This window comes from Dioscorea cayenensis, chromosome 1 (genome assembly GCF_009730915.1).
Source record: "Dioscorea cayenensis subsp. rotundata cultivar TDr96_F1 chromosome 1, TDr96_F1_v2_PseudoChromosome.rev07_lg8_w22 25.fasta, whole genome shotgun sequence".
Taxonomy (NCBI): Eukaryota; Viridiplantae; Streptophyta; class Magnoliopsida; order Dioscoreales; family Dioscoreaceae; genus Dioscorea; species Dioscorea cayenensis.
In genome coordinates this window covers 1379941-1521365 of record NC_052471.1, presented here as the reverse complement: position 1 = coordinate 1521365, position 141425 = coordinate 1379941, and the positions used below count along the sequence as shown (strand labels likewise).

General features: G+C 33.3%; 20 protein-coding genes across 27 annotated transcripts; 9 read left to right on the top strand and 11 right to left on the bottom strand.

The window, feature by feature from the left end:
- Positions 1–1110: 1110 nt before the first annotated feature.
- On the bottom strand, positions 1111–2737 carry LOC120259066 (AT-hook motif nuclear-localized protein 24-like). Its single transcript, XM_039266604.1, is given in 2 exon segments — positions 1111–1998; positions 2000–2737. Coding segments are annotated over 2 exon segments (942 nt in total). The 5' UTR covers positions 2236–2737; the 3' UTR covers positions 1111–1292.
- An 8310-nt stretch (positions 2738–11047) lies between these two features.
- LOC120263329 (putative pentatricopeptide repeat-containing protein At3g13770, mitochondrial) lies at positions 11048–12926 on the top strand. Of its 2 annotated transcripts, none has more exons than XM_039271198.1 (2): positions 11048–12633; positions 12871–12926. In XM_039271198.1, the coding sequence occupies exon 1, from the start codon at positions 11082–11084 to the stop codon at positions 12480–12482; it is 1401 nt and encodes a 466-aa protein (XP_039127132.1). In that variant the 5' UTR covers positions 11048–11081; the 3' UTR covers positions 12483–12633; positions 12871–12926. The 2 variants fall into 2 exon arrangements, with proteins under 2 accessions (XP_039127132.1, XP_039127128.1); XM_039271194.1 differs by having other exon boundaries at positions 12864–12926.
- Positions 12927–13003: 77 nt separating this feature from the next.
- On the top strand, positions 13004–16217 carry LOC120263344 (transcription initiation factor TFIID subunit 14b-like). Its single transcript, XM_039271204.1, is given in 7 exon segments — positions 13004–13121; positions 13123–13146; positions 14046–14128; positions 14228–14449; positions 14550–14737; positions 14811–14932; positions 15770–16217. Coding segments are annotated over 7 exon segments (789 nt in total). The 5' UTR covers positions 13004–13058; the 3' UTR covers positions 15857–16217.
- A 2175-nt stretch (positions 16218–18392) lies between these two features.
- LOC120260713 (auxin-responsive protein SAUR50-like) lies at positions 18393–23552 on the top strand. 3 transcript variants are annotated; one of them, XR_005536478.1, is made up of 7 exons: positions 18398–18999; positions 19129–19239; positions 19320–19386; positions 19493–19549; positions 19960–20048; positions 22985–23084; positions 23231–23552. XR_005536478.1 is itself a non-coding variant. In XM_039268273.1 (3 exons), the coding sequence occupies exon 1, from the start codon at positions 21796–21798 to the stop codon at positions 22123–22125; it is 330 nt and encodes a 109-aa protein (XP_039124207.1). In that variant the 5' UTR covers positions 21071–21795; the 3' UTR covers positions 22126–22459; positions 22985–23084; positions 23231–23552. The 3 variants fall into 3 exon arrangements, 1 of the variants encoding a protein (XP_039124207.1); XR_005536481.1 differs by lacking the exon at positions 19493–19549 and having other exon boundaries at positions 18393–18999; XM_039268273.1 differs by lacking the exons at positions 18398–18999; positions 19129–19239; positions 19320–19386; positions 19493–19549; positions 19960–20048 and adding an exon at positions 21071–22459.
- A 1878-nt stretch (positions 23553–25430) lies between these two features.
- LOC120260705 (U3 small nucleolar ribonucleoprotein protein IMP3) lies at positions 25431–28305 on the bottom strand. The gene is made up of 5 exons (XM_039268261.1): positions 28167–28305; positions 27913–28054; positions 27705–27812; positions 25994–26068; positions 25431–25825 (listed from the first exon to the last, which is right to left on the bottom strand). Exons 2-5 carry the CDS (start codon positions 28044–28046, stop codon positions 25594–25596), a joined length of 549 nt encoding a protein of 182 aa, XP_039124195.1. The 5' UTR covers positions 28047–28054; positions 28167–28305; the 3' UTR covers positions 25431–25593.
- A 1185-nt stretch (positions 28306–29490) lies between these two features.
- On the bottom strand, positions 29491–30108 carry LOC120262018 (auxin-responsive protein SAUR50). The gene is given in 2 exon segments (XM_039270055.1): positions 29491–29771; positions 29773–30108. Coding segments are annotated over 2 exon segments (435 nt in total). The 5' UTR covers positions 30049–30108; the 3' UTR covers positions 29491–29612.
- An 11828-nt stretch (positions 30109–41936) lies between these two features.
- Positions 41937–47428, bottom strand: LOC120260645 (protein IQ-DOMAIN 32-like). The gene is given in 7 exon segments (XM_039268177.1): positions 41937–42351; positions 42536–43188; positions 43191–44137; positions 44606–44674; positions 44913–45119; positions 45215–45550; positions 47210–47428. Coding segments are annotated over 7 exon segments (2319 nt in total). The 5' UTR covers positions 47297–47428; the 3' UTR covers positions 41937–42331.
- Positions 47429–61956: 14528 nt separating this feature from the next.
- On the top strand, positions 61957–66450 carry LOC120265508 (protein phosphatase inhibitor 2). Of its 2 annotated transcripts, none has more exons than XM_039273442.1 (5): positions 61957–62089; positions 62848–62911; positions 63995–64107; positions 64201–64371; positions 65941–66450. In XM_039273442.1, exons 2-5 carry the CDS (start codon positions 62898–62900, stop codon positions 66213–66215), a joined length of 573 nt encoding a protein of 190 aa, XP_039129376.1. In that variant the 5' UTR covers positions 61957–62089; positions 62848–62897; the 3' UTR covers positions 66216–66450. The 2 variants fall into 2 exon arrangements, with proteins under 2 accessions (XP_039129376.1, XP_039129383.1); XM_039273449.1 differs by having other exon boundaries at positions 61969–62044.
- Positions 66451–67026: 576 nt separating this feature from the next.
- Positions 67027–78074, bottom strand: LOC120261134 (protein RCC2). Its single transcript, XM_039268870.1, has 16 exons — positions 77777–78074; positions 77227–77288; positions 77075–77142; positions 76430–76551; positions 75757–75862; positions 75581–75632; positions 75377–75494; positions 75254–75284; positions 75003–75026; positions 74751–74875; positions 70851–70932; positions 69181–69303; positions 69016–69069; positions 68799–68868; positions 67923–67956; positions 67027–67694 (listed from the first exon to the last, which is right to left on the bottom strand). Exons 1-16 carry the CDS (start codon positions 77976–77978, stop codon positions 67300–67302), a joined length of 1668 nt encoding a protein of 555 aa, XP_039124804.1. The 5' UTR covers positions 77979–78074; the 3' UTR covers positions 67027–67299.
- A 1523-nt stretch (positions 78075–79597) lies between these two features.
- On the bottom strand, positions 79598–81818 carry LOC120263873 (60S ribosomal protein L8-like). Its single transcript, XM_039271848.1, is given in 4 exon segments — positions 79598–80169; positions 81329–81348; positions 81350–81574; positions 81576–81818. Coding segments are annotated over 4 exon segments (786 nt in total). The 5' UTR covers positions 81771–81818; the 3' UTR covers positions 79598–79823.
- A 743-nt stretch (positions 81819–82561) lies between these two features.
- Positions 82562–90606, bottom strand: LOC120260042 (zinc finger CCCH domain-containing protein 6). 3 transcript variants are annotated; one of them, XM_039267492.1, is made up of 5 exons: positions 90431–90606; positions 84712–84854; positions 84037–84249; positions 83798–83922; positions 82562–83707 (listed from the first exon to the last, which is right to left on the bottom strand). In XM_039267492.1, the coding sequence occupies exons 3-5, from the start codon at positions 84241–84243 to the stop codon at positions 82717–82719; spliced, it is 1323 nt and encodes a 440-aa protein (XP_039123426.1). In that variant the 5' UTR covers positions 84244–84249; positions 84712–84854; positions 90431–90606; the 3' UTR covers positions 82562–82716. The 3 variants fall into 3 exon arrangements, with proteins under 3 accessions (XP_039123426.1, XP_039123432.1, XP_039123421.1); XM_039267498.1 differs by having other exon boundaries at positions 84712–84738; XM_039267487.1 differs by lacking the exon at positions 84712–84854.
- An 8553-nt stretch (positions 90607–99159) lies between these two features.
- LOC120261630 (auxin response factor 5) lies at positions 99160–105158 on the bottom strand. Its single transcript, XM_039269590.1, has 14 exons — positions 104575–105158; positions 104371–104483; positions 103813–103911; positions 103679–103735; positions 103329–103481; positions 103174–103258; positions 102984–103074; positions 102637–102801; positions 102447–102566; positions 102117–102192; positions 101891–102026; positions 100569–101713; positions 100286–100476; positions 99160–100181 (listed from the first exon to the last, which is right to left on the bottom strand). The coding sequence occupies exons 1-14, from the start codon at positions 104606–104608 to the stop codon at positions 100007–100009; spliced, it is 2640 nt and encodes an 879-aa protein (XP_039125524.1). The 5' UTR covers positions 104609–105158; the 3' UTR covers positions 99160–100006.
- A 3744-nt stretch (positions 105159–108902) lies between these two features.
- On the top strand, positions 108903–111445 carry LOC120262409 (uncharacterized protein DDB_G0283697-like). The gene is made up of 6 exons (XM_039270514.1): positions 108903–109119; positions 109216–109311; positions 109823–109924; positions 110039–110179; positions 110287–110357; positions 111023–111445. The coding sequence occupies exons 1-6, from the start codon at positions 108967–108969 to the stop codon at positions 111282–111284; spliced, it is 825 nt and encodes a 274-aa protein (XP_039126448.1). The 5' UTR covers positions 108903–108966; the 3' UTR covers positions 111285–111445.
- Positions 111446–111782: 337 nt separating this feature from the next.
- Positions 111783–115462, top strand: LOC120261824 (calcium-dependent protein kinase 18-like). The gene is given in 13 exon segments (XM_039269820.1): positions 111783–112340; positions 112895–113025; positions 113117–113158; positions 113243–113354; positions 113423–113501; positions 113583–113752; positions 113837–113929; positions 113931–113964; positions 114053–114168; positions 114258–114365; positions 114459–114521; positions 114605–114772; positions 114848–115462. Coding segments are annotated over 13 exon segments (1530 nt in total). The 5' UTR covers positions 111783–112082; the 3' UTR covers positions 115004–115462.
- On the bottom strand, positions 115319–118010 carry LOC120261863 (AP-2 complex subunit sigma). The gene is made up of 6 exons (XM_039269874.1): positions 117917–118010; positions 117700–117798; positions 117549–117599; positions 116352–116525; positions 115961–116020; positions 115319–115529 (listed from the first exon to the last, which is right to left on the bottom strand). The coding sequence occupies exons 1-6, from the start codon at positions 117917–117919 to the stop codon at positions 115488–115490; spliced, it is 429 nt and encodes a 142-aa protein (XP_039125808.1). The 5' UTR covers positions 117920–118010; the 3' UTR covers positions 115319–115487.
- A 1915-nt stretch (positions 118011–119925) lies between these two features.
- Positions 119926–120911, top strand: LOC120261854 (WEB family protein At1g75720-like). The gene is made up of 2 exons (XM_039269862.1): positions 119926–120122; positions 120475–120911. The coding sequence occupies exons 1-2, from the start codon at positions 119946–119948 to the stop codon at positions 120841–120843; spliced, it is 546 nt and encodes a 181-aa protein (XP_039125796.1). The 5' UTR covers positions 119926–119945; the 3' UTR covers positions 120844–120911.
- A 2042-nt stretch (positions 120912–122953) lies between these two features.
- On the top strand, positions 122954–129084 carry LOC120261832 (tRNA (adenine(58)-N(1))-methyltransferase non-catalytic subunit trm6). 2 transcript variants are annotated; one of them, XM_039269833.1, is made up of 12 exons: positions 122954–123145; positions 123223–123359; positions 123708–123828; positions 124581–124662; positions 124731–124801; positions 125784–125825; positions 126368–126492; positions 126865–126958; positions 127551–127898; positions 127984–128089; positions 128208–128294; positions 128704–129084. In XM_039269833.1, exons 1-12 carry the CDS (start codon positions 123015–123017, stop codon positions 128812–128814), a joined length of 1455 nt encoding a protein of 484 aa, XP_039125767.1. In that variant the 5' UTR covers positions 122954–123014; the 3' UTR covers positions 128815–129084. The 2 variants fall into 2 exon arrangements, with proteins under 2 accessions (XP_039125767.1, XP_039125777.1); XM_039269843.1 differs by having other exon boundaries at positions 122986–123108.
- A 6-nt stretch (positions 129085–129090) lies between these two features.
- LOC120261844 lies at positions 129091–130315 on the bottom strand. Its single transcript, XM_039269852.1, has 5 exons — positions 130254–130315; positions 129923–130160; positions 129601–129819; positions 129393–129518; positions 129091–129309 (listed from the first exon to the last, which is right to left on the bottom strand). The coding sequence occupies exons 1-5, from the start codon at positions 130277–130279 to the stop codon at positions 129109–129111; spliced, it is 810 nt and encodes a 269-aa protein (XP_039125786.1). The 5' UTR covers positions 130280–130315; the 3' UTR covers positions 129091–129108.
- A 2982-nt stretch (positions 130316–133297) lies between these two features.
- On the top strand, positions 133298–136123 carry LOC120261758 (ER lumen protein-retaining receptor erd-2.2-like). The gene is made up of 6 exons (XM_039269744.1): positions 133298–133585; positions 134406–134605; positions 134782–134925; positions 135024–135104; positions 135701–135825; positions 135909–136123. The coding sequence occupies exons 1-6, from the start codon at positions 133363–133365 to the stop codon at positions 135955–135957; spliced, it is 822 nt and encodes a 273-aa protein (XP_039125678.1). The 5' UTR covers positions 133298–133362; the 3' UTR covers positions 135958–136123.
- Positions 136124–136223: 100 nt separating this feature from the next.
- On the bottom strand, positions 136224–138448 carry LOC120261750 (transcription factor bHLH121-like). Its single transcript, XM_039269734.1, has 5 exons — positions 138307–138448; positions 137602–137723; positions 137347–137474; positions 136732–137244; positions 136224–136539 (listed from the first exon to the last, which is right to left on the bottom strand). The coding sequence occupies exons 1-5, from the start codon at positions 138360–138362 to the stop codon at positions 136384–136386; spliced, it is 975 nt and encodes a 324-aa protein (XP_039125668.1). The 5' UTR covers positions 138363–138448; the 3' UTR covers positions 136224–136383.
- Between the last annotated feature and the right edge of the window lie 2977 nt (positions 138449–141425).

The following is a 141425-nucleotide window of genomic DNA, read 5'->3' as shown; positions in this document are numbered from 1 at the left end:
CCTAAACACTAACTAAACACTCTCTCACCCACTCTAAACCCTAAACACCAAAATAGAAAACATAAACTCTCTCTCTCTCTCTCTCTCTCTCTCACACACACACACACACACACACACACACACACACACACAACAAGTAAAGCATTGATATAACCAAAAGCAGTCAACCAAACTATATATATATATATATATCTTTTCTTTGGTCTTCTAGGAGTCAGGAAAAGAGAGATGCAGAGGGGCAGTGACCATCTCTCTCTTACTCACTCTCTCAGAGTCAGTGCAGACGAGTGCCTTATCCCTAAGAGCTAGCTCAAGTTGCAGGAACTTCAACACCCGTGTCCTTGTCCTTATCTCCTAAGTTTTAATGCCTTGATTAATCTGCACTCCTTCAAAGTCACTGCACGTGTAAACCAGTCCTCTTCTTTCACTCCCAGGCCTGCATTACCCACCCTTCCATTTCCATTTGACATTTGACATTCACCCATGTATACATGACAGCATGAAAACCAGTACTTCTGGTTGTTGTCCTACTTTTAACCAGTACTAGTACTTATTACAATTCATGCACCAAAGGAGATAAAAAAAAAAATTTAAAAATTAAAAAAAAAAATGCAACCATGCCAATGCATGCTTTGGAACAGAGAAAAAGAATGGTACGTGGATGTGATGATGATGTGTGGACATGCAATGCAAGTTCAATGGGGGACACAAACAATTGGACAACATTACTCTAACTCTCTTTTGCTGCTGCTGCTCTCTGTGTTGGAGTAGCTGCAAAGTAACTCTTGCAGTTGCTTCCAAGTCTTGGAAAGTAACTCAAAAACATGAAAACCAATTACACATACCACCCAGAGAAACAACAACAGATCCATGGCACAGTGTATGTGGATCACATCATTGATTAACACCCAAAAAGCTCTGTGTTTGACAACTAGAAAGTCATGCTGAAATCAAGATACTACCAATTAATCAATCAAACAGTTACTAATAACATAATCATCATCATCCTCCTCATTCTTCCACTTTGTGCAGACATATATATAGATATATATATCTTCATGAAAACTTATAAACTAATAATTAACAACAATAAAAAGAAAGAGAAGAAGATGATCATAGAGTAGTAGTCACTCCAATTAGAAAAAACAAAAACAATTAAAAGAGAATTAAACAAACTAAAACTAAAACTAAGAACCAGAAACAAATAGTAATAATATCAAAAGAGAGTAATATTAAAAGAAAAGAGATAGAGAGAAAGAGTGAGATCTACAGCCTGTGATCATGATCAGATGTCATTTTAATTTCAGTAAGGTGGACGATTTACCGGCGCCGGTGGCCCAACCATAAGCATCAGTCGGCAACTGAACATTGTTCAGAAGGTTAGGCGGCAAACCAAACAGCGGCGCCGCTGCCGACTGGTCTGGAAGCAGTTGCTGTTGTTGTGACTGAGACGGCGGCGATTGTCCGACCATCCCTGGCGATCCCAATGGCCCGGACGTCGGCAATGCCTCTTCTTCATCAAGTGGCAATCTTTCATATGCTGCGTTGCCGAATGAAGCCGCCATTATAACTACAGGTCCAGATGCAATCAAAGCTCCGACAACACTACCACCGACGACTTGGCCTTGTCCTCCGGCTAAGTAAATTGTTAGACCTGTAGCTGCTGGAGGAGCCGGAGGAGGTAGGAAGGATCCAGAGAGTGACAAGATCTCAAACCGGCCATGAAGAGTGACGACGGCACCGGGTGAAGCTGGTTGCCGGAGAGTGACGTTGGTGACGGTGCCACTACCACTGAGAATACATACACCACGTTGCCGGCGTCTAGCAAAGTTGGCCACACTCTCACCAATATCACACCCGCCGGCTATCTCCATGACGTGAGAACGGAGAGCGTTGGGGCTGTCGCGAGTGATTATGATAGGTGGTTTTGGTTTGTTCTTAGAGCCGGCAGGGCGGCCACGAGGTCTTCGTGTCATCTCGGAATCTCCTCCGGCGGAAAGGTACGGGGACTAAATCTTGGTTGGGCTCATCTTCTCCGGCAACAGCGTTGGTGGTGGTTGCGTCATCCAATTCTCTCTTTTTACCACGGTTGAGAAGGGAGCTGGATTGCTCGTCTTCAGTTTTGGGAGTTTGGAGCTGAGAGTGGAGTTGTTGAAGATGGGAGTGGAAGTGGCGGGTGTGGAAAGGAGGTGGCAAGTGATGGCCATGGGTTGATGAAGCAGTCACTGGATCCATAAAAGTGGAAACAAATGGAACAGTGAACAATGAAAAAAAGAAAGACAAAAAAAAAATAAAAAAAAGCAAGTTTGATGGATGTTTTGGTGTTTTTGTTTTAGGAGCTAAGGGTGTAGTAGTTGTCCATGATCATGATAAGTGAAGAAGTTTGGGTAGGAGAGGATATAGTTGTGGGAGAAGAAAGAGGTGTGTTAGGGTTAGGTTAAAGGGATGGTGTACTTGATTTGATGGTGAGAAGGGCTAGTATGGGTTTGAGACTTGAGTGGTGCCATATATGGGTTCCTCTCTCTCTCTGTGTTTCTCTATGTTTCTTCTTTCTTCTTCTTCTTGTTCTTGTTCTTCTTGGTCTATGTTTGGGATGTTGGGAAGAGTGGTTTATGAGTTGATGATGTTTGGTTGATGGATGAAGTGATGGTGGGCGAGATAGAAAGAAGAAGGAGGAGGAGAAGTTGACAAAACTAGAGCTATCATTGACCTGTTATTACCATCTTGCCCGCCTGGTCACCCGCTACTTCTTGTCCTCTATGTATGTATGTATATATATATATATGTGTGTGTGTATACATGTATGTGTGTATATATATATATATATATGCCCTTATAAATACCACTTATTTCTTTTAAAAGATAATTATTATATATATGTTTTAGTAATTAAATCTACTAACTCGTGGCAATTTCGTTGAGTTCAATTTTTTTTAACAGCACTCTCAATTTTAACAAAGTGAGGATGTGTGGCAGTTTCACATCTATGCCCCTCAGGATTGATGCTTATTACCTTTAAAAAAAAATTAAATCCTTTACGATATCTAAATATGATTATAATTGATGTTTGATGGAGATAATTGGGATAATTTAGATGTGCAATATCCTAAAATTTATGTTTTAATATAAGATTTAAAAAAATAAAAATAAATAATCAAGTTTGTTAGATTCATAACTGTTTTTTGGTTAAGTAGTAGATAAATAATAGATTTTTTTTTTGTTAGTCTGTTTATTGAGATATTTTGCTATTTTCATTTTTTATTTTTGCATCTTTTCATAGGGCTGATAGTAGTTATAATAATCATGTAACAAATATGTTTTCATAATACAACTTATTGTTTAATCAAATAATTGACTTAAAATTCTCAAAAACAAAATATAGTATATATATATATATACATACGAAAAAAAATGGCTGCAATTATCCCAAACAATCACACATAAATTAAAAAGGTTCAACGCAAAACAAAGAACAGGTTGAACCGAGCTGGCCGAATAAACCGGGTCCATGTCTGCCCTGAGCCAGTGGCAATGCCGTAAATAACAACAACAAATAAGGTCATTTAGAAAACCAATCCAGAAAGGTTAGATGGAAACCATGTGGTGGTGGTGGTAAGCGTGGGGAACCGGAGCGCAGGGGGCGAGGAAAGGGGCGTGCTCGAATCTCGATGTCCCTTCATTAATGTGGGACCCATACTAACATCACCTTATTGACACGTGGCGTTTCATTAACCACCCCAAACACGGAACAGCAAAGTTCCCTCACATCCAATCTTATATATCTACATCGGCTTTGACGTCGCTTTCAGAGCCGTCCGACAACTCAGAGCCCACTCGCGCGGGGTTTGGGCCTTGGTGCCCGCCAGCGTGGCCCATTGGGCGGCAAATAGGGCCCACTTGAAGTGGATACGCCACGTCATCGTGTTTGTCTCACGTGTCAGCCGTTCCCGCCCGTGCCGAGGAATCGGCCAATTCGGGGATTGGCTACGCCACGTCATTGGGCTTGTCTTACGTGTCAGGGTTTCCCGCCCGTGTTGAGTGCCGAGGAATCGGCGAGAGTGGGTATGGCGGCAAGTACACTGCGGCGAGATCCGGATCCGGATCCGGATCTGGATCTGGGATCCGAATCCGGAGATAAAAAAACACTGTGACAGTGTGACAGTGATTTTTACTGCTTTAAATGACGGAAATGCCCCTATTACGTGACTCTGGTTTGAAATGAGGATGGCGTTGATGTAAATAAAATATTCATATTTGTAATTTCATTTATAGTACAAATGTTGAGGTTTAACAAATGAACATGTTTGGAGAATTTTTTTAAAAATAAATTATAGAATAAATAATTTTTTATGTTTTTAAAAATATTTTTGAAGTTAAAAACCAAGTTATTGGAAAAATATAAAGTAAACATTCACAATGAGTTGTCGGTCATCTAATATTTGTAATTTCATTTATAGTACAAATGTTGAGGTCTAACAAATGAATAAATATGTTTGGAGAATTTTTTTAAAAATAAATTATAGAATAAATAAATTTTATGTTTTTAAAAATATTTTTGAAGTTAAAAAACAAGTTATAGGAAAATATAAAATAAACATTCACAATGAGTTGTCGGTCATCTAATAATTAATCTTCTAATATATGCTTCATTTTGATCAAAATATATATTATTAACATATATGTTGTTTAATTTGTAGACATCTTGAAATATCTTATAAATTTGATAATCTTTAACTTAGATTAAAGTAATCCTACTGATATTTACATACTCAATCTAATTATTTAAATAAATGTAATTAATTATTTTTTTAATATTAATAAAAAAATATTTTATTTAAAGACAAATTCAATTAACAAAACCGCATGTACAAATAAACTAAACAAACAAAAGTATAAGTGATAAAATAAATCAACAAATCAAGTCCTTGGTTTCTTCTCATGAGACAAATACATTGTTCAGAGAATTGAACTCTTTCAATGTTTATTAAATGTGTATAAGTTATTGAAAACTTTTTCTATTATTACTACAAACACTTTTAATGTTTCTTCTAGATAATCAGTTATGTATAAAATACAAGTTTAGAAGCACATTAGAAAAATGTAATTTAATTGGGATTTGGAGATGATTGTTAATTACATGGACATGGAGTAGCTACCATGCACTCACTGGCAAATGATTGAGAGTAATATATATATATATATATATATGTTATGTCAAGCAGTCCATTTTATATGCATTTAATTTATTGTATGTTTTATTTTTCTCAGTGGTATATTTAATTTATTTAAAATAAAACATAGTACCATCTCATTCTTTGAATAGAACCAAATAGTCACTTTTTGCTAATATGTTTTAAATTAAGTTATATTTTTATATTCTATGTTGAAAAGTATAATAAGTATAATAAGTATATCTATTTACTATATTTAAAAATAATTTAATTTTCGTAGCATTAACATTATAAATAATCTTTTAAATCATTCATATAGCTTGGATATATTTAATTTAATGATATACACATATACCATTGTAACTAGTAAGTTAATTCTAATAATATATGTAATTAACATGATCACATGGTCCTTATATTCCAAATTATTCTTGGTTATTTATTGCTCTACCTGTATATATATACATACTTAATGAGTGGTGTACATGTATTTATTCAAATATATTCACACACTTGCGGTTTCATGTTTGGAAGCTCTTAATTAGTGGTTCCCTATGCTTCCAAAAATAACTAGTTTGGCTACACACACACACAATATATATATATATATATATATAAAGAGTTGATCTTTGCCATTCTGTATCATCAATTGCCTGTTCTCTTGTTTTGTATTTTATTTTTATTTATCTTCTCCCATCTCTCTTACCTCCAAGCCAAACTTTCCTTTCTCCTCTTTATCTCCTTTTTTATAATATATATATATATATATATATATATGTTAAGCATGAAATGATGGCAATATGCATAAAAAAAAAGTGGGTGGCAATTTATACATTAATTTCTTTCATTTTTACATGGAATGTTCTTCAAAGTTTTTCTTTTTTAGGACCTTGTATTAACAATGTCCAGGTGAATGATATTTTATATATGTATTAATAGTAAAAGTCTCCCAAAGTTACAAGTTGGCAGGAGTTAGTTGTAAAGGTTAATGTATAATTAGCTCTCACAATACTCTAATATTTTAAAAAATGAGTGGAATTGGAGATGAAAGGAAGTTACAAAGCCATGCATGCATGCCTTTTTCTTTTCATTTTATTCAATAAAAAAAATACGTCATCCATTATCAACATGCAAGTGCTTCAAAGCCTGGAAATCACTCTCCCATTTCTTGTGCTTTTCTAATTTATGGTCATGAAAGTTAATTTAACCCCCAAAAAAAAATCACATTGGTAGAATAATATATATATAATGATCTTTCCTTTCAAAGAACTACATATCATTATGTTGTAATTATACTAAACAAAGAATTTAATGAAAATAGATTATACATCATATTCTCCAAAGAAGGTAGACTAAAAGTAAATGCTATTAAAGGTCATATTAAATAGTTAGATTATTAATGTTCAAATAATTAAATAATTTGAGTGAGGGCATGCATCATGGAGTATCCAAAGCATGCATGAAATATAACATACATGTGAATTGAGGTTGAGCTCATGCAATTATTCACAGTTTAAATAAAAGTAATCATCAAAATTAACATTTCTAGATTTGTTATTTGGGTATTAATTGAAAATTTTTACAGCACGGTAAAAAAAATTATTTCCAAATCTTGTAAAATTACATGAACAAAATTATTTGAACCAATGAATTAATTATTTATATGTGTGTATATATATATATGTGTGTTCTAATTAATTTCGCCCTTTCAATGAACCTTTGAGACTTAATTAAGGTCACTATCAACTAGCGTCAATTTCGAATCTTTCGCCACCCACTTAATTTTTTATTAGTGGGCCAATTTCAAACACCAATACACATCAATTAGCATTAATCAACTTCTTAAACAAAGTTGAAAAACAAGATATTTGAGGCCTTAATCCTCACTCCCCTTTTTTGTTCTCCAACTTCCTTCCAAAATGCCGGCTTCCCTCTTTCACACTCACAATCAAACAAATTAACAAAGTAAAACCCATTAACCATTAATTAAAAAGCAATTAGCAATTAATTAATCCAATTAACCATTTCATTAATTAATCTCTCTTTAAAGTTGAAGCTCTCTATTAAAATTCAAAAGCATGCATATTTTATATATAGCACGCCATCTAGCCAGTGACTCCCTAAATTTGAAATCTAAAGACGTCTTATAGTTTGCTATATATTATCCATTTATATAGAGTACCAAATACTAGTGCTATTAGAGCACAATATACCTAAGAGTAGATCTGTACAGTATCCTATAGTTAATAACCGTCAAATCATAATCTAATGGTTTCCATTAAACATACTTAGATTTTAAAAAAAGCTAAAGAAATAATTAATTAGAAAAATATTTATATATATGAAGCCTAACCTTAACTCTAACCCTAACCCTAACTCTAAAAAAGTTAGTTGAAAGGCAAGGTAAGCAATAGGTAGAAGAGAGAAAGGTGGTGCAGTGGCTCTTTCCAACTCTCTACCCATCAAACAAAGCATGAAATCATATTCTAATCAAATATTATAATACCTTCATCCTTTAATAATTAAAGAAGCTTACTCCATCTCCATGTATATATAATTAAACAAATGGGGAGGTGCAACAAGCTATATATATATATATATATATATATGTATATACATATATAAATAAAACATGGACCACAAGCCATGTCCATGTGATGACCACCACCTGCCGCCTCGAATCATCAAACGATGTCGTCGGCTTTCGCTGTCTCCTTAGTCTTACTTTCTTGACGGAGCCGATGCTCATCGATGATTGGCTGAGATTTCTGGATTAAAGATTTGTTTATTGTCATCGCAGCGAGCATCTCGGATGCTCGCCTTTATATTTTATGTGCACAAGCTGCCGACTTTGTGCACCATGTGATCAGTACTGATGCTCACCATTTTTGGATGTATTCATGCCGGAGTCTCCGTCGTCATCCCGTCTTTCATCTTGTATATATTCATTTCATTCAATAATTATTTGTATCTCTATATATGTTAACTTTATATATATACATCTTCAGATAGAGAGACAGATCATATATGATTCATGACAGCATATATAACAACTAATTAATTAAGTTCAATTTAGAGTTAGAGGATGTATAAATATAACAAACTTGTTATGTACGTTTTAACCTTTTATAGATAACTAAAGAGAAAGAATAACATTAATATATCTTTAAGATATATAGATATACATTGTTGGATGGTTCCTTTGTTATTCTTCATTCAATGTTAATTAATTAAGGATAGAGAGGTATAAGCGATTTAATATGTGTGTGTACATGAATGGGAGAGAGCATTATATATGCAGATGATGATAAGTCATGCATCTCTGATCTAATTAAAGAAGCTTATTAATTTGATTAAAAAAAAAAGAAATAGTAATAAGTCATGCATCTTATGATTTAATGAAGGTTATCTGATAAATTAACAAAAGTAATCATTCATGCATGTCATGATATAATGAAAGTTAGCTGATAAACAAATAGTAATTATTCATGCATCTCATGATATATAATGAAGCTTAGCTGATAAAAACAAGACTGCATCTCATGAATGTAATATGAAGGTTATCTGATAAACAAATATATAGTAACAATTCATGCATCTCCTAATACAGTGAAGGTAATTATTATCTGATATACAAATAGTAATAATTCATGCAGTTTCAAAACTCTGAAGTTAATAATATGAGAGAAAGAGAAAGAGATCATAGGGAGGGCATTATGAAGATGATAACTCATGTAGCTTTATAAAAAAAATAAAATAAAAAGAATCATGCAGTTTTTTGATCTAATAAGAACATTATACATTGAGATGGTAATTCATATTGCTTTTGAGTTAATGAGGACTTTGTATATTAAGATGACAATTTATTACCAAAGGGCTTGTAGCCTAGTGGTACCCCGGGTCCCCTCGTTGGAGGAGACGCGAGTTCGATTCTCCCTGACCGCGCTCCCCAGTTTCAAGAGGGTGAGGATGTTGTGGCAATTTCCCCGCCCGCGTATGCCCATGAGGGTTGGTGCTTATCGCCCTACCAAAAAAAAAAAAAAATTGACAATTCATTCAAACTTCATGCAGTGATAAATATTAGCATTAAAATATATGTTGCTAACTTGCTATAGTAGACTAGTATAATATATGAACATTTTTAATGGGGTTTATATTTAATACACTTCTCAATGTACTTTCATTATAGGGTTTATGATGTTCTTATATATATATATATTATGCAATTACACTCGCTTGCTATATCATTTGAAAGTTATATTATTATGTGTACACTTTTTAATTAAGTACCTTGTATGTGTATGCATTTCTTAATTAATGTGAACTAGTTATTATATATCTAAAGCTAAAAAAACGATTGTCCTAGTTAGCCTAAAAGAAGCCATGTTGGCGCAATGGATAAGCTTGCAAAATTCATACATACGTAACATACATACATATATATATATATATATACAAATTTTAATTGAAAGAAAAGAACATGATGTTCCCTCTTTAACACAACACTCATTGCCTATAATTTTTTTTTCATGATCCCTTGCTTAGTCCTTTAATTCTCTTGTTTATCCCAAGATGCAACACTATTAATATGAAAGCAACTTTATTCAATGTAGATATATTTCATTTATCTTTACAAATATAATAATTTTTTTCATTATCCCTTACTTAGGCCTTTAATTCTCCTTTTGATTTAATTTATTACTAGTCTTATTTATTATTATTTTCATTATTGACTAAATTCCTGTCAATGCTGGCTGGACAAGTAGATATTCATTGGTATAAATTTAATCTTTTAAAAAAATTAGTTATTAATTTAAAATGAAAATGTTCAGTCATTAAATTTCAAAGATGGTGTTTTCAGTTCTTTTTTGATTTGAGCCCATTTTGATTCGGCCCAGCCCAAGATCATTTTATTGAAATTGGGCTGGATTGGATCAGATTGTCCGTAAATTTTTTTTTTTTCTATAACTAATCTTCGTATTTTACTTGCTACTTGTGACTAAATCTAATTATAAAATATTAAAATAATTTAATTTTTATATTTTTTAAGTTTCTTTTTAAATAGTACAATAAATTATTATGCTATTGACTAACCCTGGTATTAGGGTGTACTTGCTACCAATAAAAAACAATGATTTATATTTAAATGGTATTTTAACTAGGATGGCAATATGCTCAATTTTATTTCATTTTTATAATACAATAATTCATCATTAAAGTCAAAAAATTTTTCATTTTAAAAGTTGAGCCACCCATAGTAATGTTAAAAAAAAAAAAGGAAGGAAAATAAAATTAGAAAGATAAGTGATGAGTAATTTGGTTATTTTTCAGGTGGTGTCAAGTAAAAACCTCAAACACAACCCTATTCAAGCCAACAGAAAAAGCTCATACCCCAGTGATATTGGCCGTTGAGAAAAGTAAATGTAAGATATATAGTGGGTCTCAAGAATAAGTTTCGTTTGACACATAGTGGCAATAGATCTTCAATATTGGGTACAGACTTATTGTCTAAATCCGGTGTCACTATGTGAGGGTGGGTCCGTTTAATACGCAATTAAAAACAACATAAGCAATATAATACAGTACAGAACAAATAGTTAAATTACCATGATAAAATTTTTGAACCGAGGTTTTGATGATGTAAAAATTTTATCCATTTGTACTGTATTGTGTCCTGATAACCTTTTGTGATGTATTCTGGCTATTTATAAATTAAATACTTGTGTTTTTCTGTAACTCAAAACTTTGGCATCAAGCGGGGCCATGGCATTTGTTGCTACAAAAATAAAAATAAAAATAAAAAAATAAAAAATCCAACCCGAATCCGTTAAGATGATAAACGGGTCTATATCGGAGCGAGAAAGACTTAGAGGGAGAGAGAGAGAGAGAGAGAGAGAACGCGCGATTCACATGCGAAATGGAGCTGTGATCGAAACGAAAGACGTCGTCGTTGCCGGGCTCTCCGATCTCCTCGACCAAGCTCTCCAATGGCGATGCCTCACCTCCACCTCCATCCTCCACTCTCGCCTCCTCCGCACCTCCCTCTTCTCCCATCCCCACCTCCTCACCAAGCTCTTCCTCTCCTACTCCTCCACCCTCCCTCGCACCCGCATCGCCAACCTCCTCATTTCCACCATCTGTTACTCTCTCAATCCCCCTCCTTACAACGCCCTCATCTCCTCTCTATCTCGCCACCACTTCCCCTCCTCCGCCCTCCAAACCCTCTCCTTTACTCACCGCCTCGGCGCCCGCTTGGACTCTTACACTCTCTGCAGCTCTCTCCTCGCAGCGTCCTCCCCCAGAGCCACCTGCGTCGGTGAGCAACTCCATGCATTCTCAGTGAAGTCCGGTTGTATGTCCAGTGTTTTCGTTGGTGGTGCTTTGATTGGTTTCTACTCAAAAATGAGCCACCTTGTTTGTGCACGGAAGGTGTTTGATGAAATGCCACTGAGAAACACTATCTGTGTTAATACTCTCTTGAATGGATACATAGAGAGCCAGAATTGGCCGGAAGGTTTATTGTTAGCTCATGAGATGTTTGGTTTTGGATTGTACCCTGATGAGTGCACACTCTCTGGTATTCTCCGAATCAGTGCTGAGACAACCGATATCACAATCGGTATCGAAGCTCATGCTTATTTTCTCCGTAGAATTGATAACTTTGTAGATGATTTGTGTCTTCAGAGCTCACTAGTTGAAATGTATGGCCGGTGCGGCCTCACGAGCAAAGCTCGGCAAGTGTTTGATCAGTGCAACAAGAAGAGATCAGATGTGGTTTTATGGACATCAATGATCAATGCCTATGGAAGGAATGGAATGTTTGATGCTGTGATCATGTGTTTCAATGAAATGTTGGATGAAGGGATTGAACCGGATGAAATCGCCTTCTTGGCGGTTCTCTCTGCGTGTAGACACGCTGGTGAAGTTGCGACCGGGCTTAATTACTTACAATCGATGAGGAAGAACTATGGGATGGTGGCGAAAGCCGAACATTATGGTTGTGTCATTGACATGTTATGTAGAGCTGGTGAAGTGGAGAAGGCATGGGAGATTGCTAATACTACTAGTGGCATTGGTGTTAGTGTTTGGGGAGCTTTGCTAAGTGCTTGCAAGGATTCGGGGAATGTCGGCATTGGTGAGCTTGCAGCAAAGAGAGCTCATGAATTGGATCCTGATAATGTGGGTATCTTTGTTGAATTGTCTAATTTGTATGCCAGAGTTGGAATGTGGGTTGAAATTGAAGAGGTTAGGGAGTTGATGAAACAGAGGGGATTGAAAAAAGATTCCGGTTCTAGCCGGTTAGATCGGTGATCATATCGGATCACCGAACCAGTGTGATATGGTTCAGGAGTAATCGATGTTGCGCTTTTTGTGTGTTTTAGTAAGAAATTTGGAAGTTCTTCTCTTTATCTATATCATCAACAAGCAGTGAAATTCTTCTGAATTTGGAAGTGATCTCTTTGTAAGTTTTCATTACTAAGGTTTAATTTAATCAAGTTCTTAGCACGTGTATATATATATATATTATTAGGCTAATTGATGAAATCTCATAGTACAGCCATTTTACTAAAAAAATCTTAAAAGGAACAATGAACTTATAACATCAAAATTGCTATGCTGGCCAGTGTAAAAGAGTGTTCACTGTTTATGTGATACTTCTGAAAAATGACGGCGGACAAATAATTTCTCTAGTTTTCAGGGGGTGATAAGTAAAAAGACCCAATATTTTTTACCCGAATCCGATAAGAAGCAAATCCAAACCCCGACAAAGCAAATCGGATTCGGATCTCCGATCAATCCGACCCGTTAGTCTCATCAAATACCCCTCTCATTCTCTCACTTGCGTTCCCGGCGTTGGAGTCATCTTCTTCTCCTTCTTCTTCGTCGATGCCTACCCAGCTCGAAGCTCAAGCTGCCCCCAAATCCCAGCGCTCCAAGGTCGTTCGCCCTCCCTGACGATCCTGACAGCAAGAAGGTCCTCTTCCTTCCGCTACTCTCGCCATTGATTTCATGTTTGTAGATGTAGGGCAATAGAAATCGAAGTCGCTTGCTTAGATTTCAGACATTCTTGATTATAGGATTCATTTGCTGTACTATTTCAGTTTTTTCCCTGAATTTTTGGATTTTATACGGATATTGGGATCTTTGAGGTGGAGTTAGTGGTTTAGTGATTTGGGGTCTGAAGTAGGGTTTTGTGTCTAGACTGACGTTCATAGTCTATTCGACCCTCGCTGATGATGTGATCAAGCATTTCATTTGAAAAGACAAACACTATTTGGACGAAACGCACTCCTTAAATGAGTTTTCTTTCATCCAACAGCCTTTCTCAAGGAAAAAAAACAATGATTATTATTAATTGGAAAGTCTAGTTTTTACAAATAACATTACTCAAATGGAAACTATCATCTTTACTATTTGTGTCAATGTGATAGTTTTGCCGGTGATGCTCAAAGAAATGCAATAAGCATTGTATAAGGTTTTAACAAATCTTGTTTTGGGAACATTTGCCAACTCTGACAAATTTCTGACTATTTTTCATTAGATATATATGTATATATATAATGTTATCTTTTTCTGGTAATATTTTATATTTGGATGTAAAGGGTGTTGATGATCAAGCAAGGTTGATACCAATGATGAAAGTACTAGCTATACCTAAAATCATTTTTTGTGGTCTTTCTTTTGTTTATGATCTGCCTTTAAATTTTAGGTTTACGACCAAAGGAAATAAGTTATATTGTCTGCAGCCTCAAGATGCGAAGGCATACCATAATCTTGTGCTATGCCCTTCATTTAGTTTTTGATGTCTTAAATTCCTATTCTTTCTACGGAATTGATATTTTGTTGTTTGTTTTTGTTTTTCTGAAGATGCAGAATAAAAGGCTTAAAGATGTGGAAGTTAGCTTTCCAATTGTTTATGGCACTATATCTTTTTGGCTTGGTAAAAAAGCAAGCGAGTATGAACTCTTTACTTTCAATTTGTTTATGTTTTTATTTTTATATGCTGCACATTTCTGAGCTGATTTTGTAAAGCCACATGAACTGCTTTGTTTTAGGTATCAATCTCATAAATGGACTGTTTATGTCCGGGGGGCGACAAATGAGGATCTGAGTGTAATCATAAAGCGCGCTGTGTTTCAACTACATCCTAGTTTTAATAATCCAACTAGAGTAGTTGAATCAGCACCTTTTGAAGTGTCAGAGTCTGGCTGGGGAGAATTTGAGATTGCCATTAGCCTCTTTTTCCACAATGATGTTTGTGACAAGCAATTGGACCTGTAAGTTAATTGCAAATTGGTGTCAAACAGCCTGCTGTTTTTGTTTTTCTTCTTCTTCTTCCTTGCACACAATTGTTCTTGTTTATTCACTACTGTACAGATACCACCAGCTAAAGCTCTATCCTGAGGATGATAGTGGACCTCAAACTACTAAAAAGCCTGTTGTTGTTGAAACATATGATGAAATAGTTTTTTCAGAGCCTTCAGAAGCCTTTTTTGTCCGCGTCCAAAACCATCCTGCTGCAGTTGTTCCAAGGCTGCCTGCTGGTTTAAACCTGCCACCCCCAGGTATCCTTTCCTAGCATCCATCTTGTGTGTTTCTTGTCATTTTGACAAGTAAAATTCGTTTTGTTTACTATAGGACCTTCTGAAGTTATGAATGAGAAGAAGAGAGGCGACATCAAGGATCATCCACTGAGTCAGTGGTTCATGAATTTCTCAGAGGCTGATGAGCTACTAAAGCTTGCTGCGGCTCGTCAACAGGTAAATGCTGATTCTCCTATTCCTTGATCTATGCACACAAGCATTTTGGTCAGTCAAATGCATCAAATGCACTGCATAGGGAAATTCCTTCCTTGCTATGATGTAGCCAATCGGCACTGGAAATTCCTCCTTTGCTATAATGCCCCCAATCAACACTGGCATGGCTGTCATATCATGGCATGGATATTTATGTAACAGCTATGTTAAAACTAAGATATATGGCCCAACAATTTGTTGTTTGTATAACAATCCATCGTTGTTAATTTTTTTTCCTTTATTGGTTTAGATTACTGTGCTATTTTTATTGGGTATAGTTAAACTTGTGCATGATCCATGGCCAGCTTGAGGCCATTGTTAATGTCTGTAATTTTTTTCCCATTAACAGATATTGTTTCTTGGTTCAAGTGAGGTATTTAGAGAAGATAGATCTGTTGAGTCAATTCATTACCTTCTATGAGGTTAGCTTGAGAAACCATTCTGTTCAAAATATTCTTTGCCTGCTAGAATCTTTTCTGCCTGGTTTGAGGTAGGTTTAAGCAAATGACCTATACCTGATTAGTTATATCCATGACCTATACCTGATTAGTTATATCCAAGACCTATACCTTATCAGTCACAACATTAATTTAATGTGGTAGTTCATAATTATGACTTCATGAGGTAGTAGATTCTGATCTGGAAGGAGAGAGTATAAAATAGGAAAGTTGTTGGATTTTGAATTAATTGTATGCAGAAATTGGGTTCCTAATTTTGAGGCCTTAATATTAATAAATTTGTATCATTATATCATGGGCAATTTCTGGAATTCAATTTTTATTATCTATGCCCCTCTGCCAGGTGCAGGCTCATATTGCAAAGCTTAGGAGACAATTGAGCATGATCGATGCCCCGCCTCAGCAGTCAAATGCTGCATCTGGTCAATGAATGTTCTTGATCCTTTTGTCATTGAGAGTGGGGATATAGTGATGAAAATCAAGGACTAATTGTATGTGTTTTCTGGCAGAGTCCCTTCTTGATCTTGTTTTGGTTTCTCTTCTAATTTGAGTTTGAAGAACAAACTCATATCTGAAAATGTAAAACAGAAATCAATTGCTAATCATGTTTCTTAATTTTCAGTGCGGGAGCTTGACAGTGAAGGGAAAGAAACATTCTGGAGTTTGACACATACATATTTTATGTATAATAACTAAATGCCTTTTATATTGTGACAGATAATCATGTATTTTCAGATCTCTTATACATTAATTCCTTGTGTGATTTATATTATCAAGTTCCCATTTTTTCAGCTTTCTCCAACTTGGATAAGTATCTGTAGTCTGTGTAATGTTTTATAGAATTATGGTCATCGCTCGTCATGGATATTTCCATGGGTGAGTCTAGAAGTTAATATTTATTTGAACCACCTGACCTATGGAGATTATATAAGGCATTTAAAACTTAAAAGTATGCACAGATCATTTAAATGGCAATGTTACCTTTCAAGTCTTTGTTGTTTCCATTAAGAATTTTTTATGTGTTGTGCGTATGCCATACAAAACCGAAAATTTTGCCATTGCCCTTGTTACAGTAACAGTTAACCTGCTTGAAATGGTAGCCTGCGTGGGTATTGTCTGATGTCAATTTCTTGGGGACATCAATTTCTATAGCTAGATAGTAAGATTTTGCATATGTCTAAGTTTGATTTTACTTATTAGAATGCTAAGTGATGCATTACACGATTATTATGTTGTAGATTTCATTTGATTTGTAATATTGAGTTAGCCCCCAATTATTATTCTATTTCCTTCTTTTATTAGTTAGTGGATGACATTGTAAAGAACATTCCGAGTCGGTTTAACTTAGAGATAGATGATGTTTGTTGTCAAGTCATTGCAATTTTTATACCGATCATCAATTTGCCTTGTGAACTGATAATCTGGTAACCCATTTCTGGTGTAAGATTTTTATACAATATAATTATAGTACTACAGGAATATGCGGTAAGTGTCCTTTAATATGATGATGCTTAATTGGCTGGTAGCATTTTGTTGAAAGGTCTCAGGATCTTGTACATACTAAGTAAAGCTTTCTTTCTTTTCGAGCAGAGATACTGATCATTATTGTTGTTGTACACTGGCAAGTCTTTATATTTTCCTTCTTCATTTAAATTTGAGAAAGGTTACAACCACCATGACATAGACTAGAAAAGAGTACCACTTGATGTGATGAGATGGGAGTTTATTGGCAAGAAAGCAATAGCAGATGATTTATCTAAAGTTTGAAAGTCTAACTTTGTTATGTTAAATGAGTTTATGATGTAGGTAATTCTCATTCACAGCTATCTGACATCAGGTTTTGATCATGTCCGAGTTGAAATTATTTTTCTATGTTAAAAATAGTCCAGTGCTTCTTTCATATGGTTTTAACATTAACAGTTTGCCTTGAGATTTAAGCATTGCCATGAGGTGGAAGTTGAATAGATTATGTTCAACGTTTGCTGGGTATTGTAACCATGAACATGTTGTGAATGTTTACAAACAAGGTATTGTGTTGGAATGTAATATAAAGTAGCTTTTAAGGCACAATTTATCATTTTCTTTACCTTCTACCTTCCCCACTTTTTTGTGGTTTCAGTAATAGTTATGGCTAATGTGTTGAACTCCCCTGCGAGATATTTGTTTTTCATGATTGTCTCTGCTCTACTTCATTGCAGACAACAGCAAAGTTAATTGGCATCATTCCTGTACCTATTGAAATCATTTCATTAGTGATTTTTCTTTCACTTCCGTGAATTATGCATGCCATGAATTATGCATGAATTGTCTGGTGATGGAAGGACATTAGGTACTGTTTCCACGTGGATTGTTCAAGAAAACATTGACCATTTTGGTTTGATTTTAGGTTTTATGTTCATAAGCTATTGCTAGCGTAGATGTGCAATATCACGCGCTGCAGAAATGCACACATGTGACCAGTATCTTAGATTAGAACATGATTTGAATCTGCTAATTCTACTGATAAACCTCTCATGCAACTAATTTGTTCATAACCTGTAAGCTATGGTTGAATGTTTGAAGGATTAGTACCCTTCTGTGAGTTGAGATTCATGTGATGCATATCATGTATTCTATTCTTGGATTGATCCTATTATACGGCAGGTCTATAGGATACAATTCACTTTACTGCCACTTTTATCCTGCTCCTACCATTTATGATTTCCTTGCATTCTTGATATGATAGATATGAACAGGGTGGAATCTTTTCATGCTACGTAATTGTTAAGAGTTTTCATGACAAATGAAGCCAAGCATGACAACTTTGCCTCATGTTGTGTCATATCCTGCTCATGGCGTTGCACTGGTCACAAATTAGATCAAGGTTGAAAAAGAATTACTGATCTCTAGGCCCTTTTGGAAAAATTTATCCAGCATTTTATCAATGCTTTTGATGCTGTGATAGAATTCTGAGCCATGTAGTTTATGTGGCCATGGTTTCTCAAAACTGACCAACTTTGCATGGTCCTTGGTGTTTGATACAGACTATACCTTAGCTTCCTTTCATCGTTCTTTCAAATTTGGTACTAGAGAATCCATTGCAGATCATGAAAGTGTTGTGCATCATTTTCACCTCCCAGATGAACTGAAATGTTTCATTTCTTAGCACTTCTGGAGTTGCCCTTTCTTGCAGAGATCACATGGCTAAGTCTGGTCTTATTCACTACTACTCTGTGGCATCACTTTCATCAATCCCATCTGATTCCTGTTTCTGGTTGGACTGATAATGCTTTATCAACTGCTATAATTCGATAGTTTGGTTCTCTATCAGTCACAGCTGGAGAAACTGTGTGGACTCTAACGCTAGGAGTGATTCAAGGAATGAAGTGCGGCTGCTTTCAGAAATGATCTCAGTGGGGCCTTCCTCTGCTGTCCTGATGAGAACAAGAGAACGTGGCCTTCATGTGAAGAACTGGAATTGGGGGAAGCAATGCTTTTTGATTGCTTTCCAGTTCTTTGCTTTCCAACTTTTCACCACCATCATTCAGTTCTCAGTGTTTTATTCCCTCTCCCTGAGCTCAATCTTGTTGCCAGGTAATTGCATTTCACAGAACAAGGAATGATCTTCCTGCGTAGCATCGTGTTTATACTCATTAGATTTCAACCATTGAGAGGATTACTTTGAACATGGGATGATTATTGATGATCTTCCACTCTATGCAGGACTTTGTATGAATCATGGTCACCTACCCACCTTGCAGAGAACTGTTACTTGTCTTGACATTTTTATTACACCTCATCTGATACTTTTTGAAAATCTCTTAACTCATCCAGGTTGTCTTCTTTTTCTTATTTAGCTTAATAAGGAGTCAAATATCGATCATATTATTCTTTTGTATACGTACAAATGGCAGATATCCATGCGAATTGAGGATGGTATGGTAGGGAGGAAGAAGGGGACGGAAGAGCTCTCATGTACAGGTACTTGTACCAATTTGTTTCATTGACTCATATAACTGTGTTGTGGGCCTGTCATTGCTCATGGAGGCCTGTCATTGCTCATGGACATGACTTTGCATGTCATCAGAAATAGTGCTTCATCAATCTCTTTTCCACCATGGTCAAATGGCAAGCTGTAGAGGAGGTACTTTAGCATCTCTAAGCATGGAAACAGAGATTTTAATAGTATTTGAACAGAAGTTGGATTTGATTTCACTTTAAATTTTTTTTTTAAAAAAAAGCTTGTATCAGATTTCTCACTATGATTGGCAGGTTGATTTTGAATTGTCTAAGCATTGAGTTTATTTTGCTCATTGCACCTGCCTTTTACTATTATGGGACCCCATAAAATGTTGTGCTATAAAATTCCAGGCAAATGTGACTCTACTTGCACAACTGCCATATTTTATCTTTATCCAACACATGGGCTTAAGGTCTTATCAAATGAACTGCAAAATCTACATGCACAAACATGACAGAAATTATCTTTCTAATATTTCACATCATTCTCTAATGTATGTTTCATGTACTTTCTTTCTTAATTATATCTTGCAGGATAACATGATAAATAAGACTCTGAAGTCTGAACTGATGCAATCCACACATCCAGGCAAAAGCATTGTTGGGTTAACTCTGTAACAGAGGTATGCATGCTCTCAAGTAGATGAATTTTTTATTTTTTATTTTTGGATAGAACCTCATAATTAAATCACTGAAAAAGTAGTGCCGCGGCGAGTTAAAAGTAGTCATAAAACCACAGGGCAGAAAGGAAAAGAGACCCACATGGCTTTCTGAAAGAAAGAGAGGTACTACTGGTCCTACAAAGAAAGAAATAGAGGCCTTGTCCTTAAGCTCATAGTATCACAAGCCCCACAATAAAAGTCACCCTAAACCAGACCAGGTGTGGTACTGCCAGGACGTCCTCATCCGTGGTGAGATAAAAACATCAACCTTTAGTTCACAGAAAGGGAGCAACAGAAAACTGCTTTCTGGTAATAAAAAAGTAGTAAAAGAAAAGGAAGTTAAAATAGACAGATTATTGACTGGCTTGAAATATGTGCAGGTTTACTTGCATCGTTTCAACTTCCGAAACCAATAAGAAAAAGTTTGATTTTTGAGAAGTTAAAAAAACAATGTTGGAGACTGTGTTCATTGCTTTGCTTGGTCTTAGTGAAAGCTGGTAATTAAGGTGATTTCTTAATAGAGGATGTTGAGTTGTATTGCTTTTAAAGGACCAGCAGGAGTTGAAATGTTTGAGCTTTATGATGTTCAATTCTTGGGGAGCTCAAGAGATTTCATGAGATTCTTTGGTCTGACTTTAATACTATTTGCATCCATGTAGAAGTCAAGGACCACTGTAGATAAGCTAGTTAATGGTAGCACACTTTCTTTAAAAAGGCTGTGAAGTTGTCTTTGCTTATGAAGAGTGTTGTATCTTAGGAGGGAAACGTGAATAACTATATCCAACCACCCCTAAACTTTTTTTCTATAATTTTATCTTACTTGTTATCTAGAGAAAAAATTTTTTAATGCTTTTACTTGGTTTATAGTACATGAAGATCATTTTTTGTATAGAATGTTTTTTATAATGTGTGTTAAAAGGGGATTTTATTGAAATGAAAGAATAAAAAAATACTTATTTACATATATTATGACCCAATTTAAAACATCAAAAAATTGTATAGAGAGGTGGCAAGTAAAATAAAATTAAAAAGATTACATTTTAGATATATCTAAATATAATTTAAAGTTCCCATGGGGTGCGCTTTTTTGCCTAGATTGGGTCCATTTTATCAATAATATAGGTCAAGCCTCATATGACAATAAAGCTTAAAATCAATGATTTTGATGTATGTTATAGGTTTGTGAAATAGCATTTCCAACAAATTGATAACTCGAAAAAAAGTTAATGAGTTGAAAAAACTATGTTGTATAAATAATAATATACTCTAAAAGTAGAAAGAGATAAATAATCATATGTTTTCATCTTTGTATATACATGCATGTACTTGGAGAGATTATATTAGTTACTCATATAGTTAAAAAAACAGTTGAGAAGTCACAATCTCCACCCACCAGAAACCCTCAAAGACAAAGCTAACACCCTTCTGAAAGATGGAGAAGTGAAGAGGGCCAAACCTGCCCTTAGGAAGGGCAACACTTCTCCAACACATGGCCTCTCATTAAAATCCTGAGCCCTTCCATGTCCTTTTGAATTAGAATAAGTATTAGCATTAATACTAACATTAGAATTAGAATTAGAATTAAAATTAGAATTAGAATTAGAATTAGAATTAGAATTAGAGGCCCTCCAATACCCTACCCTACGCCTATATATATATATACACATGAAGAGTCACAAGCACACACATTACTTACCCTTGTCAACAAATGACCCTAATGAAGAAGTCCCCCAAGCTCCCTCAAGCCACAGCACTGAAGCAAATGCTAAAGAGGTGCTCAAGCTTGGGGAGAAGATCACAAGGGATGGATGATGAGTCCAATGGACTACCTGGAGATGTCCCAAAGGGACACTTTGCAGTGTATGTTGGAGAGAAACGTAGCCGTTATATAGTTCCTATTTCTCTCTTATCTCATCCTCAGTTCCAGTCTCTTCTTCAAAGGGCTGAAGAAGAGTTTGGTTTTGACCATGATATGGGTCTAACTATCCCTTGTGAGGAGCTCTTCTTCTTCCGTTCTCTCACTTCAATGCTTCAATGAAAAGCCATTTTAATGGAGTAGAAACTCTCTCTGTGTGTGTGTGGTGCTTTTTAACTCCATTGTTTTGTATTGACTACTCTCACTGAGAGCTTTGTGTACACTTAGCGGCGTGCGGTTGCGCCGCCCTGAGTGATAAGTTTATATTTATATTAAGCATCTAAATGTTATATAGAGAAAGTGAAGCTTGATGTTTGATGTTATGGTTTATCTTGTTAGTTTTTTTTTTCACTATCTTCTGTTCATCTTGTTCTTGTTGTTGTGTTTTGCATGAGTACTTTCATGGGTTGGTGATGAAGTTCAATGTGGTTGGTTTGGAGAATATATGATGGAGTAGGTGAGCATTTGTTTAGTTGGGTGTGTGACATTGTTATATGAAGACGTTGTTTATCTATACATGAAATGTGCCCTTTAAAATCATCTAAAGTTAATGATCAAGGGTGTACTGAGAGGCTTTTTTTATTTTTATTATTATTTTTAAAAAAAAAAAGAGAAGGAAAAAAAGTATTTCTAGGACTTTTATCAAAAGAGGAGAAAAAGATATTGAATCAAAAATGCTAATTTAAGAGATTATTTCTGGTTCGTTTTCTGTATCTTATTATTAATATTATTTATTTTTGAAAATGTGACATAACACACCTTATTTATGTCTCCATCATCATAGTCAAATACATCAAATTATGACGAAATTTTATATCAAAAGATTTCACATTAGTATATTAATGAAAGGAAAAAAATCTCTAAACACTAAAATATTCCAATAAGGATGGTTAAAGGACATTGGTCTTATTATAAACATTCCTCATGTTTTGAGTTCCAAGGGCTAATAGTGTTCTCTCTCTCTCTAATTATTTTTCTACAGCAACAAGATGGAGGTTAAGTTTGAAAGCAATGAAAGTGCATGTGGATGCCACTCTTTTCAACACCAGTAAGCATCAAGTGGTACTTTGGGTACTTACAAGGTAGTGGTATTATAATAATAATAATAATAATGATGATGATGATAATATTTAGTATGTATATAATTAAGAATATATATATATATATATATGTGAATGGTTTTTCATGGTTGTTTGAAAGCTTGCCCTTACTACTTTCTTGTGCTCAGAGTGGTTTGTCCCTTTGTGTTGGGACACAATAAGAAAGAGAGGGAGAAAGGCTGCCAAGTGCATGCTCTTTCTTTTCTGCCATCTTTCATCTCAGCCACAAATATCTTCTGACAGTACAGAGGGAAGTATTGTCTTAATTTTTGGTGCTTCTCCATTGTATGTATTATGTTTTTTTTCTTCATCCAACCAACTTCACAAGAGAACACTCTTATAGTCTTTTACATATATATATATATATATGAATGTAGAATGTAGTCCTTCATTTGGCTTTTTGTACATGAGAATTTTTTTCTTATTTAAGTGTTTTATAATGTCTTTCTAGATTCTTCTATTAGTTTTGTATTTTCCATTTTTATTGTTTAAAAAATATTGAGTTTTTGTTGTAAATTTGTCCACTCAATTTTTTTAATAAAATGAATAAATCATAATTTATTTATAAAAAGGACGAATACTAGAGAAAAAAATCCAGTAAAAGAAGAGGACTAGTCGGCTTTTGTGGGTAATTCTCCAAGTGCCAAAAAACCAAAAATGTTAAAAATTGTGGATGATAGTTTATAAAAGAATTCTTTATATTCGCAAATTTTTTATTAAGAAAAAAGAGAAATCAGTCTTTTTTTCTCTCTCTAATTTCTTAACAATGTTTCATAATAAGAAAAATTTACTTTTGTTTCATTAACATCAGTCTCATAATTTAAAAAATAATAATAATAATAATAATAATAATAATAATAATAATAAGATTTCCTTTCATTTCTTGAAGATCTTGCCTGTTATGAGGCATCACACAAACTCAAAGTGACCCATTTGCGTTTGCCTCTTATCAATAACACAAAGCTAATGCTTCCCAAACACAAATGTACAAAAATGGTGCACATGCCAAGCTGAAAGATTCATATATAACCAACCAAGTATACTTTAAAAATACAACATCACTCTCACAGAGTCTCACTTGTATTTTCTCTCATGAGAATATGCTTCATTGATGTAAAAGGGAATGTGAGGAGATGTTTGGTTTGGTTGGTAGGAGAGAATGATTTGATTAGCTACCAAATCATTTACTTCACATTCTTTGAGAGTGATAGATCTACATTCTTTGATTAAATGTTTTTACACTCAAAACTTAAATCATATTCAATTTATTTATTTTGTATTATAATTAATGTATTTTGTGCTAAAACTTAGTTGAAAATTTTATATAACTTAAACCAGTGATCTTTATTTCTCTTGATAAGCAATGATGTGCATTTTGTTAGGAAAAGGATGGGGAAAATAACTATGGCAATAGAAAACTCCGCCGGTGATTACGGCGGGCGGGCGGCCGGAGAACAGGGAAGAGATGTGGGATCCATAAACATGTGAACATGAAAATGCAAGTTGCATGCCAATCAAAGTTGTACCATAGAGAACACAACTTGTGGGGGCAAGCATCCACTTGTTCCTTGTTGAGTTCTTGACTGTTTTAATTATCATTTTGTTTTAGAAGCAATCTTTTAATTGTATTGGTTGATTTTGTTTTTCTTTAATTATTTTCATAATTTCAATTTATAATCTAAAGTGCTAGATGTGATTTACATTCTAAAATCATATAACACCAAAATTCATAGGGATTAGAGTGTATGGAAAGAAGGTCTAGAATTTATCTTGTACAGTTATTAGTTTGTTTGTTTGATGATGTAGTTCAATGAGTTTTGAAATGACTAGTTAATTAAGACTAAATGGATAATGAATGGACTATCTGTTTAGGCTAATAATTAGAAATGCCAAAATAAATGCAAGAAGAGAATGAGCTGTCAAGAGTTTGTTGAATATCATTTGATTTGTTAGGGTTTAGGTTGCTTGTTGTTGTTGTTGATGGGATGGTGGTGTTGTAGTCCCAATCTGGGTTACAAATAACCAAAGAAAAAATCTAGATTCAAAGTCTTCAATTTTTGGATATCTAATAACTTATTTATAAATCCTACTTTAACTTGATAAAATATTTGCTTCACATACAAATGATTTAATAAACTTCTCATTAAGCTCTGATACCATATTAGATACAAACCAAACGAATCATTTTGATCCAATCCAACCTAAACCCGAAACACATTGTAGGATGAAAAATATCAAACTCAAGTATTCAAATCTATATTTTCAAATTAACATATATATATATATATATATATATATATATCATTCACAATAACAAGGATGCATGAATGACAAACAATGTTAATAACTCAATATGATAGTCCAAATTGCTGATAAAATTGGGTTGACAAAATTTGATAGACACAATGAACACAACTTTGATTATCTTTGCCAAAAATCAAAGGAAGAAAAAAAGTGTTACAATTCAAGAAAGGATTTGGATATAGAGATTCTAGTTCATCGCATCATAGTCGTCAAGTTTCTCATTATATACATCCACCTTCCTCTTTATTTTTGAAGAATCTACCCAGGTGACGAAGTCCTCCATGTTCCTTGTTACCAGGAATGCCGGGTCTGTGATTGTGTCCGGCCCGACGCGTACATGGCCTTGTTCAATATAAGTAACTGCCTCCTTTAGATGCCCTGCAAACTTCAAGTAGACAAGAACAGACGCCAATCTGCGCCTGCAAACGCCATAATCAAACCAGAAGACGATGAGTCAAGGCTGACAACACTAATGTTTTCATGTAAATCATATTGCCAAGACCAATCATTGAAGGTGAATGAACAAAGTCCGTGGATAATTCCATTACAATCGTAAGATATTGCTTCGCATCTAAATGGCAGCATACCTGCAGAATGAGCTCACTGAAAGTTTTTCACACTTGGCCAAGCTCTTTTTGGTTGAGATGACACCCATATTGTAACTGGAATACATTAAGAGTGGATCTGTTAGTAATACAGAAAAGCAAATGACAGCCATACTCATAAATGAAAAACATGTGAAGAGATTCAATTCCTGCAATTCATTTCATTTCGATATCTAGTTAATAAAATAGATAAGGACTGGGTAATGTGATATTGGCCATAACCCCTTGCGGAATCAAACAGTGGTCGCATTAAATTTTAGGTAGTTGAAGGTAGAATGAAAATTCAAACATGGGGTTTATGAGCTGTAATCTTCACAGATACTTTAATGGCAACTCCAGTTTTTTATGCCATGTATGGATTTCTATAAGACAAACATAGACACGAAAATAAAATCTCACAAAAACTAGTTGCTAGAAAAGGGAAAAAAATGAGAATTTTGAAAAACCAGCTATGTGTAGATTCTATTCTATCAAAGAATGGAGAAGACAAGAAGCATCTGCAAATAGTCATTTGACAGTCTCTGCTGCTAAAAAGTTTCACATTATTAATCATAAAGTTGTAGTTAATTGATGTCCTCAGCTATATAATGTCCTTTAAAGAAAGCAATTTGATAAGATTTCAAAATTACCACATTTGTAAATGCTGGATATCACTCTCCAATCAAATAATCAAACCATGAATTAATGGGATATTGACCAAGAAAATAATAAGAGATAGATTAAAAGAAAAAAAAATCATGTCCAAATCTTTTAGCAGAAAAAAAAAATCCTAGTTAGTGATAAAGACAACAAACTAATAGTAACCTAGAATAAGATAGAGAGGGGAGATGAAGGCAGAAAAAAGACTGAGGTATCATAACCATGTGGCGTACCATAAATTATTTTTTATTTTAGTCTTACTCTGCTATTTCTACTCTATAACTCATTAGACTCATTTTTCCCTTCTTTCATGTCTTCCAAAATTACCTATGCTCAGTTATCTACAATGTTACCTAGCCCCTAAGAGTCTTAAACATAACCCAACGCCAATAAAATTGTGGTTGATCTCCAATGCCATTCAAGAAAAAAAAATCATAATAATCATAGATATACACATAAGAAAATAACATTAATAACAATCCACATGGCACCCAAAGACAAAGCTAAACTGCTGCTTATTACCTTTACTACAGAATAAAACATTTTCTCACCGAAAGGCTTTGAATAAACGATCATTCAAAACCATTGAACCATTTTTTCAACCAAATCCAATCCTCAGCTCAAAATTGCACAATGGATGAGAAGCCATTATTGCACAAAAAATCCTCGGTTACTAATATTCTCTAGGACAACCACAGGCTATCAAGATCATTGAAACTAGAAGCGTACGACCTACAATTCTCAAAGATATTTTAAAACATCAATTATTGGTCTAAGAATTCAGAAACAATAAAACATAGAAACACAAGTGTTGACCCATCATGCTCACTGAACAAAAAATCCACTCTTTCTTGTTATAAGTGGACCTAAGCACACTCCTTCCAATTATTGTACTTGAGGGGAACTTTTTTGGTAGAAAAAATCAAGTTTTTGTAAACTAAAGAACAGAACATTCACAACAAAGAAATCAACACAAGATTGAATTTACAAAAAATGGAAAGCAGAACAGCAGAACAGATTAAATTCAAAGAATTCAACAGATCAAACAACTCACAGTTTTTCCAGCAAGTTATCAGTCATCTCAATGCGGTGAGGGTCTCTGGGATCCAACTGCTTCAAGATATTCACAAGCTTCTGAGCCATCCGGCAAATAGTCGCATACCTAAACATCAAAATCAAGAAAAAAAAAATTCACAAACCATCATAAAAAGGCAACAAAAATCACAAAAAAAAACATGGAAAAATAGAGAAAGAACACTTGCTTCTTGTAATCATCTCGCTCTGTGAGCATGTAACGACGAGTGACGAACGCCTCGCGATGACCACCCTCCCGTTTGTACTCAAGAAAGTTCACCTTTTTCAGGAGCTTCTTCTCATGATACTTCAGCTTCCTCATCTTCAGCGCTGCACATCAAGAAAACATCGATTCAAAAACCCAATCAATAACAACAATACACTCAAATTTGAACCAAAAATAAGAGCAATAAACCCAAATCAGGGTGAAAAAGAAGCTTACCCGAAGTGAATCAAGGGAAGGAGAAGCTCGGGGAGGTCGAGAAGAGGCCACAGCCGCGGCTAGCGTTATGGGGATTAGGGTTAGGGTTTAGTGACGAGGCGAAGCTCGGAGAAGAAGCTTTTCAATTTGGGAATTTTTTTTCTTTTACATAAACAACCCTGTCTTTTCTTTTAATTATAACTAACGTGTATTCTTTTTTTTTTTCTCAAAACTAAAACAATTAAAAATTTAAAACTAAATCCAAATTTTGAACACTATTAATAATAAAATTTTAGTTTTCTTATGGTTATGGGTTTATAACCGCTCATAGAATAATATTATCATAAATAATTTTTATTCTTAACATATTATATTAAAAAAACATTTTTGCATTCTAAATTTAGAGTGACGGAGTTGTATTTTCCATTTAAAAAAAAGAAACTAAAATGAAAATTATTGTCATGTTCTTATATCTTATAAAAAAAATTATTTTCAAAATATTCCACATATTTTCTCTTATTTAACTACACTTTTAAAAAAACATAAACTAAAAAAAAAACTTAACCGCATATTTTTTTTCTCATTCAATTTTTATTTTTTTGCAAAACTTGTGAATTATTTATATAAATATTTTAAGCCGCAAATGTAAAGCATGTTAACTGTAAATATTTATATGAGTGGAACTTTGAGAATGTGAAATTAATATATAAATTAAAAGTTCAACCAATAAAATAGACCAAGCATAGTTACCCACCAATCAAAATGGTTCCTTTAGAGAGCGCGTGCTCAAAAGGGCCCCAATTGAATCAACGGCCAAGATTTAATCTCACCGCCCGCTCTACTCTAAACCCACCGACCCACGTGCGCCGCACGGGCCCACTTAAAACGTGCGCGCTAACTGGAAAGCGTTCCCGTGTTCCGGAAACCGCCATCATCACACTCCCAGCCGCAGTTACTCTCACCTCCCTCCTCATCCGGTAACTTCACCGCCATTTTATTTAAAATTTTATTAAAAAAAATAAAAAAGCAGAATTTTTTATTTTTTTTGGATTAACAATAATAATAACAACAATTGATAATATTAAAATTAAAATTAATATATATTAATGATATGTTGAGAAAATGCCAGAGATAATCACATAATTTACAAGAGTGCCACCCGAGTTTCCCTCCCTCCGATTCGTTAGGGATGACTCGGCGAGCAAATTGCTTCTTGGCCATCTCCGCTTCGCATCCTCCGGAGCGGTGTGGAAATTATAAAAATTAAAAATTAAAAAAAAGGAGAAAAAAAAAATTTCTGGGCTCTGAGTCTCGGACCCACCCACCAATCAGCGCCGAGGAAAAATAAAATAAAAATAAAAATAAAAATTCAAAAAGCCCACCAAACCCTATGTGAGGCTTTTTTTTAGTTCCGAAAACACCCCTGGATTCGAATTTGAATCACGATCGTGCCATCGGTTCTCTCGATCACCAGACTGGCTTCTCGGCGAAGGCACCGAGGAGCGGCAGCGACTCCGCATGCCAAGCGGGTCGAAGGCCAGCATGGCAACACCCGCACTTCTGGAGATCTTCCAAGCAGGCGAACCGCGACGACGGGGAGGCGATGTGACGGAGGATCTCCTCGAAAGAGAGACTCATCGCAAGGGATGGTGAGAGGTCCGGCATGCGCGAAGCCGTACTCCTCCTCAGCCTGGGCGAGGAGTCGACGGAACACCGGGTGGTTGAGATGAGCCGCACGAACAACGAATCTCCGACGGCTACTCCCCACACACACCACCACATGCCCCGCCGGTACATCCGATGGCCAGTACTCCCCCGCCGCCCTTCGTCTCCACCTTCGGAGCATCTGCCGGAGCCTCACGATGTGCCGGATCTTGCTGCATTTTCCGATTCCGCCGGACATCTCTCTCTCTCTCTCTCTCTTTCTCTAACACTCTCTCTTTGCCGCGGGAGCTCGGTTTCGAAAGAAGGGAAGAAGAAGCGAAGGAGGAGGTGGAGTATATATAGCTGTGAAGGTGCGAAAATGCCCTTGAATTTTGGGAATAATTACAGTGGTAGTTAGTTATTGTTGAGGTTGGAGAGGGGTGGTAAACGGTCATTTACTCTAATAGTGTTCGTTAAGAAGGAAGGTGAGATTACCGCGGTGAGAGTCGAGGTGGAGTGAGTAGTGAGGCAGCTAGGAAATGGGGGGTGAGAGGTCGCTTAGAAGTACTAAGAATGGTGAGTAGAAACAAGGGGGGAGTTGGAGGTGAGAGTACGGGTCGTATGACCGGAGCCGTCAAAGGCTCGTGGGATGTCGGTGAAAAAGGATAACGGGTTGGGATAAAAAGCGGATCCGGATTGCTGTTACTGCTTTTGCACGGCGGGTGCGGATCCGCTGGCTTAATAACACTTTGGAATCCGTTAACAGCTGTTCTTTTTCCTAACCTTTTTCTTTTTTATTGAATAAATAAATAAATAAATAGTATTCAAAATATTTTAGTGACGGTCTTGACTTTTCATATATATATATATATATATATTTTACAAGCACAACAATTGTTCACATTTAAAAATCGAGATAAGTGAAACCTCGAGCTTATCCCTAATACAGAATCGATTGCTTTCAGCCGACGATTGATCATGCCCTCAAGCTACGCCTCTCAACTCGTATCAGATCGCATTCTTTTGCAGGGTTTACGTGTCAGAAAAATACTTATCGTCCTTCCCTCCACTATGGTACAAGATAGTATAGAGGTATTCTTAGGAGATTATTCAAGCAAATATGAATTAAAGTGCAGTCACCAGTATATGTTTGTCTTTTGATTTGGTATGCATAACTGTTGAGTTAATATTTCAACACATGTACTTTCACTTTGAGTGGGTTTTGATATTCGATCTCTGGTTTTTTCCAAAATGAACATCTACATAAAAAATCCAGTACTAATATACCATGAGGACCGTTAGTTTTGTCCACTTCTCCTACTACTCTTAAATTTTATTTTTTAAAATCTTAATTTTTTTTTAATATATTTGGTTTTAAGTTTTTCACATATTAGTTTTTTCAGAACCGTACGTATCTAAACCAATCTTGGGACAAAATAATTAAAGTCTTAGAAAAGTTAGATCTTTCTCATCACTACTTGATTAAGCAGCCTAAACCTATACTATTTGGACTATTGATAATCTCTTGATAATAATTAGAATTTTTTTTCTTATTATATTGCTTCTTTTAATTAATGCCATAAAAATCAATAAATAAATTTTTTTCCTTTAATTTATCCATAGTATAATTTATATTTTTAACCTAAGGCGGATTTGAAGCATTAAAGCCACATGTTCTTTTAATAACAATGCAATGTGTGTACTCCATAAATAGCAGTACATTTTGGACCAAAATTAGATTCAAACAATTAAAACCTATAAAGATATATATATATATATATATAAATATATATGGCATAATTTTATAGGGATATATAAGAAAATATTTATTTATACAAAGTAAAAAAAAAAAAATCACTAAACACTAGGTTAACTAACTCTAGTGTATTAAAAAAAGAAGGTTATTTGAACTATAAGTATTAGTCAAAGCTTGATTAGTGGATCTAGATTGATAGCTTCTCTCAATCTCAATAAACATTTTTAAAAAAATCGAAGGTACAAAGTTCTTGGATGAACCAAAATCCTAATCTCATTAGTAATAGATTAAAAACTCCATGGCACAATTATCAAGAGATTAAATAAATGAGAGAATGCCAAGAACCATGTTTGTGATTAGGTAGTATGAAGCCACTTAATACTTGTTTGATATCCAATTTATATTAAGCAAAGTTTTGGATTTTTTATATTATATAATTTAGAATAAAATCAAACTATATCATCATCTGATTGTTGACAACGAATGAGAGTATGACACATAGTGTATTCGACAATTTGGTATTAAAAGACAAGTCTTACCAGCATATGTAAGTGATACATGGATAAAACACATAAAACCATAGCATTAATTTTTATATCTAAGATTAAAACTGTCTTTGATATAAGTTTTACATATTTGTATATTGTTTAAACTATTATTAAAAAATAAAACAAAATTATATTTAATTTTTTGAAAGTTCAATAGTAATTAAAGACAAATTTTAATAATAATTACCATTAATATAAAACTTAAATATAAAAAGAAGAAGACCACAGTTAAAAATTAGTTTGTGTTGTATCATTTTTTTATTAAATTTAATATAAAAATACTAAACCTATTATATTTATTGAATATAAATATCCTGAATAAAAAGAGTATTCTCAAACCTTTAAAATAAAAAATATAATTAATTTTTTAATATATATATTTTTAAAAAATTATAGAAGGTTATCATATATATCAAACTCTAAATGATTAATTAAACATTTATATTATTTAAATAAGTAATTTTAAGTTCGAATCATCTGCTTAAAAAAAAATGTTTTTTTACAAAGTTATCCTTGACTCTTTTCGGATTATTTTAGAGTGTTACCCATATCAAAGCCAATGAACAAAGCGATATATATATATATATATATATATGTAATAAAATAGTGTGGGGGCAAGAGAAGAAGATAAAGAAATGAAGGAAAGGACGCATAGCCATGTGCAAGAGGCAACTATTCCACTACTTTTTTCTAATGTGTTGTTTTCATCATTTTGTTTTGTGTGCTTTTTAAATAAATAAAAATAATAATAAGAAAAATAAGAAAAAAGCTCAACCTACCATAACTTCCAATCTTATGTAAAATATGTCTAATTTCTTACCGATGTTCTTTAAATAAATATTTATATCGCCATTCCATGCATGTCCCTACTAATCACTTGTATGTCTCCATAGGCCTAAGGGGTATATATGTAAATATAGTAATAGAATTTTTTTATAAGATGGATATATTTGTAATAGAACATGTTGGAGATATCTACTCTTTTATATGGTTTTCAGTACCTATATCCAGCGTTAAAAACTAATTTTTTATATAATATAAAAGATATAAGATAATTTAAGTTATCTAAATTCAAATTACTATGAATACCATTTCATTTAATTTCCATAAATTAAAATTTTAAAATGAAGGAGACAATGATGAAAGATTTCATTTGGATGGTTATAATGTCATAAAGCAAATTGTTCATTGATCCAAAATACATTGATATTTGACACAAATAAGGTACAACAAATCTTTGTTAGGTTGCAAATATGATATGCAAGAGTTTTTAATCAACCATGCCATCATCACATTATATTCTCTTAGGTTTAGTAGATATAGATAAGATCTACCTTTATATATATATATATATATATATATATATATATATGTATATAAATAATTGTTAATTTGTTAATTTTTAGAGGGAATATTAAGATGTGATGTTTAAGCATGCAAAATTAGGGTTTTTGTCTTAATGATTCGAAGGGAACGTACTAAATTTAACAATAATCTTGATGTGATTGCTTTATCATAGCATTCAACTATACTATAGTGATGTAAAATGAATATGTCGGGTCGGTAGTTCAGTTTTATTTTATAAAATTTTAATCTAACTATAAAATTAGTTTAATATAAAATTTATCTTTCAAAATTTTTTGTTTTTTAAAAAGTATTATAAAAATTACTATATTTGTTGTATTCAAATTAAAATAACAATTCATTATGCATGTATATTAAAAAAAATGAATGATAGGCATGTATATTTGTTATATTGATGACAAAATAAAATTTTATATTAATTTCTTTTATCATCGATGGATTAAATTAAAAAATGACACTGCTATCATAGTGGATGAGCTGTAATGCATTTGATTTCGATATAAGAGATCGACTCCTTTAATTTCAAAAAGCATTGTTAAGAGGCAAATAAAATTTTTATGATTGTTTATTTATGTTTTAAGAAAATAATAATCTTAATCTTGCAACTTAATTTCTTCAATCATAATCAGTAACCCCGTGATTATTGATTTGACATGATTGATGGTAATAAAATATAATTAATAATTAATTCAAATAATTATCATCCAATAAAATCTCTTTCATGCATGCATGCAAAAAAAAAAAATTTTATTAAGGAAAATAAATGGGTCCGGGGACGAGTTAAAACAACTAGAAAGAATATTACAAAGCCTAATGATCTATAAGATGTGACATCAATGCTAAAAAGTGAAAACAAGTTATTCTTAAAAAAAACGTAGAAAGCATCAATGAAAGGTCTAGGTATAACAAATGCAAGAATGATTAATTGTCTCAAAATTTCATAGACTGAGATCCTAAAAAAGACATGATGATGAAAGGTAGGTTAAGTTTCTTCTTCATTAGTTCATACCATCCTCATAATGCATTAAAGAAATAAAATAAAGTTTATATCAAATATTTAGTTAAAAAGAGTGTTTCATATGTTTGATTAAATGAATGGAATAAATGAGACATTGAAACTAAATGAGACAAGATCAATTTCATAAACCCCACTACCCATCACTCCTTCACAACAATTCAATTGATTTTAGAAAGCTAGATTAAGTGGATGACATACTATTATTATTGTCATTATTATTATTGTTATTATTGTTATTATTATTATTATTAGTAGTAGTATTTAGTTTCATATAATACAATTAAAAAAAATTCTGAAATGTTTAACATATATAGAGATACATGCAAAAGAAAAACCAAAATAATAATAATCACACACAAACACACATGACATGTTTTTGAAAAGACTTTAAGTGAATCTTTTCATGAAAGAAACTCCAAACCTTTGAACTTTAATTTTTAGCTTTATATATATTTAAATAAATCCAAAAATTGTATGCTTGTTCATCCCTCTCCCCTAGAGCACTATGACAGTCTAATCACCATAGAATTGTTGGCCCTACACCACCTTTGTCAATTGGAATTAAACAACTCATGGGGCATACCATATGAGTTTTTGAGCCACAAAGACAAGACATCCAATGTGTACTTTGGCCTTTCCAAACAACATTCTTATTTTCTTAGTTGATAAAGTTGTAGTTTTCATTAATTAGTTCTATACAATCTAATAATAATGATAATAATATGGCAAATGATTATTGTACATGCATATATATATATATATCACACACACACACATTTTGTTTTAGATTAATGATGAGTGTGTGGTGAGAATTAATGAGATTGTGAAATGAATGGATAAGTCAAAAGAAGAAAAGTACATGATTTTTGTACTCCTAATAAGATGTACTAAGTGTGTATCGTTGGAAAGTAGTGTACGTACGTAGAAGAGATCAATTAATTAGAAGTGAATGCAAATGCATGATACATGCATGTGCTTTCCACGTACGTTAACACCATGAAATGTCTAATTACCAACTTCTTTTTTTAAGCCCTTTTTTGGTCTTTTGACATCATGCTTTGTTGGATCATTGTTTGGATTTGTTGTATGTTTCAACAATGATATACTTTTAATTTTTTTTTTTTTTACTTTTATTTGTCATATGTACATGATTAAGACTTGGCAGTAGGAGTTAATAAAATGAGAGAAGTCGTTCTTAACTTGTCATATCATTGAGCCATTATCATGGAGAACAATTTTTTTTTCCAAATATATATATATATATATATCTCATATTTCAACATCTTATAAATATTATGGCGAAATCAACTATCAAGATCAATTGAAATAACGAAATCATATACATATATATATATATGTATTAAAAATCACTTGCACATTTTTGTAGGGCTTTCAGTATCTAACTGCTTTGGTTTAGGGTTATTAATCATAAGGAACTAGTGAGTCAAAGGTTAAAAATACACTTTGTAAATAAAAAAAAGGAGTGAATGATAGTTTATTTTTAATGTTTAAATTTATGAATACACAATATAAATATAAATATATATATATATTAAAGTTATAAAAGGTGATTTGATTGGGCAAGCAAGAGATGGTGGATGCCTTGAGTGCATGCACGGAAAACCTAAAAAAGGAAGAACAAGGACGTAGTAGTACTAATGCTTAAGCCATGCCAAAATACAAAACGGTGCTTTAAATTTATGTCCACTTGGTATAAAAAGATAAGTCTTTGATTTTTCATTTTATCTTCAATAAAACTTTAATTTTTATAATTCAAACAGACAACAAAAAAAAATGTACTTTCATATCTCAAGATATTTTTATAGATAATTAATTGGTTTCAAGATTTTAGATTTATTTACTTTATTAATGTATTTTTTTAATAACAATAATAATTTTGGGTAAATACTAGATAGCATGTGAAGCACATGGAATGAGAGTTTTGCAATAAATAGATATTGATTGAACACCATAAATGAAGAAACCAAACTTGTTTCTCTCTCAATCTCTATTTAATTTTATGAATACAAGTGTAAATCTTATCTTCTTTCAAACTTATCATATTTTTCAAGTATTTTAAGTATATTTTGTCAACTAAACTTTCAATCTTTAATTTTTTTATTGATATTAAGATCAAGATAATATAAATAAATATTAAACTTGTCAATTGATTCAATGAAGTATATATGCCAACTTTCACAATGGCATGTTTTTTTGTTGGGAAGAGGAGCGGGGCGAACCCACTAGAGACCCCAGGGACGTGCACAAGTCTTGGTGGAACAAGTGAGGATGAGACCGCACTCACGTGGGCGCTGGAACCACTTGTACACAACCATTATTCACAACTCCTAGAAATGCGCCTCGATCGAGAATCGAATCTCACCAGCTCCAGTTCTACATCGGCCGATAGTTGTAGATAGACTCGCATGTCGTTGGCATTATATATATATATATATATATATATATATATATATAATTTTTAGCTTTAGTTTGAACTTTTTGAAGGGCAATCACATCTTCTTAATGATAAAAGTTAATTATGCATGAATCATGAAGATAGAAAGCTAGTGCTTGCCACAAAGATTTTATGATATGAACTCAAATTATTTATTTATTTTTGGAAAAAAGAACTCAAATCATGTGCTTTCCCAAAGTTGGATAGATTGAAACTCATCATCCACTAGTTTTCTTTTGTGTTTATATATATAATATTTAAATTGAGTACGTTGGTAAAATGAATTTAGTTACCATGACAAAACTTTATTATTACATAAAAGATTCAATAAAACTTTATTATAAAAGTTTGATTCTAGGCTTTTTTACACTATATATTTACTTTTATTTTTAAAATCATTTTTAATAAATAATATTTTTCAGAATTTTTTCAGAATTTTCTTCTCTCAAATATTACCACATATTTAAATTGATACAGTTGAAAATAATGCTTTGTAATCATTGAAGCAATAATTAAAATATCAATCGATTTATTCTAAATTTTAATAATTAAAAATAATTACAAAAAATTTAAATATATATGTGTCTATAAATATATAGACACAAAAACAAAAAGAGAAAAAAGATAAAAATAACTAACTCATGTTTCCTCTCCGAAAAAAGTGGTCAAGATCACCACCAATTCAAAACCCTAAAACTTGCCTTAATGACCAACATACATAGCATGAAACCAAACAAAGATTCTAGGGCAAATGCTCATGGAGCACAAGAAGGGTGAAACATATGGTTAGCTTTGACACAAAAAACAGGCAAAGTTTGAGACAAACACTAGTTCAAATCAGTGAAAGGTGTCATTCATATCATAATCAACAAAGATTCTCAAATTGATACTTAACAGACTTCTCATGCTCTCACAATGCACCATGCAACAAAATTTTGCCTCCATGCAATGACAATACACCATGTCAAAGCCAACCTTTTATTTACTAACCATCTCAGTCTGTTTGAGAATTTGTCACTTTTAATCTATTCACATTTATATGATTTTTATATATAGTTTTTACATTATATATATGGTGTTATATTAATAAATACAGAAAATATGAGCTATGTTAATGTTATACAAGGTCTTTCATATATAGACTTTACGCAAAGAAAAAAAATGCACATCTATACTAGGATATATAACTGTATAAAATATCGAACTAATTTGAACATATTCTTTATATAAATATGAGTATACTAAATTTCTTTCAACCTCTATAAAAGCATATAATTATAAAGATCATATTTATTTATATGATTTTATAAAAAATTATATATTTATTTATAAATTTTTATTAATGAAAATCAGCTTATAAATTTTATCTGTTTCTCAAGTTGAATGAAGAAAAAAAAAATATTTATCAAATAAAAATACATAAAAGAGAAGGATGAAATAACAACGTAACTCTCTTCAATCGCTATTGCTTGGAGCATGTGATCATTTAATTTTTATTCTCTTTAGACATTTTTGAAGGGTTGCTTTTTCATGATCTTTATATAATTAAAGAGGCATTTAAATTAGAATTTTGATTCTTTCCCTCTCTTAAGAAGTTCTTATTCTTGTCATTCATTTGTTTGGATCTACCTTGAAAGCCAACAGCTGTAACTATTAAATAATAAGTTGGCATGCATTAAGGTTAGGGTTAGGGTGGTCATCATATTATATATATATTAATGAATTAATAAGAAGTATACATGTCACAGCTGTAGAACGTTGTTTTGTTAAGCATAAGAATATGATGCCATGCATGGGTTTTACTTGTTAATTAATTATATCCTCTTAATTTTTTTAAGTGTACTTGACAACCCTTACCCAAAAAAAAAAAATAATATAGGACATTTTAGTACCCTTTCCAGCTCCAAAGCTTCTTAACTTTAATGTATATACACACACACACACAGACTTTTATAAGCTAAGTTTTATTTTTATAATTATTTGATACTAGTATCGTTAAAATAAATTTTATTAATTTTAACACACTTTTGTGGTAGAGTTTTAAAACTTAAAATTTAGTACATTTTTGAGCAAATGAAGTAAGAGTCACTGAGAAAATATCTTTTTGATGTTCGGAATAAAATGATATGATAATAGTCTCACTTTGTATGTATGACCTAAATTTGAATATATAATATATTTTAAATGGTATAAAACTATGAAATCTGATGTGTAACAGGTCACAATTTATAATTTCTAATATGGATTGAACCAAATCATTATAAATAATTAATGAAAATTTTCAGCAGGTTTTTTTTCTTTATTTTTGTATTTAGTAGTATGGTTAAAACAAATTTTATTAATTTTAACACACTTTTGTGGTAGAGTTTTAAAACTTAAAATTTAGTATTGGCCAAATAAAATGAGTCATTGAGAAATTATTTTTTTGAACTTATGAATAAAATAATATGATAATAGTCTTACTTTGCATGTATGATCTAAACCTGAATATATAATATATTTTAAATGGTACAAAACTATGAGGTCCGATGTGAGACAGGTCTCAATTTACATTTTTTGATATGGAATGGACCAAATCATTATAAATAATTAATAAAAATTTTTAGCAAGTTTTTTGCTTTTTATTTTTGTATAGTATGGTTAAAACAAATTTTATTAATTTTAACACACTTTTATGGTAGAGTTTTAAAACTTAAAATTTAGTAATTCTTTGGTAAAAAAAAGTAAGAGTCACTGGGAAAATATTTTTCTAAAGTTCGGAATGAAATGATATGATAATAGTCTCACTTCATAGGTATGATTTAACCATGTATATAATATATTTTTAATGGTGCAAAACTATGACGTTCAATTGAGACATGTCACAATTTATAATTTCTGATATGGATTGGACCATTTCAATATAATAATTAATGAAGATTTTAAATGAGTTTTCTTTTTTTAAAATATTTGTATTTCGTATACGGATTGATAGCATAAATTTTATAAGGTATAAATATCAAAATGGTCCCTCTATTTTTTGTTTTTCGCCCTTTTAGTCCCTCTAATATAAAATTCACTCTTTTTAGTCCTCAGATTTAGCATTTTCGTCCTTAGTTGTAAAATCATTTCTTTGTGCTCCCTCGATATTCTGGCATTTATCCTTTTTTTGGTCCCTCTAATTCATCAATTAGAAGGACCAAAAGAGCGAATCCGTCGATTAGAGGGGACCAAAAAGACAAAAATGCGAAAAATCGAGGATCAGCGGATTTTATATTAGAGGACTAAAAGCTGAAAACACAAAATAGAGGGATCATTTTGATATTTTGACCATTTTATAAATCTCCAACATACTTGGAAATGAGTTTAGCAACTCATTTCTTAAAAAAAAAAATCCTATTAAAAAAAGTCAAAAGATTGCCTAATTTTTTATATAAAAAAATAAGCTAAAATAAATAAAAATAGAAAAATAATTTGATTCATGAATCTACCTGTGGGCCAATCTAAGAAATAACCATAAAAACTTCAACATTTCACACACATGTATATAAATATTTGTCATAAACGATCGATAACAAAAACCAGCACAAAATGATGGATATATTATTAAATTCTATATAAAGTCAAAAAATAATACCATGACATTGTGTATGACGGTCATATAAAAGAAAAACTTCACCATGACTTAATATGATGTCAGTCTGTATGACTGTCATAAAAATAACAATCATTTACATAAGAGTTGATATTTTATTTTCCTCTGCTCTGAAATGAAATATTCACCATTTAAGAAAAAACTAAATTGTAGAGGGTATTTTTCTAGTTTTAAAATAACAATAATGTAGCGTTTGGTTTGCAAATAATAATGGAATATGAATAAAAACTACGCTTAGGGCTGTGCACGGTCCAAAACCGGACCGGACCGGTTCAAAACCGGACCGGACCCGGTTAAAGCAGATTCTTTTATTATTGGAGCCGGACGGACTCAAAATATGAGAAAACCGGACCCGGTCCAAACTGCTTTTTGGACCGCTTTTGGACCAATTTGGTCCAATCCCGGTTCGATCCCGGTTTTATGAATTAAAATTAAATTAATAGAATGGTCATTTAATATATAGAGTTAAAAACAAACAATCGAACTTCATTAGAATAGAAAATTTACATATATATATATATATATAGAGAGAGAGAGAGTTTAAGGTAAAAATAACTAAAGCAGTGGAAACCGTCCGGGTCCCGGTTTGGACCCATGGTTCCAAAAAAAGCGGAGCCGGACCGGACCCGATCCCGAGCCGGTTTTCAAAAACTGGGACCGGACCGGTTAATAATGAAACCGGTTGGAACCGGACGGCAGTTCAAAAAAACCGGTCCGGTCCGGTTTACGGTTTAACCGGTTTTTTTGAACAACCCTAACTACGCTCGGTTGAAAGTTGTGTGACTTTTTGTGTCACTATCATTTGGAATGAAAAGAATAAAAAAAAATTGTGATAAAATTGCCTTAATGTCTTTAATATAAATAAATAGCTTTTATATATAAAATAGTGAATAATATTCAATGATATATATTTTTTATTTATAAAATATTTTAAATATTATTATTGAAAATAATCAAATTAATGATTTTTATTTAATTAAATATCTATTAAGTGTAAAAATATTATTTCACTTTAATTATTATAATTAAAAATATATATACATTAAATAATTCATATTAATATTATTTTTAATTATTCTAACTAAATATTTGAATTAGTCAATTTATGTTAATTATTATAATTAATTATTTAAATTAATAATTTTTATTTAACTAAATCTTAAGTAAGCATAAAAATCTCATTTCACCATAAATAGTATTCATTACTTTACATTTCCCCCAATTTTAAGAGTAATACAATTCCTTAACTTTAGAGGTAATACAATTATTTAATTGTAAATAATTAAATTATCTACCATACTCATTACCATTATAATAGTTGTATATTCAAACATGGAATTATATTACTTTCACTATACACACAATTTCATGAACAATTGAAACACAAAGAAACTCAAATATAAGTTTTATTACAAATCAAATCCCAAAACTTCCAGAAACTGTGCAAAGCACAAACTAAGTTTATGAAAACCAAAACCCAGAAGTTCCAGAATCCAAGTAAATTACATCATAATCTTATGCAAGACACAGATTCAATGTCTCTATTTGTAGCAGATACAAACCTTCTGCCACATGAACATACACAAAAATCAAGCAAACATAGTACTCTTCCGGGACTGATTGAACAATCAATTTACAGGTATTTTTCCATGCCCGATTTTCATCACAATGATTCATATAAACTTGGCAGAACCAAAGATCAAACATCGCCCGATCTTTAATCGGTGATTTGTTGTCATCGAGCTTGCAGTTTAAGCATGAGCTCTTCATCTCTGCCATCGCCTCTCTGCAAAGAAAACATTGAAAGATATTAAGGAATGTATTATTATCGTATTCTTGATTCCTAACCCATAATATTTAAATTATGAGTTTTCATCAAAAACAATCAAACATGCTTAACGTATTTGAATGGAGTGATTAATACATTTACACATACTACGATTGGCAGCTCATGGAAGACAAGAAATTACCAGCAGAATTGTGAGGGGAATGAGTAGCATTGCCTTTAGCATTTTGCGCTTGAGATGTTGATCTCTGTATGCGCGGAGATGAGTCTTGTTTTCCGTTTGCCATAGGTAAGGAATGCCTCTTCTGCAGGTGGTCATTATCATGTGTGTCCGGGCTTGATTTCGGGGAGATGCTTGTATGTGCCTTGGCCCGTGCAGACTTGGTGGCTTGCATATAACTCGGAAGAGCATTGCTACTGCTGATTCTTGGCTCATGCTCAACAGTGTCAGGTTTAGGTACATTAGGGAGTGAACTCCTCTTTTTTCGATTCTTGGTATCCTTCGACTTTTGTTCCCTGCTACTTGAATCACTGTTTGGTGTAGACGGTGATCTTGTCACTGCTGTTTGTGACTTGTGTTTTCGAGCAGGCATATTGTTGTCTTTCTTGCTCTTTTTAGTCCCAACTGATATCTGGCTTGAAGGAGTTCCATGAGACTCCAAAACGGTGGCATGGCTTCTTGGAGATCCTTCTGGTGATGATCTGTAAACCGGTTGATCTCCAATGTGCTCCAGATGAGTCTGTAAGTCCGAACTGGTAGGTTCTATTTGTTGTTTCTCCACTTGGACTACTGAATCACCGATACCGACCAAACCAGCATTAATTTCCATCACCTTCAGTATTTGTTTGTGTCGATCTTATTTGCTTCAGCATTCAGATTTTTTTCATAATTAAACATATTACCATCACTACGATTGGCAGCATAGTTTTCTTTCTCAACAGGTCCAATTTCAAGAACAATTTCACCACCTTCTGCTTCTGATCTGTCAGGCGAGTCCAGCGTAGAGGAGATGGAAATTTCAGTACCACATTCAGAGGAAGCCATTTGAATTCTTGAATCAGCAGTAGAAATTTCTAACAAAGTATGATCCTTGGTCTTTATCGAAGAAACATTCACTTGGGAATGAACACTATCTGATTTTGATTGTATAGACCTACTCGCACTTTGAGCAGAGCTCAGCTCTTCAAATTTAGACTGTGCAGCAATAAATGCAGGATTGCAAGTCCTTCTCGAACCAAAAGCAAACCTTTTTCCTTCAGTCTCTGACGGTTCTCTTCCATCGTCATGTTTTTCGCTTGTATTGATTTCAATTGCAGATTCAACATCCCGCAATGGATGTGAAATCTCATTTTCATGTGAATGCAAAGGTTTATGATCAGAGAAACAAAACGAGGATTCTTGCACGACAATATCTTCAGTCTTTGTATGGTTAGATTTTATCGCATTGAAGAACTGATCCTCATCTTGCTCATACTTGTCTGCGGAACTTGAGCAACTGAATGGAGCTTTGAACTCAAAGCTACCGAATGTATTATTCATCAAATCTCCATCAGTAACTTCTGGTTTTGCTGAAACTTGTGTCGCCATAACCTCATTTGATAGTCTACGAGTGGCCGGATTGGTATCTTCTTCAAGCACTTCTTGGTTGTCCAGAGGTAACTTATGCTCGTGTATAGATGATGATGTTACAGTCATCCATCTCTCCAACCATCTCCACGAAGAATCAGAGCTTGAAAAATCACATTTAATGTGAAAGGTTTTCGTCTTTGGCATTGACTCCAAAAGCTTGCAGAAAATAGAGAACCATAAGTTTTCAAGAGAATATTCAATATGTAATAACACTCTCATTATTAACTTTCATTGCACAAAAAAAAAAAGAAGTTTTCCATGAATCTTTGGTACTATCATGAGAAATTTCTGATAATATTTTTTTATTAATTTATGAATTATAATTGTTGTAAATGCCCAAACTATCCTCATCATAAAAATAAAAATAACTTGAATTATTCTTCAATTATTAATAACAGCAAACTAACAAAAATTTATGTAAAATATTCAAAAAGTATAAAATGACCCAAATATCATAAAATATGTAGATTTGACGGATGTTAGGTGTTTTTATTAAATGTTGATAATGTTGACAATGAAACACAACAAACGCATAAAAGCAAGGAACTATAGACAGAAATAAAAAAAAAACCTCAAATAAATAATTTGCACAGCAGGAAGCATTCATTTTTAAACAAATATTACCTGCTGTGCGAAACCATTGGAAAGTATTATCTGGATTGATGAATGTGTTTTTCCCCTGTTGCCCTTCCCCTGCAGAAAAACAGAACAAGATCCAAACGATAAATTGGCAGCATTATAATCATAAAGCGAACATGATAAGTCGGAATAAAAAATAATATTCAAATGCTAAATAACTTTAAAAAAAAACAGACATGATAGACCTTAAAAGTTTCAACTAGCATTTAGGAAACTTCACCTTGTCAGTGAAATTAGAAACAATAATACATTTATTCAGAAAAATACAAGCAGTAGTATGATAGGTCATTACCAGAAGTGCAGATCCTGGCTTCTTAAACTCTTTGGTAGCTGATTTCTGAACCAATTGGCATGCAAGGCGAACCCTTACAAGTGCTTGAAATTTAACAATTGCTTGAGAAAGCCGCAAAGTTTCAACAGCTTCCCTTCTGATAAGATGCCCACGAATAGCAGATTGCAATTTGACAACATTCTTAAGTTTTACTAGTTCTTTCCGAGCCTAGAAATTGAGCAGAAAATGCAGGAATCGATATTATAACCTTATTATTGATAAGAACTTGTGAACTTAGAAGACAGACATGGTAAAGAAAGTACCAAGTATCTGCGGACACTGGCCTGAATGACTACAGCAACAGAGTCCTGCTTCTTGTCATCAAGAGGAGTATTTCTATCAGAGACCTGTGTATTAGCTTCTTCCGAATTAAATACAGCTGATGGTAAGGGGGATGTTTCTCTTTGTTTATCTTCAGCACGGGTTTTTTCCGGGATGCTTAAATGTATAGGTGAATCAAAAGTAGCGGGAGTAGTCTCTAGTGTTTCTTTGTTAAAGGCAGTAGAGACTGGTTCAGAATTCACACTGTTGCTTAGAACACGATGGCCTGCAGATTTCTTACGGAAACTCCATCTGCGCTTATCTAAAGAACTTTTTGTCTGAAAAAGGAAAAAGGAAAATAATAAGAAACATTCTGTTCACTAATAAACCCTCAACCAACAAGTGCTTATTTATAAGTATTCGAATAAAACCAAGATCAGCAATGAGTAGAAGTCTGGGAGACTATGAAAAATCAAATGATCAAGTATATAGAACAAACAATAGCGTCTCAGTGGAGAGTTTATGAATAAGTATTCAAATAAAACAATGTTTACAGCATACCCTAGCGAACATGAAAGGAAAGAACCACTGACAAAAGATACAATAACATGGTAGTGTCTCAACGTAGCATACAGTTAGAGCCAAGCTTTGCAGGCGACAGATTTAATACCAACCGAGATGAAGATCTATCACATTGAATTTTTTCACGCAATAGGATGGAAAAGCAGTGAACTGAACAGAATTAAAAGTTGTTGATCTCCCTCAAGATAGTAAATGCACATTTATTTCTATTTGGTCCACTGCTTTTAAGGCCTATAATTAGAATTCAAGATAATAATGCACACACATGATACATGCTGTACACAGTGCAATTCTAATAACACAAATATATCAACTCTGACTTCTATTATTGGAAACAATTAAAGCTTTGCATATAAATTTTTCCTTGACAGATGTGGAACATTGTTCACCTCTAGCAGAATCTGACACTAAGATAAATGTTCCCAGCACAGTTTAAAGTAAGGCACTGAGAAATGCATCAATGGAAAAAGTAAGACACCAACTAAATTCAATAATTTAAAAAAGAAAAGAAAAGGAGTAACAGTGCTTTCAACCAGCCGACATAAAAAGTGATTATCAAGAGTGGCTTACATCAAACAGAAAACTCTTAGGACTTATAACTGTAATCAATCTTCAACTTATGAGGATTAGAAAATTCTCAATCATGTTCCATGTGACAAAACAGGAGAACATGACATTATGAATAATCCTTGCAAAAGGACAGCTATCAACACAATTATTTTTGCTGTCTGCTTCCTTTATTTCTTAATTTTATAAATATTCAACTAATCTGGATTTCCACTCTTCTTTGCCAGTACCCTCTGTTCCAATTTATAATTCACTAATCACAGTGGTAAGTCTAAATCTGAATTCCTTGCAATGACCAAACATTTGCAATGAATGCACCGAAAAAACACAAAAAAATGGCAAAATTTATCCTACACAACAATCTATCAATAATTATGCAACTTTTACTCCAAATCAGAACACCAAAATGGAAAACAATGCATCAACAAATAATATTATGTAAATGCATTCAGTAAACAGCAAAACACTGAAAAATCTCACAACCCAGAGTCCAACTTCCACACAAAAACAATATCTAAATCAAATTCAAGGAGAAAAGAAAAATCAGAGCAAACTTTTAAAATGAACAATGTGGAAAATAGATCTGTTATAGTTAACACAAATCCAATAAAAAAAAAAAATCCAAACTTTAGACGAAGAATAAAAAAAATCCAGATTAACTCCCACAATGGCACACGAGATCCATCAAAACAACGGCCAAGCTCAGATTTTTCCACAAGCATTGAACCCAAAACTCAAATACAAAAGCAAACCATACTATTAAACCAAATCAAAGCACACCAAGCAAAAGATCATCAAAAAAATACACAAAAAAACAGTGAAAACCCTGAAAATGAAAGACACCTAACCTCAGATGGAGCGAGTTCTTCGTTATCACTGGAATCTCCAGCTCCACAAGTAATGATCTTCAAGCACGAGTTCGAAGACTTGCCCATTTTCGCCAGAAAATTCAAAACTTCGGGTTTTGATTTCGCCGCAGAGCTCCTCAGTAGCACAGTGACTGCGTTTTGGCGGAGTTATTTATCCGCGAGACACTGCACCGGCGTTCGAGATTGTCGGGACTTAAAGCACGCTTCTTAAATTTGGTTGAATCCCTCTCTTAACGTCCGCCGTTTTAACTGTTCCACCCTTTTCACAAAGAAACCCCTTAAATATTATTTAATTATGTAAATATTGGTAATTTTTTTATTTATGAAATTAAATATATCTATATATATTATATATTAATATCAACTTCTACACTATACCATACTATTATAAAGACCGTCGGATCAGAATCCAATTATTCATCACTCAACAATACATTTGAACACTGAGATGATACGGTAGAAATATAAAATTTTTTCACTTTGGGCAAAATAAACTATATATTTTATAATTATGTATATGTTTTTTAAAACTTTTATTTTCAATCAGTATTTTTTTATTTATAATTCATATATATACAGACATATGAAGAATTATATATAATTCCATGAGAAATTTTCACTTGATCAAATCAAAATAATTTTTCTGACTACTATTTGGTGAGAAAAACCCTTGTCAGGGATTGGCAAGTAATTTTGTTCACCGGAATCGTAAGAGTTACATGTACTTACTGTGACTGCATCTACGCTCACCCCCACATGCGTCGCAAATCACGAGAATCACGAGAAACTGCTTAAATCTCGGGACCCGCGAGTTTTCATGCCGATATCTCGTATCCTTTATGATAAACACAAAAGATCTCCTCGTTACGGTCATTTACTCCGCCGGCCATGTTTAACTAACCTACGCCTTGCTTCCTTTCCTCACCCAACTTATTATGACTAATTTTATCAATTTTTTAAAATTTTAAATTATATCATTTTCCAAGCTATTAAAAATATAATTTTTTTCAAAAAAACAAAAAGCAACTTTATGCTTTTATCCTTCTTTTTCTATAAATAAATGATTTATCTATTTTTTTATAAAAACAACAATAAATACTATATTCATTAAGACATACTCGAATAATTTGAGCAATAAATTTGTACCAATAATTAAACTTTAGTATTATTATTGAAACTCAGAGTTTTTTAAATGGGACTAATCCTGAACTCATAAACAGATCAAAACAAGTCCAGTAAGAGTCTTTTGGTCAATTAAAAATAGTCGTTAAATATTACTAAATTTAATCAAAGTTATTGAGCGACATGAAAAATTTTCAAAATAAAAATAGAGTTTGAAAATTCCGGCGGAACATATAAAACAAGCAATGAAGGTGGCAGCATTGGACGCTAGTGCCACATGATGTCCGGACACGTGCGACACGAATTGGTACGTGCGCATCAAGCGTGCGCGGGGCCGAGTAATAATAGAATTAGTAGGGTCCTTTTTGCACATAAACCTCCAAAATTGCTTAATCACATTTACACCCCTTTCAAAATTTTTAATTAATTCTTCCTTTCCTTGATTTTTTTTCTTTCTATTTTTTTGCAAAAAGAACTATGTGTAAAATACTTCAAAACAAGAAATTTATCATATGATTGGAGGGGTGGATTACGTATGTGGTTGTTGTAATAGAGTTTGTCATTTGGACTAAAGTTTATTTGGCAGAGTGGAAAAGATAGCTTGTCATTTGGTATGGTTGGTTGATCTAATTCTTTGAAAAAAGTATGTGTATAAATATATATAGTGGATATATATATATATATATATTAGTCTAAGTGATGAAAGCTTGAGTTACTTCAAATAGCTCTCATCCAGTACGATAATCCATCATATATTCTAAATATTTAGAAAAGCATTATGCCATCATAATCTGTGCATTTTTTATCTGTCTGATCTTTTTGACACTCTTAAATAAAGACACTTGTTTATTTATAAAAATAAAATAAAAATTGTGTGTATAAAGGCCTTTACATCTCTATCAAGATTTAATTTTTTAAACTATGCTTTGAGCAAACCAGTGAGTGAAAGGCTTTAATAATAATAATAATAATAATAAGAATAATAATAATAATAATAGAACAAATAAAAATGGAAAAAAAAAACAGAAGAATGTTAAAGATGAAAGATAAAATTAAAGATGTGGAGGAATTTAAAGAAAGGAAGTTGGTCCATGCTGCATGGAATGGGACAGTGAAAAGTCTGCAAAAAGGTTTTTAATGGTCTCAAACATGTTCATTTTGATTCCATGTCGGGTGCATGATTGGGCTCAACCAGCTGTACAGGACTGTCCACTCTTCCTCATTTTTGTCTTTTTCCTTTTTCTAAATTAGATATTTAAATCAAATTATAATTTAAATATCACCCGTGACCCCCCTAAAATGAGTTATTGTTGAAATAATTTGAAGTTAAAAACAAATCAATAATAAATAATAAATCCATCCCAGATGATTTTTTTTATTATTATTGTGTTGACATATGATGAAGATAATTTGAGAAGTTGTTTTTCTTTTTTAAAAATAAGATTTAATTTAATCTCTCAAATCACTATTAAATCATTGACTCTTTTTTGTCATCCATATAAATTTATATTTTTTTTCATTGTTTATTATAACTAAAATCAATCAATCAATTGGATAGTTGATCAATCTACAATTATTTTATATCAGTTGAGCAGTCTTTATATACATATATATAAACAAAAATAAAAATATACACTTAAATGATAATTATTATGAAATTAAAAGGTTCCAAATTAGGTGCTACTTTCATTTATTCCATGCTATCTAATTGAACAGCCCTTCTTGAATAATTAAGAACATGACTACTCTCTTCAATTAAAACTTTAAACTATCAACCATTAAACATACAACCACCATTAATTAAAAATATAAATTCAATAACAAATCATTTTTATTTTATTAAGTTTGCTGATATATAAATCATTTTTTATATTTATATTCTGCAAAAAAAAAAAAATTGTTTTGGATGTAGAAGATGTCCCATGGTATCCCAACACCTTTTTTTTTTCTAGACTTATATCCATATTTAAAGTTTTATTTTAAGGTTTATATTGTTGAAATATATTTTCCACAGATTTCTTTTTATCCATTTCTTTTTTAAAAAAATATTTTTTTGTATTTTATATTTAGCAAAATTTCATATAAACAATAAATAAATAATTATTTTGACGTGATTTATATATTTATTAAAATTTCAGATTAGAGAAGATTTGTAAAGAATTACAAGATTTTAAGAAGAAAAAACGCCCATATTATTATCAACAACGATGGCTATATAAAAGCCTTACAAACCAACTAACTAAAATACAAAGAGATAAGAAACAATATCTAACAAACTCATGAGCAAAAACTAATTTAATCAACATATTTATTGACTAAATCCTAATAATAATAGGGATTTATTAACTAAATCCTAACAATCCTTCTCTTAAACTAAATGCATGCTCGCATTTAGTTTACAACAAACTCCCAAGAGTTCACGCGAAAGCTTCCAACTTAAGTGGCTTTGTCATAATGTCTGCCAATTGCTTTTGAGTTCCACAATGAACCAATTTCACAGTTCCAGCCTTTGTGAGATCACGAAGAAAATGGAAATGCACATCTATATGCTTGCTGCGACCATGCATCACTGGATTTTTGGATAATTTAATTGCAGAACTATTATCACAATAAATAATAGTTGTTTCACCTTAATTTTTATCCAGCTTTTGGTACACTCTTTTTAACCATATTGCTTGACAAGCACAAGAGGCTGCAGCTATAAATTCTGCCTCTGTAGTTGACAGACTTACTACAGGTTGTTTTTTAGATGACCCTGAACTCAACAAAAACACATACCCTGATGTGCTTTTTCTGTCTCCTAAGTCTCTAGCATAATCACTATCAGTGTAGGCAATAAGCTCATCTCCTCCTCCTTTTCTATAGAAAATTCCAAACCCAACAGTTCCTTTCAAATATCTGAAAACCCTTTTTGCTGCCTGTAGATGAAGCTCAGTAGGAGTTTCCATGTATCTGCTAATTAGACTAACCACAAATGCTATATCTGGTCGTGTAGCTGTAAGATACATAAGACTACCCACTATTTGTTTAAAGTAAGTCTTATTTACCTGATCAGCCTTTTCCTCCTTTGTAAGCAAACTGGCAGGATCAATTGGATTATGAACAGGATTGCTTTCTGCCATGCCAAATCTTTTTAGCACCTCCAAAGTATATTTCTTTTGACTGATAAAAATCCCAGTTGATCTCTGCTCAATTTCAAGGCCAAGAAAATACTTCATCTTTCCAAGATCCGTCATATCAAACTCTTGCTTCATGGAATTTTTTTGAATTACGCAATCAATAGTTCATTATTGCGAGTAACAAGAAGATCATCAACATACAAACTTACAATTAACATAGCTTCATCTTCTCTGACAAATAATGTATGCTCATAGTCACACTTTGTAAAACCTTCCTTTAAGAAATAGGCTTTCTATCATGTTGTACCAAGCACGTGGAGCTTGCTTTAGCCCGTATAATGCCTTTTTCAATTTGTACACTTTCTCCTCACTTCCCTCATACATATCCACATGGTTGTTCCACATAGACATCTTCTTGTAAATGACCATGTAAAAACGCTGACTTCACATCTAACTGGTAGACAGACCAACTTTTTTGAGCTGCAAATCCGAGCACCAAACGAACTGTCTCCATCCGTGCTACAAGTGCAAAGACTTCTGTGTAGTCTATCCTATACTCTTGAGCATATCCCTTTACCACAAGTCTAGCTTTGTGTTTATTGACTTCTCCTTTTTCATCAAATTTAGTTTTGAAGATCCACTTTACTCCAACTTTCTTTCCTCCTTCAGTAAATCGCGTTAATTCCCAAGTGTCATTCTTCTTTATTGCATCCATTTCAATGTCCATGGCTTTTTCTCCAATTCTCTTCCTTCATCGCATCTTGATAATGAATCGGATCAACATCGGCCAAGCATCACTAAGTGAGCGGAATCATCATTAGAAAGCCCTTCACCGACTTCATAGTTATTCATCCATATTGGTGGATCGCTGCTTTTCTATCTTCGATCTTTCTTGGACTGAAGAACCAAGAGTTTCTTGTTCATTTATGACCGGTTACGTGTTTTTCCTCAACTATTTCATTATCTCCACAATCCAAATCACAAAAGTACACCTTGTTCATGTGTTTGATCCCACTCCCGGTGTTTGTCTTCCTCGAATTTTACATCCCTGCTTATAATGATCCTTTTGGAAATTGGATCATATAGCCTATAAGCCTTGGACTCTTCACTGACACCTAGCAAAACACACCGTAAACTCTTGTTATCCAGCTTAGTTCTTTTGTTGTCAGGCACATGAGCATGAGAAATACAACCAAAAACTCGAAGTAATCAGCTGATGGCTTTTACTCCACTCCAAGCTTCTTCCCGAGTTTGATCTTTTCACTCGCTAAAGTAGGACTTCGATTTAATACATGAACAACCCAATTTCTATCGCTTCCGGCCAAAAAGTCTTGGGAAGTTTTTTTCTCGGAGAGCATCTGCGAACCAAATTCATAATGGTTCTATTTTTTTCCTTTCAACTGACTCCGCTCGTTGTGGTGTGTAAGCAGCTGTCAATTGTCGTTGGATGCCATTAGCAATACAAAAACTTGTAAATTCCTTGGATGTAAACTCTCCTCTACGATCTGTGCGCAAACATCTGAGGAACAAGTTTGCTTCCTTTTCAACTCGAACTTTAAAGCAAAAGTAAGTAAATACCCTAGTCCCTCTAATATAGTCAGTCAGTTTACCCCTTTGGTCCCTCTAATATGATTTGTTTTTAAGATGTCCCTCTATTTTAATATTTAAAAAACTTTCTAGGGTCAAATTATATTAGAGAGAAAGACTTACATTTTTCAAATATTAAAATAAAGAAATCTGTAAGGGACAAATCAAAGAAAGTTTCACATGGTGGTCTGTCAATTGAGTAAGAAGTAAGTTCTAGTGAAACTGGAGTTTCGTCTTCTCTTGATGTTCTGCTTGAGATTAAAATACGTTATTGATATTATTCATGCATATATAGTTTATTTCGGTAGTGTTTGTATGAAAAAAATTATAAAACATAGATTATTTATATACACACAGACTTTTATTAGCTAAGTTTTGTTTGTATAATTATGTTATACTGGTATAGTTAGAAAAAAAGTTTATTAATTTTAACACATTTTTTCTGTCAGAGTTTTAAAACTTAAGATTTAGTATGTCTTCAATTTTTTTAATTTCGGAGTGGAATTAATAATAATTAAACTTTGTATGACCTAAACATGAATATATAATATATTATTCATAGTACAAACTATGAGACCTGTGAAACATTTCATAATTTATAATTTCTGATATGGATTGGATCAAATCATTATAAATAAATAATTAATATACCATAATTTTAATAAACTTTATATTATTATCTGTTAAATTAGTTTTTTAGATATGAACCTTATCAAATTGATGCCTTGTATTAGTTTGTACAGTAGTGACAACCAAAATGCTACAATAGTTTACTTTATGGGCCACTCTAAGAAACAACCATAAAAATTTAAACATGTCACACACAGGTACATATTATATATATATATATTTGCCATAAAGGATAGATACTAGGGGTTGTAGGTATTGATATTTGCAAAAATGAAACTCAAAAGAGAATCACAAATAGAGAGTACGAACAAACTAAACATAAACTTGGGAAGAAGGAATGTGACAAAACTCATCTATCATAGATGAAAAACACAAGGCTACAATAACCAAAATTAGATTATTGGGTCATGTGAATCACTTTGGTTGAAATTGGATTCATCAATGAAAGAAGTTAGAGGACCAACAAAATTAAGGCTTCTTTTTATCATCATAATGGACTCAAGGTGCCAATTTTTGAGCATCCAAAGCTTCAAACTATTGGAGTGATCGAATATGGAGTAGTAGATTAATTTCAGGTAGGTTTTTATGCAATGAATCTAAAGAGGTTCATTAAATATGAAAGAATTCAGGGGTTTTATTTAAACTGATCACAATCGTCCGTCCTTCTCTCCATTTTAGGGATAGTGTTTTTGGTTCTTGGTGCCTTGATTGGAGGCGGAGAAGAGAAGATAGTTCAGCGGTTGCATGTCAGAAGAGGCATAGTTATGCCACGAAATCCAATCAGCACCTACCATTCCTCTTTCCTCTTCTTGATCTGATCCATTTGGGGGTTTTCTAAACCTTAGGTATGTCCTTGTTTTTGTGTTCATTTTGTTCCTAACTTTTTCGATTTGCAGGCTGGAAGTTGATTTACCAATCGACGAAGAAAAGGGCCAGTGGACCCTTAGGCCTTGCTTGGATGAAGTTTAGCAAGGGTTCATAAAGTAAGGGGAAAGGAAAGTAAAGGAAAGGAAGGGATCAACCCATACTTTGTTTAGGGCAAAGGGAAAGTAATGTTATGCACTATAATTATCAAAATCCCTTTGAATTTCAAATGTTATATTATGATAAATAATGGATCAATAAATAAATTCTATTTATTAATTTCAATTAAATATGGATAGAAAATGATTAATTATCATAAAAAAGTATATAAATATTTTCAAATCTTTTATACAACCCCATATATATATATTAGTAAATATAAGTAAAAAGGATATTTTCGTCCAATAAAATTATAACTAAAGAGATCTTCGGCGATGAGACGAGGAGAAAAAGCTCTAAAGTTTTTTATTTGCATTCACTCTCAAAATAAAAAGGATACTATTAGTTATTACAAAGTTATTAAAAAAATGTATTTTCGTCTATAAAATTACCAACCCTTCTCAACCCTCCAATTTGGAGGGTTGAGAAATTGGGTGTTTTCAACCCCCCATTTACCTCCAAACCCTTACCTCCTCCCTCAACCCTTCTCCCCAAGCAAAGGTTGAGAGAACCCTTACCTCCAAAACCCCCCTCAGCCCTTCTTCCCAAGCAAAGCCACCGGCAAGCTAATCCAAGGGGTATGTGATATCGATGTCCTAATTTCATTTTTTTTTAATCTTTTTTTATGGTTTATGGATGCATTGTTCGGGTTTAGTGTTTATTAAGAATTTATGGTTAGAGTTTCAGAATTTTGATGCGGAATGATGGAGGAGAATCAACAAATTAGGCTTTTTTATGATTCATAATTTGCAAAATATTTCTTATATTGATTAGACATTGTGCCAAATGATAAGAGTGTCAACGAAAGAGTTATTGAGTTGCATCATTAGCACCGGCTATAGTTGAAGAATTAATGTGTGATGCCGATTGGTTGAGAGCTTATTATGAGATATAATGCAAAAAATAAAAGTAAAAATAATGTATATTTATCTAATTTTTAAGTTAATTATATTTAAGACTATTTTGCATTTTTGTATAAAAAGAAGGAAGGTCTCACTTTCCTTTAAAATGAAACTAATCTTGACTAGAAGAGAATTAGTAATCAATATTGGTTAAAGTACTATATTTTATTTTAAATTTGACATTTTGTATTTGTGAATAATATAATTTTTGTCTTTTGTTTTTATTGTTAAGTAATTATGCTTTTGTCAATGTACTTGGACTTATGAATTTGTTTGGAGTATGAGGAGTTTGCACAAATTCCCCCTTAAAACAAAGACCAGTCACACCTTTCATTAAGGAAGTGTCCCTTTATCGGGTGAAAGATTTTGCATGTTTGGAAGCCCCTCTCATTGCCAAGGGTATCCGATATGCCTTTCTTGCCATAGTGCACAAGCATTCTTCTTCTTCCCTTTAATTCTTTCTTGCCCTTTAGGGAATTGCGGAGTGAATGAGTAGCAAATTCTCTTTATCTATCCACGGAATTGTAACCAGACCAAGCTCGCCCACAAGCCTACTACCAAAAGTGTTCTTATACTGTGTACTTATTACATTATGGGTAAAATGCTTGTTATTTAAATATAGACAAATGATGCTTTTGTTGTTGTTGCTTCACAAGTTGTATCGGATAATATGTTTATTTTATCTCAAGATTATGTTTGAATTTGTCATTTCATATTTTCAGTTCCTTGATTGTAATTGATGATGCAATATTTGTGAATATATAGGTTCTATTTTCGAGCATTTAGCTAACTCAAGCTCAAATGAACATTTAAATAAGCTTGAGCTCGAACAAACCAATAAACAAGTTTTTTTGAGTTGAGCTTGAGTTAAGTAATTCTTCAAACCGGACATCTTCGTTTTTTTCATGAGCCTAGCCCTCGAATACACCCCTACAAAGACCAACACAAACTGTGGGAGTGCGTTATTGTGAAACCAATATTGTATATTTATCATATAAAAAAACTACCCTTATATAAAAGTTCGATATTTTACCTCCGCTCCAAAATAAAAGATTCATGACTTACCCAAAAAAATATAAAAATAAAAATATACAATTTCATACTAACTTCATCGACTAAGCACCTGAAGGCTACGGAGGGAATCCCATGAACAAGGAAAGAAGAGGGTATTTTTTTAGCTTTAAAATAAAAATAAACTTTATCATTTTCACCGTACACACAAATTCATGAGCATTGAAATGCATGGAAACACAAATAAGTTAATTACAAAACAAATATCAAAACTTTCATGACACGGAGGATACACAGTTCTAGTCTAGAACTCACACTCAAAATAGAGTAAACAAGAAAATTAATTTCAATTCATCAATCCCCTCCACAAAACCCTAAAACAATTATTTATAGAGATCTAGACTAAGAACAAAATAGTAAATAATGACAAATTAATGGATAAATAAATAAAACTAAAATAACTAATAAAGCTAAAATAATTATAAAATATTAAATAAAACTACTTTGAAGATTTAAATTAAAATTCCTAAAATAATAAGGAGATTTCTTCCATCATGCTACGCCATTCACCTCCACTCGCTAGAAACTTGACCTCTAGCTTTTTATATAATCAATTAAACTTGTAACTAAATATTTCATCAAACCATCACCATTCCAAAATTTGAATCTCTTAGTTTTGAAATCTTTCAATTTAATAGCTTTTTCTTCTTCTTCTTTGAAAAAAACCACAGCATTAGCTTGGATTCTTTGAGAAGCTCAAATAAATCATTCTCATTGGTCTTCTTTCTTTCACCAATAGTCTTCCAATTATACTTTTCATCTTTTTTCTTCTCATTTTTAAAATCTTCTCTAATTATATTATCACAACTTTCCATCATCATTAATAGTACTGAACACCTTATTGTTAGTAAACCGATGACTTTGAATCTGCTCTTCATACTGAGGAGTTGACATTATGCACCTTATAAGATATATTTGCCTCCCATCTGCTACATATTCATCTTCCTCATCACCATCTGGCTCATAAATAATCTCTTTATTCTTCTCTATAATGTTTCATGGTCTTCCTCAAGGGACATTTGTTTGACTTGTGTCCAAGTTGATTACATTTGAAACACTTCCCCACAATAAGTTTGGCATATGGATTTTTTGTTCTTCTTATTTCTTTATCTTTCCCTTCTTTATCTTTTTCTACTGTTTCTACTGCATTGTTTCTTCTATATTGGTCATTCTTGTTGCTGCGATCTTCGATACTCTTATGTAAACTCAACATAATTATTATCATTGTTAGTTCCGGCGATGTGGTTTGTGGTTTGAAAAAACACTCAAAACACTCAAGAAAGATCTCACACAAACCAAGTAAGAAGGAGACACATAAGATTGGTAACCCAGTTTGGCGTCCACTCGCCTACATCTGGGGGCCAAGCCTGAAGATAAACAATCCACTAAAAGAGGTGAAAATAGATGAGTACAAACACTTATCACTTACTCTCCCAAAAATAAAGATTACTACCTCTCTAGATTGTCTAGTGTTCACACACTCTCCTCCAAAAGCGCGCTACTTACAATCTTCAAGCAAGGTAGCTTATATAGACGCCTCAACGGCACAAATATAGCATATATCTCTTTTAGAATCTCCACGGCTACTAATTTAAAAATCTGCCAAAATTAGCTGTTGCAACTCCTGTTGTAACATGAATTGCAACATGGCCCTGACTGCTGACTTGACTGAGTTCTTATTACATTACAGACGACCTCAAGACCCATCAACCTCCCGGTTATGCTTAGTCGGAGTCGATGCAACCAAATCTCTCGATCCCGACTGCCGGCAACTAGCATACCTCCTCAGTTCCTTATCACGCAGTCCCCTCGCAAGGGGCGCACGTCCTTGTGCGTCTTCATGAAACTTGCCAAACTTAGTCTTCAACCTTCCAAGTTTGGCCTTTAAAGATTCTCCAAACTTAATCTTAAATTCACCCAAGTTTGGTCCTCAAATCTTTCCAAGAATAGATCTTCGTTCAATCAACTCACTCATGCCAACAATAGGCATGTCTTCAAATCTTTAATCATTCTCATTAAGGATTCTTCAAATCATGTCTTCAATTAGCCTTCATTCATACATTGATAGATATTTCTTCAATTAAGCTTCACTATATTTAGTCTTCAATCAAATCTCTCTAAGTATGGTCTTGATATGATCTTGTCTTCAAGATGTAACATGTTATCAAAAATAACTCCACCAAGATCTTTAAGATGTTTTGCCTTGCAAGCCAAGTCTCCTTGCTATGTCACCATGCTTTCCATGTCATCAATTATGCCTTGTCACCATGGTTGCCACATCATCTTGCCTAGGTGTCAAATCATGCCAATAAATAGTGTGATTGCACTAACAATCATTATAGTTCCTCCAGCTTTGCTCTTGTTGCATTAGCTCAGCTTTTAAGGTAATGTTTTTTACCTCATATAAAGTTTGGATAACTTGCACCCCGATTCTATCTCTGAGTGTTGGCCTTAATCCTTCCAAATACCTCGCAACTTGCTGTCCTTCTGACTCAAGGAGGTTGTTTCTTTCAGTCAATCTCATGAATTCTGCAGTATATTCGTGGACTAACCGACTGCTCTATTGACAGCGCTGATACTTTTGGAAAAGAATCTGCTCATAATCTGGGGGTAGAAACTCCTTTTTTAATAAATACTTCATCATGTACCAAGTTCGTACATAACCTCATTCTCTTCTGGATTGAATCTGTTCCCACCATGCTAATGCTCCCCTTTCAAATGGCAAGCCACCAAACCGACTCGCTTCTCTGGAGGAGTCTCCGTATAATCGAAGAATCGGTATATTTCTACAATCCAGTCTAGAAAATTCTTCTATACCTATACTTCCATTGAAAAGAAGGAATGTCCACTTTCAAACAGAAATCCCCATTGTCTCTTTCAACACCTCCAAAATTATTTCTCACCCTATAACCTCCATATTGATGATGTCGACCGAACCTATTTGGTTCAAAATAGTCTTCTTCCTCTGAATCTTCATCATAGACATAATTGTCTACGAATAAGAATAGGAACATGTCTATCAATAGGGTCACCACGAGTCAACCCTGCCCATGGCCCTCAATTGTCATTTCGTCTCCTATGTGCATCAATTTGTAGAGCATCCAGATGATCTACAATTTCTTCAAAGCGCTCATCAAAACACTGGAATTTGAGATCCATCCGTTGCTCCAAATGTCGCTCCAATTGTTGAAACACTTTGTCCCCGATAGGGGCTCTAGCCTCCTAATCACCGTTACGAAGACCATCACCTTTTCCACCAGTTGACATCTTCTCTTTGATACCACCTGATACAGCAGATACGCAGTTCTAGTCCAAGAACTCACACTCAAAATAGAGTAAAAAAAATTAATTTTAATTCATCATCCCCTCCACAAAACTCAAACAATTATTTATAGAGATCTAGACTAAGGATAAAATAGTAAATAATGACAAATTAATGGATAAATAAATAAAACTAAAACAACCAATAAAGATGAGATAATTATAAAATATTAAATAAAACTGCTTTGAATATTTAAATTAAAATTTCAAAAATAATAAAGAGATTTCTTCCATCATGCTACGTCATTCCAAAAACTATGCAAAATACAAACTAAGTTTATGAAAATCAAAGATCCAAAACCCAGAAGTTCCAAAATTTAAGTAAATTACATCATGATCTTATACAAGACAGATTCAATGTCTCTGTAGTAGATACAAACCTTCTGCCACACGAACATACACAAAAATCAAGCAAGTACTCTTCCGATATTTTTTCAGGCCAATTTCATATCCCTTTATTTTTCAAACTTACCATTTAGTCTTTTTATTTCAGATTGTAACATTTTAGTCTTTCTACAACTTTTAAATGAGCAGTGTTAGTCATCCTTAAATTTAGGATTTAGGGCTTTATAAGGATTTACATTGCTCACTTAAATGTAATATAGGGACTAAAATGTTATAATTTGAAGTAATGGACTGTAAGTTTGTAAAAGTAAAAGGATTAATGTTCAAGGAATTATACCTTCATATAAACCAGGCAAAACCAAAGATCAAACATCACCCGATCATAAATCAGTGATTTGTGGCCATCAAGTTTGAAGTTTAAGCACGAACTCTTCATCTCTGTCATCGCCTCTTTGCTAAGAAAACATTTCAAGATATAAAGGAATGTATTATTGTAATCTTAATTCCGAATCCATATTATTTACATTATGAGTTTTCGTCAAAAACAATCAAACAATCAAACATGCTTAACGTATTCAAATAGAGTGATTATTATATTACACAAAGTAGGATTAACAGCTCATTGAAGATAAGAAATTACCAGTAGAATTGTGAGGGAAATGAGTAGCATTGCCTTTAACATTTTGCGCTTGTGATCTTGATCTCTGCATGCGTGGAGAGATCAGTTGAGCAGTCTTTATATATATATTAACAAAAATCAAAGATACACTTAAAAGATAATTATTATGAAATTAAAAGTTTCCAAATTAGGTGCTACTCTCATTTATTCCATGCTATCTAATTGAACAACCATTCTTGAATAATTAAGATCATGACGACTACACTCTTCAATTAAAACATCAAACTATAAACCATTAAACATACAACCACCATTAATTAAAAATATAAATTCAATAACAAATATTTTTTATTTTATTAAGTTTGCTAATATGTAAATCAGTTTTTTATATTTATATTCTGCAAAAAAAAACTTATGTTTTGAATGTAGAAGATATCCCATGATATCTCATCACTTTTGTTATTTTCTTGACTTATATCCATATTTAAAAATTTATTTTAAGGTTTATATTGTTGAAATCTATTTTCCAAATATTTATATTAATTTAATTTAAATTAATACAAATAAAATTCCCAAAAAAATCTTATTTTCAAATTTCACTTTCACTTTTACTGGGCCTGGTCTTCGCCTATTAAAATAAAAGGCCTAATAAAAAAGAAGGCCCATATATATACAAAAAGAATATGGATGCCACGCCAGAAGCAACAACTGCAAACGCGTTGCTGACGTCATCAAAGGAAAACCCTAAAAATTAAAAATAAATAAATAAATAAATAACACTAGACTAACTCACAAATTATAAATATTTTTTTAAGTATTTTATAGGAGTTCTATGAGCAATATTTATAGTGTAATTTTGCACTTGTTTATCATTTGTTTTATTTTTTATGACATTATCAAATATTATATATATATAATAAAATAAAAATAATTAATTAAAAATTAATTAAAATTAAAATTAACAAGTAAATAAAAATAAAACAAAGTGCAACCGCAGTACGACCACCACCCGCGTTCTTCTCGTTTCCATTCCTTTCGATCCATCGATCCATGGAGCCGAATCATCCTCGCTAGGGTTCGTTTTTCTTCATCTGATTGTCTCGCTGTTGCGTGGTTTATGGTGCGTCTTCTTGTTCTTCTCCTTTCTCTCCTTGTCTCTATCTCTGTTGTTCTCGTGTCATCTTGTTGCGGATTCTGATTGAATTGGTGGAGCTTTTGTTTCTGGATTGATGGAGCTTTTTAATTTTTTATAGGATTTTTGGTTGGGAGGATTGTGTCTGGGATTGGTTTTTTGTGGGGAGGATTTGGGGTGTTAGGGTTGTGGATTGTGCTTGATGATAAATTTGGGGGTTCTGTTTGGTGATTCTTTCTTGTGGGATGTTTTGCTTGAATTTATGGAAATTTAGCTGTTTATTTCCAGAGAATAAGAGGAAGAAATATGTAAAGATGTGATCTTGATATGATGCTTGACATTGAAGTTTAGGCATTGTTGGATTTTTGAATCGCATTGAACTGGATAAAAGTTGAGCGTGAATTGTGTGAATATTAGGGAGAATTTTGATTTTGGCTGCAATATGAGTTGTTTCTTTATAAAAAAAAGTAATGAATTTACAAGTGTTGTTTCTGGGGTTGAGTTGTGCTTTTATTCTGATAATATGCAATAGACCATGAGAAGTGATGATATGCACAACCATCATTATATATTTGTCTGAAAATAGATTGCCAAGACTGATTTTAGGTTTTGTATTATGGTTGCACATATGCTGTTAAATACTGCTAAGAGTTTTCTATGTGCTAGGTATTTCTTATAGTAAAATTTTTTGTGGCATGCTTAGTGATATAACAAACCTGAATTTTTGTTTTGTTCTTTTCTTGCAGATCTGTTTTTGAATTATCAAAGTTTCTGTTATAACCGGAGGAGATCAACTATGTCGAAAACAAGGTAAACAACCATGCTTGCTTGGAACTAAATTTTCTTATCATTCCCTCTAAATTCTGTCTCAGTGCTTTCTTTCCTTAGATAGTAAATTGATCATTAGTGAGATTTATCTATTTTTTGCAAGGAGTATGGTGTGTAGTAGATTAAAGCCTTAGTATTTAAATGGTTCAATTAAAACCAACATTAGGTGAACTTGAGAGGCTTCAAGTTCTTTAATGAGTATATGATTGGCAAAGGACCACCCCAAAAGCGACAACATGCCATCTATAGAGTACATAGACTAATTTTTAGGTCCACTTCTTATTGAAAACTTCTAAAGAAATTCGTTGTTCCTTGTGTACTGCAAGTCTGCAACCAAAATCCTCCTGTTAACTTCCAGACAATTTAATAGTCTTTGGCAAGGTCAAGTGGGACCTCTCATACTAAAAGATAGGTTTATCTAGGCGTTGAGTTAACAAGATTTAAGCTTGGATTGCTATATCTGCAATTGTCATAGAATTCTATGCCCAGTTTGTAATATTACCGCTACTTATATGGAAATAACCACATAGATTGCTATGTTTTTTTTTTTTTCTCAAAGACTTTTGACCCGTTGGTTTCCTAGGAGGGGTGAGGTACTGGAAGCAATACAAAGGGTAGGCCTCTCTCTGTGGGTTTTTTTTGTATACATAAATATTTGAACTCAAAACCACTTAAGTAATTCAGTCCTCTATCACTTGGACCAACGCCTATTGCTTAGATTGCTATGTGTTTTGCGACATTGGATATGGGGGAACTTGTTAATATACAGATTGGCAGGTTTAGGTATCATCTCATTTTGTTGGAATGGATGGATTGTTTTATCTTTGAGTTTAAATTTTGTCTGATTGTCCTAACTCATAAGTAGATTAATCTTTTGTCCTCAATATTCATGGTTATTGTCCCATGGACAAGCTACCAACCAATCTTGACTTGTGGCATGAAAGAAGATGGGTTTTGGGATTATGGGCTGCAACAATGAACATTCTTTCATTGTGCAATTTTGTTGTTGCACCACTTTGGTGAGTAAAAGATAAATCTTATGCTTTTCTATTTGTTTGCTGTCAGAGGTCGTGTTAGATGGAATGAGGCAAACCTGGATGAGATTGAGTCTAACAAACCGGTACGGCAGAAAATTACTGAGCCTAAGACACCTTATCATCCAATGATTGATGAGGATGGTATGTAGATTACTTATTAGTCACATTCTTTCCTATATGAAAGAGTGCAGTGATTTGATAATCAGGTCTAACACAAGTCATGTAATTCTGCAGGTTCTTTGTCACCTGTGCGGGTGTTTGATGAATGCTTGGATAATATTGAGCATGCAGATGCTATTAGGAATGCTTTGAATGATGTGGCATCATCAAGTAAAGGGAATCTTGGGCAAACTGGAGGTTGGACATCGTCTGAAGATGAGCCTGATACCATGGATCAAGACGAAGGTACTTGGGTTCTTCCATCCGCTGGAATATTTAAGCATCTTTTCTTTCCATATTTATTTTCCAATATGACTTAGTAATAAATCATTGGATTTGTTACTTTCTTCCCCTTGAAAAATAGAAAATAGTGTGGCACCCTCACTTTCAAGAACAGTCCCTTTTAAAACTCTTTTTTTTTTTTTAACTCAGGTCAAATTACACGGAAACAATTTATTTATTTTTATTTCTTTTAATTATACAATCATACTTATAATGCATATATTAGGTACACCTTTGATTTTATGATCCTGTTCTAGAGGTTTTATCATTTTGGCCCCTTATCTTTTTTTCATGGCTTTCTCTATCTTAATTTTTTTCAATTTGATTTTCAATCTCAATCTTCATTTTTGAATTACACTCTCTTGTCATATCCTTTTGAACTCTATAATTTTTTTTTTAATTTTTAGAAATTGATTATTATCTTTCTATTCCTTTTTAATATTGATTTTCATGAATTTTCATGATTTTAAAATTTCTATTTGCTTTAAACCTTTTGTGGGATAACCTCGGATATCTCTCAACACCCTTTAATGTGTGAAGGCTTTATATTTTGCAGTGAACTAGTTGTTAGTATCAAACTTTTAGACACTATGTATTTGTAAAACATCAGGAAGATAAAAATGTTTTGGTGATTAAAGGTTAAAGGGATGCAGGTGGAAAAGTGTTAATCATGGATATCGTTTTGCATTATTTGATTTGTAGACCTGCATTAGTGAGAAAACTTTGCAGTTGCCTTGTTAAGAATGACAAAATATTAACTGCAACACTTGAATCATCACAATGCCGATTGGAGAAGGGATCTCATGTTGAAGAATGCTCAATTCATTCTGTGAGGTTTTGAAATATGGAGTTTGAAAACTTACATAAATTGATATGAATGGAGTTAATGCTTTTCTTTGCTACCTTTTGATAGGATTTATAGATAGAACAAGTACACAGCACAAGATCATGTTTAAGAGATAATATGAACTATAACAATGATACAGCTTTTATTTAATATGATCTTCATACAGATGTCATAGAACTACCTAATACATCAGGAATCCACCTCCTTTTTGCTGTTGAGGGTTTTGGCATATGCTAGATCTAATGACATGCTTTCATTATGCAAGGGCTCTTTAATTGCTTACCTTTTTCACAGCATATAACAAAGCTTGTTTAATCTTCTAGTCAGAATATCATTAATTGAAAATGTATGTCTTCAGTTTGTCTTTGAGCACTTCCTTCATAAGAGCACTATATCCTTTTATTTGATGAATGTAGAAACAACTTGATATAATTCTTTTGGAATGGTGGCATTCTTGGACTTGTGAAGACAATTATTTCACAATAGTTCTATTTTTACCTTTCAAGTTTATCTGCAATGATTTTGTAATATAAACACTACCAATCTTATCACCTCGTAATCTTATTCTTTTCTTACATAAATTTGCTTTCAAATATAAATAAAATACTTTGAAGCATTTTTTAATGTTATTTTACTCTCAAATTTCCAAATTTTAACGTGGCTCTCTTGTTATTACTCTATATCAGATTCTGAGACTGATCGAAGCATGAGCTTCAAGGAACATCGCCGGGTTCACTATGATGAATACCGGAAAGTGAAGGAACTCCTTCGGAGCGGGTCCTTCATGGATGACGAGGTAGATGAAGATGTTGTCGCCCAGGGAAATGCCATAGAAAGGTGCAATTCAACATCGTCCTTGAGCGGGGGTGTTAGTGGTATAGATCTCAGCAGTGAAGACAACCGATCTCAAGTCACGCAGGATCATCAAGACCAAACTGCATCAACTAAACTTCAAAACTAGTTAATGCTTCAGTCCTCTTGTTCTGTGTTTTTGTCTCTTCCAAAAAGAAGGATATGAAATGGCAGAGACTTTATTTGCAGAGACTTATTAAATATTAGTGCAGTGTCTGGTCATCAGAAATTGTATTTCTTTTGTTGGTGTTCCTTGGGGATGTTAGAAAGAGTCTCTAACATGATGTAAACTGGCTTTCACTTTTTTACCCCTTTTCTGTTTTACGTGGTGCAAGTTTTAGTCAGGATTTTCTCTCTCATGATGAGTGGTTAAACCTACTTAAAAAAATAGGGGCGTACAAAAATTTTGGTGGAGCAAGTGGGGTAAAATTTGTGCGCATATAAATACTGAAACCATTTGTACACAATTATTATTCACATACCAAAAAATATTCCCAAAAATATGCTATCATTTATTATTGGAATTTTCACCTTGTGAAGAATTTAAAAATGAAGGCCCAATAAATTATTTAGTCATTAGTTATCTCCCACTCGAATTCTGTGGTGTAAATTTTAATCAGGAATGGTTGCTGGTACCATTATTATGTTATCGTCCACTCAAATTCTGTGAGTCTAAAAACAGAACATGATTTACAATTTTTGGCCCCAGAAAAGAAAATTGTAGTACATCCTGTATAAATCAATAATGATAGCATGTGCACTAGAAATAAAATGGAGCCCTTGAACATTAATTCTATTGCAGAAAAAAGTCGGAAACTACCAATAGATATATCTTGAATCCAGGATTTTCATCCACTCAATGCTCAAACTTTTTTTGTTTTTTAAGCCAAATTAAAGAGGGTAAAAATAAGGAACACAAATAAACGGATAAAAAACCACAAATGGGATTAAATTTTGTCAACTAGGTTCCACAAGAACCACATCAAAATAACAAGTAACACAATCTCAGATGAATAACAACGCTTGAGCAATGAGTAACCTAAGTTGTTGTCAATATTTTGTTCCTATTAGTACTGGGAAATCAACCAACAAAACCTAAATGAATTTCAATTGAAAAACTCCCAATTGAAAGCATATTTAGCTTTGCTCAATCAATCTTTTTAACTAAAACAAAATCCGCAAATAAAAAATCATTATCTATTACTCTTCCTAGGTCTTCCTCGCCCACGTCGACCTGAGCTCGTATTTGCAGCCTCATGTTGAGCAAGGCTTTTGTCAGTTTTCTTCGGTCGGCCCCGTCCTTTCCCCGTGTTCTTTGTTTCAGTAGCTGTTTTTTTTGCACCCCTGCCTCGGCCTCTACCAGAAGACTTGCCACCGCCCTTACGGCTTGCGGTGTTAAGGTCACCATTTTCATCGTCACTGTCCTCATTCGATTCTTCTTCGCTATCTTCATATTCATCTTCCACTTCTTCAGACTCTGATGACGAATCCTTGTTCTTTCTTTTCTTTGAATTTGTTGAAGAATTGCCCGCCGCTTTTCTGGAAGTTTTCTTCTCAGTAGCTACCACTTCATCTTGTCCTTCATCTCCTGCAGCCAAAAAAAAAAAGAGCATCATCATACACAATCCACCAGCCAAAACTATTGAGTGTTAGTCCAATTGTACCATTCCACGTTTACAAGCTTTCTGATCTAACAAAATGACTATCAAATCATTTAGTGAATTTTTTCGATGGAATTAACTACAAAATCGATTTTCTGACAGAAAGTAAAATCATCGAGTGATTCATTTTAGGAATAGTCCAACTGTATGCACACCTTGAACTGCAGCATCACATTCGTATATTTCCAACTGTGAAAAAAAGGATTGATCTGTTAGAAACTGGTTAAGCAAGTAAAGGCAGATATGACAGTGTTTTACTAATTATTCCTGAAACAAAATAGGCATAAAATAACAAACTAAAGCCAAGAAGAGTTTACATGATAAAGAAAGATAATAGCAGATTTCCATAATCAGAGAGCTCAACATAGAACACAACATTAATCAGATAAGACAATCATAGGAAAGGGGTTGATACAAATCTTTCACATAATATTGGACAACTTTGGAGCTTGTCCCGGTGTTACAATCACTATCCAATGCAGATAAGTGTGCATCATGTTAAATGATCTTTGAACCTCTTGTAAGTGTAAGTTGACTAGTTGGTTAAGGATAGTGTCAAAGTCCTGACAACCCAAAGGAGAACTATATGCAAAGCTAATCCTGTCCTACTCTGAGTTTCCCAGTTTCCCATGCTCCAATGTCCTAGAAAGCTCTCCAATGGCGCTCAAAATTTCAGAGCTTTAAAGAAGATCCAATGAAACATGAACATCTCATAGTTAATCCAGATATGTTGATTTGTTTCTCACGATTTCTTGGGTTTTGTAGGAGATGATTATTCTAAGCCCAAATTTCCACAACCGAAGCATTTGTATTCACTTGTTCATTGCTCAAATACTAACTTTCCCTATTAGCCTGTGGAGGGTATTCACTAGAACTATTCCCTCAAACAATTTTCCTAGGAATATTATCCAAAGCAAGTACTTGTAAGCAGACATCAAGTAGCCATCTTTGAATTAGAAAACACTCTTAAAACAAGATGGCCTAAAATAAAATATGAACACGGTAAAACTTCAGAAAATTGTAGAGCTTACCTGTTCAAGTCTATCACTAGCTTTTGCTCTATCTACAACGATCACCGAGAGCCCCAAACCACAGGCCACACTGCATAAATGTTCAATAAGTATTTCAATGTATAGAACTGAAAAGTCATCCTATACACACCAACAACTTTAAGAAACAAACTATTAACCATGTTCACTACTCTAAAGCACAAAAAGAATAACTGGTGTAGAGCATCTGAGCATGTACCTCATGACATGCATGTGATCCAGTATTTCTACTTTTTTTGGGTTAGCAGAGGACCTGTGATGAAATAAAATGAGATGATTGTTTTTGTTAATAAAATGTTCCTTGAAAATAAATATGGCAAACGTGTCTGTCAAACCAACTAAAGAAATATGAGAAAATAAATACTTTGGTCCAAGAGGGCCATAACCAAGCTCCCCATATTGAGCATGTCCCCAACTTATACATGCATCATCAGCACCAATTACATGATGCATGTTACCTGAATCCATGCAACGAATGTTCCAGCCACTGAAAAGATCAAAGAAACAATGGTTGAGATCAACTAAACAAAAAACAGATATGATGTCATAAGAACAAAGGCAAAGTATATCAAAATCAGAAAGAGTAATACAGCAGCATGGAAAATTTAGTTTTGTATGCTGGTGCCAAATCATACATAGGCCAAAATACAAATTTTAGTTGTTAAACAGCAACGGAGTTCAATAGAATTTTTTCAGGTTACTTCTGAAATCTCCCGGAAAATGATTCATCATATGATAAAAATGGTTTTTTTTTGTAATTTGATAATATTTAAAGAAACAAACCAAAAAGAATTAAAAGTATGCCAAATTAACATATTTGAGACTTTATGCAGTATAAGCCTCTTCATGGAAACCTGCGTCATGAGGTTCCCTTTTTTCTTTTTAAATCCATCCTATAATCGTCTTACATGGCATATGGATTTTGAGTGAACTAGGCATCTGAAAAGCCAGCTTCACATTTTTTTTTTAAAATTTTCGACTCATTGAATAAAAACCCTTTTAATATTGATAACATTAAATATATATTTTTTTTACGATTAAAACTAATTTGATATAACTAAATTTTGGGATTTAAGAAATTCAATTATTCATATGGCTTCATGTAAAATATATTTTACAACCTCAACAAATTTGAAAATGAACCAGTCAATTAATTGTGATACAAGGAAAACAACCATTCCAAACAACTTCAACAACAACCTTAATGAACTTTATTTTCAATTAGTTTAATGGCCATCAAAATTAAAGACATCCTTATCAAAATAGTTTAAACAAACTATAGAGAAGTAGAACACATCTTACACTTATAGCAATTAAATTAAAGGGATTTATATCTAATTAATTAAAAAATAATTAATTTTCTTAAGAGACAAAGCCGATGGCATTTCAAGGCCAACTTCGCTGATGATCATGTATAGAAAACTCCAGCATTCCAAAGATTTAACTCAACTTCAAAATCATACTTGGCAAGAAATCATTGTTTAAAACACCAGCTTCATGCACCCAAACAGTTCCTATATAGCAAATTAAGATTCAAGGAGAGTTTTTTATAATATACTTTAAAATCCTGTCCTTTTTTTCTAGAATAAAAATTGTCCCAAAGCAATAGAAGTATTTAACATCTGTTTGTCATCTTCGCTTTGAATTCCCTTAACTTACGGTTTCAAGAAAATGATTTGCAGGCCGATAAACTCTGTGAGTTTGCAGAATTTTGAGATTGTTATCATCCATTACTACCGTTCAGTATTGAACCATGGTCAGAGTGCATATCTTCAAGGTCATAACTCCAAATTCAAGATACTAATAGTATTGGTATTAGTTAACAAAAGCTGCAGTACGGTGTTAAAGTATCTCTTAGACGCTGTTCATTGCTATTAAAACTGGTGCTTGACAATGGAATTCTAAAGATAAATTTATATTGCTTTTTCTTTAACTGATATAAAGGAACCATCTTATGGCATAAAGATGAAGATAACATAGATGGTAAAAAGTTCTCAAAAACATAAAAAGGTATAATAGGAAAGTTAGGCAGACCTCAAATCCATGACTGGCTTAGGATACATCCAATCATCACCTGTAGTCTTTAGCTTTCCCCACATGTATAATTGCCCTCCTCCTGAAGACATATCACATAGTTACATAAGCTAGAACTGATTAAGGTATTTCTTAAATTGTTGTTTTCATGTACATCAAATTACATACAATAAAATGCTCAAACATCCTTTTAGTCTACTATCCAAATTACCAGGGGAAAATGTTCAAGAGGATGAAAAGCCATGGAAGTTATGGCTATAATTATAGTTATGACTGAAACAAAGTAGTGGCTGTAAGGCATCTACAGAACCTGTTTATTTTATGCATTTAGAAGACTGTCTCGTTTCCAACAAATGCATAAAAGATATAAAACATGATAGAGATCTCATAGCAGCACAACGAATAAAGAAAAAAAGGGGAAAAAACCAAGAAACTTTAAAAGAGAGCCATAGCCATTCTACTCCAATCATTGGTCAGAATATAACCTCCAAAGTAAAGGACAAAACAAAATAACTTTGTCAATGTTCCCAGGCTGTGGATACAATGGAAACATCCATAGGAAATCCCAGGCAACTCACAAATAGACAAATGATAGGGAAGATTTCATAAGATAATCTTACTTGAAATTCCAAGTAAATCCAAATCAATAGCTCAGTCTGTGGATGACTAACACAGAATGGAATATGCACATCTCAACCCTCACCTGGATCAGGAATCGACTCTGCCGAGTCATCCAACCTTGGATTTTTTTAAGGAAATTTTACAACTTTCCCCTGAAATGTTCATGCTTTGATAATTTCATCAAAACAAGGTTAACATGCACACACAAAATAAATTGACTTTTAAATGCAAGTTACATATCACTCAGCACAAAATCTGAATATTAAGTAGAACCATTAATTTAATCTAAAAGTTTTAGCCATTCTTCAAAACTCTCTTCCATATGGAAGAAGATGTTAACCTTAGTTCCAATGAAGTGAATATACAATTAAAAAAAAAAAATGAAACCAAGACTGACAAAGGCAAAGATATACCACTCTAAAGCAATGTTAAGCTTTGATTTCAACAAGAAAAGGGTTCATTTACTCTTAGGATTCTTCATACTGAATCAAATCTAGTAGATACAGAATATGTCTCCAGGCTGAAACAGATCACTAAATAAAATCATGGTATACTACTAGGATCAGTAATAATCTGGACTGAAGTTGAACCAGGAACAGAAAAACCAGAGTTCATTGCATTTACGCTAACCAAGGAGCTGAAGTACCCAAGCTTAAAGTATCAAAATTTTGATTTGAAGCAAGAACCTTTTAAGCACAAAAAATCATAATAGGGCATAACTTGTCAAATGTTCAGGTTAGTTTCAGATTAAGTAATAATCTCAAATTGGTAATTTTGGTAAATATGGATCTGAATATATAACTTTGGGCCTTAGATCCTATCTGCTTAAGCTTTTTGGTTTAATCAACTCCAAATAACATGCTTTAGTTTGCATCTACCATGGCATTAGAGCTTGATTCATTTGGTTTGTTTGCAAATGGCTAGTTAAAATAGACTAATGCATACCACATCAGTTAATTTGGTAAATATGAATATGAAAATACAAATCTAGCTCCCTCTCCCCATATCAGCTTTTAGCTTGAATCAAACCCAAATAACAAGTTCAGTTTGCATGTAACAAGTTTTAACCATCTATAATACAATTTTGGTGTATATTGCTAGGAAAATAATCAAAGATGGCAAGATGCCATTTTGGCAAGGAAAAAAGCAAATGCTTCATGAAAACACAGATGTGCTTCTATTTGAAGGTGAAGCTAAATAACGTCCCCTCAAGTAGGATTGATTGCAAAGAAGAATGCAGAAACCAAATCATATAATGACTTCATTCCTGGTCAATGGAACCGTAAGGAGAATCCCAAAGATCAATAGTGGTTGGCGCAATTGGGGAGGAAAATGAATAAGAAAATCATGGCAAGTGGAACATTTTCAATAAGTGCTGCTAGTTTCAAAGGAAATGTAAAACCAAAAGAATGATAACAGTCAAAAAGAGTTGTCGAAAGAACATATTGCAAACAAGGAAATACAGGAAACAGTAATAAGGGAGAGAATATTAATAAGAATTTCACACCCAAAAAAGAAAATGTAATACATGTGAGTTCTCTGGTATATTCCAAAAAATATGAAAGAAAATAATTATATAACCAGCTCTTGCATATTCATTAACTAATCAAGAAAATATAAGTTCCAGCGCTGAAGCAAGCTGCTAGGTGTACTTACAGAAAGATTATCTCATGGTTAACAAAAACTAGAAATTTCATACTGCAAATTTTTCAATAAACAACTTTTAGAGCAATGTCCTGTCCTTCACCTTGATGACTCTCAACATATAAACCAATTGTCAACTATATTACACAAGAAAATTTCAGCTGAATACTTCTGTCACCAAGTAGGTTGTTCCTTTACATTGACATATATATAAAGTTCCAAAGTCCGCTTTGGGCTGGACATGCAGACTACTAGGCTAACCAGTAACCACAAAATTATATTTCATGGTTAACTAAAGCAAGTATTTTCATACAACCATTTTTTAGATACAAAAGTATTACAATAATTTCCTATTCAACACCAGTGTTATTAAAAGCGCAAAAAATGATTGCTTAGGCGGCCAAGTGAGGCAAGGAGAAGATATAGCGCCTTATAATCCTCTAAGGCTAAGGGAGGTGCCATCAAAGAAGCACTGTCTAGGTGAGTGCCTCGCAAAAAGGCAAGAGAAGCATTGTCTTTATGAGTTTTCTCCTTTTTCTCACGGATTTCTAAATGCTTTTAGAAATCATATTACAAGGTAATAAATAAACATTTATAAAGGAAATATAAATAATTATACTTGGAAAGTTTAATAATTAAGAGGAGAGATGTTTCTATTTTTTCAAAACAAAAGTAAGGAAACAAGAGGAATATGGAGACTTTTTTAGGAAAGAATAATTATACCAGCAAAGCAAAACAAAGAAAGATAAAAAATAAAATAAAGAAAATGTCAGAAGAAAACCAGAGGAAAACTTGAGAGATTTCACGTGAAAGACAAAGAAGTTAAATTGGGAAATATTCTAAATTAGGTCTTGCATAGTAAACTAGAATGTTTAGATTGTATTTTATAATTTTATGTTTATTTTTTAATTTTGGGTCTTCAATATTTTAGCTGATGATTATTATATTAAAGTTCAATCTTATACAATTTCAATGTTGTTTTCTATTTTTAATTTTTTTAAAATAGTGATTCAAGTCTCTCGAACGAGCACCTAGCACCTCAGGCGATTTACATTCTCATCACTTTAAAGGTGCCTAAGGCTTTTAATTACACTAACCAGGATAGTCCTCTCATGATTTGAATTAATTGTAAACTCATAATCCAAAAGGAAAAAACTCTGATGATACTGCTGTCACAAAGCTAGCTGTTGTTGTACTTCAATTTAAAATACAAAACATCAAAGATAGGTGAATGGCTCATTCTACGGCTCATTTTAGGAAAAAATGAATTAATTACAGTTAATTAACCTGTTGAGGCATTAGACTACTTAACCTTCCCATCAAAATCTTAATTGAACCTCTAAGGATGAACATTTAATTGAACCTATAAGGAGAAAAGTTGTGTGGAGAAAAATAGATCCAATTGGATTATTGAAGAAGTGACCCCTACGGTTACAGAAAAAACTTACTAACCAAAGAGACAAGAAGCAAGCAACATGTTAATGCCGAGAAATCAGTTTATAGGAGAAAAAATTAAAATTACTACTCAGGAAAAATAAATATAATATGATCTAGAATGCTTCTGTGTGGCCACACTATATCGCATGAGTTTATTACTAATTATTATCAGGACGATAGAAAGAGAAAGATCCTTACCAGCAGTGCAAGCAGAATTAACAGAACCAGCAGAGACAACAGCATTAGGTGGTAGGACATTTCTTTTTTGGAAGACTTCAACAAGACGGGGAACCCATTCATCCTTCTGCTCTCTATGGCCAAGCCTAACAAATCAAGTAAACTTAGATCAACAATAAGGCTCAGGAAATAACATGAAGAATACAAAATGCAGATGGCAAAGGTGATTGCTAGCAAAGTCTGCTTGTCACCTGCCAGAGTTAAGATCTATACCTTCCATAACCTCCAAACCCCCACCTGCAGAGAAGTTCAAATGAGAATCGTAAGTTAAAAAGATATACAAATCAAACAACTGGAGAACTTTTCAGATTTATGCTTGCAGGTTCGATCGCGCAGGAATATGCAAAAGAACAAAAGCGTGGGAACACTTACTTAAGGGTAAAATAAATATCCACAATCAGAGATTCAGAAGCTAGTTGCTAACCAAAATGTAGACAATTTAAGGAGAAGAATATAGCACATACGTGTAAACAAAGCCACTTGAATCCACAGCAACTGCATTGACAAATGAAGGAAAAAAAAAAGGAAGAAAGTCACCATTTGCTCCCAACCAAGTAATGAGATAGTGAAATTATAGTAAAAAGAACCTGTATGATTTGTCCCACAAGCAACTTTGACAACAATTTTTTCGAAAAATGCAGCTATTGCACGTGGACGGGGCTGAGCTTCGTAAGCTAGCTTCACTGAACCATCTTTAACATTATACTGCAAAGTGGCAAAACATGTATAACAATAAGAATGGTAAAAAGCAAAAACAGAAATAACTAAAGCAAAAAAGTAGTTTATCTGACCTCATTGTCAGTCCCATGCCCAAGTTGTCCATACTGTGGAAGACCTGCAGTTCTGAAAAAAAATATATTGCAGATGATAACATAGTTCAATGTCAAACTGTACCCTCTTCTCCTCTAAAAAAAAAGAGATCTATTTTTGGCTGTTTGTTAAAGGCATAGGATTATTCATTACATACAATATTGAAGAGCCTTCTACTGATGATAACCATACAGTGAAATCAGCACCACAAACGGCATTAGTTACTTGAGGCACCTGGCATAATACTGGAGATGGCTCAATCTCTGCGTGTAAAAAAAAAATTATGTAAGTGCCAAAGCAGTAAAATGTACTGAAAATGATTGCCAGGTAATGTTGGTCTTGGCATCATACACAAGAATATGTGTTGCATCTCAAAAGCCAACTTTAAATGAAAAGTTTGAGAATCACTATTTCAAGTTGAATGAAACACGGAAATGAGAAGTCCAGTTTCCAGAGTGTGCAGACTACGAAAATTTGGAACTATGAACTTCCAATTTTCTACCATGATACAATCTACTATGTTACCATGGGTGAGCAACTCATTCCAATTCCTCTATTGGTCTAGCCTTTTAACAATGACACACCACACACACAAAACCAAAAAAATCAGTAACCCTAACCAAAAACCAAATCAATAACCTAACCAAAAAAAAACCAATTACAGAGACAAAATCTACAATGCTAAAAGAAATTTACCCAAATGCTCATGTTCCACATGTCTGATAAATACTCTTAATTACAAAGATAAAAATCTATCAAAAGAATTGTGAGGAAAGAAAAAAGCATAATCTCCAGAATAAGAAGTGAAAACAAAAGAATCTTAATCTCACCATTCCTTAAAGAGCCTGACCCCAGTTGTCCATGTTTATTCCAACCAAAGGAGTAGGATTTCCCATCATCAGTCACCACAACAGTATGGTTCCTCCCAGCACCGGCTGTAACAATTTGGTATCTATACAAGTCACAATGGGGTAATTAGATGTCATCCATGAAGTATCTATTTAGAGAAGCAATATCAGAAAAATGAATTTTAAAATCCAATGTTGTGGCAGAATGAAGCCAAAAAAGGGAACATGCAAGAAAGTGCATGGCATTCTATTCTTCTCATGGAAAAAAGATTCATCATTGAGGATAAAAAAGATGATAACAGCTTGCCTACAATTATATCTCTACTTACTCAAACTGGGATAGGTGTCAATTATATAGCAATCCTTCAGACTAGAGTGTTAGCAAATCTACAGAAAGAGGGCACCAGCTCATTATACACACGGAAACAATTTGGCTGTGAAGCCCAATTGCCTTATTGAAGGGGATAAAATATAAAGTATGTATCCGAAATCCTTGATGCCCTCTTCCGTGAAGTCCAAATATGCTATGGTGAAGCCTATCCTTACTGCTGCAGCTACGCCTACTAAACCCTTGGATGCATACCAAACAAAAACCACCTCCAACAATCAATGGTTGGTAAAACTTACTTTGATAATTGAGAAACAATTGTTGGCAAGCTGCGTTGGCGTGTGTCCCCATGTCCCAATTGCCCTTTCTGCCAGTACGTTATAACGCTAGAAATCAAAAAGGATTAAAAACAAAATAAAATGGAAGTTAAAATTTAGCTGCTGTGATCCACCTCATTCCTTCCCCAAGTATAGCAGCGGCCCTCCACATCCAGAGCCACACAGTGGCAAGAAGCTAACAAAACAACATCAGTCAATTGTAAAACACTCATATTTCCTTCAAAGTGATCATATAAATAACAATAAGAATCACAAAAGTACAGTTGTCGCTGATTTTGCTACAGAGACCATCCTTCCCACCATTTTCATTGTCGTTTCTTTTCATCTATTTTCACTCAATGCAAACACATCCTAAAGTAAAATGGTGAAAAACACAATTTTACAAAATTACTTTTTTTGAAAAAAACATTTGCTTATCCATCTCATTTGTTCCATCCAACGAAACAGAGAGACACGCAACATTCTACTTCTTTTCACCTGTACTCCTCCAACCAATCAAAATCAAACCATAAAGCACTGAGATTTAGCAAACCGCATCTAACTCCTCACATCAGTCCATTTCACCAAATAAAAACAAAAATAAATCCACAACAATCATCCAAACAAAAAACCCTCCAACAAAGAAAATACAACCAGAGACAATGAAAAATAATGGGAACTCACTACAGCCAGAGGCGACGAAACGTATGTCAACACCGATGAGAGGGCGGAGGCGTGTGGGAGAGACCAAATTCATCCCAGCCGGAGCGGAAGTCTTGCGGCCCATTGAGTCCCAGCTGGTGCCACCACAGTACAAAAGCTCACCTTTGGCTACATTCTCCGGGGTCTCCTCCTGAGGGCCCTTCTCATCGTCCATGGCCGACATTTGGCGGCGATGCAGCTAGGGTTTGGCTCGTCCTCGAAGCCCGGAAGAGAGAGAGAGAAAGAGAGAGAAGGAAAGGAGAGAAAAGGAAAGACGGGATTTGGGGGTTCCTTTTTTTATATATATATATATATATATTGGATTTGACGAGGGCGAGAGTGAGAGGTTTTAATGTTTTATACAAAAGAAAAAGAAAAAGAAAAAGGAAAAAAAACTGTTTTTTATTATTTTTTATTTATATATTAAGTTTCATGGGCTCCATTCAAATGTTTGAATTTTTAAGCTGCCGGATTTAATTTCTTTTTTTTTATCATAAAAGAAAATTTGTTGTTAAAACATATATATATATATATTGGTTTTTTTTTCTCAAATAAATAGAAAGTAGAAGTTTTTTATTTATTTAGTATTTAATAAAAAAAAATATTTAAGAGTAGGGTTTCAGACTTACTATTCGGACATTGAAAGAGGAAAACGAAAAGAAAGTTTAAGAGTAAAAAAAAAAAAAAATCTTAAAAGTAGAATTTTACAACTTACTACTCGGACACTGAAAGAGAAAAAAGAAAAAAATATTAAGAGTAAAAAAGAAAACAAAAAAACCTTGAAAAGTAGGGTTTTACAGCTTACTACTTGGACAGTGAAAGAGAAAAAAAAAATTTAAGAGTATAAAAAAAACAAAAAAAAAATATCTTAAAGAATAAGATTTTACATTTTACTACTCAGACACTGAGAGAGAAAAATAAGAAGAAGAAGAAAATGAGGTCAACTATAACAAATGGCATCTTGACAAGTCCAACAAGAAGAAGAGGTTTATATTTTCAAACAAAAGACTTGTAAAATAACAGTTATATTAAAATATTTTACCATTTTAAACTCAAAGTTGTTTTTTTTTAAAATTATTTTCATTTTAACTAATTACCAAAATAGGTATTTCTCTAATTATTTACAAAAATATGCTTTTTATCTTTTTAATATTAAACTTTAGTTTTTTTAGAAAAAATTGTGGAAATTCAATATCTTGGAGTTAAATATTATTTTTAAGATACTTGAAAAATCAAACAAACTATATAAAACCAAAATTTTAAATATTATATTTAATTTATTGTGTTTTTTAATTATTAAAAATATATACTACATTATTATTATTACTATTATTAATTATTATAATATTTTTAAATATTTTATTATTGACCCTATCCAACCGTTGGATACATCGACCCCTAACTCTTGTGACTCAATTGTGTTTTATCTGTAATTATTTACAAAAATAGGTTTTTTTATAGCCTATTATTTTTATTTATTTTTAATAAGGATGTCAAGATGGCAGCAAAATAAAACCCTGTGCAAACGCAACCAATGAAAATGACCAAACCCTTTTCACAAACACAACCAATTGAAAATGACTAATTTAGGGAATTTTTCTTTCATTTTTTTTCTAAACTATCTCCCAAGAAACAAGGTAAAAATTTGAAGATCATCTGTATGAACTCCGGGTGCTTGATTCTAATAATATTCAGCTTTTCAAACGTAACCTTTGCAAAGCACTCTAGGCATTACCACAAATACACTCAAAACCAAAAAGTTATTTGAAATGGAGAACATGAAAAGCTAAATCCAAACAACAATGGAACAAGGGCTGGAATCATTAACAAAAGCAACACCATGCAAATCTTGAAGCAAACAGATAAGTATGACAAGGAGTTCAAAAACATTCAGAGAAAGATCAGAGGTTCTTGATAAAATCATCGAACTACTAAGTAGCTCTGACTTATCGCCGTTCGACCAAAAACTTTGAAGATAGAATGTAATCCACCTAATAAAAAATAAAAAACACAAAGAGAAAGCATCTTTCTAAGCACTCTTCTCTGCTTTGGCAGCAGCTGAAGCAGCTTGTCCTCTGAGCCGTCCGGTTCTCCTTGCGGCAATAAGACCGACCTTCTGTCCAGGAGGGGCATCACGACGGACAGTGGATGCGTGACCAATGTGCTGGTGGTTTCCTCCTCCGTGAGGATGCTCAACGGGATTCATGGCCACACCACGGACCTTTGGCCAGCAGTTCCTCTTCACACGGAACTTGTGGTAAGCATTGCCAGCCTTGAGGAGGGGCTTTTCAGTCCTACCACCACCAGCAACCTGCCCAATCATAGCTCGGCATCCACTTGGCACAATCTTCTTGGCACCAGATGGGAGCTTGATCCTGGAGAATAATAGGTTTGACATTTATCAGAGTAATAAATACACTAAGTTACATGGATGCAGATTGATGAAAGATACCCTTCAAAAGTAATTACATGAATGAATCAGTTCGAACAAGCTGACAAAACAACCTAAGAAATCATCTGATGATTAATGCAACCACGACACAAGATGACTAGATTCTACATCCTGCACGAGCTACAAATCCAACATCAAGTTGCAGAGGTTATTGTCACTCATATAAGAATTTCAGCATCTTGAGAAAATCAGTAAGCTAAACAGCAACCTCACCACACTGACAAAATACAACTCATGGAATTCTTATCCAAAAACAAAAGCTTTTCATACACCTTCTAATCTTGACAAAAACTTCATATAACCTAAGACAACCAGAAGACATCACCTGGAGCTAGTCAACTACCCTCTAGAGTGACCTGGCTGATCACCAAAATCTCCTCCTACAGCCAATTGCTTAAGTTACGAAAAGATAACTACAGCAGTTCAAGACACCACAATTGTATGAGATTGATTGTAAATTAGATATCAAGTAGCAAATATTAATAATAGCAGCCATTTGCCTTCACTATTCTTCATTAGCACAGAGATCAAACCTCAGCAACAAACTAATATATTCTTTTTCCACCACTCTCTACAAAAAAACATAGAAATGAACAAAAAAAAGGAACACATCTTTCTAATAGCTTTTACATAGAGATCTGATCATAAGATTTTTCCTTCCACAACACTATTATTCAATCAAAAGAAACATCTTTTCAAACAACAATCATGAGTTACATAAAGTAATTAGGTGCCAAGATGCCTAATCTCAAGCTACTGAGGCACACCACAACATCTAACAAAACCAACATTAATTGATGTGTATATATATATATATATTTGATTTCTGGGTGGAAAAGAAGTTTGTTTTCTAACAGCAATGATGAATTCCATTAAACATATAAGATTTGACGATGATTAATATAATGCAACTGAAACACACCAGCCCATCTAACAAGGGACAATACTAAGATCATCAACATCTTCATGGTATGTTACTAAATAATAATAAATCTCATACAACTATTTGATATATATAATCTATTAGATCTAAGAAAACTAAGCAAATAAAAACAACAGAAGAGAAGGTCAGCATAGTATACCTAGTGGTACCGTTATCTGGGATTGTGACTGATAACAATGGCATAATCCCCAGAAGCCCTAGCAAGAACACCGCGATCCCCAACATGGTGCTCAACGTTGCAAACGACAGCACCCTCAGGGATGGATCGAAGAGGAAGAACGTTGCCAACCATAAGAGTGGCCTTGCGTCCGCAGTAAACGAACTGGCCGGTGTACATACCCTCGGCAGCGATGAAGAGCTCCTTCTGGTGCTTGTAGCGGAAGGGCATGGCGGAAGGTGACGCGGGCGAGGGGAGCACCACGGCCGGGGTCGTGGATGATATCGGTAATGACGCCCTTGAGGTAGCCATTGCGCTCGCCGAAGTCGAGGCTGCGGAAGCGAGCAGGGCCCTTGCGATGGTGCGTATGGGAGCGGAAAACGGAGCCAGCACCCTTACGCTGAGCTCGGATCACACGCCCCATTGCTGCAGCGGCGGAGGTGATGGAGAATGGCGAGGGTTAGGGTTAGGGTTTGGGGTTTCGCGGGAATTTATAGTGGTAGCTTGAGGATAACGGATGCGGGTTTTGGGTTTGAGGGTTCTGATCCGATCCGTTAAGAACTTAGATTAATGGGTGGTGGGTCGGACTATTGTTTGGGTTTTTTTATGGCTTACTCCTAGAAATTTTAAAAAATAATAATAATTGTAAGAACCTAATAATTATATGAAAGATTATAATGATTTTATAAATAAATAAAAAAATGATAATGCTCATGCATTAGTTATAGTTATAAAAGTAAAAATACAATAAAGTATTACTAGTTCAGAAAAAAAAAAATCACTATAAAATACGTAAACAATAAAGATTTAAAATATTATACCCACAGTTTTTATCTTCCCTTTATGATTATATAACAGTGAGATTTATCTCTAAGACTAAGAAGTCATTAAACCATCATATTGATATTATTCATGTATTCGTTGTTAGTGGATAAATTACATATATAAATTTATTTTATAAATTAACCATATCACTAGAACTAAAGATCATAAATAAATAATTTATAGTCATTATCACTGTCGATCATACAGTAAACCATGCACATAAATCACAATCTAAAAAAAACATAAAATGACTATAAACAATCACATGCTGAAACGAAACCTTTCAGTTGTAATGGTATTCAATTGATAGTTAAAAATTATAATCTTCTTAAAAAAAATATAACAATAACAATAAAAGGTATATGATTTAAGAGTTTTAAGAGCAGCAGAGCATAAAACAGGGAGAAAAGCTGCATGCTATTCACTGACCACATGTAAGAACACAAGGCACCAAAAATTACAAAAAACAAAAGAGGTAAAGATCGAAATGAAAAAACAAAAGAAAAGAAAAAAAACAACAAAGGGTGAAAGAACAAGAACAGACATCAGAGCCTTCCATTAACTGAACTGTCTAACTTAATTCTTTTGGAGTTCTTCTGCTGCTCAAAATGAGCTGGATATGCTACATCATGCTGGTAAGAGCAATTAGAACCATGTCGGCATCCTCTCGGGCTGTTGAAATATATGCAGGGTTTTGAAATCTTCGGCTTTGCATCTCTTTGCTTCGAGCCATGCGCGCTTGCTAAGTCCAAACCATTGGCTGGCATTAAATTTTTGGAGTAGTCGCGGTGGCTGTGATTACCAAACTGCATTGCATTATGTGCAGGAGCGGCTTCTTGTCGATCTTCACCGTGCTGCTGGATCAAACTCTTGTAGTAGTTTATGTCTCTCATCGGTAGAGCTTTCGGGAGAGGATTGCCGGTGTTGAACTGAATGGCGGGCGGAGCTTGTGGATTTACAGGAGGTGGACGGATCACATTGGGTACTGGATATGACTGTGGAGCTGGAGGAGGTTGCAAAGAGGTGATGCCGATTTGAGACAATGGAGGTGGAGCTGATGAAGTGACACCCGGGAGCGGAAGTTGTTTGGGAGCCCCGTACTCAGATGTGAGTGTTTCGACAAGGGCAGGATTGCTGAAGATTTTGATCAATAAATCAGGATCAACCATGCTGCCTGCCTCGTTGCTTCGCATAATTGCTGTGAATGCAACAGAGGCGGCAGCCACAACATCTGGTTCTCCGACAGGTGTGGCACCCATTGCTGATCTTTCACCATGAACAAAGTCTTGAGCAGGCGGAGCTGAATTCAGTCGTAATGGTTCAGTAGGAAACCTAAAATCTGGTGGCAGCATTCCTGGTGCTACCTCTGGCCAGCTCTTTGATACATCGACCGGTTGCAATCGGGAGGATGTGTCTACCGAAACCATAGAATCTGACAACTCAGATGCATCCTCATCCTCAGCAGCCGTTATTGGGATCAGAGGGACATCAAAATCATCAAATAGAGAAGTTTCTCCTCCCGAAAGAACAGCAGGGCTGGAATGGTAGCAGATTTGGAGATAGTTTTAAGCAGACAAAAGCAAGCAGAAAAAGAGAAACAAAAGCTATCAAGAGACAGTGACTAACTCTGGAGGAATGGAAGATGCGCGTGGATAAATTGCCTCAAGCACTCCCCTTAGTCTCTGATTTTGAATAGCCACCTCTTCGCTTTCACCTCCAGCAACCACCAGCCATTCTGGATTCAGCTGGAACTGCATAATTAGGGAAAATTAAAAGCCAATGTAATGACACACATCAGTTGCCAAAATCAAGTGAAGAACTCTTCCCAACTAAAATGAAGGCAAGGGAAAGAAACAAGTATTTACTTTGGGAGGAGATTTCCACTTAATTAGTGGAATCTGGGAAACATCAATTTTAGACTTTTTTGTAGCCTGAGGAGGGATTTCAAAACCAGGAGGCAGAGAATCATCAGAGCCCATTTCAGTAGCATGCCATAGCCATGATGACTTTGCCTGAAGATGGTCTTGCCCTCCATATCTAAACTGAGAAGGAGGATCTTCAGATAAGAACATCCTAACCTGAAAGAAGCAACAGTGCTTGTGAGCTTCAGACAAAATATACAATGAGAATATATCAGAGTAATCACAAGCAGAATATAACAGGAGCATGAAACAAATTGTGCAGCTGTGTGGAAGCTTTTTTGACACCAGACAGTGGAGGAAAAAAAAATTCTGTATAGAAATTTTTTTAATTTTAATATATTATATTTCCAAAACAGCCCCCCAATCACAGGGAAATCACCGGACTTCATGCTACAAAGCTATATAGTATCCTAACAAGCACATAGCCAAAAGTCCAGAAATCAAATGCATAAGTCAAATCAATCAAAGAACCAAAAGGTCGCATGCTATTGATTGGCCCATGATATATATGCTTTTAAAAATCCAAGCACAGAATCCATCTTGGCCATTCTAAAACATAAACCACCAACAAAAAGACCAAGTCCATTGTGAAATTTAAATAAAAGTAAAACAAGGTACCCTTGAGTATGGTGATACACATTTTCACTGCAAAAGAAGGAAGAATGTTAATAGTTCCTTGGAAACAAAACCATACATCCTGTGAGTTCTACCGCCATCTGAATTCAGCAATATTGGGTAGCAGGTGTCAATGCTTCCTTCTTCTGAATTCAAGGCATTCAATAATTCAATGAAGGACCTCAAGAATTAACAATTCAATAGGTTAAAAGATTTTACTAAACACCCTTGAACCAATGTTAAATGTGAATCTTTTCACTTGTTACAAATGAATTATAACTCCAATTTTTACTAAATTCTCACCCTTTTGTCAGGGATGACGAGTAAAAATTCCCTACTTCAATCTTGACCGGTGGATAAATATAAGAATTCAAAGGGAATATTTAGAACTTTTCAATTACATGAACACAATAGTTATCAGTTCATCATCAATAGATACAAGTGTATAGAAGCAAAGTTGGATCAGATTAATGATATAATATGGAACTAAAATTGCTGAGGGTCCAAGAAGTGATTTAGCTAGTCCAATCTGCTTAGCCACAGATCCAAGTGAGACACTAAAATTGGCAATCAAGAAATACTTGAGGTAACAATAATAACATATTCCAGAAGGCAGCAAAACATATGATGTGTTTATATTTCAAAAATTTCCCAAACTCCACCAAAATCATATTTGACAGCTTTATGCCTGGTCAAATGTGTGGTTACTCTGAAAATTGAGCTTCTTAGACTTGTTCTTGAGTTAAATGAAAAGTTGAAAAATTTTTGAACCTGGTCCAATTTAAACTAGAGTGAGCTTTTGCCACCACATATTAATATACTGATGATGAATGAAACATGAAGTCTTATTTTGTTACTATATGGGTTCAAATTGTTGTGTTTAATATAAAACTGGAAGAAATCAGTTTTTACGGAATTGCAATGGAGATAGACTACTATTCTTTGAAAATTTGAACTTATAATTTATGCCATGCTTACTGGTAGGTTATTATTCATAAAGGGTACATTTGTCAAGGCAGTGCCTTGGCAGCTGAACATCAGTGCATTTATTCTGTATATCCTTTTCTTTTCATTTTTGTTTTCATTCTTCCATTACTTAATTTTCTTCAATGTCTTTCGTAAATCTTATCCAGATTCATTCTTCCATAATTTTTCATCAAGGAAAAGCCTGGAAGCCCACCAAGCAATGGTTGATTCACTTCTTAAATTGTAGACTATTCTTGATGAGCTCACAAGTTCTTCAATTTTACGTAAAAGAAACCCAGAAATATTTTGCCACTGGATTTACACGACTCAATTAATTTTGGTTGTAGGACCAAGCTGTGCATCTATAAGTATAGCATTAATAAATTGCTCAATTTTTGTTGAAGACCAAAATGCACTTTATCTCATGAGTAAATATACAACGAACATAATACTTCACATATCCAGAAAAGCCACTTCTCAAAGTTGCTTCTCTCAAAACCTTGTACCATTCTATCCTATCGATTCACAACCTTACATAACCCAACAAATAGTGTAGTGGAAAGACCTCTAAACTCATGATATAATTTCCTGCAAGAAAAAAATTATGATAATTTATACTAAATAAAGGAACACAAAAATTGCCACCAAAATGGACAATGAAAAACCTTACATCACAATCTCAAGCAGTGAACTTCAAAAATTATTATTAACAAGAAGAAAGGATGTCTATTTTGAGGGATTTAATAGTGTCAAAACTGTGGTGCATACAGGCTGAGGCATCTAATGAACTTACTCCTTCCGAAAAGGGTCAAGATTGATGTCCAGGGTTTTCAACAGCAATTATGCTAATAAAATTTTGTAATGTTACATGATTAAGCCTAACATACCAAGAAATATATGTGTAGTCACAACAATTAAAATTAAATGTTACAAAAAAGATCTCAAACGCAAATTTCTTCCTTTTTCCCATAACGAATTAAAAAGTGAGTTAATCCTTCTGAATTTTCCCAAATAATAGATAAAAGCATCACTTCAAAATCACCCTAATCAATATTCATAACTTGGATACCTTTAAATGACAATTACCCCACCTGTCAACAAATAAATCTATACCAAATTCCTTTATTTTACATAATACAGGCTCAAATCACCATTAGAAGTATAATTTTTAAGAATATTTTCCTAACAGTATTTGATTTATTAAGCATCACTGGTTCAAGACATTTTGCAAAGTTGTACAAAAAGTTCTGGAACAAATTCATTTGGCAGAATCATGTGATCTAGTTTTAGTTTCATAATTGTGTCACTAAATTTTTTTCCGAATAGCTGCAAGCACTAAGCAATATCATAAAAGACATCACAATATGGAACCATTTGCTCTGTAAAATAAAAAAGGCTGCATCAAATAAAACATAAAAAGAAATTTAATCCCTTAGATTTAGGTTGAAGGTGAACAAAATGATTGGGTCAATACGGCTATGATATAACATCAAATAGATGATACAAGGATTTGTTGAAACCTTTGGCAGTTAAAGACAATATAGAAATTTATTAATGAATTTCCATTAACTATCACTATTATGATTTTAAAATATAGTTCGGAGATAAATTTTTAAACCAGTGTAACACACAATTTCACATTTGATTATGAAATAAGAACCTTTCATAAAAGCACAATCACAAATATGTTAAAAATGGTACAAGAAGAGAAAACGGAAACCCCCAACAAGAATTTTTCTTGAATTTTGAAAAATGGACAGGTAAAAAAAGCAAAAGAGAAAGTGATGCAGTTTCAAAGGATACAGAAGCCCAAATCTAGCTTTTTCTTTCCATATGAAATACACCAAACTTTACCAATCAAACAATACATACATAGCTGTTAGAATCGGCCAATTCCCGATTCGTATCGATTAGAATCGGCCGATTCCCGATTCGTATCGATTAGAACCCCCAACCCAAAAAAGGCATATCGGGGTTTTACCAGTGTGAATCGATTCATAGTCTATTCGATTCAATTCGTCCGATTCATGATTAAAAATATACACTAAATTTGGAGTAGTTTTGTGTTGGGGCTTCTAAAATTTTAAAAATTAAAAGCTCATCTAATTTATAATTGAAAAGTCCAAGCACATAACTCAAGACCCCCCCCGGTCACGATTGTAACCCAACACCAGCTTCTCCCACCCTAATTCCTTCTCCAGTGGTGGCTGGCCTAACTCTTTTCCCCCAAAAATATTGTTGACAAAGTACTTAGAATAATTATAGGTGAATTATCGACCTTTAATAGTAGAGGTTTAATGGTTAGAAATATATAGAATCTATTTTACATGAAATTTTAGGACTTATTGTTAAATCGTCACGGTTTGATTCGACCCTCTATTTTAAAAATTAGCATTCCAATTCACGGTTCGATTCATGATTTGACAACTATGCATATATATACACAAATTACCTCAAAAATAAGCGTGCTTAGTTAAAGACTGTTCTTGACCTTGAAAATCTGAACAATTTTGGAATTGTGTATTCAAGTTTAAAATTCTTTGTTATATGAGATACTTTTATCCAAGAATTTAGTCTTAGAATGGATTCATCATGTTGAATTTATAAGCTTCTTTTATCACCAGCCTGGTATGTCATTCATGCCAGTTGATATAGGTGAATTATCAAGCTTTAATAGTAAATCTTTAATTTTTTGGGTTAGAAATATATGGAATCTGTTTTACATGAAATTTTAGGACTTATTACTAAATCATCATGATTCGATTCGATTCTCTATTTGGTAAAATGAGCTTTCCGATTCACGACTTGATTCACGATTTGACAACTATGCATATATATACACAAATTACCTCAATAATAAGCATGCTTAGTTAAAGACTGTTCTTAACCATGAAAATCTGAACAATTTTAGAACTGTGTATCCAAGTTTAAAATTCCTTGTTATATGAGATACTTTTATCCAAGAATCTAGTCTTAGAATGGATTCATCATGTTGAATTTATAAGCTTCTTTTATCATCAGCCTGGTATGTCATTCATGCCAGTTGATATTGGTGAATTATTAGTCTTAGAATAGATTCATCATGTTGAATTTATAAGCTTCTTTTATCATCAGCCTGGTATGTCATTCATGCCAGTTGATATTGGTGGATTATCAAGCTTTAATAGTAGAACTTTAATTTTTTCGGTTAGAAATATATGGAATCTATTTTACATGAAATTTTGGGACTTATTACTAAATCATCACAGTTCGATTAGATTCTCTATTTGAAAAAAAAGCTTTCCAATTCACGATTCGATTCATGATTCGACAACTATGCATATATATGCACAAATTACCTCAAAAATAAGCATGCTTAGTTAAGGACTGCTATTGACCTTGAAAATCTGAACAATTTTGGAACTCTGTATTCAAGTTTAAAATTCTTTGTTATATGAGATACTTTTATCCAAGAATCTAGTCTTAGAATGGATTCATCATGTTGAATTTATAAGCTTATTTTATCATCAGCCCGGTACATCATTCATGCCAGTTGATATTGGTGAATTATTAGTCTTAGAATAGATTCATCATGTTGAATTTATAAGCTTCTTTTATCATCAGCCTGGTATGTCATCCATGCCAGTTGATATAGGTCAATTATCAATCTTTAATAGTTGAACTTTGATTTTTTGGGTTAGAAATATATGGATTCTATTTTACATGAAATTTTATTACTAAATCATCACGGTTCGATTCGATTCTCTATTTGGAAAATGAGCTTTCCGATTCATGACTCGATTCACAATTTGACAACTATGTATATATGTACACACAAATTACCTCAATAATAAGCATGCTTAGTTAAAGACTGCTATTGACCTTGAAAATCTGAACAATTTTGGAACTTTGTATTCAAGTTTAAAATTCTTTGTCATATGAGATACTTTTATCCAACAATCTAGTCTTAAAATGGATTCATCATGTTGAATTTATAAGCTACTTTTATCTTCAGCCTGGCATGTCATTCATGCCAGTTGTTTATCACTGATTAATAAAGGAGGGCCAAGAAGTTCTGGTTAAACCATCAACAATGCATACCCCGAACATATTTACAATTCATACCAAAACATGCAATCTTGGCAAAAACACTTTTTTAAAATAAATGTTGATTTCACTAAGAAAATTCAAGTAACAAACAGTCTTTTCTTATCAAATTCATGTTGTTTTTCAGCTAACAATCAAAGAAAGAGATAGTAGAAAACCTAATCACAAACTTCTATTAATCACACCATGCCCAACCTAGCAACTCAACATAGAATTTTTCACATTTACTTCTTTGAAGATTAATTAAGATGGCTAGAAAATTAGATTCCTAGAACCCTAGAAATCCACAAAGTTAACAACCAATATCAAGATTCATTGTTCATCATCTTCACAAGATTTTTTTTTTAAAACTTAAATTAATCAAAATATAATTTTTCCGCTCTGACAAACCCTCCCCCAAAAGCAACTTCTTTGTGAAGCAGAAGATTGAAACCTAAACCAAGAAATCAACTTTAATCAACATGAGCGATTCTCAGAGAATCAAAATGAATCCCCAAACACATTGAGGATGAGAAAAGAAAGGAACAAAGGAGATCAATCAAAAGGAACCAAAGACCACAAGAATCAACCAAACAAAGGTCCTTCACCATCATCAAAACATCAAAAGAACAAGGAATCAAAGAGAAAACAAAGGGGATAGAAAGATCAAGACTACAAGGGATTGTGATACCTGACGCAAACTCAAATCAGGAGCCCAAGAAAGCTTCTTCCGCTGCTTCTTCCCGGCCATTGATTGAAATCTATCAAGAATTTTATAGAATTTTTCTCGAATTAAAAGATCAATTTTTTCTCAGACGGAACCCTAGAGCCTCTTCGCGTCGCCGAACGACCAGGATGGTCTCTCGAATTTTCCTTTCTATTTTTTATATATATATATATAAATAATATTTTAATAATATATAAAACTCTTTTTATTTACAGATAACCCCTTGATTAATTAATTATATGAAACTATCAATGATTCAGGGAGTTGGGAATAAATATGGAGAAGTTTAGGGATGTCTTTGCGAGATATTTTGGGTGACGCTGTCCCGTGCTGGGTGTCTGTCCACGAGTTTCAACGTATTTAATTTTTTTTTTTTTTAATTTTAAAGGTATGTGAAACCATGGGCTTTTATAAAAAGCATGATTTGGATGTTTGGAAAACAACCTTGTTTATTATGATAATTACAGGGAGGTTTTCTTAAAGTGTTGTTTATATTTTATTTATAAATTTTGTTAACTTAAGGGTGTTCTCGCATAAAGCATCAATTTGGTCGTAAATTTTGAAAGAGACCCTAAAAAGTAAATATATGAGGCAAATGAAGCCTATGTGTTGTCATTTCATAAATATCAAGGGTGATTTTCTCATAAAATGTCAATTCTTGCTGGAATTTATGAAAACCACCACGAATTACCTTTGAATATCCACTCTCTCCATTATTTTTTATCTGAATAATCGAATGGTTATGTGGGCTCTTTTCTTTTCACCCGTCCTTTAATTTGGATTGACCGGATAAAAAGCATGGATCACAAATCAAATTTTAATATTTTTGTGAAACTGAGGGATTGTGGGTTCATGACTTCGTTAAGCAAGCCCCCTAATGTTAATTACGCGGACATTGTCACAGGGAACCTCCGATTAAGAAAAATAAGTGTGAAGAAAGAAACATATTCCAACAAATAAAATTTTTATTCAGTGAAATCATAGACTTCGTTGAAAATGCAGAAGTTTGGAATTTAATCGTAGTAATGTAACAATAATTGTAGCCTTTTATCTCCTTCCGACTATTTTTGCCGAAAAATCGTGCTTTTGACTTTTTGTTGACTTTTTGGTCTTCAGTCAGCGGTGAAATATGCATCTTGAACATGACTTAAAAAGCCGGGTGAAGTTGTGTTTTTGGATATTTAATTTGCATCTTGGACTTGATTTGGAACTTGATTTGATTCTTCGTAAGCTTCGGCTTTCGAGGCTTGAAACTTTTGCGACTTGTGAACTCTCGACGCTTTATCCTTAATGTTGTTGAGCTCATTTGTTGATTTATTTTGAAACTTGAAACTTGGACGTTTGATCTTTGCATCTTAGATCTTGATTTGGATTTCAGTGTGGATTCTCTATGTTGATGAATCGCAAACTTGGTTTTGACTTTTTCATGAGCTCGGTTATCATGCTTGTGAAGCTTTTCGCAACTGTGAACTCTTGACGCCTTAGCTTTGAGGTTGTTGAACTCGTTTGTTGACTTGTTTGAAACTTGGAACTTGGACTTTTCGGTTTGCATCTTGAATTTGATTTGGAACTGATTTGATTTTTATAAGCTTGGTCTTGGACTTGTGAGAACTTTTTAGCGACTTGTGAACTCTTGACACTTTTAACTTTGAGGTTGTTGAGCTCGTTTGTTGATTCATTTGAAACTTGAAACTTAGATCTTTGACATTTGACTTTTTTGCATCTTAGATTTTTGATTTGGAACTTGATTTGATTTTCATAAGCTTGACTTTTCATGCTTGTGAAGCTATTTACTAACTTGTGAACTCTCCGACACTTTATCCTTGAGGGTTGTCAAGCTCATTTTGTTGATTTATTTGAAACTTGGATCTTTGATTTTTGCATCTTAGATTTAATTTGGATTTCAAAGTGTGGATTCCCTATGTTGATGAATCACAAACTTGGTTTGACCTTTTCATAAACTTTCAATTTGTCGTGCTTGTGAAGCTTTTTTGCAACTTGTGAACTCTTCAACGTCTTAGCTTTGAGGGTTGTTGAACTCATTTGTTGACTTTGTTTGAAACTTGGAACTTGGACTTTTCGGGTTATTATCTTGAATTTGATTTGGAACTTGATTTGATTTTTTTACAAGCTTGACCTTGGGGCTTGTGAGGCTTTTGTAACTTGTGAACTCTTGACTCTTCATCCCTTGAGGTTGTTGGGTTCATTTGTTGAATTGAATTCTTTTGATTTGATTTGGAACTTCATTTGACTTTTTCATAAGCTTCGGCCTCTAGGCTTGTGGAAACTTTTGCAACTTGTGAACTCTTCGACACTTGACTTTGAGGTTGTTGAGCTCATTTGTTGATTTGTTTGAAACTTAAAAACTTGGGTCTTAGACTTTGAACTTGCTCCTTGGGCGTTTGATTATGTATCTTAAACTTTGATTTGGATTTCAAGTTGTGGATTCTTTGTATTGATGAATCACAAACTTGGTTTTGACTTTCGTGAGCTTCGACTTTTATGCTTGTGAAGCTTTTTACAACTTTATGAACTCTTGACTCTTCGTCCTTGAGGGTCGTTGAGCTCATTTGTTGATTTATTTGAAACTTGGAATTTGGACATTTGATCTTTTGTATCTTGGATTTGATTTGGAACTTGACTTGACTTTCCATAAGCTTGGCTCTTGGGCTTGTGAAACTTTTGTGCGACTTATGAACTCCTCAGCGCTTACTACGAGGGTTGTTGAGCTCGTTTATCTTGAATGTTTTGAGTTTGTCTTGAATTTGATCCCGGACTTTTAAGTTATAGATTCTCTGCATTGAGGAATCGCTAAAATATGGTTTGAGCTTTTTCATGAACTTGACTTTTTATGCTTGTGAAGCTTTTTACAACTTAGTGAACTCTTGACTCTTCGTCCTTGAGGGTTGTTGGGTTCATTTGTTGAATTTGCGTTCTTTGATTTGATTTGGAACTTGATTTGGAACTTCGTTTTGACTTTTCATAAGCTTGACCTTTAAGCTTGTGAAACTTTTTACGCAACTGTGAACTCTTCAACACTGTAATCTTGAGGTTGTTGAACTCATTTGTCGATTCATCATTTTTTTAATGCCTTGATTTTTTATTTTATTTTTCTTCTGTTTTTAGAATGCTTTGCTTTTTAAGGTCTTGAAATTTCTTTGTCGACTTTAAAAGAGTCGATGGCCTCAAAGAGGTCCATGAGCTCAAAAAGAAATTTTTATGGGTTTTTGGAATTTTTCATCCCTTCTAAGTGAGTCGATGAGCTCAAGCGAGTCCATGGAGCTCAAAGAGAGTTTTAAGGGTTTTTGGAATTTTTCATCACTCGAGGAGAGTCGATGGCCTCAAGCAGGGGTCCATGAGGCTCAAAAAGAGTTTTAAGGGTTTTGGAATTTTTCATACCACTCCTAAGAGAGTCGATGGCCTCAAATTGGGTCCTTGAGCTCAAAGAGAGTTTTAAGGGATTTTGGATTCTTTTTTTATCACTCCAAAAGAGTCGATGGCCTCAAAGCGGGGTCCATGCGCTCGAAAGAGTTTTAAGGGTTTTGGAATTTTTTCATCACTCCTAAGAAAGTCGATGGCCTCAAACAGGGGATCCACCAGCTCGAAAAAGAGTTTTAAGGGTTTTTGGAATTTTTCATCACTCTAAGAGAGTCGATGGCCTCAAACAGGTCCATCGACTCAAAGAGGTTTTAAGAGTTTTGGAATTTTACATCGCTCGAAGAAGTCGATGGCCTCAAATAAGGTCCATGATCTCAAAGAGAGTTTTAAAGGGGTTTTGGAATTTTTTATCACTCCTAAGAGAGTCGATGGCCTCAAACAGTATCCATCAGCTCAAAGAGAGTTTTAAGGGGTTTTGGAATTTTTTATCACTCCTAAGAGAGTCGATGGCCTCAAAGCAGTATCCATCGAGCTCGAAAAGAGTTTTAAGGGTTTTTGGAATTTTCCATCGCTCCTAAGAGAGTTAATGGCCTCAAACCCGGGTCCATGAGCTCAAAGAGAGTTTTAAAAAGGATCTTCGATAGCCCATCAGCTTCCAGTGATTGTTAAGAGGCAGCGAAGAGACCCTCTCGAGGGAGGCGGTCGACATCGTTGGAGCGTCGCGGTAAGCTTAAGGGGTCTTTAAGAGTCTTCACCGATCCCATTCGCTTCAGTGACTATCAAGAGGTAATGGGAGGCCCTCTCAGGAGAGCGAGTCAGCCATACATTGGACATCACGGTAAGCTTAAGAGGGGGGGTCTTGTGAAATTACCAAAATACCCCTTATCTTCGCTAAAAACCCTTTTTTTCTTCTTTTCTTTTCTTTTTTTTTTGCATTTAGATCCTCTAATTTTTTTCATTTTTTTCACATTTTTATCAAATTTTTGCCAATAAACCCCAAACTTTCATATTTTTTTATATTTTTTTCATGGATTTTTGCAATTAAACCCTCGAGCTTTTCATATTTTTCACACATTTTTCACATTTTTTTGCATATATGTCCTCAATTATTTCATCATTTTTTTATTCCATGGATTTTGCATAAAAGTCCAACTTTTCTACAAATGTACTTTTTTTACCACAACCGAACCCTCTTTTTTTCTTCTTTCTTTGATTGAGAAAAACATGCTTTGGCATGTGATACATAAAAAGCATGCTACCACATCTACAATTAATCACTCACTTAATCAAGGAGTGCATGGTTCGTAAAAAGCAATCAAGGTGCAGGTCCTACCATCCCATGGATTAACATGGGAATGAATGAAGATTTTTTGTAAAAATAAAATCCAGACATTTTTTATGGCATAGATGCAACTAGAACATGTATAAGTATATATATATATTTTTGGATGGAATTTTGTAAGAACATCTACCTTTTTTCAAGCTATAAGCACTTGACGAGCTTCTCGAGCATGCCTCGAGATTTGTGCTAGGGTTATGAGCGATTGGAGCAATTGATCTTTTTCCTTCTTTTTGTTTAGGAAACATTTTTTTGATGAAGTCGATGATTTTTTTATGATAGAATGTTGTCTCTCGTCGTTGATCTTCTCACTGCCTCGGGATGGTGATCGAGATGCGGGATCGGAGAAGAGAGCAAAGAACAAAAGCTTCTTGGATTACGCCAGGGGTGGTGGCGGCAAAAAGCCATATACGTCATCACCACCACCACTAAGTTGTCCTCCATCTTGTCCTTGGTTTCCTCCAGCTCATTACGTGGTAGTGTTTGGAGAGAGAAAAAAAAGTGTGGGAGAGGAACTAATAGAGCCGAAGGTGACCTCCTCGACCCACTGGAATGAAGATCGGAACCTAGAATCGGAGAAAAGAGATAAAGGCGAGGAAGAGTAAGATTTCAGGATGACACCGCGACCCATCACCATACCAATTCTCTTCGTCTTCTTCTCTTTCTTTTTCTTCTTCTTTCCTCTTCTCTTCCTTCTCAGTCTCTCCTTCTTCTCCTATTTTTTTTCTCTCTTTCTTCTTTTTTCTCTTAGTCTTTTTTTCTGTTTTACCAAATCGCCAACTCCCCGTCACACGGGAGATTTTTTTTTCAAACTTTTTCTTCAAATTTCAAATTTTTGTTTCAAAATATCTTCCTTATCCACTTTTTTTTATTATTTTTTTTAAACTCAAAAATTCAATATATATATTCTCACTTTTAAAATTTTAATTATTATTATTATTTTTTATGCTATAATTCAAAGCGTGACACCTCCTTTTTTTTATTATTTTTTTATTTTGGTCCTCCTATATTTTTTTTATTTGATCCTTTTCCTTTTTTTCCTTTTTTTTAATTAATTTTTTTTCAAAGTCTATATAAACAGGTTATTTCACATAATTTAATAAAAAATTAATTATTTTTTTATAATTATTTCTAATATATATTTTCACAATTTTTTTTCATATTAAATTTTAATAAGAGAATTGATAAAGAGTGCTATGGTAATTTTAGAAGAAAAAAAATACATCTTAATATTTAAAAATAATAGATAAAAAAAATATGGGTTTATGACAAATAGAAACATGACAAATAAAAAAGAACAGTAAGAGTAATATAATATTTAGGGTGTTTTTGCATAAAACTTCACTTTTGCCGCCAATTTACAAAGATTCCCTCGATTTATATATAATTACAAACCTTTGAATATAATAAAATATTAGGGTGCTGCTGCATAAAGCATCATTTAGGAAATATTAGGTGTCATTTCACAAATTTTTATGAATCGGTTCATATATGCCACCCATAAATGTCATGTCTTTGTGAGGAAACCATCACTTATTCTGGCATTTTTTTTTCCGGTCAAATTCATTTTTTTCTCCATGCAATATCTATTTATATATGCATTTTCAAGATATTTACTATGATTTATGCATTTGGGTTTTTTTTTTAATTTTAGTTTGCCATGTATGTAGATAACTATTTTACTCACCAAAATATGTTTTTAGTTTTAAAATTTTTTTATAAGATACTAAATAGTAAAATTTGATATGGTTGTCAGAAGGTTGTTTAACTCACATCACTGCAAAATATATTAGTGTGGGGATTTAAAACTCCAAGTTCAAATCCCATTAAATACAGTGATGGTAATGAATCCCTGGTGGTAGTTGCAGATTTGCAAACTGAATCTTGTGTCACTAATTTAAAAGCATGTAAGCTGAATAATCAAATCTCTGATCTATGCATTCGCCTCTTAACGGTAACTCCATGTTACTAATAGCATATAGCTAAACAATCAATTGTCCGTTTTGTGCCCTATTCACTAACTTTTCTGTATTTGTAATAAATAAATAAATTTTTATTGGGATATAAATTTTCAAATACTAAATATATAAATTAATAATACAATTATAAAATAAAGGCAGTCATTATTACATTTTATTTATTTACACAATTTTCATCATCCAAGCAAAGTTATTTTTAAAAAAATTAAAAATTAAAGGCAAATTATACCATTTTTAGGGTGTTATGCTGTAAAATATCAATTCTGATGTAAATTTACGATTCACCCCCCATAAATAATTTATATTACACGAATCCATCCCTTTTTCTCGGCGTAGTCTTCTCTCTCGCTTTTCACTCTTGCTCTCTTGCTCTCGGATAATCAATGGCGGCCGGCGTTCCAGGCCCTTATTCCGGCGTCAGCACCCTCGCCTTCGTACGTCTTTCCCCTCCCCTTAATCCTCTTGATCGCCAATCACAATCTCTACTTCATGCTTGATCTCCTCTCTTGCAGGTCGCCCGCGCTTCAGCCTTAGCTTTCGGTGTCGTCTACGGGAGCATGAAACTCTCCTACCTCAAGGTACCAATTGATCTAATCTCCTCACTGATCCACCATTGCGGATCGATTGCTTTTCTTTTAGGATAAGGAGGATGTTGTTCATGCTTAATTCGATGCCTTTTGTGAATAAAATATCTCATGTGTATATGAATTTTTAGAAAAAAAATAAAAATTTCTATTGAAACCCATGTTCATGCTGAAAGGTGCTACCTTTGTTTGTTTGCACTATTTTATGGTTGTTTTTCTGATGAATTGATCGATGCTTTTTGATTTGCAAACAAGTATTCAGTTGTTTGCACATGATTTAATGCTCTGTCTGAATTTGTGAATTTGCTTTATTGAAGCCCATACTTATGCTTGGATTTGGATACCACTGTTTGTTTTGCATCAGATTATAGTTTCTATCCAAGTGTATTGGATGTAGAAAAATGTGTAAAATTTAGCCCCCTTCTTTTTTTCAGTTTGAGAGTTAACTTCTAAGATTGTGTTTGTATTGTACCTAAATGCCATTTGATTTGTTAGCAAGTGTTAAGTTTTGTGCACAGATTTATGCTCTATATCTAAATGCCAATTAGAATTGCAAATTTTGGCGTCATCGTATTGTAATGATATCTTATTTGCTGCGATGTCGACATTGTGCTGCATTTTACATGAGAGGGCAAAGCTTTACTTTAGATGCAAAATACTTAAATTCATGTAAAATCATGTGGTTTCATTGGACTAGAGTGTTGAAATATAGATTCAAGTTCATAATGAATTACTGAAGGGACTAGATTTCCAAAATGCTAAGATATGCGTATAAATATTTTTGATGTAATCCTAAAACTATGATGGAGAAGATTTAATGAGGATCAATTGAGATATAAGAGAGATTGAAAGAGAGTTTGCGAGGGAGTAAAAAAGGAGATGCAATAGTAGAATCTTGAAACAACAGAGAGCTTGAAAACACAATTGTTCTCATTTTGTTCTTTGAAGCAAGATCTAATATCGCTGTAATCCTTCCCTTGTACTATTTTATTATCAGTGGAATTCACTTTTTATTTCCCTGTGGATGTGGGAGATCTATTTCAGAAACACATAAGTCTTGTGTTCTGTCCGTGATTGTCTACTTTGCTATTGTTATTACGTGCATCCTTAATTTAGGGTTCGTAAACCATGATCCGTAGGCCATCTCACAATTTGTATGCTTCCACACTTGCTTACATGGGATGTGTATGTATATATATATATATATATGTAATTGGGATATGAAATGTGGCAATACGTCGTCATTGCAAATACATTATGATGACACTTGCAACTCTAAATGGCTTTTTTTACTTTCTCATACAAGCATATTTCTTCTATTCTACTTATGTTATTTGTACTGTGTTCTTCTTTGTTTAGGCGAAAGCAAAATCACATAACAAAGCTGAGGCAAAGGGCCATCACTGAATGATACAGACCTGCTTAGACTTGTTGATGGATTATGGAGGAAAGCTAAACTCCATTTCTCATCAAGAGGAAAAGCAAAAGAAGAGATACTTTCATGTTTCATCGTCTGATAATAAAAGTGTAGATCAACTGGTGCTTGCATTAGATTAGAGGAACGCAATGACACTACATGGAATTCGAATTTTCTCTTTGTTTTCTTTTTCTTTTTCTTTTCCTGTTCAGAAATGATTATTTCTGGTTTTCCATCTTGAATTCTTGATAAATGGAAAATACAGTGATATTTTGAATCAATGTGATCCTTTCTTTTCTCTAGCAAGAAATGTTTTTACCATGTTGGGTTAAGGAAGTGTTTGGTACCTTGATTGAAAATTTAAGTACATGAAGTTAAATGGATGAACAGAATTATTTCTTCTCTCAATTAAAGCAAAATAGAGAAAAGAAAATAAAGAAACACAACAATGTTTGCCTAAAACCTCTTAATAGTCTCCAAAATTTTGTTCTAAGATTAAACCACAAAAGTACCATTTCTAAACGCCAAAGAACTCTGCAAATCACAAAAACTAATGATAGAGTTCCAACTTCAACCTAAAATCACAAGCAAACTGCACTAATACTACTCCAACTTCAACCTAAAGCCACAAGCCAACTACACTAATACTAAGAAGATCAAGTCTGCAGTTCATGATGCTTTAATGTATACATAATGGCTGAACAAAGTGAGTCCCTGATGGCAAAAAATGTTAGATCTTTAAGCTGATTGAATCTCCCACAAGATTTGTTTTCTTGTTCAGAAGCAGTGTTCTGATCTTTGATTCAATATCATGAAAGATAAGAGAACAATGCAAGGTACACTCTATGATGCCATGTTGCTAGGAAAATCCAAGTCATCACTACCATCCTCCCAATATGGATTTCTATTCACCTGGTTCACATTGGAAGTGTTAATGAGATTCATCCCCTCCTTGCTCATTTGTTGTACTTCTAAAAGTGATAAGATCTTAATGCATCGAACGCAGTTGATGAACTCCCTGCAAGGAGAGCGTGTTAGCCGAGTTCAAACAATTCGATGTCTTAATGCTAAACTTTTAGCAAGATAATCAACATATCATATGCTTACAGGAAAGTGACTTACTCCCATGGATCATCTCCAACGAGAAGAATATCATTTTCATAATCCACATACACAAGCTTCCACTCAGAACCATTTGGATCATCGAATTGCCCTTCAAGCCCAAACATGCATGCTATTGCAGACTTAAGTTCTTGGTAGTTCCTAAATTGTGTGATATCGATCGATCGCCCCACAGATCCTGCCTTCTGAACCTGGCAAACATAAAAAGAATCTACATTTGTTTGCAGTTTGCATAAAACAATGAATTTTACTTTCAATTTCAGTGTGGGACACAAAGCTGTACCTTTGTGTACGTTCGCAATGGTTGTTGCGAAATTGATTTTCTAGTGCATCTATTTACACAGCTGTCACTTGCAGATGATGTACCTCGAGAGCTTTCAGGAATGTCTTGTAGAGATTTCACCTGAGACTGAAAATCCTGATTAGAATTCCGGTTATCGATCAAGCTATCTGGTGGACATTGCAAAGTAGAACCATTGAACCCGCTGCAGTTTCCTGTAATTGAACTCGAAACACAAGAACCAATGCCTTGTTTTTCAGTACAAGCCGGAGAATTCTGGTTCTCCAAGTTCTCACTTTGTGCATAATTCTCAGTTGATGAGTTAGTTTCTGTTCTATGAACCACTAAATCATCGTCTGCCAGAGGAATGAGATCTGGAGGACTGAAGAATTCTTGCATGAAAGCCGGAAGGCATATGTCAAAAGAATCCAAATTTTCTGGGTTGATGATAGTACATAAATCTCCAGATAAACTGCTAGTAGTTTCTGATAGATTTGAAAACCAATTCTCCTCGTTCAAGTAGTGAGAAGTAGAGTACCCTTCCTTGTCTAGTGATTCTGATGTTTCCATCACCGATGAATGCGAAACAATTGGCTCAAGCTGCTGAAAGAGAAGATGGCTGCTGTCACCTTCCATTTCGAAACATTTGTTCACAAGCATATTAGTTACAAGGCTCTCCTGGACAGAATTTCCTCCATTGTGGTTTTCAAGGTCAGTGTCTTCACTTTGAAGTTGAAATTCTCTTTCTGAAGATGATTTGTTGATTGATAGTTCATCACTTTGTTGCACTATTGAAGGTAGAAGTTTCTCATTCTCTAGCAACATATTTTGTTCATTCTTCTCAATTACTGATTTTGTGACAATCATTCCGTGTGGCACTTCATTTGATATTGAGGAAATCGGTTGTGAAGCCCAAGAAACAGTTTTAGAAATATCAGCAGTGCCTCTAATGCTCTGAAAGATACTAGCATACATGGTTTGTTCAGATACAAGATGCTTATTCTGGTTAGAAGTATGAGTTTGCTGCAGGACTTTCAGAAGTTGCACAGGATCATTACTGTAAAACAAAGGCTTTACTTGAGCATTTCTGTTTTCAGGAACTTGTAGTAAAGGTTTTGAATTTAGAGATCCAATTTGAAGTCCAGGCACTGCAAAATCATCCAATATAATCATGATATCAAAATCTATTGCATTACCGTAACAACATGCAGAATATCAAATAGTGATAATTTTGCTAAATAAAAGCTATTAAGATTTTACTCTAAGTAAAACAATGGCAACAGAGTATTTAACCGAATGAAATAAAATTTAGGTACATGAATTACCAATAAAACCTGGGAGACATTGCCTCTTTAGATATGGAGTCGTGGCAGGAACAACAAATAGGCTCTCTGGGGTTTCGATTTCCCACAAACTAACCCTATTTGGTCTTTCACCATAACCATGTTCATCCCATTCCACCTGTTTATGAAATGAAGAATTGAATATTAGTACCAAAAATACACCACTGTTTGTTCTAGTGACATAATTTCTGAAATTAGATAAACTCACCTGCAGATTTCGCCATCTTGAATTAGGCCACCTTAAAGGATCATAATCACTAATGCCGACAATTGTGCCCATATACCTTTCAAAAGAAAAAGATTAGACGATAAGACCTTTACATATTAACATCAATGCAACATAGATTGTCAAATGCATTTGGATTACAAGCATAAAAGATAAGATATGTCAATGGCTTGTTAGCATGGACAAAATTCTATACGAAAATTTTCGCAAATATATACCAGAAAATACAATTCAAGTATGGATTTGTATGACATAATTTCTCTAGAGTTTCAGTTTCGAGATAAAACTAAAGAGAGAAGGGAGAGGGAAAACCTGCGCTTACTGGATTCTTCAGTTTCAAACATCATCCCAAATCTCATTCCAATTGATACCGGGGTATATGCAAGTTTATTGTATTTATCCAGTGGAACAATAAACTCTGATGGGCATGCCCTGAGCATATAGGGAAAAAAGGTAAATATTTTCAACAATGTAAAAATGTGTGAAGGATATGTCAGTAAACCTTGGATTATAGTAAACAGTAAAGGGGCTGCAGCTTGCTGCAGCATGAGCAGCAGCAGCGAGAACACCGATATGCATACTATCAGCAGATAGCACTGATGATGGCATTGTTGTTAATTGTCGGCTGGCACGCCTGACACCCAAGAGTAACTGTGACTTCTCGTCCCTGAAAAAGAAAACCAATAGGAATTGAAACCATTGAAATGAAAGAAGAAAAGAACCAATAGGCACAAAGAAGATTTAAACAATGTGTATAAATGGATGTCATATTTGCAACAAAGTTCAAAGTTATTGAATATATCATTCATGGGAAGTCACTAATTTTCCTGGATTAAGAGTGAAGAGTACCTAATGAAAAGAACAGCGTCACCGGCTTTTAGATGTTTTGCACTCACAAATGAGCTCCATCCAGTAGTCAGAAGATGTCGCTTTGGCTGCCCTGGAAAGAATTGGAAATTTAAGGATTAAGATATACTGCAGGGAAACTTAAATCAACCGAGAGTCATTTACTGTCCAAACAAAGGATAAATTATGTTACCGCGATATATGTGCCGAAATGTCCACAAGTTATCATGTATATCTCGGACAATGAGCTCCTGATTTGGAGGTTGCATTGAATAATCCTGGAAAGTTAAACACAAGATGTGAAATTTGTCTTGTTATATATAACTGCACTCTATCATGCACCCTCACCAGTGGTGGAAATAGCTTCTCTGCAGCTCTGCGTGGCATTGAAAAACCACCGTGAGTACTTGTATCACTTGCAGTCAAATTCTTGCAGAGGAACTCACTCGGTTGCTTACTTCTTGTATGTCCAGTTTCAGGAATAGAAAACATATCCATTTCCTATAGAAAAGTAATATGCCAGTTAATGAAAAAATCATCAGGAAAGATAAGAAAAGCCACATATTCAAATACATATAATCTATGTAAAATCATAGCAGATGAATTGGCAGAATGAGAGATCAAAGGATTCAAAACATTGCAGAAAAGATTGTGCTGAATGCAAGGAACCACTGAAAATGTAAAATGTTTGCGCTTACAGAGTTCACTGGCTGAAGAGTGATTTGTGCATAGACCTCATCATTATCACCGCAAGCCTGAAATTTTGTTTATAGAATTACAACAACAAATAGATAAAGCTAAAACAAACAACATATAAAGTTTACTAACGGACATGCAAGGTAACATTGTGAACTCGGCACATCAACTGAGAAGAGAGAGTTGGGTAGTTGGGAATTTGCGAGTTCAGTGTTCTCTTCGTTGAGACCGTTACCTGTTCGTCAACAAAAAAGGGGCAGGCTGAATAAAGATATAATATATTCCAAAATAACATGAGGCACACAGAAATCAATCACCTTTATCAACACTGATAGTTTGAAAAGTTAGAAATTCTTTATCTGTAAATAATGCTAATTATAGAACAAGATTTCAGTTTTAGTCTTTGAAAGTATAATGCCTGCCAACATTTATGTTCTCAGCTTCTCCATATGTTCATAGAATACTGATACTACCCCAAAATGCAAGTTCACTCTATATCAATGCTTGAGTATTCATTTCTGCAGTACTATTGGCAATGAAAAAAATTTGAAGAACTAGACACATTCAATTCCCAGGGAGCTTGAACTGGTTCTTCTCCATAACTATTGCAACATTACACTTGCAAGCTGAATGTTGTGACAAGCACTATAACTAACATCAAAATGGTAACTTCAAGCACAGAGAAAAGACAAACCTGTTCACTGTGTCCTTGAGGGAAGTAATAAACAAGGCTGCCGGGTTGTGGCAAAGAGACTAAAGGTCCAGCGCAGGCGTGCCAGAGCTCAGAATTAATGACTTTCCTCACAACTAACACAACAAAACATCAAACAAAATCATCAAGAATAATCAAAAACTTCAGCAGTAAAACAACATACTCAAGAGGAAAAAACACTCTTACCTGCATTGTTCTGGATCTCTGCTGAGAGCTTCATTTCATCAAGCACATTACCTGCATGCACTACTCGCGCTCTGTGCTTCTCCAGCTACTGCACATTACCTTCATTTCATCCAAGAAAACTCACTGGAACTTTCACAACATCATCCAAGAAAAAGCTCTCATTTTTTAATCAAGCCTAAAAACACAATAAATTCCCCACCTTCTCAAACTCAACCCATCAAAATCCAATCTTTATCCAGAAAGCCTCATTCTCCCTCCGAATTTTGACTACAAAACGCCAACCACATCCAACCAAAAAAACAAAGGGAAAGAAATGCAATCTAAGCAGGCATTGCAGTGAAAAAGCTAAAAAAATTTCCCCACTTCCAAGCACGCCAAGCACTAAGAACTATATGAATGGTCAAACTCCTCTTCAATCTCTCTCAAACTTCTTTGTCTTCCATTCTCTTTCTCCCTCTCACTCTCTTCCCTCAAAGACGTCGACCTTTCGATAAAGAATTCTTGATTTCTATGCTTCTATGATTCTATCTACACAAAAAGCTTCAATTTTTTCGCCAAATTTGGCTGCTTTTTCAATGGCTTTCTGGCAGCTTTAGGCTGAAGAGAAGCAGAGGACTAGAAAAGCAGAGCAAGAGAGCATCAAAAGAGAAGAAAAGGTTCAGGTTTACTTAACGTGAACCGCGAGGAACTATACCACTTAGCGGGTCTGACAGAGATATCGGATCCGGGTTTTCTTTCAATCTCTGACCGTTAAGACAGTTGAAAGCCGTTGGATATCACTAACGTGTCGTCTTGTTGTAATTTTTTTCTTTTTTTATTCCATTTAATAATTTCCATATATCACAAAAAAAGTATTTATTCCAAATACTCATTTTTAAAAAAATTAAAAATTTTATTTTTATCTTTAAAAAAGTGCAGAAATATTATTGGCTGGCTAAGTGGGGGCCCACCACAGACAAAGGGCAAAAACAGGCTGACGTCAGTAAAGTGGGGGCCCACGAGAGGTTCATAACGGATCTCAAGGAAGATTGAATCCGATAACCCGAAAGCATTCCAAGGATCCGATTAGCTTTTGACCCGGAGTCGGGTTACCATACCTCTGCCCGAGCCTTTTGTCCGGAAGCGCACGCTGGGATCGGACGGTCAGGATGAGCCGGCGTGAAGATCGAAGCGCACGCGAGAGAGGAAAAGATGGTCAAACACTAGCCGTCAGATCTGACAAATGTACGTACATGATGAGTTGGAGAATCTTTGAAAGTAGCACCTGCATGATCACGTGATATCATTGCGTGTGAGTTTGCTTCTCATTGTCTACGTACATTCCATATGTTTTACAGACATTGGTATTAAAATGAAATATATATTGATCATATAAGTTTAGAAAAAAAAATCATGTGAATGATGATGATAATAATCATGTGAATGATTTTTAAGATGGAAGTAACAAAGGAAAAGAAAAATTGAATAATATATATAAAAAAAAAAAGTAAGATTCTAAAATTCATGTTCTTGGTAAATTAGATTTTTTTGTATAGGAGTTGAATTTTTTTTTTTTCAAAATATTATATGATATTTTTTTTATATGAACCTTAGAATAACAGCATGTTAATCTTTATAACTTATATTTTATTTTTTAAAATTATATATATATATATATCAATATATATTGTATGAAATAAATATTAAAAAAATGTGCTAAATTGCAAATACTTATGCAAAAATAAATAAATAAAGACAAAGTGTAATTAAGTTGGTATTCCAAAGCACTGATTTTCTTTATAAAAATGGTGAAAAAGCAATGTATATATATATTATCAGAGAAAAGCAAGAGGGATCCTCATTCTTTAAATTTTTATAAAAAAATAATGCTTTCAAATCATTTATTTTTAAATATAAATTTATATAAAATTATCAAATTATATATAGCATGGCTGCATAAGCTCATGTGAAGAAAAATTTTAAAAATAAGAAAACGAAATGTACTGTAAATATTAAAGAAATTGATTCGGAAAAGTTACGGATGGATATATATATATACATATTATTATTATTATTATTATTATTATTACATCAGGATTCAGGAGAGAAACAGAGGAAAAGCAGAAAAGTAGAGGATTGAAATGTGCAACACTGAGATGAGATAAGCATGACATAATGAACATACAAAAATATTTAATGTTAGTACTTTGGTACTATATAAAAAAAAAGATAGTGAAACAAAATCAATAGCTGCAATACACTGCTACACACTGCATCTTTGTGGGTATTATGGGGAACAAAGGACAAGAAAACTATGAAAAATTCTCATCTTTCAATGTTTCTCAAATGGATTCTATTATGGAAAGTTGAGAGCTTTCACTTTAATAAGATAAAGATACTTATCTTTTCCTTACTTTTTTATTTTCAAAAGATTTGGTTTATAATCAAGAAGAGCCTTTTCTTTTACCACATGTTTACTTTGGTTAAAATTATCATGACTATCATTGACAAAGTAAAAAAGTTAAATGCTTTGTAGTTACTTATTTTGAATATATTCATGATAGGAAAAAAATTGTATTATTATTTTAAAAATTGGACAAAGTGATAACATCTTTTTGTTTCACACTTTTATTTTATACTTTTAATGAAAGTGTATCTATACATCCTTATGGAACTCAAATTATAGTTTATCGAATAAGCAAAGTGTATCTTATGATTTGATTTTTGTCTCATAAAATCTAATGATATATAACATAAAATAGATTTTTATATTAAAATATAAAAAATTATTTACATGCATCTAAAAACAGATTATAATGGGCAAAAATTGCTTCTCAACAAACAAACAAAATTATGATGTGTTTCTTGACAATAATGCGTTGCAATTAATTTCAGCAGTTTTTTTACTTTATGTTATTTTATTTTATTTTTTGAAAAATGTGAGCAAGCAAGAATATGATTTAAACACTGCCCTTTGAGTTGGGAGGGGAATAAAAATATTAACTATCATGTTATAATGATCCTCGATAATATATCTTTTTTTATAAATTTTGCATATCGTCATTTGGACTAATAGTTTGCATTTAAAATTTAATTTTTTTAATAAAATTTGATTAATTATAATTTTATTAAAAAAAGAAAAGTATAAATATATGATGGTAAAACAAGAAAGAAACCCACACAATAGAGCATAATAAGCTGAAAAAATAACCACAAACACGGATTAGATATTCTTATTAGCAATAAACAAGGTACACATGAAAGTTAAGGTTGTGTTAGTGGTAGATAATATTTTTTTCAAGTTTGGTCATTTTTTATTTTTTGCCAGCAAATTTACCAAGCAAGGAGATATTTTATTAAAAATATTATTATTCCTTTCCAACTAAATATTCTAAAGAATAATCCTTAGAGGAGCTTCCATGTCTCATGTTGCTAGGACTCCAGTTTGGGAATCTAAAAAGTCTAAAACCTCGAGGACGCTTAAAAATATAACCAAAATGGATACAAATGCATTCAACAAATGGGTAATATCAGAACATGTGCTCAATGATTTCCACCACCTTGTGTCAAAAAAACATTCAGTACTTAACAAACTAAGTTATCAGAGTCTTTCTTTGCTAAGTTATCAAGAGTGAGGGTTTTTACTGTGTAGATTTTTTTAATGACAAATTCTTTTATAAAAATAATTCCTCAAATACATAAACACCATCTCTGAGGAATTTATAGAAAGATCTAATCGATAATTTTTTACTACTCACTAATTATCAAACCTTCAAGTCCTCAGTTTCACTTGAAAAGTGTGGGATTAATGTTTCAGTATATGTATATCAAAGGAATGACTTAATAGACTAAAAGGCAATGGATCTAACCAACGACTAAGTGGAGGGCACATTTCTGAAAGTGCGAGTAGTGATTATATGCGGGTAGTCACGATTTACGTGCACTAGTGCCCTACCTCACTGTCATACAAACTGTCTCACTTTACTTTTTCTAGCCGAAGCACTCATCTGACAAAAAAGAAAGAAGCAAAAGAAAGAAGGGCAATGGCTCCAGGGGAGTTTGAAATTGGGTAGGCCAAACATTTGTTTATTAGCGTGAGGTTGAAGTTGCAGATGTTGTAGAATTAAAGTTTTATTAAATATATATAAATTTTCTAATTTATATATTTAAATGTTACTATCAAAATCATTTATTTATTGCCTTTTTAAAGGGTGAAAAAAACAATTATCAAAAGTTTAAAGGTGTGGCGCGTAAAATATACACAAGGTTAAGCCCAGGCCTCGTGGACACCGTTGGATCAAGATCCAACGGTTGAAATAGAATCAATTTCCTTCGTCCTTGAAACTAGGTTCTCAAAACCCCTCTTTGCTTCTCTCTCGCTTTCGCTCTTCTCTGGAGCTCGAGTCCGTGGCAATGGCGGCAGCGAAGGAGAAGCCTGTGAAGAAGGAAGAAGAGGAAGACGATGTTTCGCTCTCCCTCTCCATGTTGAAGAAGAGGAGCTCCGTGGACAGTGGAAAAGTTAAGCGGGAAGGGATCCTTGGTGATGAGGATGAGAAGGTCTTCAAGGTTTGCCCTTAAATGAGATTTTGGAGGGTTTTCTTCTTCTTTTTCTTCTTGGCTTTGGATTTATGGATTAATGCTTTATTTTTTTTGGGAAAACAGAAGAAAGATGAAGTGAAGAGTAGTGGGAAGACGTCTAAAGTGAAGAAAGAAGAGCCTGATGATTCTGAGGAGAAGGATCAAGAGAAGTCCAGCAAGGTTTTTTTTTTTCCCTCCTCCCTCTCTCTCATTCTATGTTGTTTTCCTTGAGAAAAAATGCAAATTTTTCTAGGTTAAATGCTGTGCTTTTGGATTAGTATCGTCATTGATCGCAAGAACCCCTAAAAATGTATGCAATTATCTATGCTGTATTTTCTTTTCAAAAAAAGTTTGATTTTTTTTTTAAAATTGATTAGTATGTTTATGACAATCACTATAAAAAATTTAATTTACCAGTTGATTCATAATTTTTTTGTGTGAAAAATGAGAGAAAGAGCATGCTGATAATGTTTTGTCTTGTCTGATTATCACACACATACGCATTATTTTCCGTTTTGTCTTTTCCATTTGATGGCTGTATCTCAATTTTCCAATAAGATTTGACTCTTTTTTTCCATTGGATTATCTTCAATTTTGGTTCTTTTTTTAATCTTATTTTTGTCTGAGTCTGTGTGTTCTTAATTTTGGTTTGTTTTGTTTTCTTCTATTTATTGTTTTATTCAACATGAAGAAGAAGCAGCATAAGAAGGAAATGGTGAAGAGTAATGCTCAACTGTCAAAAGTAAAAAAGGAAGAACCACTAAACTCAGATGACGAAGAAGAAGCAGAAAAGGTTTCTTCTTGTGTTTCTCTTTTTCTACTTGCAGTGTGTTGGCTGGCTAGCATTGTCTTTTAGAATGTCCTTAGGTTAAACTTGTATTTAAAATTTTTTACATTGTTTAAAGGAAAAGATAAAGAAAAAAAGAAGGAACATGAGAAGAAGATGAAGGTAACTAGTGTGGTGAAGGTGACCAAGGTTAGGGCTGTTCGAGGGAGGGAGAAGAAGTCCTTTGATTTGCCAGGGCAGAAGCATGAGCAGCCACCGGAAGTATGCTTTCCCTTGTGTATGTGTGTATGTATTTCACTGAGAGCAGAATTTGAATTGGGAAATTTATTAACTATGAGTTTTCTCCCATTTTGTTTGTTGTATTGTAGAGGGATCCATTGAGGATATTCTATGAAACACTGCATCATCAGATGCCTGGCAGTGAAATGGCTGCAATTTGGTGAGTGTTTTTTTTCCCTTATTATATGCATGTTTGCTCGTTCGCTAGCTTAATAGTTTTATTTTATTTCCTGATAATATGCTTTCATACTTCATATTTCAATTTTTTATTGGTACAAGTCTTGTTATAAGATTACAAGTATGTATGTTTTATCATGAGAAACATTGTTTTGAATAACTACTTTTTGTTTTAATCTACGTGTCCATTAGTGTTTTTGAGGTTCTAGGTGAGTTCTTGATTTTGGATTGACGTGATTATTTAGCAGTTTTGAACTATCATTCTTGTTTGTTTCCTCTATTTTTCACTAGTCTCCTTCCTGCACAAAAATCTATTCTTCTGCTGAATTTGGATTCTCTTTTGACTTTAGTAGATTAATCAAACCTGAAAATGCCTTTAGATAATGTAATTTCTTCATATATTTTTTTCTCTTATGTTTTTAACTCATTAAGTCAATTGATTATATTAAAATGTATGAGTAGGGAGCTGTCTGCTGCATTTGCAGTTTCATGTCAAATATTATTAAACCTAATGTTCAGCCAACCTTAATTATTAATTGCCTCTTCTTTATCTTTCAAAAACAAAAACTACAAATACAGACAGTATTGTTTTTGCTCTCACACGGAAATATAGCGAATTTGGTATTGATCTTACTTCTCATTGTTAAGGATGATGGAGTGGGGTTTGCTTCCTGCTGACGAAGCGAAGAAGGTGCATGAGAAGAAACTAAAGAAGAGCCAGCAACAGAAGCTAGCTTCTCCAACAAAGGTGACATCTGTTAAAAAAACATCAACCGTAAAAGAAAAGCAGGTAGTCACAAAAACTGTGATCAAGACGGAGAAGCGAAAGGCAAGAGATAAGAACGAAGAAGATGACGAGGACGAGGACTTCATCTTATCGAAGAAAAAACGGCAGAAAGTTTCCACTTGAAGTATTCATCTCAAACTTAACCCTTAACTGCTCAGAACTTCTCCAAAGTTTAATGAATGACATAGAAATGAAGCTAGTTTAAAATTGTTTGTAAAAACTCATACGCTTACATTGTCATTGGCATAATGAATCTTGTCCACTTTATAAAGTGGTTGTTTTGCTGTCACAATATTGATTGGTCCTGAAAAAGGGTTGGAAAATCATGCAATGTTATTGCACCAGGTTGATCATTGTGAATCTGTGATCAATGGCTAGACATTAATTATAGTTTAATTATTCATTATAATTTAATTTTACAATTAAACAGAATAAAGCATTCAACATAGCTGGTATATCCTTAGTGAACCAAATAAGATTTGAATTTATTTATTTATTTTTTAATGTTGTCATTTCATGTGATCAAGATTAATATTATGAATAATTTATAAATATAAATGATTATATGTAATTAATAATTATCCATCTCAACAAACAGTCTTTAACAGACAAGAAGGAAGAAAAACACCAAAAACAGAAAGCTTTATTATAAAAGGCAAGCCAATAGATCACACAAATAAATTTGGGGGAAAAAAAGAGAATTTTTTTTTCTTTTTTCATTCAATTTCTTTAAAAGTTCTCTTTTTTAATCCCCAAATTTCCAAAATTCATCTACAAATCCCACAAAAGGTGTCACCTTTGATCATTTCCAAATCAGAAAAAGTCTTCACTTTTGATCCTTTCTCTTCTTCTTCCTATTTATATTCCGGAATTGGATGGTTATTCCTCTCAAAATCGGAATAAGAATCGAGTAGGATAAGGATGGGATCATGCTGTTCAAGCCCAGCAAGCGGCTCCAATGGCGGGAAAACCGCCGGCGTGAGGGAGAAGGGGCAGCGGAGAAGGTTGGCCTCGGCGGTGCCGTGCGGGAAGAGGACCGATTTCGGCTATGATAAGGATTTTGAGAGCCGCTACGCTGTTGGGAAGCTTCTAGGGCATGGCCAATTTGGGTATACATTTGTCGCCACTGATAAAAGCAATGGTGATCGTGTTGCTGTGAAGAGGATCGACAAGAGCAAGGTAGGGTTATGGAACTCTGAATCTTTGATGATTTTTTTTTTTGGTTTTATTTTTTTGGTTTTATTGAATTCTATTTGTTGATTTCCTTGAAAATTGTGGATTTTTCTTTGATGATTTTTGGTTTTTATTGAAGTTCTATTGAATTTCTTTCGTCACTGAATCATGTACAATGCTTGAATTTATTGAATTCTTTTGTTGATTTCCATTAAAATTGTGGATTTTTCTTTGATGATTTTTGTTTTTTAAGTAAAGTTTTATTTAATTTCTTTCATCACTGAATTATATACAAAGCTTGAATTTATTGAATTCTTTTGTTGATTTCTATTAAAATTGTGGATTTTTCTTTGATGATGTTTGTATTTTAATTAAGTTTTATTGAATTTCTTTCATCACTGAATCATATACAAAGCTTGAATTTATTGAATTCTTTTGTTGATTTCCATGAAAATTGTGGAATTTTCTTTTTTAGTAAAGTTTTATTGAATTTCTTTCATCACTGAATCATATACAAGCTTGAATTTTTTCTTCTATGAATGCTTTGTGATTTGCAATAGATGCTTCTTCCAATTGCTGTGGATGATGTTAGAAGAGAAGTGAAGATATTGCAAGCCCTTCAAGGCCATGAAAATGTTGTTCATTTCTACAATGCATTTGAAGATGATTCATTTGTTTATATTGTCATGGAGTGAGTTTCATACATTTCATTTTCGACGTCTGTTTATCTTCATTTCGTATTATGAATTAGTCACTATGGCATGTTACTTTTTTGGAAACAGATTATGTGAAGGTGGAGAACTATTGGATCGAATATTAGCTAAGTAAGATTACTCGGCGATCTTGTGTTTTCTTTCCAAGCAAATTGCCGCATTGCTATGATTTTTTTCGGCTTTTTTTCTTGCTAGAAAGGATAGCAGATACAGTGAGAAAGATGCAGCAATTGTCGTAAGACAAATGCTCAAAGTTGCAGCTGAGTGTCATTTGCATGGTTTGGTACATCGAGACATGAAACCGGAGGTAGACTCAAAATTTTACTTTGCGAAACATGGCTTGCTTTAATTAATAACATGTCGAACTCTTTACAGAATTTTCTCTTCAAATCGACCAAAGAGGACTCGCCTCTTAAAGCGACAGACTTTGGCCTCTCAGATTTTATAAAGCCAGGGTTTGATATAAACTCTTAGCTTGCTATGTTACAGTTCGAAACTGTGGAATTAGTGTACAATATAAACTTAAATTGTGCAGACAAGAAATTCAACGACATTGTCGGCAGTGCTTATTATGTAGCTCCAGAAGTGCTAAAGCGAAAATCTGGGCCGGAGTCAGATGTTTGGAGTATAGGTGTCATTACTTACATTCTTCTTTGTGGAAGACGGCCGTTTTGGGACAAAACCGAAGATGGAATATTCAAGGAGGTAAACTAAATTCGATCTTTGTGATGCTCATTGCTTCTTTTGATTGATTCTTATGCTCGATTTTATGTGAAAACTGTTAATCAGGTCCTAAGAAACAAGCCTGATTTTCGGCGTAAGCCCTGGCCGACCATAAGCGTTAGTGCCAAGGATTTCGTTCAAAAGTTGCTTGTCAAAGATCCCTCGAGTGAGATTAACTGCTGCTCAAGCTTTATGTATGAACTTATTTTGATTAATCTTCTCTAGATCGATATCATTTTTGTCGATTACCTATTGGATAACGAATTATGTTTAATCTAACAGCACATCGATGGGTGAGGGAAGGCGGAGATGCATCAGAGATACCCATTGATATATCTGTTTTATCGAACATGCGGCAATTTGTGAAGTACAGCCGTTTCAAACAGTTTGCTCTTCGAGTATGTATATGTCTATTGTTATTCACCTTTATCGTTAAATGGTTATTCCTCGACAGTAAAGAAGTAGTATCTATGTGTTCATGGGCCAGGCATTGGCAAGTACACTAGACGATGAGGAGTTGGCTGACCTCCGTGATCAGTTCGATGCAATTGATGTAGATAAAAATGGCTTGATTAGTCTCGACGAAATGAGACATGTAAGTAGCATCTACATGATTAAACATAGAAACCATTCATTGATCACAAATAAGAAATTTTGTGTGTTGGATTATTTCGATTCCATCTTCTAGGCACTCGCGAAAGACCTTCCTTGGAGAATGAAAGAACCCCGGGTTGTCGAGATTCTTCAAGCGGTAATTGACTAATCTTTTTACCTCCATTCGATTTTATGAACATGATGTGAGAATTCTAATATTTGTCGAACGCATTTAAACAGATCGACAGCAACACAGACGGGTTGGTGGATTTTTCTGAGTTCGTCGCAGCAACATTACATGTTCATCAGTTGCAGGAACATGACAAGTGGAACACTCGTTCTCAAACAGCTTTTGAGAAATTTGATGTCGATAAAGATGGATACATCACACCTGAGGAACTCAGAATGGTACAACAGCTATTTGAACATCAGATGAATAAAGATTCGAATCGATTCTAATGGCTATTTATTTGTGATGCACAGCACACAGGTTTAAAAGGTTCGATCATCCCGCTTCTCGAAGAAGCCGACATTGATAAGGATGGCAAGATAAGCTTGTCCGAGTTTCGTAGACTCCTAAGAACTGCAAGCATGAGCAATCTTCCAAGCCCGGCCGCACGAAATCCTCAAAACCTATAGATTTAAGCAATGATACTCAACATAGATCAACACCACATACATACATACCAAAAAATCGATGCAATCATTGTGAGCTGAGTTTATAGATGAAAATTTAGGGCGACAAGTGATGCACCAAGTGTTGTTCCATGCAACAACTCATGATGAGCTAGCTCTTTGTACATCCCTTACACACCATAACATGAAGAAAGGTTTTCTTCTCACATTTTCAGTGAGCACAATCATGTAACAGAGTAGTGGCCGGTGAGTCGAAAAAATAGTTTCATGTATTGTTTTTGAGATGTTTATAAATTAAGAGGCTGACAACAAATACGGTGGAACAAATGTTTTTTTTTATTGTGAGGAAAGATGAATTCTCATGACTAAGAAAGATACAACATGGAAAAATTGCAATGATGCAGTTGAATAGTATTAAATCAATTACAGCAAACTGGTAGTTCTTCAAGGACAAAAAAAAAACCATGTCTGCAAATATCACACAGCATCATTCTTGCTTCTCTAACTCCCCCATTCTTTCAATGATTGCCTGGTGATGACATACACCATGTAAGTTAATTTTCAAAGGTTAAGTAAGCCATGTTTAAAATAATACTTTTAATATATAAAATGGATTGTATAAGCTCATAGATCTTTCCCTTGGCAAAATCTTATGTTAATTAAATTATATTTTAAAATCCCATGTATACTGGGATTATATATATATACATATGCAAAATCATATTTTATATGAATATAGATAGTGGTTTGAAAATCATATGATAAAACACGTGTTAACTAAATGCTTTTTTTTTTTCTAAATTTTCCTAAAATTTGGTCTCGATTCAAACAAACATGTTTTCTAGCCATGTGAGTAAAAATTGTGTTTTTTAAAAATAAATTCAAAACAAACAGGCCCTTCTTAGTATTATTGAGACAATTTTGATTCCTATGTCAACAGAGAAAAATAAATAAACTCACCCTCTTGCTTGTTTCTTGCAGCTCACCGGCAAGAATGAACTCATCCAATATCAGATATACCTTTACAGAGAAAAACCCCATGATTAGCAACTGCTGTTAAGTCGAAAAATAGCAAGAGAGTAAGGAAGAGTAACAAACACATATAGTTAACCATTCATTATAAAAACACTTGATTGATTTATGTAATACCTTAACAACATAAACAAAAATCAAAGACTGGAAAATCCATGCCACAGAAAAGAGACCATACACATCAGACAATCATCAATATATAGAAGAAGAACCCAGAAAAATCAATGTAGCATAGTATCTAACAAGATGGTGATTGAGAAAATACTTACAACCGGTAATAATAAAGGAAAATAATCAAGGTAGGATCATGAGTACAAACCTTGTGGAAATTGAAAACCAAATCTAGCTCACAAACATTGCTGAAGAAATGATCAAGAATCTCCACAAATAAGTGGATGCACTCAAGATACGCTAACTCATTGTCAGTGATATCAACACATAATGAGAAGAATAACCCTGCGTATCTTCTGTATATAACTTTGTGGGTGCGAAACTGCAATAAGAAATGCAACTGTGTTTAATAACACAATAAAATAATAAGAAGCTTTAAAGAAGAAAAACACTATCATAAGAAAAGATACCCATCCATAATTATTATGTAACAAAAGAATACACTATAACCCATATTTATTTTAGACTAACAAAACTATAGAGAACTTTTTTTGGAAAAAAAATGTTTATTAAAGTAATCTATTGTTCTAGATACCTAATGTTAAATCATCAGAGTTTAACTTTAATTCAACACATATACCACTTTTATTACCTATCAAACAACCAATTACATTTATTTTAAAAATTCCAACAAGCATTCATCATTTTGACTCCCTCGAGCATACTATTACTGTCAATGCCCTATTTCCTAATCCTAACAAGATAAATTCTCTTCCATGAAGGATCAAACACGCAAAATAACATGAAAAGCAACATCCTTCATTTGCTCATTTGGCTTACTAATATAGAAAATAAATTCCATCTTAAACTTCCAATTTTTTTTTTTTTTCTAGTAGCACTAATACTTCATAATTCTATTGTAATTAGTGTGAAGACAAAATCAAATTCGCTCCGGCATGATATCCATCATCCTACTACTTGAGTGACACAAAATAAAACTTGTACTTTTGATTACAACAATAACTCAATCATCACCAACTGAACAAAGTCTCAACGGCTTACAGCATCAATAGACAACAAAGCAAGAAAAGCAAAGTATCATCAGATGTGGAAGATAAAAGTTGATACTTTAAAAGACACACCCTTCATCCAAAGATGCCTCACAATATCTAAAATGACGTTGGTGAGAAATTTATTCAAACTTGATCCTTCAGGGTAAGCTCAACCAATCTGATACTGTTTTTCAAAAATTGACAAGAATTTTGTTCTAAACCTAACCTTGCTAAAAAACCTCTATTATTCCTCTTTAGAAACACAAAAGATTTTCTTTCCACTTGACAAACAATAGCAAACAGGATATACAAACAAATTGTGGAACCAAATTCAGTGGAAAAGAGTCATTCACCTCAACAAAGTTGGTAAATTTTGGATCCCTGTTGACCACAAGCCGATGAACCTAAGCAGATCAAAACCCTAGATCAAAACCAAAACAATCTCGACAAAAACCATAAAAAAAAAAAAATTTGCGGAGAAGGATAGAAAGCAGAGATCCAAACCTCATATTCAACCTTGTGCTTCTCTGATTCCTCAAGGGGAACATAGTATTTCGCGAGCCGCGTCTTTCCTTGCCGATTCTGAAGCAATATGAACCGGATCTGCCACCAAAACACATCAATCGAAAGCTAAGACGACAAGGATTTTGAAAATCAAACCGATGAGATCGTTCTGATTGTAATTCGAATCGAAAATGAAGAAAATCATGCAAAAAGTTACCATTTTTCCCACGAAACGAAGACGAACGCGAAACCTATAATTCTCCCGATTTGATACTTTTTATTTTAAAATTTATTTATTGGGCTCTTTTTTTGCAGATTAACCCTTCAATAAATTATAATGAGAAATGTAGACCACTTTTGCTTTTGGTCTTATAAATAAATAACATTAAAATTAAGTAATTAAACCATTTAAAAATAAAATATTTATTTTTTAATTAAATTTCTGTATATATTGAGAGAAATATAAATTATAAATTTTTTTAATAAAAAAATTGTTGTTTCTTAAATCCAAAGTTAACATGATAAGCTTTGAATAACTCCACTATTTGTGCAAAAAAACATCATTAAAAAAAAAAGAAATCAGGGAAAATTTGTTATTAAAAGTTAGGGAATGGAGACTAACAACAAATCAAGATCAATGATCATGTCTCATGAGGCTAATTATATTTAAATTATATTCTTTAATATTTAAAGTACTAAATTAGTTTTGACAAAATAATTTGTCCAATCGGGTCCCACCACTCTTTCCGAGGCATCGTTCTCTTGGTTTTGCGGGGATCACTCATGCCGAAAGTGTTAGGTTCTCCTCTTTATTCGAGTCATTTGTTTTCTACAAATGTGTATGCCATTATCGGTAAGATTGATCATTTACTCAGTTAATGTAGCATTAGACTTGACCATACACTAAAAGAAAATAAAAAAATTAATTTGTCCAAAATATAAAAAGAGAAATTATTACGAATATATATATTTTCTTTCATACGTAATTATTATGTTGACAAAGCCAAGAGATATTTGATGGTACTCAATAATGGAACTATTTTATTTTAATCAATACATTTTTTTTAAGACACTTCGCTCTTATTTTTCCAATATAAATGAATGACGTTTTAACCTACAATAAAAATTATATATATATATATATATATATATTTACTTGTATATGTTTAAAAATATATTTATATGTATGCCCCAACAAATTACTTATATTTGTATGCCGAGGTTAACAAAAGTTTTAGTGGTATTAAATAGACCAAATATATAGCTTTCTATGATGAAAGAAAATTAAAAACACAGTTATGCGTTTTGTCATTAAAATTTTAATTAAATCATTTTGTTTATAGTTTTTTTATTAAACTCTCATAATAACATATGACACAGGGAACTCTACAAGGAGATAGACGTCTTTGAGCATATGTACATATAAAGATTAAATTCAAAACTATCTATTGAAATGATTTAAACCTTTATCATCTGGACAAATTTTGGCCGTGCTTATCAAAAATACTTTTAAAATATACTGTAAATAGTCAATTATAGTTAACTTGATATACGCATATACCTAGTAGATCTCAAGTAAGAAGAGGGACATATGAACAAATATTATATTTTTTTCGACCAATCCCACTGTATTTGCATTGTGAATCGGGCTCCGATAGAAACCGCAGCCCCGCTCCCACTTCTTTCCACTGAGATTTGCATGACGCCTCTTTTCTTGGCTAGACCACTCATCTTGGCAAAAAAAAATATATTATTTTTTTGGGCATACACACAATTGCAAGGTTTTTTTTTTCAAGCATATATATATATATATATATATATACATGCAAAAATCCCTGAGGCATATATATATATATATATTATCACCATCTAAAATCTAACTCAAAGATACCTTAATTAATATCTATGATAAAGACTCATATGAGATTAAGAATCATCAGTTAGGACAAAGATCACTCTCAAATTTATCATCTTCAAATCCAATATGCAAATGGGACCCTTTTAAATATCACTTATATCCATCCTTACAACAATACTCACCCAACACCACTCCTAGTCTCAAATCAATGAAAATTCTAGTGAAGTGGACGCAAAGAAAGCTCAGCAACCATGATTTTATTATTATTAACCTTCACTCTAACAACCTGCCAACCTCTATTATCAATTTCCACATAAATCCCACACCTCTATCTCAATTTCTCCTCATCACCACCTTCTCTTTTCACTCTTTATATATCTTTTTCTTCATGCAAGCAATATTAAATTCATTAATGGATAATGAAGAAGGTGGTGGAGGTGTGGCAATGGAGGAAGGAAGAGTGGAGATTGACACAAAAGCACCATTTAGTTCAGTGAAGGAAGCTGTCATGATGTTTGGAGAAAGAGTTCTAGTTGGAGAGATTTATGCCCAGAGACTTAATGAGGTAATCATAATTAATTAATGTGGTTATTTTTTTTCATTGTTGATTAGAAAATATTAAAAGAAATAGTAATATGTTTCGCATCATATGACGAATTGAAGACAATAATACAATAAAATGTTAGTATTGAAAAGTACTCAAATGATCAAATCGGCAGTGATAATGCAAGTAAATTCTAGTCGTTAAGTTTATGTTTCTCATCAGTTAATTTGAAAAATATGGATTTAAATATATAAATATGAGACTTTTGGTTGAATAGTTTTCAAATAATATATTTAGTATGCATATATTATTGATGATCATTGATCAATATATTAATAGAGTTTCGAGTTTTTCCTTTTCTTTGTTTCGATAGATGAGGGGTGAAGGAGAAAAGAGAACCGAAAGCTTTGATCATTCAAGGCCGGGTTCGGTAGCTGAAGAGCTAGTAGAGACGATGAAGAGCCTCGAGAGAACTCGACAAGAAAGCTTCGAAATGGCTTACTGTTTGAGCTCTCTCAGGGAAGAGCTTGAGAGGACTAAGAAGGAGCTCAATGTACTCAGATCTAAGGAATTATTTGGTAAACAAGATCAAGATGATAAGTTCATGATCAATTCGGACATTTCAGTATCGGAATCAATTCCGACTGAGAAGAAGAAGATTGATAATAAGAAGCAGAAGAAAATGAAGCCATTGATCCCTTTTTTTGGATGCATAATTCCTAAGAAGAAGTACTCACAATAATTAATTAGATAATTTGTGTTCCTTAATTTTGCTTTCTTATTTAATTTTCTGAGAGTTTTGTTTTGTTTAATTGTTTTGCTTTGTTTTCTTGCTTTTTCTGATTTGCAATGGATTTAAGCTTCATTTGTTCATATTTTTATGTGCATTGATTTGCATGGACATGAACAACTAATTAAAATCATGACTTATCATTCAAAACAAAGCAATAAACAAAGATTCATATATATGTTCATATATATATGTTAAAACACAATCATTGGGAAAAAAAAAAGAAAAGAAAAGAAACTCAAACAAAATCATCAATCTTGTGAACACTCAATCTAGTATCTTGAGAGGACTTGTTAAAGAACTCAATGCAATCAGAAATAGCCTCATCATAGTGAGAATCAACCGAATACCGGCTTGAGCTACATGATGTTTTTGGGAGCTCGATACGGTCATTAGTCCATCGCCGGGGAGCAGCCGGAGGTTTCCGTGAGCTTGAAAAAGAAAAGAAACACATAAAAATACTCCGAAAGCCACCGATGAGTCTCACCGGCCAAATGCTAAGCTTGCCATGCTTCCCTTCTCCTCCAACTTGCTTTGCAAAGCTCTCACCTTGAATCCTATACATTGTTAGCTATGAATGGTCCTGCAAGACAAGAGTGAAGTCCAATATATATATGGCTACTTATTCAAAGAAGGCATGTGAATACACAAATGGGTTGAATGATTTCAAAGTGGCCTCTTATGTACTGCATTTAACTTCATTGGAGTGCTGAGTATCATTTGAGAGTGAGGAGATCAATAAGAAAACAAAGAGAAACCCCAGAAGCATTCATGGGGACAGTCAAAGAAAGGCAAACTCTAATTAATCTTTATATATAAACATACATATATATTATAGTTAACAGAGAGTGAATGCCATTATCTTTAATTTGTTTGTGTGTTTTGAATTAGCTTTTAGTTTTAGCATGTTTGCATTTGAATAATGGAAGCACACATGATGTTGTAGTGATGCTTGAGTTAATTTTATACTTAAATATTTAAACATATATATGTATACATAACACTAATTAATAATTATTGGTGTCTTATAATGAGTCATATGGCACGTAAATTAGTAATTTTTATAACTATTATGCAGTGTGTTTGATTCAATATTAGATGGGTTCCATTCAATTTTTTTATACATTAACATTAATATTTGTTTAACAACAATTATATGCCTCAATAGTTTTCTCTTTTTTTTTATATATTCTTTTCTTATAAAAAAAGTCATGTTCCTTTCGGTGATAATTGCACATTTTTCATAATGTTTTATATTTGATCAAAGAGGCTTATAAATTCTGATATAGAGATTTTGTATTTGAATTTTTAGAATATATTGAAAAAAAGAAACATATTCTCCAATGTGAAAGTAATTTCAAATAATATTTTTAAATACTTTGATATATTGATTTATAAATTAAGTAACATAAAATTTTATTACATAACAACCATCCCCTAATGCAGTTATTTGAATGGTGACTTTATAGATCTAGGATTAAATACTATATATTTTTTTTCCATGTGTTATTGTACAATAATAAAAAATTTATTAGTTCAATTTAGTTCCTAAAAAATCGTACATGTACTATTGTCCAATACTACAAAAATATTATAGTTGTTTTACTATATGGCAGGGGATTTATTAGCTCACCTTGGTTCATATATCTATTTGTTCATAATTTTTTCTAGAGTAGCGCGCTTGCTACAATAGTTAAATGGTAAGACAGTTAACTTCCATACAAAAGGTAAAAGAAACTTTATTGGGCCAACGACCTTCGGGTCTATTGGTACACGGGTCACCGATAGAGCTCTCATCGAGTGGTGAGAGTTCGATTCTCGGCTGAGAGCACATTTTTTGGAGTTGTGAATAGTAGTTGTGTACGGGTGGTTCCTGTGCCCACATGAGCGCGGCCCCATCCCCACTTGTTCCACCGAGTTTTGTGCATGTCCCTGGATCTCTAGTGGGTTCGCCCCACAGAATTATTTATAGTAATTATTATTTATTAATATTTAATAATTAATAATCACTAATATTAATATCAACTCAAATTCCAAAATAATTATTATACGAAATTCTAAACCCCGTCGTCCTCCAAAACCCTAGAAACTCTCCATCGAGAGCTAGAATCAGCGAGCCTCCGATGGCCGGAGAACTTGTCGGCGGCCACCATACGTCGTCTGTGAATCCTAGAATCACCTGGGAAGGCTGCAGCGTCCTTCTCGACATCAATGACGGTGATCGGCTCGTCTTCGCTCGCCTCTCCCCCGCCGCGTTCGCTTCGCTTAACCCAAGTTTTGGTTGGGGTTTTCTTGTTCTTGTTGTGATTTCAAGCTAATTTGTCTTTGCAGGACTCTGAAGATTGGAGATAAGAAGTGCTCTCTGAGGCCTTTGATTGGATGCCCTTTTGGTTCGCTGTTTCGAGTTGAGACTGGCCCTAATGGCCCTCATCTGGAGCGTTGCGTCCATTCACCTTCGGGTGCTAATGGTGTGTCTTTGTTTATGCTTTTGTCTCGGAGATTATGACATTATGAATTCTGGTAGAGTGCGGGAAAAAAGATGTTTTTTTGGCACCAAAATTTACTGGAAATTTAATTTGAGCTGTTAGTTTTGGTTTTGCACTAAAATCTGTTTATTTTCGTTGATACAGTGAGTTTTGGGAGCATTACCATTTACCAGTATAAGGTTGATGTTTAAGTTGTTCCTGAAAAAGGAAATTGTTGTGACTTATAATAAGTTTGTGGAGAACAAATCTTTTAGAACTATTCACCGACTATGATTTTGGCAAATCTGTTTTACTGGCACTCTGATTAGTAAAAGGCTCTTCCATGGACAGATATGGGCGTGCAAGAAGGAGGTGATAGGCAATTAGAGAGCGAGTCAAAGGATAATCGAGCTTTGATTGATAATAATTCAGCACAGAATTTGTCTTCTGAAGATATAGATGCAATGCGTAGGTTAGTAAATCGTTGGTGCTGCTCTTATACTGATGTGATATGTTTAATAATGACGCTTAATGTTTTTGTTGCAACATTAGGCTCCTGTGTAATGACTTGATGTCAGGATAGATCTTTTTGGTGCAAGTATATATAGTTTCGCATGGGCAATTTATGATCCAGGACCTTGCCTTGTTATTATTTTAATGATGACTGGGAAATTTGCTAGGGAATACTGGTGTTTTATATTATCTGCCATTCTGCATTTGCAGCTGTATGTGAGCATAATACTGAAAATTGTAGCATTGTATATCTGGTGCTACTGGTTTTGAGGAAGGTTTAAGAATATAATTTTAGGACACTTTAAAAATCTTTTATATTTCTATTGAGAACCCTAGATTTATGCATCATCTTTTGATGATAACTCATACTTGCTCTATAACCTTTTTGTGCAACTTTCTTATTAACAAACTGATTCCTAATAGGTTTTTTTAAACCTAATTTCAAATTATAATTCTTTAAATTTCTACTTTCTATATTGGGAAACCACACTTTTACTCCTTATCTTACATTCGCTAGTCAATTGACGGGACGCTTGGTTAGTGATTAGCATCTTCTTCTCTCCATTTATTTTCAAATTATCCTCTAGACATCAAGTTTCAATAGGAATTATCAGCTAGATTTTGCACCTGAGTTGATATGATTTGATTTGAATATTCATTATCTGTTTTCTTCACTGACTTTTTTTATTATTTTTTTGATGTCTTGTGCAGAGATGGTGCAACTGGTGATGAAATAGTTGAAGCTCTTATAGCTAACAGCTCAACATATGAGAATAAAACAGTATTTTCACAAGTGAGTCTTGAGATCACAGTGTAGAAAATTTCTGTTATATGAAACATGCTGATCAAAGGCATCTGCAGGAAAAATACAAGCGTAGGAAACAGAAGAAATATGCACCTAAGGTCCTCCTTAGACGGCCATTTACTCGAAGGTTAAAATTTTTATTTATTATATTTTGTAAAAGATGCCTGTTACAACTCAAATAGAGTTTTAGATTTGCAGACTCCTAAGATTGGATTTAGAAGCACAATCATATGAGTTTTGTTTGAGCCAGAGATTTTATTATGCGCTTGCAGAGATTACATGATCAGGTGAAGGGTATGTTTTCCGTGCCTAGATGTTTATGCAATTAGATAAGCACTAGCTGGCGGTATTCAGCTTGGTAGTTCAAATCGAGGTTGTACTTTTACAGGATTAAAAAGGAATAGCACAATTTGGCAGTAAGTGAAGCTGTAGGAAATACAGTTTAGATTGAGAAGCTGAGTGATAAGCACAATCGAGAAGATTTCAAAGTGAACTAAGCCTTTTTTGCTTCGTTTGCAAAGGAGTTATGGACTTTGGTAAGAGTTTGGAAAAAGGGGAAAGAGGGTTTCTATTATATTATGCTAGCTTCTGGCAGAAATTTTGAGGACTATTTGTTTGTTTTTCAAATGTATTAAATTTTTTAATATGATTAGTTGCTTCATATAGCTTATGTTGAAATTTCACCAAAAATATTTATTTTCAAGAGCTTATTATTAAAACATGAACTAACAGTCTTTATCTGGAATAACTAAATAATTGGCTATTTAGGCCATGCTGATAATTTCTACTGAAGGTTTGGTCAATTGATCCTTTCTGCGCAGGTCTTCCCTTATAGTGAGCTCTTCTTTTGTATGTCATGTCAAACATTTAGTTGGAAAATATTAAAATTACTATGTCAAAGTTATTGGAGGTTTGAAAATTCTGCTCAAATTTCTATAGGATTTTCTAAAATATTTACTTCTAGACTGTTAACACCTTGATATTAGTTTCTAAGGCAATTTTGAAATTTCTGCTGTAGCTGTTCCTTATGTTCATAATTCTGATTCTGTTTTCTGAGGTATATATTATCAGTATGTTACTGAGTCATGTTCATTTTTTTAAAATTGCAGTATATGTGAAGCATATTTCAAGAAATATCCAAATCGAATAGGGTATGATCTTGCACTAACTTCTATTATAACTTTCTGTTACTCTACTGATGGTCTATGTTACTTTGACCATATTGTTACATGCAATGGATTTAATTGATACTGTCCAAATTCTATGCAGTTGATTATTTTTAAAGCCTTAGAAACTCCAAATGGTAAGTTGATTGACATATAGGATATAAAGCAACTTTGTAGAATTCAATAATTGAACTCATTATAAGACTTGCATACAATGACTTATGTGACAACCAAGTCATTTAACTTTCTATAACTTACTGTTCCATTTCATTTTTATTTTATTCAATTAGATATAATCTTGAATATCAAATAATCACATATTTTGTTTTATTTTGCAAAGTACTCTTAAATCTAATTAGTTCAATGATACCTTGGGAAGTTTATCAGGAAACTAACTCCATTGTGTTGTTATCAGCTAAGAATTATGGTTGTCATTTATAAAAACTCTACTTGTTTTTGGGCTAACAAATTACAAATTATGTACTCTTTTCTGATATGAAATTGTGCATTTTCTTTTGTTGTGGCAGGTTTCTAAGAATAGACACACTTTCTCTTTTGCTTTCGTTTGCTAATATTAGTGCTTATTCTGATGTCCTTCTTGTGGATATGGTTGGTGGGTTGCTTACTGGTTCTGTAGCTGAACGACTTGGAGGTATCTTTTTGTTATTAGTTTTTGATAATATTTTCTATCTAATAAAATTGATGTTAATATATATAGTCAATGTTGTATAGTAGTTTTTTGACTGTATCAGCTCCAATCTTCAAATATACCAGGGAAAGTAATGCATCTTTTACTGACAAAAAATTCCTGGATGTCTTTTGGATAGAGCTTGGATTGTTCTTATATTGGTTGTCTTATAGTACAGTGGTCGGTATGTTGCTATATAAATGTTTTTGGAATTTTTGTTTCCCAAAGACCTGTGAGAGTGTTCAGTAAATTGTTTAGGTATGAATTTGATAAATTTTCTTGTCGCAAGCTACCCTTTCACCTATGATAGCTTGTCATAATTTATTTGTTTGACAGGTACAGGATATGTGTGTAATACCTATTTTGGAGGAACATCTCACTCTCTGGATATAGCAAGGATATTCAACTTCTCTAGTGAATTTGACAGCAGGTAAATTTTATTTGGTATGATATTTGAACTTTAAAGTGATTCTTTTATTTTTGACCTATCAATCAAGATGAACACAAGAAACTAAAAGATGCATATGATCTCAAAATAATTTCCTGATAAAAAGCTTGTTTTTATAGCTAATATCTGGTTTTACTCTGATAAATACACAAAAATGCAAGAGGTTATCATTAAATATGATGAAAATTTCTGTGGGTATTTCTCTGAGTAAAATTAAGTTTGTATGGCTTTGTCTTGCTTTTCATCGTATTTAAGTTATTTAAAGCTTTGGACCTCAAGTCCGTGAAGATAGCCAAAGAAATTTTGCTGGTATAAGATTCTATTGTATCTTCTTGAGCTCTTTATGCTTTTTTCGGTGGCTATTTTTTCTTTATCTAGCCCGCCCCCCACCCCTCCTCCTCCTCCTCCTCCTCCTCTTGTATATTCACACTTAAATTTCCAGTTTTATGAAGCTGTCTGAAGAATAACTTATTAGCAACATTGTTTGCATTTGTTACTCTTTTCATAGCTTCATCTGTTTGCCATGTCTCTGAAATTTTTGGCTTTAATATGCTTCATTTTTTCACCACTGCAGAATTGTTCAAGCTTCTTACTCTCATCTCTGCTCAGTTGAGAGCCTTGATGAGGAACGTAGCAAAATGCATGAAATTGATCACCCTGCAGGAATCCAATCTATAATTGGGAGAGAGTCCTCGACTAAATGTGATCCATCAACAGGTTCTACACAGATTCAGGAAGTGCAGTCTTTACGAAATGATAATTCTTCTCTTGATGAAGAATTAGGTAATACCAAAGAAAATCTGTCCTCGGGGCAAGAAGGCTTGCATGAGAACAATGCTACGATAACTTATAAAGCAGTTAATCCAGGAAAACAGGCGTCACCAGATGCCATCAAGATGTGGAAGGAAAAAGGTTTTAATAGGTAAGTTCAAACTGGCTTGCATATTTTTTTTTATTATTTATTTTTAATTTCTCCATGAAGTTAACAGGTCACATTTTTTATGCAGCTTAATAGTAGCTGCGCCCGAGTTGGAGGTGGATAGCATAGTTCAAAAACTTGTACCTCTTTTATCATATTCTGCACCCTTTGCAATTTACCATCAATACCTTCAGGTGATTTAAAATCATATCTCATTCATGCATCATCATTTGTGTATATGCATGTATACCTTTCTACCAATTCCATTTCAATGGTAACCCTGAAGTCTTTGTTTGCTTTTGTAATTTGCAGCCTCTTGCAACATGCATGCACAAATTACAGTCATCAAAAATGGCAATAGGATTGCAAATCTCAGAGCCTTGGTTACGAGAATATCAGGTACCTTGTATGCATCTTCATTTATATATGTTTGTGCAACTTATTTCTTAAAATCAAAATCAAAATCCATACACTCTTGCCCAATATTAAATAATATTTTTCAACTTTGCCATGCCTGTCCAAATTATGCTGTTCTTTTACCTGTGTAGAATTTCTCTCGTATGCTAGTGGAAATATTTAAGTTGTTTTAAACACAATTTACTTTCGGCCCTTCCTAATCTGTTGTAGATGCCAACTAGACCATTTTCTCTTGTTTTTGTGGACGCTAGAGATCTTTACTTGATCATAATTTCTGTGTACCAACTCTTCATTCTACATAATTAATCAATTGTCAGAAAATAATGTGATTTTCACAGTTAATAAGAATGGAGATCCTTTGAGTTTGCATTAATCCAATTTTAATATTCAGGTTCTCCCTTCTCGCACTCACCCGCAAATGCAGATGAGTGGTTTTGGTGGTTATATTTTGAGTGGGACTAAGATAAGCAACAACAGTGAAGATTGCAATGGAAACCAATAACTACAATCAAATACTCGGCGATCTCACTTATTGTTAAACATAAACAGAGAATGACATAATCGTCCCAGATAACTAATAATGAAGCTGTCAATGGGGAGCAAGCACAACCACGATCCATCGGTTCTCTGTTACGTGACAACTCTTGTATTTTTTTCCCCTAATGTTTTCCCATTATTATCTTGTATCGGAATAGAATAATGTCGATACGTTGAGCTTGTGTTTGAAGACGCTGTAACTTGTAATATCTAAAATTTATGTTTTATTGTTGAATTTTGTATTGTTATTGATACAAATTCATTCACTTTCAGACAATGATAATGGAGAATTCAAGTTTGTCGATGAATTCATCGGTTCATGAACCATTGAATTTGATGTTATGAGGATTGGATTTCTCTCCAGTTGCTGCATAATTTTTTCAAGAATCTGTGTCATTATCTCCTTGAACTCTTCTTCCTTGAGCATCTCTGTTTCATTAGCATTCAACACAGCATCAATCTGCAAAATTTTTACTGCAATTCATCAGGAATTACTTCAGTTAAGTAATGCCAAAAACTTGCAGGAATTTTGATTTCTGAAACCTGATCACTTGCATAACAAGAAGGCAGCTCTGCTAATCCAGAAATCCGGTCAAGTGCAGCACGAAGAAACACCGATTTTTTCTGATTTTCATCTTTGGTTAAATCCTTCCAAACCAATTCCAATATCTACAACGAAAAATAATCAAATTAGTGAATCAGTGAATGAGAATAATGAATACAGATATTTGAGCAATTAATGTTATATGACCTTTATTAGTTCATTTTTATCAGATAACAATGTCTTGATTCCACTTCCATCAATGTTGGTCTCACTGTGAGCAATAATTAAAGGTTTTTCTTGGAGTTTTTTGAGGATTTTGTTCACAACTTTCCTGAATTCTTCCAAGAAAATCTCTTCAGAAACTGGTACAAACTTATCATCCCTTGACACTGATTGAAGAGCTGGTTCTACAACATTACTGAAAACCTGAAAAAAAAAAAAATAGAATTACAATTAAGATGAATGCATGAATCAATAATTAATTAACAAAATAATAATAATAAATGAGAATGAAATGAATCAAAATTACCCAAGAATCAGAAACTGGAGGCATTCCATGATCAACAGTGAGTTTTTCCAAAGCAATTAAAATGCAGTTATTCAGAGATTCAGTACTGTTATTGCATTTCATCTCATTGAAAATGGAAAGCATTTGTGAATCAAAACTTGGACTTTGACTGAATTCCTTGAGCTCTTCACCATCAAGCCTCAATATCACAACATCATCCTTCTTGAGACCAGAAGCCATTTTCAGTAATTTCTGAAAACTAAATAAAATAAACCATGAGAATAAACTATTAAAATATAAATAAGAGAAATAAAAGAAGAAGAAGAAGAAGAAGAAGAAGAAGAAGTTATACCTGATGTTCACTTGCTTGTCTTTCATCTTGTTATGCTTTTATAGTGGTAAAATCAACTGCTTTAGGAGATCAAAGTGTGTGGGTATCTTGTGAAAGCTCTAAATCTTTTTAGCTTTTGATAAAGATATGTGTGTGTGAGAGAGAGTGTGGTAAAAGAGTAGAGCCATCCACCAACTACCAGCCATGGATGGAGATTTTTGAAAGACGATGAGCGCTGGGAGCCCAGGGAGCGAGCGTGAGAGATCGTGGCTCATCACCGAACCGTGCCCTCATCTTGCACGAGATGGGGATCGAACTCGGGGAGCCACGCTCGACACTCGAAACGAACACCCTACGCAAGGGACCCGATGCCAATAGATCAAATGGTCGTTGGCTGGATGAAGATTTGTGTGCTTGCCATTGAGAAAAAAGCAAAGTTTATTATTATTATTATTATTATTATTATTATATGAATTGGTGTGTTGATTGTGAATGATTTGGTTTCACATAATGAGGTAATAAGAGCTCTAATAGAAAAAATAGATCTCTTCTACTAGTGTGTTTTTCTTTTTTTTGTTTTTTGATATATATAAAAATTTAAATTTAAGCTCGAAAGATGTTTACTATGTATGCCAACTCAATGTATATATATTTTGAAGTTCTATATATATACACTTTCAAGATATATATCTAAAAAGTTATATTTTATATAATAAACAATCATTATCAGTTAAAACATTTCTTAATTTACATCAGTAATATTTAAAATTGATAATTTACTTCATTTGAGTGTTTCTTTAGTGTCACTTATATATATATATATATATATATATATATTATGTTGTTTAACTCCGGTTTGATCTAACATTTACCATTGGTTAATTATATGGTGTTTTTTAATAATTAGTATTGTTCTTTTGTTATATATTTTTATTGTTTGTAATTGGTTTTTTTTTATTTAGTAAAATCATGAGTTTTTATAAAAGAAAAATTAATATACATAAAATTTCAATTTTATTACAAAATAAATACATTCATGTGAGCAAAAACTTCTTTATTTAAAAAAAAATTAGAAAAAGACAATGGCAGTGCAGTCTTGAGAGGAGTCCACTTGCATCTTTTGAATCACAAGAATTACCATGTTTTAACTTTTTAGAGGGTTACCTTGTTTATTATCATTATCATTGCTCTTTTCTTAATGTTTTAGGCCGTTATCTTATTGGAATCTACTTTTCTTTCATTTAGTGGAACTTAGAAACTTCCATAATAAATAATAATAATAATAATAATAATAATAATAATAATTATTATTATTATTATTATTATTTTTCTTAAAAAAAGTACCGCTACTTTAAAAAAATAAACGTATTTGATAAATATGTGTGCAAATAACATTACTTAAATACTGCTAATATTGTTACCGATCCCTGATCTATTAGTATTGAGTCTTTGGGATAAGATGTTCATGTCTCGCTCTCTGAATGTGTTAGAGAGTAGTTATTAATTCTACTAATATTGCTACTAACCTCTTGATTTATTAGCATTGAGTTTTTGAGTAGAATGTTTATGTCTTACTCTTTGGATGTGTTAAAGAGTAGTTAGTAATTCTGCTAATATTGATAAAAAAAAAAATATGTGATGGATTTGAAAACAAAGTTTGGAGTAAATGAGGATTGAGAATAAAAATAATAACAGAGAAAAAATGTATTGAAATTATTTTTATATTGTTTTAAGTAAATGGGATGATATTGAATAAGATAATAAATTATTATGTTTAAATATAAATAAATTTATTTTAATTAAAAAGATTTATTAAATAAACCACTTTAACTATTATCCACATTAATTAATATTTTAATTTAATAATTATAGTCCAACTATTAACTTTTTTTAATTATTATAATTAAATATTTAAATGAATCAACCATGTAGCTATTATCCAATGTAATTTTTTTAATTAAAATATTTTAATTAAAAAGAGATTGGCAGCACAAGATGATTGAGACCAAAGAGAAACATGTTATTTGTCAAAATAGCCCTACAACCATCACATCAATGCCCAATCAGTATATGGTTGCTAATTGAGCTACTCACCGAGATGTTGATTGGACATTTAAAAAAAACCTTTTTTTTTTTTATATTTTAGTTTTTTATTATTATTATTATTTAAATAGCTTATTTGTTGTTTTTTTAACCCTTTTTTTTATTTTTTATTAAAATATAAATCATTATTTGAAATTATAATTATTATTATTAACCTGAGAATTATTAAAATAGGATTTTTTTTCAAATTATTTTAATAATATTTTGATTGCTATGTTGGAATAGGAATTATTTTTGATTAAAAATAAAAATTATTATTATTTTATTGCCTAGACCCTAAAAAGGGATTCAATGTAAACTAAATTTCCTTCCTTTTTTAAATTACATTAGATTTGCATCCAAAAGATATATATATATATATATATATAATCTTTTTCCATGTTTTGTAAAAAAAAAATTCCTGATATTTAAAATTTCCTATAATTTATTTTACAAAGAATATTATGGGAAAAAAGTTTATAACCACGATAATAAAAAATATAAATTTGAAAGAATTAGGGAGAATAATATAGGTCATCTACGTACTCATCTAATGCTATCTACTTGTATAAATTATTTTTTTTTAAGAGAGATGCGGGGTGTAAATCAATTAGTTAATTAACTACTTAATTATTTATTAGATAACTAAAGAAGCAGATTCCAAGCACTCCAAACCCTTAATTTATTCATTTATTTATTTATTTTTTTATGGGAAAAATATATAATCATATTAATTAAAAATTTATAATTCAAATTTTAGGTAGAATAATGTAGGTCATCTACTCCCTCTAAATCCTATCTAATTATGTAAATTAATTATTATTTAAAACAATTATCTGAAAAATAAAAAAATTCCAACTTGATGTTCTAAAATTTCAACTACTTAATTATTTATTAGATAACCATTAAAGAAGACTCCAAACACTCCAAAACCTTTATTTTATTTAATTATTAATTTATTTACGGCTGAATTAATTAAGAAGAGTGAGAAAAAGAAAGGGATTGCTGTGAAACCCTAGAGTGGATCAGTTCGATCGAAGCGGAGACGATGAAGGGATCGAAGCGGACGGTGAGGGCAGTGATGGCGTGGGTGCAGCGGCAGCCGCCCAAGGTGAAGGCTTTCCTCGCTGTGGTGATGGGAATGGCGGCTCTAGTGCTCATCCGTTTCATCATCCATGATCACGATAACCTCTTTGTCGCCGCTGAGGCTTGCCACGCCATTGGGATCTCTGTTCTCATCTATAAGCTCACCAAGGAGCGGACTTGTGCTGGTTGGTATCCTGGATTTCGGCTGGTTTTCTTTGATCTTGTGTTTGTTCTATGTATGCGAAAAAGTTGGAATTTTTGCTGATTGTGAAAATGAGTAACCGTGTTGATTTATGATATGCCTGATTTTCTTTGATTTTGTAGTTTTTTTTTAAATTGCTTTTGAGAAAGTTGGAAACTTTACTGATTATGGAGATGATGAGCTATTGCAAGTGTGAAGCTGCGCGCATTGATATTAATTTTGAACTAGGGTTTTGCGGTGAAGTTGTTTGCTTTGCCCTAATTTTTTTAATATAAATTTATGTGTCTGAATTTCATGATTGTTGTTAGTTTTATTAAGTTACTTGTAGTTCTCAGTGAATTTCTTGAACCCAAACATTCAAATTATGATATTATTGTGATTATTTTGCATCCAGTCATAGATCAAATGCCAACAATAACTTCCTAGGATGAAGTATTTAGTATGAAGCATCTTTGTATTTAGTACTTTAAAATTTGGTAGTTTTCACTGGAATGAAGCTGGAGTATATATTTTCATCCCTTGTCGAACTTTTCCAATTAGTATTGGTATTATTGTGAAGATGAACAAGTTAATTCTTTGAACATGAGTTCTCTGAACTTGTGTTTCAAATGAAGGTATTATTTTATGTTAATCTTTTGTATAGGCTAAAGATAACCAGTGAACCAAATGCTTTGGCACCCTTCATGTGTTTGCATTTATTTGCACAAGGGCTTTTTTTCGTTGAAATGTATTTTTGTAAAAGATTGATTTGAAACTGTTTGTTCTATTTTTATTGATCTAATGCGTCAATTAAATTGTTGCAGGACTCTCACTCAAGTCTCAAGAGCTAACTGCTCTATTTCTAGCAGTTAGATTGTACTGCAGTTTTGTTATAGAATACGACATACATACACTGCTGGACTCTGCTTCTCTAGTGACTACTTTGTGGGTTATTTATATGATAAGATTTAAATTGAGGTCCAGTTACATGGAAGATAAGGACAACATTCCCATATACTACGTGGTGAGGATTGCATTGCCTTCTCTATTAAACTTGACATAATGGAATGCTATTGATGCATCCACATTGAAGCTCTGCTTGTTAAAAGCCGCAAGATTTGTAGCCATGATGATAAACTTTGAGTATCTTCTTCGATCTTTGAGTTAACTCATTATTGTATTCATTTCCATTTCTGCCAGGTTGTGCCTTGTGCTATATTTGCCCTTGTTGTCCATCCTTCCACGACCTTGTATAAACTTGTGAGCCGAATTTTATGGGCCTTCTGTGTTTATTTGGAATCTGTTTCAGTGCTGCCCCAGTTGCACCTAATGCAGAACACAAAGGTTTGCTCTGAAAAATGATTACATGCTTTTTAAAATTTTGTTTATTGTTTTATTATTTGTTTCGCTGCATCCTGATTGCTTTTCATCTTTCTCGGCAGATTGTTGAACCATTCACAGCTCACTATGTATTTGCTCTTGGGGTTGCAAGGTTTTTGAGTTGTGCACACTGGGTCCTTCAGGTCTGGCTTAAGTTCCTTGGCTTGTATATATCATTTATTATTTAGATATCCTAGATCTTATTGTCACACAAATAACTATCTATTTATACTTTGCACATTCTTTACTAGGTGCTAGACTTTTAAGCAGTGATTTATATAATAGATTTAACAAGATTTCTATTATTCTTCTTAAATGAGAAATAGGTTAGATGCATATGTTTAACCACACCCATAATAGGAGAGTTGGTATTTCATTTCTCTTTCAACTCAAAAATTGAAGGTTCGATTCTGTGGCTTGTCCACGTTTATAACGATAAAAAAAAAAAAAAATGCTTATACTCAAAATTGATGTTTGCATTACTCTGATTCATCGCCTTTTATACAAAAAAAATTATTATTATTATTATTATTATTATTATTATTTATCTATGAACTGTACTCTTGAATTGGCATATCTACTGAATGTGGTTTATCAGTGAAACTATGCGTGCTCAGCATTTATTCAAACAGAAATTTCAATGTGTTTTTTTGTTCAACCCTTTTGTACCATAAAGATGTAGACCACTGCAAATCAGATTTATTGGTTAGTGTTACATTAAAACTGGTCTATCATGCAGGTCTTAGATACCCGGGGTGTTCTGTTGACGGCTTTAGGCCACGGATTGTGGCCTTCAATGGTTATTCTTTCAGAAATAGTCCAAACATTCATCCTTGCCGACTTCTGTTACTATTATATTAAGAGGTGAGACAGAAACTTTGTATTTGCTGTCAAGAAAAATTGTCATTTTGATTCATGAAACATCATTCTCTATTTGTTTTTGACAGTCTTGTCGGCGGTCAACTCGTGCTGCGACTTCCGGCCGGAGTTGTCTAATGCTGAAGCATTAGATACACATCTTGATTTTAGATGGTCAAGAAGCAAATCTGGATAATGTACATTCTTGTCCAGTTTTATTTCCTGAACTTCATAGAAATGTAATGTGTCTTGAATTGCAGACTGTGAAAGTAAATTAACAGATACTTTTTGGTATTTCTTCTAATCCATTTGATCTCTCTTTCTCTCTCATAAAGAATCATAGTCTGGTAAATTGCTTCCAAAGTTAAATATCTCTGATAATACATACACAAGAAAGAGCTTGATAATCTATGAAAGTTTCTCTATATTTCTTCAGCTGCTCATTCTTTAACTAAGTTCATCTGTGCATCTTCACACCCCTTTAGATAATTGTCTCAGTATTACATCACACTGCAGTCTTGCAGCAATAAGTTAACTTAAAACTCAGTAGTTTCGATGATATTTTTACTGGTTGGCCACAGAGCCATCTCCTATGCTATAGGAAGAGCTTTCTGGCAAATCACAGGAAGAAGAACAACTACTTGGAGTGCTCCCTTCCGAGGAAACACACTTTTTTCGTCGAGCCAATTTCGTCCCTTCTCTTCCTTCAGAAGACAATTCCTGTATTATAATGGAACCAATGCATCAGTACTAAACCAGATCATTCAAAACTCAAACCCAGATTTCATGTGAATCAGCATAATGAGGAATAGAACAAATAAGCTTCATTGAAAGATCAAACATGCAAGACTAAAGGATGGTGACAATCTGGATTGAAAATTGTAGTAAAACTAAAATAATAAGGGAATGCACCTGATCATGTGCTACTTGTGAAAGAGAAGACGGGCCAGTAGATCCAGGAGTTTTGAGTTCCAATTCCGTTGGAACATCACTAAAATCTTCTCTTCTTTCTGCACCACTTTGTGTATGATTATCGGACAATTTGCTGCCACAATCCTTCTCAGATGTGTCGTGAGATTGTTCGCAGCTTGGTGGTGGGTTTGGGTTATTCTGTTGGTTAGATGGCTGGTCACCTTGGTGATTAGAAGTGGTTGAATATGGCGTATAAGCAGGATAAGCTCCAGGATTCGGACCACGGAGGTAATGGTAAGGAGGCATAGATGGATGAATAGCAATTGGACCAGAGGCAATTGGAACCGGCACCGGAAATGGATATGATGGCGGATGACCCATTATGACCGAATGGTCCATTGCGCCCCAAGGAAACATTACCCTGAGCCTTTGTTGATACTGAGCATTCAGATTATCAATATCGGATTTAATCTTTGCCTTTTCTTCTCTGAGCTCATTTTTTTCTTGGGTCAGCTACAAAAACAACAGCAGTAATTTCACTCCAATTTCAGTATAGATAAGAAGAACTAATTCAATTTAGTTAATGCAACTACTGGCTTAAGTATCACATGTTACCTCCTTTGATTCTTCAGAGAGTGTCATATATTCAGCTTTCAATCGGTCGACTTGAGCAGTCAAGTCCTTAAGCATTTGAATTGCATCCGAAAGGACAGTCGCCTTGTCGTTTTTCGGACGTTCCGGGTCTGCAAGCAAAAAACGAAATCTAGTTTTTACAGCATCATATTGCCGGGAAAGAAAATTGAAATGTCATCTACCATAAAGCTAAAGTGTATTCCTTCGAAATTCCAAATAGATATAAATGCAATTTACCTAGCACCTTTCCCAACTCGAAAAATTGTTCATTCAGCCGCTCCCTCCTCAATTTTTCACGGTCAGCTTTCTGCCCTTTTCGCACAGCCATAGAGTCTTTAACTTCTTGTTGCACCTTGCTACTGCATAGATAATTGAAAATGGTTCGCTTGAGAAATCGAACTAAATTCACTCTTAAAGAATCAAATCAGGTGACAGAATGTAAACAAGCAATAGAAGCACTCAATAATCTTCTTGATTCTAGCATTGTAATAGACACTCCTTGCCATGACCATCAGCAATTCCATAAATACTAATTGAGCATTGAGTTCTTAATATTGATGAAGAAGCAATCCTCACTCATTTCAAACAATAAATTTGTATATAACTCCCATATAAAAACCTAATCACATAGCCAAAATTAGGAATCAGAAACAAATCATGAGCTTTCTAATTCACAAAATCTGATTTTTATTCTACAAATTTAGATATAGAAACTCAGTATACATTCTATACAAGACCTAAATTCAGTACCCAAAACCAAAAATTCAAAGATCACTGCTTCTAATCCTACAATTATGACATCTGGAATTGTGAAATTAAGCAATTGCAGCAATAAAAATCAAGAGAATGATATCACAGATGGACATGCTTGAAATATGAAAACAAAAACCAAATTGAGAGTGGTTTGAAAGCAGAGAACAACAGGAGGGTGCCATTACCGACCTTGAATCGGGGCAAGAGGTCTCGGGAGAGCAATGGAGACTCGTCCACCGATCCATTCGAGCAATTTCGAAACCCTAGCACACTGCGAGCCCTAGAAAGCTTTCGCCTTTCTCTCCCCAATTCGGGAAATCGACGAGGAAGTTCCAAGATTTGGATAACGGATGTGGGCCCCATGTCACAGGTTTGTTACAAGGAATCCACTTTGGACACGTGGAACAATATTTGCGTTTAATCAAATCCAGATGAAGTCTCAATCTCGAGGCAGTGACAGGGATGCAACGAAGGTGGGGGCTGGGGGTTATTTTGCACAAAATATTTCTCATAATAAACAATAATGTATGATAAACCAATAAGTTAATTAATACAAATAATATAGAAAATTTGAAACTAAATTAATAAATAAAATTAAAATATATAATTTATTTTTTGGGATTCTCACGCCCCCACCCCAGGCTACTAGGCGGGAAAAGTTTTTTCCCCATTGTGTGCCTAGTTGGTAAAGGGAATGGGGGAGGGGGTTATTTTAGAAAATCCATGGCCCACTTGAATCTCGAGTACGCGTTTCTACTAACATTAGTAGATTTGAAATCTACAAATATCCATGGGGGCCATCGGATGGTGATCCAATGGTCCCGGAAATCCTAACTCAGATTCATGTTTTGTCCTGTGTGTTGTCCACAAATGATGTTTACATATATATATATATATATATATATATATATATATATATATATATATATATATATATATTAGCTCATGCAAGATGAATGCATTGAAAGATTAACTCTACACATGTACACGTTCATAATGTGACTTGCATATATTTCATTAAAAGAAAAATGTATCATTCAAGCAATAGAATGATGTCTCCCTTTCTTGCTAACTAGGAGATTGAGGAATTAACTCCCTCTTAATATATGATTTATTCTTTGGAATTCTCGCGCCCCCTTCCCCAGGCTACTAGGTGGGAAATATTTTTTCCCCATTCCGTGCCCAGTTGGTAAAGGGGAAGGGGGAGGGGATTATTACAGAGAATCCATGGCCCATTTGAATCTTTAGGCCGTGAGGTCATTGCTCAAGAGCATTCACCTAATATAATATATAGAGTACGCATTTCTACTTACGTTAGTAGATGATGATCCACTGCTCCTAAAAATCCTAACTCAAATTTCTGTTTTGTCCTGTGTGTTGTCCACAAATGATGTTTATATATATATATATATAAATATATTAGCTCATGCAAGGTGAATGCATTGAAGGATTAACTCTACACATGTACACGTTCCTAATGTGACTTGCATATATTTCATTAAAAGAAAAATGTATCATTCCAGCAATAAAATGATGGTCTCCCTTTCTTGCTCACTAGGAGATTGAGGGATTAACTCCGTCTTACAATGATAGAGATAGATGCCTTGCTCTCTTTATAAACAAATAAAAAATAAAAATGTAATTGATACTTCATTCTCATTCATGCTAAAAGAGATGATGAAGATGTTTAAAAGACGGGTTAAATTGAACTCATTTAATATTATATAGGTGATGAATCAGATGATTTGTTTAAGTGAAATTTACAATGAAATCCTTTAATATACCATTCATTTGTCATAAAAATGTTTGAATTGAATTCAGACTTTAATGTAGAAAAAAAAAATGAGAAAATTGCTTAAGAAACTGAGTATTGAAATTATTTGTGTATTTGTAACTGTTCTATTCGAGAAAAGTGTCCCTTTTGATTTATAATTTATATTATGGTTGTTTACTTATTCATTTATTTATTAAACAGAAAAATTTTCTGTTCTATTAAAAAGAAGCTGTAATTGCATCAATGATTTTTAAGCTATTAAAAATGTTTTATTATTATTTTGACCCTTCAACAAACTAAAAGTTAAAAGTTTGATTCATGGTTTTTAAAAAAATTCATGGTTTATATCCTTCTATGTAAGTTAGACTTTTTATTTAACTTTGTTGCTTATACTGTGATAATTTTGTCAACCATATCAACCATAAAATTAGACAGAGATATTGATATGCACGTAACACTGTAATTTGAGAATTAAAAGTGAATATACATATGTATATATATACATTCCATTTGAATGCTCATACACTGAGAAATAACATCTATTTTAATTTTTTAATTTTTATTTTTTTTTGCCAATTTCTCCTCCTTTTAAAATTAAGAGATTTCCTATTGCATGGTAGCCAATTGGAGTTAGCATGCTTGATCATGTTTTTGATAAAAATAACAATAAATAATTTATTTACATAGAAAGATTTTATAATTATTTTTTTTTACAATGTGGACAAACCATCTCAAATAAATAAATAAATAAATATATATATATATTATAGAAAAAAATAAACTTTTTCATTAACCCAGCTAATGAAAAAGATAAAAAAAAAAAATCAAAAAATGATATCCCACTGCCTTTTATATAATTATATCGTATGTACACATAATTAAAATTTATATAAAATTATTATTATTATTATTATTTGTAATAGTTTTTACTTATTTTTTTAATAAAATAAATAAATCACAAATTTATTAAAAAAAAATACGGAGTAATACAGTGATCTAAATTTTTTATTTACTTTCAAACCAATTTTAGGTTTTCTAATTAGTCTAATGTTAGAGTGTTCCCACAATGCACTTAAGAAATGAAAACAAGAGCTTTAAATTTTTGGAAATTCACTCCAACTACTATGCAACCTACTGATCTAAACCTGAGCCCAACTTTTTAAAAAAATAAAATAAATAAATCATTCAAAATATATCTAAAAAATAACTATAGAATAAAATAGATACAAATATAAATAAATTATGACCATAATTACAATTTCTGGCGCAAAATAGAATACATAAAAAATTATAAAAAATAATTAGATAACCCTATAATAAAATAAGAGGAGAAAATAATCACTAGAAATAATCATCTATCTTTGATCATTTTGATAATCCTAATCTCAAGGGTCATCCAGTGATAATTTTAATTTCATTTATTTATTAAAATTCACTTAAAACAATTAAATAAATGATATAATGAAAAACCGTAGAGAGGAGGTTGTTTTTTCTCACAATTATAAAAACAAAACTCACATTATACCTTTTTACT

Coding starts and splice junctions, on each gene's coding strand:
- LOC120263329 (XM_039271198.1), top strand. CDS start 11,082: ATGCGAAATGGAGCTGTGATCGAAACGAAAGACGTCGTCGTTGCCGGG.
- LOC120260713 (XM_039268273.1), top strand. CDS start 21,796: ATGACCCTAATGAAGAAGTCCCCCAAGCTCCCTCAAGCCACAGCACTG.
- LOC120260705 (XM_039268261.1), bottom strand. CDS start 28,046: ATGAGGAAGCTGAAGTATCATGAGAAGAAGCTCCTGAAAAAGGTGAAC. Junction 27,813..27,912: donor GAGCGAGATGATTACAAGAA/GCAAGTGTTCTT, acceptor TTTGATGTTTAG/GTATGCGACTATTTGCCGGA. Junction 25,826..25,993: donor TCAGTGAGCTCATTCTGCAG/GTATGCTGCCAT, acceptor TGGCGTTTGCAG/GCGCAGATTGGCGTCTGTTC.
- LOC120265508 (XM_039273442.1), top strand. Junction 64,108..64,200: donor TCCAATGATTGATGAGGATG/GTATGTAGATTA, acceptor GTAATTCTGCAG/GTTCTTTGTCACCTGTGCGG. Junction 64,372..65,940: donor TACCATGGATCAAGACGAAG/GTACTTGGGTTC, acceptor ACTCTATATCAG/ATTCTGAGACTGATCGAAGC.
- LOC120261134 (XM_039268870.1), bottom strand. CDS start 77,978: ATGTCGGCCATGGACGATGAGAAGGGCCCTCAGGAGGAGACCCCGGAG. Junction 77,143..77,226: donor ATACTTGGGGAAGGAATGAG/GTGGATCACAGC, acceptor ACGTACTGGCAG/AAAGGGCAATTGGGACATGG. Junction 68,869..69,015: donor GATCACATGCATGTCATGAG/GTACATGCTCAG, acceptor ACATTTATGCAG/TGTGGCCTGTGGTTTGGGGC.
- LOC120260042 (XM_039267487.1), bottom strand. CDS start 90,490: ATGGCCGGGAAGAAGCAGCGGAAGAAGCTTTCTTGGGCTCCTGATTTG. Junction 84,250..90,430: donor CTGATTTGAGTTTGCGTCAG/GTATCACAATCC, acceptor TGCTTCTTTCAG/GTTAGGATGTTCTTATCTGA. Junction 83,708..83,797: donor GCATCTTCCATTCCTCCAGA/GTTAGTCACTGT, acceptor CTACCATTCCAG/CCCTGCTGTTCTTTCGGGAG.
- LOC120261630 (XM_039269590.1), bottom strand. CDS start 104,608: ATGAAGCTCTCAGCAGAGATCCAGAACAATGCAG. Junction 103,736..103,812: donor TTCACAATGTTACCTTGCAT/GTCCGTTAGTAA, acceptor ACAAAATTTCAG/GCTTGCGGTGATAATGATGA. Junction 103,075..103,173: donor ATTTCGGCACATATATCGCG/GTAACATAATTT, acceptor AATTCTTTCCAG/GGCAGCCAAAGCGACATCTT.
- LOC120262409 (XM_039270514.1), top strand. CDS start 108,967: ATGGCGGCAGCGAAGGAGAAGCCTGTGAAGAAGGAAGAAGAGGAAGAC. Junction 109,120..109,215: donor AGGATGAGAAGGTCTTCAAG/GTTTGCCCTTAA, acceptor TTGGGAAAACAG/AAGAAAGATGAAGTGAAGAG. Junction 110,358..111,022: donor AGTGAAATGGCTGCAATTTG/GTGAGTGTTTTT, acceptor CTCATTGTTAAG/GATGATGGAGTGGGGTTTGC.
- LOC120261863 (XM_039269874.1), bottom strand. Junction 117,600..117,699: donor AGCACAAGGTTGAATATGAG/GTTTGGATCTCT, acceptor TGATCTGCTTAG/GTTCATCGGCTTGTGGTCAA. Junction 116,526..117,548: donor AATTTACCAACTTTGTTGAG/GTGAATGACTCT, acceptor TTCTTATTGCAG/TTTCGCACCCACAAAGTTAT.
- LOC120261854 (XM_039269862.1), top strand. CDS start 119,946: ATGCAAGCAATATTAAATTCATTAATGGATAATGAAGAAGGTGGTGGA. Junction 120,123..120,474: donor ATGCCCAGAGACTTAATGAG/GTAATCATAATT, acceptor TTGTTTCGATAG/ATGAGGGGTGAAGGAGAAAA.
- LOC120261832 (XM_039269833.1), top strand. CDS start 123,015: ATGGCCGGAGAACTTGTCGGCGGCCACCATACGTCGTCTGTGAATCCT. Junction 127,899..127,983: donor AAGGAAAAAGGTTTTAATAG/GTAAGTTCAAAC, acceptor TTTTTTATGCAG/CTTAATAGTAGCTGCGCCCG. Junction 128,090..128,207: donor TTTACCATCAATACCTTCAG/GTGATTTAAAAT, acceptor TGTAATTTGCAG/CCTCTTGCAACATGCATGCA.
- LOC120261844 (XM_039269852.1), bottom strand. CDS start 130,279: ATGAAAGACAAGCAAGTGAACATCAG. Junction 129,820..129,922: donor CTCCAGTTTCTGATTCTTGG/GTAATTTTGATT, acceptor TTTTTTTTTCAG/GTTTTCAGTAATGTTGTAGA. Junction 129,310..129,392: donor CTTGTTATGCAAGTGATCAG/GTTTCAGAAATC, acceptor AAAATTTTGCAG/ATTGATGCTGTGTTGAATGC.
- LOC120261758 (XM_039269744.1), top strand. CDS start 133,363: ATGAAGGGATCGAAGCGGACGGTGAGGGCAGTGATGGCGTGGGTGCAG. Junction 134,926..135,023: donor ACCTAATGCAGAACACAAAG/GTTTGCTCTGAA, acceptor CTTTCTCGGCAG/ATTGTTGAACCATTCACAGC. Junction 135,826..135,908: donor TGTTACTATTATATTAAGAG/GTGAGACAGAAA, acceptor TGTTTTTGACAG/TCTTGTCGGCGGTCAACTCG.
- LOC120261750 (XM_039269734.1), bottom strand. CDS start 138,362: ATGGATCGGTGGACGAGTCTCCATTGCTCTCCCGAGACCTCTTGCCCC. Junction 137,724..138,306: donor ACCTCTTGCCCCGATTCAAG/GTCGGTAATGGC, acceptor TTATCTATGCAG/TAGCAAGGTGCAACAAGAAG. Junction 137,475..137,601: donor CGAGTTGGGAAAGGTGCTAG/GTAAATTGCATT, acceptor TTTTGCTTGCAG/ACCCGGAACGTCCGAAAAAC.